This window comes from Rhinatrema bivittatum, chromosome 4 (genome assembly GCF_901001135.1).
Source record: "Rhinatrema bivittatum chromosome 4, aRhiBiv1.1, whole genome shotgun sequence".
NCBI lineage: Eukaryota > Metazoa > Chordata > Amphibia > Gymnophiona > Rhinatrematidae > Rhinatrema > Rhinatrema bivittatum.
In genome coordinates this window covers 321,972,292-322,116,470 of record NC_042618.1, presented here as the reverse complement: position 1 = coordinate 322,116,470, position 144,179 = coordinate 321,972,292, and the positions used below count along the sequence as shown (strand labels likewise).

The following is a 144,179-nucleotide window of genomic DNA, read 5'->3' as shown; positions in this document are numbered from 1 at the left end:
GTAAGTTATGTCCAATCCATGCCTCCTCTAATAGCTTTCAAAGCATTCATTTTTTTGTCTTGACTTATCTTGTTTTCCTAGTTTCATTACCTTTTTCATTGTCTTTAGTCTTTATCTGTAAGTGAGTGTAGGTGTTTGTTCTGTTTGTTTTGTCTGTCTGCTTGTCTTTTTGTTTCAACTTATGTGTGTGTGTGTGTGTGCTAGAGGTAAGGATGAGGAGTGGAAGGGGAGCGAGAGGGCGCGATGGGCATGTGACTGGAGTGAGTGAAGATAGGGAGGGAGGGAGGAATGGAGAGAACAGAAGGGACAGGAGAGGAGGAGTGGGCCAGGGTGGAGGAGGAGCGCCAGAGTGCCAGTGGGGCCAGAAGCAGCAGGGAGGTGCAGGACAGGGATAGATCGAGGCAGCGTGCAAGTGATAGAGGGAGGAGGGAGATGGTAGTTTAGTTTATTACATTTGATAAATTGCCTTGGCTTTTATACAGCGATGTACTTAAAAAAGAAAATGTATCCAATACATAAATAGTAAATACAAAGGTTACATAATAGTTACATAACCTTGAAACAATAATTTTTAACTTTTAAATAACAGTAAAATTATAGAGAATAAAACTATAAATAATCACAAAAACAGTTCATAATATTTAGAAAGGTAAAAACAGTTCAGTCATGTTTAAAAGGTTGAAAGGAGAATTTAAGATTATCAGGAACCTTCCAATATAACTTCTGGAAAAGAGTCAGGATTTTAACCCTTTCCTGAATTTCAGCAATTCTTCCTCCATACACAAATCGATTGGAAGACTGTGTTCAGTACAAATGGAGCAAAGTAGGAAAAGCATGATTCCCTTGTGAGTTCTAAACCGATTTCTTTGGGTTTCAGGAGCTGCTGAGATGAATGCAAAGATCTATGGGGTTGATAAGGGAACAAGACCTTTGCTAAATAAGGTGGGATGCTCCATTGAAGGGCTTTGAAAGTTAGACAATGGACCCTGAAAATGATGTGAATACTAATGGAAAGCCAGTGTAGTCCTTCAGAAGTGGTGTGACATGGTCGTATTTCTTTTTACCAAAAATAACGTTTGCTGCTGTGCTCAGAACTATTTGAAGCCGATGAAGTAAATGAGAAGAAATGCCATGGTAGAGATAGTTACAATAATCAAGTTGGCTTAATACAAGAGTGTACGTGAGAGTTTTGAGATCATGTACTTTAAGGTAAGGTCTTAGCCTCCTAATCGTACATAAAAAGTAGAAGTATTTTTTAACGAGGGCTAAAATTTGCCCACTAAAGGTTAGGGTGGAATCTAATCGAACTCCTAGGATAGTCACTGAATCTGTGGGATGAATAATTGAGCATGACATTGAAAGAGATGGAAAAAATCTGGGATCTTTGTTTCGAGAAAACCATACTGCTTCTGATTTGTTGGGATTTTTGTAAGGAGAAGGCAGGAGAGCGAAGAGGGTGGCGAAAGGTAAGAGTGTGCCAGAAACACAAAGAATATGGGGGAGAAGATAGCTCAGCAGGAACAGGGAGGGGGAGCAAGGGTGGGGAGATGGGAGTGGGTCAGGAAGGGAGGGAACAGGAAGGGAGGGAACAGACCAGAAGTGGCAACCCAGCCAGATGGCAGTGACACTGAGGGCAGGCAGCACATTTGTGCCTGAAAGTTCTCCTCCAAATGATATGCTGATAGAGGGAGTCCTGGCAAACTATGACCAGCTCTTCAGATGGCAGGCAGCAAAAACCTCCAAGGGCATGAAGACCATGATCTAGAGCAGGATTGCCCACAGGTTTCACTGAGAGTGAAGGAAGACATTCCAGTGAGTATGTGTTCCACCACTTCCGCGACTTGAAGGCCAGCCTGAAAGACAAGATCATCAAGATAGCCAGATAAAGGGAGCATGGAGGAAGTGCACCTTGCCCGATAACCCTCACAGTGATGGAGCAGAGCCTGAGAGACAAACTGGGGCCAGATGTTTTGGAGGAAGTGACACTAGATTTGGACACAGAAGACTAGGTGGCAGGTAACCTTGAGGAGATATGAGGGAAATGTATAGGAGGGTTAATGGCAATTAATATGACGTTCAACTTTCAGATTAAAAAAGTGAATATATGTAAGACATAAAATCTAGTATGGTTCATTTCATTCATAAGCCTTTCTGCCTACTACCCTGCTCTAAGCAGCCAGCGGAGCAGGAGGAATACTAATAGGCAGAAGAAAGGGCCCAACAAGAGCCAGAACATCAGCAAGAGGAGCAGGGGGAATAAAACGAAGACCATAATCTTGCAGATCTCTAATTTGTAAAGCTCATTCCAGAAGATCTGACATGGAAGGAGGAGGAGATGCCAATGCTGATACCTGCCATCACCTCATCATCGCTTCTGCAGGAGGAGGAAGAGGAGAGCCAGGCTGCAGAAAGAACAGATGGGACAGCTACACTAGTTTCTACTCCATTCCAAGCTGTGTCACCGTCAGACTCCCATCAGCTCAGCTAGAACCACAGGCATACCTCACAGCTGCCAGATGTCGCCATGGCCAGCCTACACAAGATATACAACAAGATATACATCTCCAAAGCAGCATACACCAAAACCTAAGAAGCCTTCGCTGAGAGATGCAAAGGCTGTGTCAGACCAAACAGGAGCAAACAATAATATTTTTAGAGGGACTCAACACATTAGGCTCTATCAGCCATTAAAATACCAGCCTGATCACACAGCCACCTTATAAGCATTCAAGAAGGCAGCCCCCAGCCCCGTTTCGACATCAAGCATACCCAGGAGCAGTCCCAGGCTTGCTGGCCATGTCCTGGGCAGATGGGCAGATAAGCCCCCAGGCAAGAGGCCAAAAGGAGGGAAGAGATGAACAGCAGCATGGGAAAGTTGCCCTCGGCTGACCTGAGGAGTAGAAACCATACTCAGGAATGGATCTCATGTCTCCTGTACTATAGCACACAGTATTGCAACTAGGCCTCCAGGCCAACTCAAAGAAGTTGTTCTAGGCACAGAACTGCATGGTTATTGTGGGGCCTGAGTGAAAGCAACAGTACTTACAGTGTTCTGAACTGTCAATTGTTCATTAATTGGGTTAACATTAACTATTTTTGGCTCTCTCCTTATAATAAACCCCCTTTTCTTCCTTGAAATGTTACAGGGAAAAGGCGGCCCAAGCAGCAGACTTAATCGTCACTCACAGTGACTGCTGCATGCATGCAAAATAGCTGGGTCCGCTGCATTATGTAGCCTTCCTTTCAACTGGAAAATAAATTGGAATGGTTCTGTTTTACAATCTCTATCTCATTATTTCAGAGAGGGTATTACATACAGATCATCTCACAATGAAAACAGCATTCACAGAAACAGAAAATATGGCAGCACGGCTTCAAGGCCCCTCTGCCTGTCCATTTCCTCTGTCTATTGCAAAGCCATCAACCTTGCTTCCCCTTATCCGGCTATCTCCTTGCTTCTGCACCTTTAAGGATCCTCTATGCTTGTCCCACTCATTCCGCCATTACCATCAGCTCAAATATCTGAAGTCGGACGTGCAAGTGGCAGTACATGATCAGAGGACCGGGGGTAGGGCATGCCAGTGCAAGGCCACCGTTGACTGGCAGCTTTACGCATTGCTGGTATTAGTGATGCTTGTACAGGTGGAACCACTTGGACCAAAGACTAGAAGAGAGGTCCAAGGGCAGTGCAGGCCAAGGGGAGGAAGACACTGGCAGTATTGAGCCATGGTATCTGGGGGGGCTGCCATGGAAAGCCAGCAAAGGATGGTGGTTCCTGGAATGCTGCAATGGTTTTGGAGCTGGGGGGGAGGGGACAGGGACATCATCCCCTAAAGATGCAGAGCGTAGATATCCTCATCATTATAACCCAGCCACCAAGTCCGAGGATCTCTCGGGTTATTTTTCTCATCCCATGAATCTGGCATGCTGCAAGGGGTGGGGGAGTAGGAGGAAGAGGAAAAAAGAGAAGGGATGGGAGAAAGAGACGAGAAAGGGGAAGGAAGCAGAGATGGAGCAAGACTGCATGGGTGTGTGAGTGAGAGAGAAAGTGCACTACCACAAACGCCCCATCTCGCCATCCATCCACTCTTTACCGTCCCCACCCCTTACTTCCCCAGGTGAGCCGATAATAGGTAAGCAGCGAAGAGAAAGGCTGATTTTGCAGCAAGTGTGACAGGATTGTCACCTTTGGAGCAATCTAGAAATGTTATTGCTGATGCCATTTGCCACACCCCTACTCCTCTGGGAACCTTTCCCTCCCCCCCCCCCCCCCCCCCCCCATCTCCAGCTTTTCACATCACTGAATGGGCCAGACATGGTCCTCCCTCAAAGATTTCTCAGCAAATAACTCTGAGGGGCTCTCTCTCCCCCTCTCCTCCCCCCCCCCCCCCCCACCTCCTGGCTCAACAGTTTCTGAGGACACCAATCCCCCGACACTCTCAGTGATTTGAAATATCCCTCGTGGTCCTTGGTTTGAAAAGTCCGAGTCCTAGTCACAGAGCAGCAGCCACATAGTTAGGCTTTTTCAAATAAAGGAAAGGCTTGGAGGGCAGGGGAGGTTAACTCCCCTTCCTCCTGAATTCCAAGCCAAACTGCATCTCTTTTCCTGAAATTCATCAAAAGATGAAACAGCCAAAATGTGCCATCTGTGCTTTTTAGGCAAAGAGTTGGACCGAACACGAGCAGTTTTGGTCATGCCCAGCACCCCCTCCTTCCTTTTTCTGCTCTGTGATTTTTAAGTCATGGCCCCTCTTACCACCCCTGCCCCCCAAAAACGCTGCAATTAAAGTTATATTAGAACGAACATCCCGCAGCTCAGAGGAAGGGGCACATCCCCTGGTTTGAGAACCACAGTTTTAATGTATTCGCAGCAGTGCACATTGACACGAGATGCCTGATTTAGTTCCATGCACACAGGGAAGGTATTACTGAAAGTCATTTCTTCAGGTTGAAGAGATACCTTTGGAAAATTGCCCGCTGAATATGTGCATACATCTTAAATGCACGTAATTTTACACATATAGGGGTGGATTTTAAGAGCCCTGCTCGCCGGTGCGCCTATGTTCAATAGGCCTACTGGCGCGCGCGCAGACCCCGGGACTCGCGTAAGTCCCAGGGTTTGGCGAGGGGGGCGTGTCGGGGGTGTGTCGGGGGCGGGCCCGAGCCGTGTGGCGTTTAGGGGGCGTGTCGGCAGCGTTTTGGGGGCGGGCCCGGGGCGTGGTTACGGCCCGGGGCGGTCCGGGGGCATGGCCGCGCCCTCCGGACCCGCCCCCGGGTCGCGTACTGGCGTGCTAGCGGCCCACTGGCGCGCGGGGATTTACGCCTCCCTCTGGGAGGCGTAAATCCCCCGACAAAGGTAAGGAGGGGATTTAGACAGGGCCGGGCGGGTGGGTTAGGTAGAGGAAGGGAGGGGAAGGTGAGGGGAGGGCGTTAGAGGATTCCCTCCGAGGCCGCTCCGATTTCGGAGCGGCCTCGGAGGGAACGGGGTAGGCTGTGCGGCTCGGCGCGCGCCGGCTATACAGAATCGATAGCCTTGCGCGCGCCAATCCAGGATTTTAGTGGATACGCGCGGCTACGCGCGTATCCACTAATGCACTCCTGTTCGATGTAAACCAGCAAGATATGTTTTCATGATTGCCGGTATATAAAAACTCTAAATAAATAAATAAATAAATAAATAAATAGCTAGTGCAAGCCTATTTGGTGCCCTAGGCGAACCTTCAATTATTCACCCAACCCATCTTATTTATTGGCAGCCCAGTGTCACCTCCTACCCAAAGCAATGGCTTCAGGACTGTTTCCTTGTTTGGCAGTATTGTACAGCACCCCTCTAGAACTCACACTGGCAGGATTTTGCCACCCTTCCAAAATCTAGGCGCTCTAGACCATCGCCTAGTTTGTCTAATGGAAGCACCAGCTCTGCTTGCAGACATCGTATCCCACCACACCCCGGCAGCTCTGTTCTCCTCCTTGGTTCAGTCAGGGGCATAGTAATAGTTTACCCTCAGCAGCAAAATAACACGGATTCCTCTTCCTTCCGAAAGGTTGCCCTCTTGGATATTTACTGGTGGTTTCTTTCTTTTCTATCCCATGTTTCATTTTTTTGTTGTTGTGCCCATAGAGCTCCTAGAGGCAAGCTTTTCGCCTCTCCTCTGACTCCCTGCAGCAGTGTCTTTGCTCGTTGAGTTCTTTTGCGAATAAGCTGCCAAATTTTCTCCCTGATCGTTCCCAGTCACTGACAGCTGTTTCCTCTTAAAGCAAAAGGAAAGCAAGAAAGGAAACCGAGACAAAACCCCCCCCCCAATTCACTAAAGTCCCTATTTTAAAAATGCTTTCTCCTCCCAGAGACATGAATCCCTTTTACGAACAGAGCTTTTAAAATGCGCTTACATTTACCAGCTGCAATCTGCACTAAGGGCTTGATATTGTGTACTCTGCAAAGCCCTTGACTTTTTTAGAGTCTGCATTATGTACTTTGCAGCCATTTTCAACACTTGAGAGACCATCCAAAGTTTGAGTCCTTGATGAACTTCCAGCAGAATTCCTAAAACATTTCATCACATCTTTAAAAGGCATTAGCAGCAGCTAATAGGACTGTAATATTGGGATACGCCTAGTGCAATTAAGTAGTGTGCAGTGATGCTGAGGTTAAAAGATAGCGCCTGTAAAGGGTCCTTCTGTATGCTCCTCCTCGCATTCCATAGTGCTGCTATTTGACAGAACTGCAAGAATCATTCCTGCCTGTTAGATGTGTAGACCCACTGCACTATGGTCTGACACCAGCAGAGTGATCTTTGAGCCACATAATGAAGTACAGCATTCAGAGAGCCCACCCCTACCCCAAGGCAAGACCCAATGTTCCTGCAACTTGTTTATGCACATATAGCTTACACCTTTTCATTGGTAGCTCAAGGCAAGTCATACTTAGGTACAGTAGGCATTTCCCCATGCCAGAAGGCTCATAATCATACAGGCCGATACTGTAAAAATCGCGGGAGAGCGGGTGCTCCGTGTTGAGTGCCCACTCTCCTAACACGTGCCCAGGCCCCACTCCTGGCCGCGCGATTCTCTATTTAAATTAGGCCGCGCGCTAAAAAGGAGGCGCTAGGGACAATAGCGCATCCCTAGCACCTCCTTATTAGTGGAAGAGGCGGCTGTCAGCGGGTTGACAACCGATGCCAGTAAAATTGAGCGTCGGTTGTCGACCCGCTGACAGCCACGACTCCCACCATGCCACCAGGTGAGCCAGGCTGACCTACAGCTGAAGCCGGAGAGCTCTGTCAGCGAACGAGGGGACAGGCAGACAGAAGGGGGCAGCACGCCGCAGCCAATCAGAACACTGGCAGAGAGACGATCTTTGGTCAGAGCTGGTTGCTGCGCGGCCCATGGGCTCCTTCGTCTCTCTTCCGCCATGGCCGTCCAGCCCCGTGAGTAGCAGAGCCACTGCTTCTCCCTCCCTGCTAGTGCAGCCTTGGGTCCCCGATGTTTCCTGGGTTGCTCAGATCTTAATGCCTGCCCTTGTGCAGGCATTCATTTCTGAGAGTAAAATGTGCGGCTTGGCCGCACATTTTACTTTCAGTATTCCGGCGGAATAACTAATAAATTCATCAACATGCATTTGCATGTGATGAGCGCTATTAGTTTCGGGAGGGGGGGGGGGTTGGCCGCACGTTTTCCACGCGCTATTACCCCTTACAGCGCTATTACCCCCTTATAGCTGTCCTGGCCGGCTTCCATCCTGCCCTGACCCTCCCCGCCCAGACCACGCCCCCAGCCCGCCCCTTTTTAGGGCCCGGCACTTGTGCGTGTATAGGCACTTACACATGTGGCTAGGCCCTTTTGAAAATGCGCAGGGCTCGGCCACGCACATAACTGACGAATTTTACATGCGCAAGTGCCAATTTGTATGCGCGCGGCTGTTTTAAAATTCAGCTGACAGCATACAAGTTCCCGAAGGGGCTTTTGTCTATGGGCCCCCCTGGTCAAGATCTGTAGTCAAGATAGCTGGCTGCGTGGCAGTGGGGTTAAACATTATGGAAGAATTGACTTCTGGGTGCTTGCAAATGAAGCCTCATGGCACTGTAGCCAGTGAGGCTTCAATGGGCTTCATTGGTTCTTTTGGGCACAGAGTTGAGCTGTAAGCCCAAAAGAGCAGGGGGAATCTGTCACATTAAAGACACAAGTAATCTTCCCTTTTACAATGTCCAGCCACTTCTCCTTTAGCTTCTAAAGATCTCTGAAAGTCTGCACATGGAAGGTCACGGGTAGTGACCTCCATTTAATTAAAGGCTGAGATTGTCTACATACGTTTGGTTTTATATTTGGGTTTTTTTTTTTCAAATTGCAGTCACATATGAAGCCTACTTTCTAAGCTCCAGAGCTGTCTATCACATTATTTGCTAAAGTCCTCTGCAAACTGAAAGAAAGAAAGTGGCCAGCCCTTGGCTCTATTAATCATCCTTCTGGACTGTAAGAACCTCACCCTCTGTAAATGTCTTCTACACAGATGCCAATACAAAAGGTGATTCACTGCATTTCTGCAGTGTACGAACATCACATCCATTACAATATCTTTTCAAGATGCTTCATTATTTTTTTTTGTTGTTATATATATTTCTAATCTCAGTCTCTACTAACCAATATCAAAACAACTTCACCAATTTTGTCATTGTAATGTGTTTATTTTAGTACTACCTAGCAGCTTGCTCTTAAATTCTGTTTAATTGCTTAGTGCTTTTCTTTACTTTGTAATTGAGCACAAGGGTACAAATTTGCTTTGGATTTCCTTGAAATGTACTGCTAATGCACACCAAGACAGCTGATAACATTCATTAGTATTTTAACTAGGAGTATAAAAATCGCTTTACAGTGCAGGCCAGGAAACCTGTATTTTATTGTTCAGTGGATACTTGTTTGAAGCTCTGCCAAATACATTAACTGCGCATGAATAACTTAATGACAGCACTAATTCATCCTAAGGCAGCAGATTTTTCTGCAGCTACCATAGGAAGAAGGAGTTGACTAAAGTTAATTGAGTATTTCAGAGTTGATAATGCAGCCACCAAAATGTCCACACTCTAAGGCCAACAAAAAAAAATAATTGGGAGAAATTCTGTCTTAGGGGATGATAGCCTGTAACTTGGCTGGGATACTGATTCCAATTCAACCACATCCATCCTGGATTTTTGTTTTATTATTTTGAACTAGAGCTAATTTAAATCAGGGCCAGATTTCAGATTTGGGTGCCCATATGCAGAATGGAGAGTGTGTGTGGGGAAGGGTGTCCACCAGATATCAGAGAGCAGGGAGCCGTCTCTTGGACATCAGAGAACACGGAAACACTAGCAAATGACTCTTAAGCTAACAAGAACTGGTTCCTCTTCGGCCCAGGTATCTGGCCCCTTCAAAATTTGGTGCTCCAGGTGGTTATTTTTTTCTGGGACCCTGTTGAGTTTCCTTGATTTATCTCAAATGTTATATTTTAAGCATGCATTCTTGAATTTTTTTATGTGAATTGTCTCAGAGTTTATATAGAAACATAGAAACATAGAAATGACGGCAGAAGAAGACCAAACGGCCCATCCAGTCTGCCCAGCAAGCTTCACATTTTTTCTCATACTTATCTGTTTCTCTTAGCTCTTTGGTTCTATTTCCCTTCCACCCCCACCATTAATGTAGAGAGCAGTGATGGAGCTGCAACCAAGTGAAATATCTAGCTTGATTAGTTAGGGGTAGTAGGGGAAGTAACCGCCGCAATAAGCAAGCTACACCCATGCTTATTTTTTTTTTACCCAGACTGTGTTATTCAGCCCTTATTGGTTGTTTTTCTTCTCCCCTGCCGTTGAAGCAGGGAGCTATGCTGGATATGCGTGTAGTATCAGTTTTTCTTCTCCCCTGCCATTGAAGCAGAGAAGATTTCCTGGTTTATAAGATGAATAGTGGCCAGGAAAACATTTCTCATGGGTTTAAACAGTTCTACCACCAAAGCTATGACTTCTGCCAGCTATTTCACAGCAGTCAGATATCAAGTAAGTGTCTGGCTGGTAACCACCTGTGTCCTAGTTTCTGAGTCATGTCAGAATGGGAGCAAGCTGAGTCAGGCCAGGCAACTTTGCACACATTTTGGCAAGCCAAGCTGATCTGGGATTTCCCCATCACTTCAAATGAAGTTGAAATTAAATCCGTATTGACCTGCCCTTTCCTAATTCCTATCATAAGCTGCAAGCTGTAGCTAAGCTTCAGTGAACCTGGTAGTGCAACAGTAAAGCATGTCAGGGGAGGATGTAAACGGACACTGTAGCACACTCGCAGAATGTGGTATGTCAATTGTTCACTAGACATGAAAGGTCTTTAATTACAAATAACTGCCCTCCCCCATGCGTTTGATATTATCCAAATTAACATCTAGATTCTGCTATTAGCAAATCAGTTCCTTATGATTGTCTCCACAGTCATTAAGATAAATGTACAGTAAAGTAATTGAGAGGCTTTTTGCATAGGCTTCAGACCAGCAAGATAAGAACTTTTAAAGGACAGTCAGTACTGTAGAAGAGAGGGAAGGTAGAAATACTTGCCTCACCGTTCACTGGGCAGGATTTCTAACATTTGGGAGATGAGAAGCAACTCTTGCCCAATATAACATTTTGCTCACTGATCTGAAGAGATCGGTCAGAACCCCGACTTCGTATACGCTGGTGGTCAAAAGAGCAAAATAGAATTAGGGAATTACTCAGAAAGGAAAGGAGAATAACACAGAGAATATCATAATGAGAACTGGAGGAGTAGCCTAGTGGTTAGCAGCACAGCGGGTGTTGCGATCCTGTTTGCGGCAAGGCCGCGAGCAGGCTCTTACCTTTCTTCAGGCCAGCTGGCCCGACCCCCGATGTCATCGTCCCGGTATGGCAGGAGCCTTGCCGGGGTTCCCTATCACGGGAGGAGGCCGCCATTGTGCCGGCGTGGCAGGAGCTGCACCGGGGCTCTCCCTCATGGCATGGAGCTGCGCCGGTCCTTCCTTTGTGGCTCGGAGGCCGTCATCTTCTAGCAGGCCTGAGGCCTGCCCTCATGCGGCAGAAGCCACTGACGCCAGGAGCCACGCCGGGTCTTCCTCTGCAGCTCAGAGGCAGCTGACGCCTTCGGTGCGGCTGGGACCACCTTCTTCATCTTTGCGGCCCGGAGGCCGCAGTCGCTGACATTTCCTGTGGCTGGACGCCACCTCCAATATCGGAGCTTGCTCAGAGTCCTAGTTCCTGCTCCAGCTCCTCCTCTCAGGCAGGGCTGCTGTCCAGGGACCTGCACCTCTCCTGCTTCCTCTCCTTAGGCATGGATCCGCGCCTCCTGGCCTGATTTAAAGGGCCAGTGAGGGAGTGGGTCCTGGATGACCTCACTTCCTGGATCCACCTTCTTCAGTCTACAAAAGGCTCCTCAGATTAGTCCTTCCTCGCCTTCACAAGGAGCAAGTCCTCCTTAGGACTCCACATCTTCCAGCTTCTTCAAGGCATTATGTTCTATGTGGGATCCCTTGTCATCTATATGTCTTCGTTCCTTGGTTTCTCGTCTTCATCCTTGTTCCAGATGTTCTCCATTGATGTTCCGTTCCAGCCTGATGTCTTTGACCAGACTCTAGATGTCCTCAGCTCCGTTCTGAACCATCCCTTGTGGTCCACGACCAGCCCGGCTGGGTTGAGTAGGGCACGTAGTGGCCCAGTGGTCCACGACCACCCCCATTGGGGTGTGTAAGACGCAGGCGGGTCTTTCCATCTGACGGTACCATGGAGTCATCCCATCCCTTGTCTGAACTGCCTTGTTCCTGTTCCTGACCTGTTTCCTGATTGGCAATGCAAGCCTCTGGGACCTTCCGTTGCTCCTGGTTCCATCCTCAGTTCTGGTCTGTCTCCGAGCCTCCGCTCCGAGTTCTGCACGCTGAGCCTTGGATCCTGGGGTTCTGATCATGTCTGGGTCTTCGGGGTTCTTGTCCCTGCTTCTGCCCTTGCCTCTGTCCTCAAATGAACTCTGCCTTGCTTGTTCTTGGCGTGCTCTGCACCTGGCCTTAGTTGGCTGTGGAGGGCGTGCTTCAGCACAGGCCCTGAGTCTTCGTCTGCCTTGCCATGCCTGAGTCTTCATCTTCCTCAACGCCTGAGTCTTCATCTTGTGCCATGTCTCCATCCACCCATGACCTCTGTCCGGCCTGCTGCTTCTCATCGCTATCCAGCGACTAGTTCGAAAGGGCTTGGAATGGTCGGAGGACCATTCAGAGACCACCATTGCTTCCTTATGAAGAAAGGCTAAACAGGTTAAGGCTCTTCAGCTTGAAGAAGAGATGGTTAAAAAGGGATATGATACAGGTTTATAAAATACGTGGGGAGAAAAATAGGGGATAATTACCCTTTCAAACTGCTAAGACTAGGGGACATACATGAAACTAACAGGTAGCAGATTTAAAGCAAAGTAGACAAAGTTTTTTTTTTCACTCAGTGCACAATCAAGCGGTAGAATCTGTTGTGAGAAGATGTGTGAACAAGACATCTAGCATAGCAGGGTTTAAAAGGAGTTTGGATCAGTAGCCAGATAGATCTGGGAAAGCCTCTGCTTATCACTGGGTGTGAGCAACAAGGACTAGATCTATCCTTTTGGTGTCTGCTGGACACTTGGGACCAAAATTGATCACTGTGAGAAACAGGATGCTGGGCTCAATGAACCTTTATGTTCTAACCTGTTCAGTTCTATGGCCTTCCTGAAATATATATGTAGGCTGCACAAACCTGGTATGCTTTAAATGCGTGTGGCCTGCATACCATACACCAGAGGTTGTCAACCGGTGTGTCTTGACACACCAGTGTGTTGCCAAGCACTTCCCGGTCCTCCGCTGAACCAGCTGCTCCACCTGCCCCAGCAAAATGAAACTCTTCCTCCGCCCCGGGTTTAAAATGCTAATAGCCTGGGCAGAACGTGGCAGGAGATCTGGAGTCAGTGGCACCAGCAGGGTCTCTTCTTCCCGCCCCCTGCCTCCACCCCAGGTTTAAAATGCTGATAGCCTGGGCGGAACATGGCAGGAGATCTGGAGTCAGTGGCACCAGCAGGGTCTCTTCTTCCTGCCCCCTGCAGCCTGGAAGAGAAAGTGGTATGCATGCAGCGGCTGCGTGCACGGGAAGAAGAAATCATGCTGGTGCATGCATACAGCACTGGCCCGAAGAAGAGACACAGGGCCTGAAGAAGAGCAGCGTTTTGCAGAGCAAAAGAGGAACAGCCCCTGCGGCAGATGGGAGTCCTTTCTTGTGGCCGCGAAGGCTGGAAATGGAGGAGGCTGCTGCTGCCAATAAGGCAGAAAATGGAGGAGGCTGCTGCTGTCGCTAGTTCGGTGGAGGGAGAGAGTGAATGAGCGAGCAAGCATATGTGTTTGAGATCACGTGTGTTTGTGTGTGTGCGTGTGTCTCTGTGTGTGTGACAGCATGTATGTAAGTGTCTGATTGAAAACCTGTTTGTGTGAAAGAGAGTATGTATGTGTGATTGAGATCCTTTATGTGTGAGAGAGATAGCATGAATGTAAGTGTATGACTCAGAACCTGTATGTGTAAGTGAGACAGATCTTGTGTATGTATGATTAAGAGCCTATGGGGCCGATTTTAATTCCTGCGCACACAAATGTACACCCGATTTTATAACATGTGCGCGCTGCTGCGTGCATGTTATAAAATCCGGGGTCGGCACGCACAAGGGGGTGCACACGTGTGCACCTTGCGCGCGCTGAGCCCGAGGGGAGCCCCAATGGCTTTCCCTGTTCTCTCCAAGGCCGCTCCGAAATCGGAGCGGCCTTGGAGGGAACTTTTTTTTAGCTCCCCCCCACCTTTCCCTCCCTTCCCCTATTTAACCCACCCCCCAGCCCTACCTAAATCTCCCCCTACCTTATTTCTTCGAGTTACGCCTTCCTCTGGCGGGCATAACTTGCATTCATCGGCCGGCTGCCGGCACACCAACCCTCAGCACAGACCGCTGTGCCGGAGGACTCGGGACCTCCCTGGACCACCGCCACACCCCGGCCACGCCCCTGGACCGCCCCCAAACTGCCACCCCATCCCAACCATGCCCCCGGACCGCCCATGTTTGAAAGCCCCGGGACATACGCGTGTCCCGGGGCTTGTGCGCGCCGCCCAGCCTATGCAAAATAGGCTCGGCGCGCGCAGAGGTAGGTTTTCGGGGGTTACGCGCGTATTTACGCGTATCTTACATGTATCTTACGCATGTAACCCTTTGAAAATCTACCCCTATGTGTATAAGTAAGAGAGAAAACATGTGTGTCTGTGTGACTGAGAGTCAATGTAGCTAAGAGAGCATGTGAATATGTGATTGAGAGCCTGTATGTAAGTGAAAGGGAGAGCATGTGTATGTAAATAACAGTCTATGTGTGTGTGAGAGACAGCATGTATGTAAGTGTGTGATTGAAAGCCTGTGTGTGTAAGTGTGAAAAGACAGACATCATGTGGGTAAATGTGTGATTAGGAGCCTATATAAATGAGAGAGAAAAAGCATGTGTATATGTGTGTGACTGAGAGCCAGTGTGAGAGAGAGAGAGCTTGTGTGTGACAGAGAGAGGAGAAAGTTGCAAGCAAACCATTCCACCTGGATATCAAATGTTCCCAGGTATGCAGAGCAAAGCATTTTTTTTCAGCCTTATTTTTCATTATTGGATCTTTGTGTCTGCTATTTTGAAATATTTTATTGGTATCTAGAAATTTTTTAAATTATTGGATATTCCATTCATTAGCTATTTTGAAATCAAATTTAATTAATTGCAACCCCCCCAAAACTTGCCGAAATTCCCTGGTGGTCCAGCAGGGGTCCCGGGAGCAATCTCCCCTTCTTGGGCTGTCAGCTGCTACTAATCAAAATGGCGCCAATGGCCCTTTGCCCTTACTATGTGACAGGGGCTATCAGTGCCATTAGTTGGCCCCTGTTACAAGGTAGGAGCAATGGATGGCTCGCACCATTTTTTAAGATGGCACCGGCCGTCCATTGCTCCTACCACGTGACAGAGGCTGGCCAATAGCCCCTATCACACAGTAAGGGCAAAGGGCCATCGGCGCCATTTTGATTACTGGCAGCCGACGGCCCGAGGGCTGGAGATTTCTCCTGGGAACCCTGCTGGACCACCAGGGAATTTCAGCAAGTTTTGGAGGGGTTGCAATTAATTAAATTTGAAGGGTTGGGGTGGGTTTGGGTTTGTTTTTTTTACTACCCCCCATTGTAATTCCATTTGAAGGGTTGGGGCGGGATTCGTGCTTCGTTTCAGGGGGCAGCCAAAATAAAATCGGCCCGAACCACAGGAAAATGAAATTTCCCGCGGCTGGCCGATAACGAAGGCTGAACCATTAGTTTCGGCCAATTCACATCTCTATTGGAAATGCCATTGATATTTCCTTTGTTGTTTCCTGCTGGTGTGTAGTTTCTGTGTAGGGCTCTACAGCAGCCTGGCTTGTTCCGTTTTCCTAATAGGAGGTGTATTGGTGGCTTAAGGCCTGGTGTAATATTTTCAGTGTTGTCTTTTCTTAGGTAAGGTGGTTACTGTTTGAGTGCTGGAAATTGGTGCTGTTTTGGTGTGAGATGTTTACTATTTATGCAATTTATGTTCAGACAGAGTACTTAACTTTCCTTTGTGTCATTCTTAACAATAAAAATAATACTGGGCCTTTATTTTTTATTTCCGCCATGAATTGTAATGATCAGTGTGTCACAGATGGGAGCTTGGGGCCTTATTTTCCAAACGTATCGCACGCGGTAAGGGACGTTTCGCACACGAAACATCCCTTTTCGCGTGCAATACCAAAATGGGGGTGGAGGCGGCCCCGGAAGAGGAGGAGTCGGGGCATCACTGGGGCCGACTCCGCGACGACGGCTCGCACAGTGAAAAGGTAAGTGCCTTTTCGCTGCCTATTTCGCTCCCAATAGCTACACCTCCTATTGTGGCGCTATTGGGTGCGAAAACGGCAGCAATCGCACCACGACGGTATGATCGCTGCCGGCTAGCGCAGGCCCGCCCCCCCATTTCGGCCCCCCGCCCCTCATCTTCTAAAGTATCGCAGGCCTGCGATACTTTAGAAAATGAGGCCCTAGGTCTGTCAGGTGTGTCACGATAAGAAAAAGGTTGAGAACCACTGCCATACATGATTATGGCTGGGCTGCGGTAAAATTGGATTTGTAGCAATAAAAGCTGCTTGACAGCCAACTTATTTCAAGAGCAGGAGACTTTATTATTCCAAAAGGGGCTAAACAGCTCTGCAAAATGCAGGTTTATCTGATAGGGATGTGCTTTCATTTAAAACAACACAGGAAATATCAATGGCATTTCCAATATCTTTTTCTAAACAAAACAAAAGAAAAACGAACAAGATTTCATGTGTTTTTCTCTAGTTTTGTTTCAGCCTGAGCTGCCTCCCCCCACCATTGAAAAATCCCTCATACAATATTTTTTTAAAAGCTCCCTCCATCCAGGCTTCCAGTCCTACCCGCTTCTCCCTCCTCCCTGCTTTATTCTTACCTGATCCCTGGGATCCAAATGGAGCCGAAGCAATCACCAGTTGCTCCTGCCCCTGCGGGTGCTGTGCTCCAAAATGATACCAACTGGTGACAAACAGCACACTCAAAAAAACCGAAAGGAAACAAAATACCCAAACTGAAACAAAAAAGACCCTCACCAATGAAATGTAGTCCAATAAAAAGTATCACCTTATATTTTTTTTTATGTTTCTGAGAAATTGTCTAACCTGATGGAAAACCTTTGCCAAGCTCTGAAGGATTACAAAACAAACAAATTTGCAGGCCCAGCAGGGATTATACAGCCTGTTTTCTGTTTTTATATTCTCATGGACGCATCTGTTCTTTTGCTTACCTACCCCAGAACTCATGTGCGTTAGCTGTTTTGTTTGAACAGGTACCTAAGTAGAGAAACATGTACTGCAGGTGCCACCAGGCCTGGATAGGGTGCCAGGTCTCTAAATCTTAAAAAAAAAAAAAAATCATGGATGATGAGGAAATGATGTTAGCCAGAAACACAAGCACCTGGTATTCAGTTTGGCAAGCAGGAGGCGTTCAATCCATGAAATGGCAAAAGGCTGCTGGGGGAGCAGAGACAAGTGTGAACATGTGGAAAATATTACTTGCAGCATGACAAACATTCAAAACTGCACTGCTCCTTTATTTAAAAGAAAATTAAATCATTTCTGCAAGGCAATCCACTTTATCGGATTTTGTTATTTTATGCAGTGGGCCTTAGCAAAAAAAAACCAAAACAAAACTTTCTTTCTTTTCTACACAAATCAATTAGGAGCTAGGTTGAATAAACAGCATCCATTATTCAAGATTTGTACTTAATTGCTGGGCAGATATTTGTGTTTTACATTTTTTGACTGTTCTCCCCACTTACCTTTGCCCATTATTAAAAACCTAAAGACCAGGTTGGAGTGCTGGGCAAAACCAGAGCAACAAAAATAAATAAACTGCAAATCAGCTTGTACAGTCTTGAAAGAATGCATCCTTTTGCCCAAAGATTTTGAGGGCAATATTCAAAAGGTTTTGTAGTTACCCAGACAAACTCCCAGATTAGAAATTCCGACCCCCTGACTGGGCTAAATTATGCCAGGTAACTTTTTAGCTGGTGTGATGCAGTACGACCTGGCCCGGGGCAGAAACAGCTGAGACACAGCCGAGCAGAAGCTAGTGGTACCAAACTTAGCCACCGGAGGGCGCTGAGGAAGGTAGCAAAGACTACACTTCCCAGGTTCCCCGAACCAACACCTGACCCCTGGCTGGAGCCTGAGCAGGAACAGGTGGAGGAAATTGGGACTGATCCCTATGACTCAGCAGAATCTATGGAGGCTGAGGAAGAGGGCGTGCCCCCGTGGTGGACCTGGCCACAAAAGCCCGGCTCCTCAGAGTCTCTGGAGGAGGAGATGGAGGTAAGCTGGGGAGAGGAAAGCTCCAGCTGTTCCTCTATGGAGGTGGAATAACCAGGAGGTTGGGGGATGGTAAATCCTGTATTGCTGTATGGATGTATGAGACAGGCGGGAAGGGAATTGTGTTTTAAATGCTGTGTACCCTGGGGCTTGTAAGGACAACCCCGCATTAATATAAGGCTGCAGCCGCTGAGCTACAGCACCACATTAAACTCCTTATTGATTAAGATCCTTTTTCTGTGTACTGCTTGGGAGTGCCAGGACTGGGCCTGGCACTCTGACTAGAGGCTGTGAGGAGTCCATAGCAGCGCTATGCCTGAGCTGTGCAAGGGGACAAGACGTGTCATAGGAGCGAAGCCAGAGGCCTGAAGCCCAGCAAAGCCCCACAGCATGCTGAGCGGAGGGACCTGATCGTGACAAAGGGTAACAAGAGAGCGAGCAGGAGGGGCCGTGTCTGGTTGACAAAACACTTCCCTAAAGTTACCCGAGTATCTTTAGATGAGCATATTATTCAGCGGCAGACTTACCCAGGTAAGTCCACTGAATATTTCACCTAAAGTTCCCTGGGCAGTGTTATGATATCGAGGTGTTTGGTGGATTCTCAGGGGCAACAGTGATGGTATCTCCTACGGGGAGGAGCCCCATAGGCAACCGTAGCACCGGGCTAGACTCAGATGCACAAACAGAGAATATACCTTTTCTTATACAGCTTGTCTGGTTCACCAGAGGTGGCAGTAGAGAGTGGGTGAGATGGCAACAGTCTGTGATCCTCGGCATGGGAAACCCGTCCCACAATGGTGGTGTAAGGTCCCGATGCACATGTCCAGTAAGGCACTGTAGGAGAGACAGACTGGCAGATGTTATAATACACTCCCTGGTTGCTGAGTAGATAGAGTTCCCAGTGAGCAGTAGAGAGAGGATAGGTATTAACAGTCTGGGATTCTCAGCAGAGGAGACACGTTCCACAATGGTGGTGTAGGACCCAATGCAGATGGGTAGCTGTAGATGGACAGAGTGGGAGAAGTAGAGAGGAGGAATAGCCAGTGGTTAGATCAGTGGGCTATGAACCAGGAGACCAGGGTTCAAGTCCTGCTGTCACTCCTTGTGACCTTGGATATATCACTTTACCCTCACTTGCCTCAGGTATAAAAACTAGAGATGTGAATTGTGTGATCGATCGTCTTAACGATCGATTTCGGCTGGGAGGGGGAGGGAATCAGATCGTCCCGTTTGGGTTTTTAAAATATCGTGAAAATCGAAAACCGGCACATTAAAACATCCCTAAAACCCACCCCGACCCTTTAAAATAAATCCCCCACCCTCCCGAACCCCCCCAAAATGCCTTAAATTACCTGGGGTCCAGAGGAAGGGTCCCGCTGTGATCTTCCACTCTCGGACCTCCGGTGCTTGTAGAAATGGCGCCGGAGGTCCATTTTTTTTTGCTAAGGCCCACTGCATAAAATAACAAAATCCGATAAAGTGGATTGCCTTGCAGAAATGATTTAATTTTCTTTTAAATAAAGGAGCAGTGCAGTTTTGAATGTTTGTCATGCTGCAAGTAATATGCCATACGGAAAAACGATTCGCATGCAGGAAGTCGTTCCCGGACCCCCGCTGGACCCCCAGGGACTTTTGCCAGCTTGGGGGGGGCCTCCTGACCCCCACAAGACTTGCCAAAAGTCCAGCGGGGGTCCGGAACGACCTCCTGCAGTCGAATTGTGTTGTCTATGGGCGGCGCCATTTTGTGCCGCCATTTTGCGCAAAATGGCGCCGGCCGTAGACAACACGATTCGACTGCAGGAGGTCGTTCCGGACCCCCGCTGGACTTTTGGCAAGTCTTGTGGGGGTCAGGAGGCCCCCCCAAGCTGGCCAAAGGTCCCTGGGGGTCCAGCGGGGGTCCGGGAGCGATCTCCTGCCGCGAATCGTTTTTCCGTACGGAAAAACCAAAGGTAGCGCCGGTGCCATTTCTACAAGCACCGGAGGTCCGAGAGTGGAAGATCACAGCGGGACCCTTCCTCTGGACCCCAGGTAATTTAAGGCATTTTGGGGGGGGTTCGGGAGGGTGGGGGATTTATTTTAAAGGGTCGGGGTGGGTTTTAGGGTTTTTTTAGTGTGCCGGTTTTTTCGCCCTCCCCCTTCCCCCGATTTACAATTTTTTGACGATAAATCGGGGGAATTGTTATTGTATCGCGGCTCTAACGATTTTTGACGATTTAAAATATATCGGACGATATTTTAAATCGTCAAAAAACGATTCACATCCCTAATAAAAACTTAGATTATAATTCCTCTGGGGATAGAGAAATCTCTACAGTACCTGAATGTAAACTGATGTGATATCTCTGATTGAATGTTGGTATATTAAAAAAAAGTAGTACTCACTCTCTGTAGCTGATAGGTAGTGTTCTGCAGGTTGAAGAATTGGTAGCAGGCACCAGGATTGACACCCAGGCCCTTGAGAAGTGAGTACCTGTAATTAGGATAGGTACCTGGAAATAAGCAAAGGGCCCCTGAGGAGCAGGTACCCAGGTTAGTAGAACTCCAGCAGAGGAGCTTCAGACTAGAGCAAATCCAATCTGATGCTCATTGCTAACTTGACAAGAGTCAGCAAATGGGTAACCTTTTGAAGAAGAAAGCAGTGTCGTCACTCGAGGGGGGATGCCCCCGAGGTTCACGCCAACACTGCTACAAGATGTGAGGCATGCGCGTGCCCTAAGAGGCCTCAGGTCAACATGGGGGGACGCCACACCAGAGCCACTCTGGGGAAGCTGGAGGGTGCAGCAAGGAGACGCTATGGCACCTTTCTCTCGAGGCTGGTGGAGAAGGCTGAAATAGAGGTGAGGCATGTCGGACGAAGCCATCTGAGACCGACAGATGCAACAGGCAGTTTGCCACTGCTGGCATCACTGAAATTTGACCTCTTAAATAATATTCCACCATTTTGAGAAAGGCAGAAAATCCATGCATAAAATAAAATAGCCAATGAAAGCTTTGTCCTTAGAGAAATGCCACATAAAGGAATCTATGGACGAAAAATAATTTACCGTGTTTACTAAAATATCAAGTAATGTGTGAATTGGGATTTCAGGACTTCAAGCATGCCCTGGAGGGCTGGTCAGGCTAGTCATGTGGCTGGAGTTGACTGCAGAGTCCCCATCATGCCTGCAGAATAGCTGTGAACAACATCAGGACCTGCAGCAACAATTCTCACCTCCCCTGAGGCTCTCCACTCACTTCTGCTTTCTTTTCTCCACAGCAGTAGCTGCCGCTCCATAGGCCTGATTTTTTTATTTTCCCCAAGGCGTCAGCCAATGCTCCTTGGGGCTGCATTCCTAAGCCCCTGAGGCGGCATGAAACACTCTTGCCTTCCCCCTCACTCTGGCGCTGCCTCACCATCAGCTCAAGGCCTCTCACTGATCTCTGCCACTGGCTCCCTCCTGTTGGGACCGTGGCAAATAATAATCCTTTCCCGCCCCTCCCCTACTGGAAGAACGGCATGTATTATTGCTGATCTCCTCTCCCCTAGTGTAGGGAGGCAGAGCAGATCCTGGGGAACCATAAAAGCAGCAGACTCTGTGTAGCACACACTCAATGAGAATGTGTTGGAGTGGTAGCGAGTTGAAGGGAGGGGAGGGGACACACAGAGAAGTGGAGGCAAGCTACAGTCACAGAAGGGGATGGGGTGAACCAGGAGGAAGTGCCTGTACAGTGTAGGGGGAGCTTCTATCTGAGAGGGGCAGCTGGCTGTGGAGCCAGTGAGTCACCTGGAGAATGGGGGTTTCAGGAAGGTGAGGGTGAGAATAGGAAAGGGAGGGGGCTGCTGCAGACTGAGGAAGGGCTGGCAGCAAGCAGAAACGTTTCATAATGATGCGGCAGTGCTGAAGCAGGGGCCCTCACTACGATGGTAACTGTAAAACATGCGCGAGCACGGCCATATATGCAGGTATATGGATGCGTGCACACTTGCACACATATTTAAAATCATGCATGCAAATGCATGTGTAACCCGGACATCTTGGCTTACCAGTAAGTCGTAGGTGTTTAGTATCAGTCCACTAGCAAGAGTACGATGGATAATGGGAAGATTCATTCAAATGCAGACCCTCCTTCTGTGGAGTCTGGAATGGCCATCCCACTTGCTACAGGTTATAACCGCACCCTTGCTACAGCTTGGGAGGCAGTCCTTTTTGGTTAATAGGAAGTACAGAGGTAGAGAGGAACTTACTTTTTGTTATTTTACAGGCCCAACCAGTTTAGACAATCAAAGCCTGATTGGTGATTCTGGCCAGGGTCGGAAGCGGGAGATTCTCTCTGAGTGCATTTTTTGGACTTTAACCCTTTTAAGTGTGAGGGACCCAGGGGTGGATTTGCCTATCACGGGATCGGGCATCCCCCGGTGGGTCAGTCGCTCTAGTCACGTGGTCTGCCAAGCACGGCTGTGACAGACCCGCGCTCGGCAGACCATGTGGTATCTCCTGGGCCGGCCTGGGCGGCGAATCCCCAGGCCAGTCGTCATCGGGAATCCGCCCTTGGAGGGGCCTTACCGGAGCCTGTACACCACATGCTCTCAAGGATTGGGGAACCCTGGGTCTGGGATGCACAGGTTAGGGAAGACCTGCCCCCTTTTATCCTCCCTGAAGTCGGGACCGTCAGTGACCTGCTCTGAGGAAACACCCCATGTTCTACCTTCAGTTTTTAAGAAGATTAAGTTCACCGTCCAGGAGGAAGTTTTGACTGCCCTTTCCTGCCTGAATTGGAGTATAGAAAACCCTGCTCCATGGGATCCCTCCCATCAGGAATTTGAAGAAGAGATCTAAGGACTGCAGTAAGATCAAAGAAGGGTTTAATCAACTAACTGTGAGTAAAAAGCAAAGTCTAACATCAGTGAAGCCACCCATCCTGTGCTTCAATCAACCTTGGGAAGAGAAAGAGATTTATCTTTCTGTGCAGAGACAGAAATAGAGTATCCTTGATCCTATTTTTCCAACCCTGGTTGGAAGGAATTCCCTTGGCTGGCCTAAAATATTCCTGCACAGATTTGGGAGAACATTGTAACAAACAATTTCATTGTGCTGCTGTGGATTAAGAGTTCTGCCATTTTTCTGTCTAGAGTAAAGAATTATTTTTGCTCATTAACCCAATGACTCTAGTCTTTATTTGGCATCCCAGCACACACCATTACCTTAATTATTCCATCACCAGAGGAAGTCAGGGAGAGAGAGTTAATCACCCCATACTGGGTACCGTGAGGACTCCTTACATCCCCAAGTCTATCGAACTTACATCCTGGGAAGGAAGGGAAGTAGTACAGCTAGAAAATAAGTCTACCCAACCACATGTCTGCGCATCAAAAAATAGCATAAAAAATGTATTTTAAACATATCCGTATAAATGTTGATGTTACGCCCCTGTCCGCAGACCCCATCTCGTGCACAGGGCCTCACCTCTCTCTCCAGCGCTGCAGCCTTCTCCACGGCTCGAATTGCCACTCTCTTGTGCTTCCTCCAGCCTTTGCGGCTGGCTGCTGCTTCCTTCCCTGCGTGGCTGGTGCCATGCTGCTATCCCCTTGCAGTGATTCCTCTCCTTGCCGCGACCCAAGTGCTGCCACTGGAGCCAGTCTTCAGCGGCAGGGAACCGCCTCTGCTGCCTCCTCCTCTTTGGGGCCGCAGTCGGGCCCAGCGCAGCTCCTCTTCAGCTGCAGGAGCTGCCACCGGCCTTCTCCTCACTTCTGGATGCGGCTGTAGGCCCCTAGCTCTGCCCACTTACCTCAGGGCTCCCTCTAGGGGCTGGTCGTACAGCTGTTCTCTTCTTTTAAAGAGCCAGAGACAGGAAGTCCTCCTGTTTCCTCTCAGATGACATCATCAGGGTTCTTCCTGGTCCTGCCCTATAAATAGACACTGATTCAGTTCCTCAATGCCTTTGGATGGAGTTACAGCTAGGAGTTACTTCAGCTCCGTGATCCAGCCTTGGAGTTACAACTTCTCCAGATTCCCTGGAGTTACATCTTCTCCACTTTCCATCTTCGGAGTTCCACTGCTTTCATTGTGGTCCATCTTGCTGCTCCTGTCCAGAAGACTTCATGTTTCATGTCTTCTTCTTCTTCTTCTTCTTGATGTCTGTCCGATGCTCCAGGTTTAATCCCTCATCGGATCATCCTTGTGATGTCCAGATGTCCTCTGTTCACCTATCCTGATGTCCAGATGCCTTTTGTCCTGATGTCCATCATCCTCTTCTCTACCTGTGTCCATTGTCCCAGATGTCCAGAGACCCTGATGTCCAGTCATCTTCTCATTCCGAGATCCAGACATCCAGATGTCTAGATGACCTGCACTTGAGGCTTCCCCTCTTGCATTTCTGAAGAATTTGTCAGCAGCCTTGCCGTCCTCTGGACTCCTCCTCCAGTCATCCTTCATGAAGTGTCCAGCATCCCCGGTATCAGTCTTCAGGTGACCGGAATCGTCTCCGGCTGGACTTCTCTCAAGTGCTGTCCAGACTCTCTTCTCCTCTTTGTGCACGTTCCGCTCTCAGCGTGGTCCGCGACCAGCCTTCCAGGTTGTGTAGGGCGCGCAGCGGGACAGGGTGGTCCATGACCAGTCCACATTGTGCTGTGTAGGGCGCTCTGAGGGACAGCACTCTCCCAAGTCTTCAAGAGCCTCTTCTTTCCTTCATCTTCAAGTGAATCCCCTTGTTCAAGTCTTTGAGTGTCTTCCTTCGTTCAAGTCTTCAAGTGAATCCTCTTGTTCAAGTCTTTGAGTGTCTTCCCTCATCCAAGTCTTCAAGAATATCATCTTGTCTAAGTCTTCAAGAGTATCGTCTTGTCCAAGTCTCCTCATCTTCGAGAGTCTCGTCTCGTCTAGTCCAGGAGTCCTCTTCTCATCCAAGTTCCAGGAGTCCTCATCTCCCCATGTACTCTGACTGATTGAGTCTCTCAGGTCCAGAATCTCCTGCTCCGGTACCTTGCTTCAGAGTCCCAGCTCTCAGTCACCTCCAGTACATGTTGGTTCAGCAGAGCATTAATCCACTTCGCCCTTCTCCTGTGTTCTTGCTCTGCCCATGCTAGTACTTGCTTACTAGGGTGTCTTGGGGCTCCTCCCTGAGCCACCTTGGGCCCAGGGGCTCACACTCTCTCTCAGGAGCAAGCGATCGCGCCTCCCCACCCTTCCTAGGGCTCTCCTAGTGTGTTTGTAACAGTTAACTTATCTGGCTAAGTGGCAACAAATATGTGGTAAGTAGTGCTGTTAAGATCTGGCTATGTAAGATAGCCAGATAAGTAAAAGAGCAACATAGGCAGATAAGTAAGATAGATGGATAACTAGTGTTTGAAGACTTATCTGGCTATCTTACTTATCCAGCTATGTAGCATTTTTTACAACTTATCTGGCTAAGTGGCGACTTTGCCACCACTTAGCCAGATAAGTGAACAATTATCCAGATATGTGGCAGATATTTGCCATGCACATGTATTTGTGCTCCTAATTTTAATCATTTATATGAGGAAATGAAATTCACATTTTTTCTTTAGCACTTCTTGGCTTTTGCGCATGTAATCATCCAATTTTATAATATGCACATATGAAGGAAATTACCATTTTTATTAGTCCACCAGTTTGACCAGTCTTTTCTAGGTCATTCAGACACCCCTGATTTTTCAGACTGAACTCCCCTCAGTTTACCCAGACCCCTCACCCAGTCAGTATTTGGCTATAAAGAGTTTTATTCTGACTTACACCAGATAATTAGCAGGTGTAAATATGCACAGGTAACAGCCATACACATGCTGCCTTTACTGGTTATAAATTAGCAATTTATACATATAAATGTTAGCCCTGCCCAGGAATGCTCCTGGCGTACCCCTTTTTTACACAAGCACATTTATTTGCACACCAGTACTTGCACATGTATATGTGATGTTTATAAAACAGCACTTCTGCAAATATATGCTATTTGCATGCACATCTGCTATTTTGTGTGCATGCATCTCTTTTAAAATTCACCTTTATGTGAGCACATGAGCATCAGCACAATGATGGAATGTGTGTGTCAGTGAGAGTGGGTGTGTGCAGTGATAGACTAAGGATTTTGCTACCCCTAGGTACTGTTGGTGCTGTTGCCTTACTTTCCTCCTCTCCCCCTAATAACATCAGATGAAAAGGAGATGAAAAGGAGCACATTTTCCTAGGGCAGCTCAGTGGTAAATTCTGTGGCAAAAATTAAAACAATTTTGAAGCACATTGGCAAACATTTCCATCTTTTATATTATGTTATAAAAATGAAGTCATTTGCCAAATTTGTTTTTGTCCGTATAATTTATTTTTTTCATTAGGTGAGAAAAAGAGATCTTGAGCATCAGTAGAGGAAAGAAATTTTAGGGATGGGGAGAGGATGAGATGAACTGGAATGGGGTGAGGAGAAGGTGAGAGGACCAGAGAGGGAGAAAGGATGGGCAGATGGGGAATCAGGAATCTGGGATGGGAGGAGGGAAAGGGAGGTCTGGGAATGAGTACTAGGGAGAAGGGGGGTAAGAGGGGTTGGTGCTGGTTCTAGGATCTGGGGAGAAGGAAAGGAAGTTCCAGGATCTTGGGGAAAGAATCCAGGGTCAAAGGAAAGAGGATCTATATTGTAATAGTGCAGGTGGGGGAGGAGGAGGTAGGTACTATGCTTCAGTCCTCTTCCTCCTTGTATCCCCCCTATAACTTCCCACCCAGTCTTACATACACACACATACACATACACACACCCACAAAGTCAGCACAAATCCCTTCTCTGTCATACATACAAACACTGCCCCTTTCTCCTATTCCCTTCTCTTTCACACACAGACATGTCCCTAGCCTCTCTCTCCTCACACTTCCAATTATCCCCACTCTTATCCTCCTAATATCTGCAAAATAATCTCTTTGCTCTGTCTGCTCCAGGCTTTCAACCACTCCTGTTCTGTTCCCTGCAAGCTGCCTGGAAGGGGAGGAGCTGGATCAGGAAGCTGATCCAGATCCTGCACAGCTAGAAGGCAGTAAATCTTCAGCCAGCCTGCTGCTCCTAGATTTTTGCTGTCTTAGGCACAAGTCTAGTGTGGCTATTGAGAAATCCAGGCCTGGGTGTGGATGTGGGTGTCTTTCTGTATATACAATACCTTAGCATGTATGTATGCAAAAATATTTAATACATCTCACATTTAGGGGCAGATTGTCTGTCTGACTCCCTTGTGTGCTTTCCCTACAGCGTGTGTTTCAACAGTTCCCAAAAGCAAGCCAACCCGACCCTTCAGAATTACATCCCTTCTATGCTTCCAAGTTCATGCATACCATAGCCACCTAATGGTGACCCTCTGTTTGGCTCAGCATCCACTTACAAGTTAACTCTATCATGATACTGATGAACCACATCCAGGATAGCAATGACCATCTGAATCATGTGATTCTATACGAACATGGGGAATGGCCCTTCATTTGAGACAGTAAAACCCTTGTGCTTTAGGCATTGTGGAGTGTACATTGATGTTTGAACACCAGTTGTCATATGTTACCCTTTTGTTGGAAAGTCATTTTTGTGGTGTAAATAAATGTGGATTTGAGTAGGAAAATCTGAAGTGTGTGCTGGTGCTTTTTTTCATTTCCAAAAAGAAGTACAAGAATAATAATGTCCCCAAAAATAATCAGCCAATAACCTGCTTGCCTATAATTTAAAAGCTGTTCACTGCAATTGGCACAGATAAAATATATCATCACATTGATTCTAATAAAATCTAGGCAACAGAACAGAAAGGTAACAAAAGAGGAGCATATGGAACCAGTGGATGCTGAATAAAGCCATTATAACTAGCTGTATGCACAGCTGAAACTTAGCGAGGATTGATTAGGATTTGATAGCATCCCACACTCTTGGATAATAAATTGCCTTTAAATATACAAAGTGGATCCTATACTGATAGTGTACATCACCATAAAAATGTGGCAGACTACACTCTACCTGAATTAAGACTAAAGACCTGGATATTCACACAAGCTTTCCCGGAGGCCAATTGATCGAACACCTCCAAGCCACCCCTAATATCCAACTACACCATGGTTAATTAATCTCCAACATGGTTAACTATTCTCCAACTACTCCATGGGTAACCTTATCTTCTATCGTTTACCTGTGTGAATTATAACCTGTCCTTTCTCTTCCTTCTCAGCCAAGTTCTTATCACCCTGTTATATGTAACTGCCTTTTCCGCACCATTGTTATAGTTATGTTTACTATGCACCCCTGTTTTATTTGAACCAGCACGATGTGACTGCTGTCTCGAATGCCGGTATATAAAAATCTGAAATAAATAAATAAATAAATAAAATTATGAGGATGGGTAATATTTTATTTCCAATACGAAGGTCCAATAAGGAATATTTCAGGGAGATTCCCTGTCACTGCTTATGTTTTGTCTGGCATTAAACCCACTGGGTGCTCTCATTAACCCCTTGGGTTATGGAACTTGCCTTAATCCTACAGCGACCAATCCCTTACCAAAGGTATCTCATTTACTATCTATTGATGATTTGAAATTCAGCAGTTCTCAAAATGCTCATTTAGCAGAACAACCTCATATGGGTGAAGGGTTTCTCTGATGACATCAGAATGACATTTGGCATAGACAAATGTGCAAAGGCAACTTTCCAAAAATTAAGCAAAACTGAACGCATCTCCCTGACTAAAGACTGCAATATAAAGGAACTGGAACAGGAAGGTGTATATAAATATGTAGGAGCAGATGAAGGTGGAAAACGTCAGCGTAAAGTATTGAGACAAAAATCAGTAAAGAATGCTATAGAAGAGTGAAGCTGATACTGAAGAGTGCCTCAACAGCATGAAATAAGAAACAAAACAAGCTATTATCCACCTTGCAATCCCTTTTTTATCATACAGTTTCGGACTAGTAGACTAGTCTCATAAATATCTTGAAGAATTAGATGTTAAAACAAAAAAGCTCCCCCATGTCGATCAAGGAATGATTAAGACCCAGTGCATGCCGATATTGTACCTCCCAAGAGCTGAGGGTGGTATGGGTCTTATTGAAATTGATTGCACCATTAAGCGTACTTAATGGCATCAACAGACTCAAAATGGTAAAACAGTGCAGAAGTATGAAAGTGAGCAACCATCCTGTCTCAGTCCTTAAACTAGGATAATTGTTCTGGTGAATAGAGGGAATGACTGATAATCCATCAGTACATAAAGGTAAAGAAGCTACAGAATTAGCAAAACAAGAGAAGAAACTCATTAAAGAGTAAGAACAGCAAACAAGGAAGGATTATTGGCAGAAGTATAAGAACAATGGGAGGTACAGAGAGCTACTTCAGCAACTCCATGTGGATCAAGATTTGACACAGCAGTGGTTGTGGAGAGTGGAATTCAGACCTATGGAAGACAGATTGCTAATTGCAGCACAGGATAGTGGACTACGGACGAGATGGTTCACAGCCAGCAAAGAAAAGACTGGTAAAATGGACAAATGCAGATTATGTGCATACCTGGGAGCTTTTGATTTCCAGTCACCCTGAGATTACCATCGGGGCGGGGGGGGGCAGATACACACACATTAACACTCATATGTTCACGATCACTTTCCACACACACACACGCTCATTCTTACATGTTCTCATTCCTCATTCTCTGACACATTCTCACATGCTCACTTACAGCTTTACTCCTCTCATATTCCCACCACACACCCTTCTAACACATATGTTTGCTCACTCACTTTTCTCCCTTTTACACACACACACACACACATACACATGCCCACTCTCCCTCACACCCATGTTCATTCACACTTTCACTTCTCTTCCTCCTACACAAGCACACACTCTCATGAACATGCTCTTTCCCCTCCCCTTGATATATTCCCTCCCTCATGCACACATCCATTCACATATATATACACAGATACACACACACGCACACTCTGCCAGACATGCTCTTTCCCCTCCCCTTGATATACTCCCTCCTCCATGCACACTCACACACATGCCCACTCACATCTATATACAAACACACATGCACAAATACCTCTCTCACTGGCTACCTCTCCCCACCCTAAACTCACCAGTAGGGGCAACCTCCTCCTGGGGTTCTTAGGAAGACTCCTTCTTCCAGACAATAGCAGCAGCAGCAGAAGCATCTTCTACTGATGATTCTGCTATTGGCCTCCTCCCTTCTTCCTGTTCCCACATGCCAATCAGAGGCCTCCTCCCTTCCTGCCTGCCAGCATTGGTCTGCAGGCGCAGGAAGAAGAAAGGAGGCCTCTGATTGGTCACAGAGCAAGGAAAAGGAAGGAGGCAAGTTGTCCGTGTAAGCCAATCAGATGCTTTCTAAGCTGGCTGCTTCACTAGCGAAGCAGCAGGACGCCCAGAGATTAGGGCTGTTGGCCCAGAGACCCAGCAATTCCATTAGAATTCTGGAGTCTTTGGGTCAAATCCAGAGAGTTCCAGGTATGATTATGTGGGAAAGAACCGAAAATGGTTACACAGCACGCTGTTTGATGAGATGTGATGTGCTGATATCAGAAGGCCTATATACAGAGATGCACAACAAGGTACCATGGCTTATTCATTGGAAGCTGTATAAACATTATAACACTGACATATTAAACAAATAGGGAGCATAACCCTAACAGAATAGTGGAGAATGAAGAAGTTGTGATCATCTGGGCCATTACTATTCCCACAGACAGGAAGATCAATTTGCGAAAACCAAATATTGTTTTGAAGAAGAAGAATATTGCTGATAGAAGTGTCAATACCCAGTAACTATTGTGTGGATCGTATGGAGAAAGCAAAGATCCTTAAGTACCAAGAGATGCATTCATAGACCAAGAAAATGTGACATAAAGATACAGAAATAGTCTCAATTATATTGGGTGCCAGTGGTCTGATTAAGAGGAATTTTCAAGCGCATCTTGATATATTGTAGAGATGTGAATCATGTGCCAGATCGTCTTAGCGATCAGATTCGGCTGGGGGGGGGGGGGGGGGAATCTGATCGTTAAGATATGTGAATTGGAATCGTTTCCGATTCCAATTCACATCGCTAATTTTTTTTTTTAGGGAGGCCCGCGCCGCTAAAAAAAAAAACCCACCCGACCCTTTAAATCGACCCCACCCTCCCAACCCCCCCAAAACCTTTTAAAATTACCTGGTGGTACAGGGGGGCCTCGGGGGGTCTCGGGGAGAGATCCAGGGGGGCCTCGTGGAGAGGAGAGATCCAGGGGGATTTCCCGTTCCCAGGCATCAGCTATTCTAAAAAAAAATGGCGCCAATGCCCCTTTGCCCTTACCATGTCACAGGGTATCCGTGCCATTGGCCGGCCCCTGTCACATGGTAGGAGCACTGGATGGCCGGTGCCATCTTTAAAGATGGCGCCGGCCATCTTTACTCATCAGCCCCTATTATACTATACTCTATAATTGGGGCCTATTATAGAGTGGTGAGGCTGATGAGTAAAGATGGCCATCAGCGCCATTTTAATTAGTGGCAGCCAAAATGGCGCCGATGGCCCGAGAGCGGGAGATCGCGCCGGGACCCCCACCCCCCTACTTGACCACCAGGTAATTTAACATTTTGGGGGGTTCGGGAGGGTGGGGGAGGGTAAGGAATTGGATTTAAAGGGTCGGGGTGGGTTTAGGGGTTGTTTTGGTGTGCCGGTTTTCCCGCCCTCCCCCAAATAATTCCCGTGCCCTATTTAACGATACAATACAAATGCCCCTGACGATAAATCGGGGGCATTTGTATTGTATCGTGCACTCTAACGATTTAGGACGATTTTAAAATTATCTGACGATAATTTTAATCGTTCAAAAATGATTCACATCCCTGTTAAGATTACACTCAAGAACTCCAGAAGAAAGCTCTCTTTGGTACAATGCAAGTATTAAGAAGAGCATTAGCAATACATTTGAGATACTGAGATAATTCTCAATATGCCTTGGCTTACAATGAGGTTAATTCCTGGGAAGGTATGCACAAAACAAACTCAATTGGAGAAATTGCACCCCCCACCCCCACCCCTTTTCTCTCCTTCAGCCCTAAGGGAGGGCTGGGTGTTTCTTCATGCATACCCATGTCAAAAGTCTTATTCAAAAGGCATATAATACATAACCACCATAATTCCATGATAGTACAATACACCATCACTTGTCACAGGGCATGGTTCATGCTCACAATGTTCATGGACCACTTTGCATTTAAGTCCCCTCATTATCATCCTTCCCAGCTGATTTCCCCGGACACAGCCAAGAAAGGACTTCTTGAGACAATACCTCAGTATGATTCTCCTACTTGAAGCATCCTGCTCCACACCTTTTGGGTCATTCCCCTGGAGGACAGCACCTTCCTCAGGCCTCACCACTGTGGTAAAATCCTCTGAGGGAGGAGGAAACCTCTCCTTTCCATCTGTGCTAGGCTACCCAGACCCCCAGTTCCTCCTCCAGAGGAATTGCCCAAAAGGTGTGGAGATGTATGGTAGTTCCCCTGGGAGGAAAGAACCCATTCCTTGACACTCCAGTACTTCTTGGCATCCGGTCCAACTCTAAAGGTGAATAGACTCTTCTTCACCTCTTCCCGGCCTTAGGTTTCTCCCCTTAACTGGTTTGAGGGCATCCCAGGCCTCTGACTGGGTACTCCAGTGTGGTCACATCCCTGGAAGTCCCTAATCCCCACCTTATGTGGGAGAGGGCAGGGAAGGAAAGGGCCAAAATCTGTCAAAACCTTTTCCCTTTATTCTGCCCGCTCTCTAGAATCCACCAATAAGGGAGCTTCAAACATACACTTTTTTTCCCAAAAGGCACCACTAAAATGTCATCCAGTGTTCTTTTCATGAACATTTTTATTAACCAGTCAAAACACTGGTGGGATCTCCTCCACCCAGACAGTTTTTTACAGTTCAGGCTAGCATAACAATGGTCATCCCAAAGGGGTCGCCAGTAATGTTCCCTCAAATTTTTGAAAGACTGTGTATGTTGCGGTCCCAGTCACGAGGTTCGCGACCAGGTCCTTACCTCTCTCTTCCTTGGGCACTCCCCGGCAAGCCCCGGCGTCCTCCGGGCCTAGGCAGGCCACTCCGCGGCGGTGTCTCCACGAGGGAGACGCCGCCGAGCTCCGATCTGTGGCTCCACCCCTCCTAGGCACTCGCGCGCGCGAGGGGGGAGCTTTTAAAGGGCCAGTGGCGCGAAACCACGGCCCGCCCTCGGAGGTGACGTCAGACGCCGGTAGGGATTGAAACCCGGCGTCTGACTAGCATCATTGCCTTGCAACGAGGTTCTCCCGTTTAGGGTATCTAGTAGCTGTTCCCGCTTTCATCGCTGCTCCGTTCCAGCTCCAGTCTCCGTTCCAGCTCCAGTCTCCGTTCCTGCTCCAGTCTCCGTTCCTGCTCCAGTCTTCGTTCCTGCTCCAGCTCCAGCCCTGCCTCTTCTTCAGATTGTCTTCTTGGTTCTTGACTCCGGTTTGTCTCTCCGTACTTCCTGTTGCCGCCTGCCTTGCTATTGGACTGTCTCGACGCTGTTCTCATTCTTCTTGAGTGTATCCGCCTAAGTCCCAGTGGCCTGGGTCCTCACGGGCTTCTCCGGGGGGGACCTCGGGCTTCCAGGGTGAAGATCCTGTCTGATCACCTGTCTCGGTGCCGCCTCCTGGCCTGTTCCTTCTCCGCAGAGTTCTCCTAACCATCTTTCACTCTCTGTCAGGCCAGCCCAAGGGTCCACCTCTCCGTCCACAACAGTGTATGCAAAACATTTAGTGCAAAATTTTATAAGCCAATTTCAAATTTGTGCACTCTAAGCCAGTTGAATGAAAATAATGTTTCTTGTGCACACTATGTTTTGTTGTGTGCGCAGGATTCATAACCTGCATGCGGATGTACATGTGCACAGCTTAGAGGAAACAGTGGTCGCTACATATAGCTCAAGAGCCTATACATAAACTTTTCACTGTCATCTCTTGGACATCTTCTACATGTGTAAGACCCAGTGCTTACAGGTAGCTAAGCCTTTTATTTAGCGTGCACACTAACAAGTTAACACTTGGTCTGAGGCAGGTGTTTAGCCTTTGAGGGTAAATTTAAAAAGCATTTACACACTTAAAATTGGGTTTTACCTGTATAAATACACTTTATCTGTGTATATGGGCTTCTGAAAATTGCTACAATATACGCCATTGAATTGTCCATATGATATTCATGAGAATGTGCACTTTACGCACATAAATGTCTTTTTGAAATTGCTAAGATAGTATGTCACATTTACATGTTAACTCCTTTTAAAATTACTCTTTTAGTGAGCATGTGCTAAATAGTGTATGGAGAAGGGCTTACAATGCTGTTTCTCACATGTTTGCTAAAGTCTAATTTGCATCTAAGGTCCCTTCGTTTATGTGTACATACATGCAAATTTTAGTGCATATCTGCTAATATCATCAGGGATCAGTTTAACATGCACGCTGGGGCCTTAATGCATAGCACGCTATTCCACGTGCATGCTAAAATGTAATGTTTAGTCCTCAAAGTATTATTATAGGAAATTCACATTGGGCAGTGAAAGTCAAATAAGAATTCAATTCTATTACACAAATTCACAAAACAGAAGATTTGTCTACATTTTAGCTAGTAAAACAAACATTAACACATTTGCAATGAAATAGCAACAAACTTACTGAAGTGGCTGACCCTATAGTATATCCTATCTACCAGGAAGCAGCAGTGAGTTTTGAGGTCCAGTTCCCACAACCCCTTCATTACTGCTAATATAAACAAAGTTACATTTGGTGCCAATGTATTCAAACCATTGCTATGCATATTTCTGGGCTATTATTGCCAGCTACCGTAGCTAATCAGAATGTGGGATTCCCATCCTAATGATCTACAACCCCCCTCCCAGACAGTGAGCTATCAGTCATAATTTGTGACACAGTATATTATTTATTCTGATTGCTCACCTTTAAATTATCCCCAAAGGCATAAAATTAAAAAAAAGTAACAGATTAAGAGCAATATAAAAACAAACCCAGCACTACCATAATTAATAAGAAATAAGAAATCATAGCAAATTGCCATTAATATATATATATGTCACTCAACATTCCTAGTAAAGGATGCTGTGCAATACCAAAACTGCAGATAGAAAAGGATCAGAAGGGTGATTCAGAACACAGCAACCAAAGCATAATAAAACAGAAGTACTACCCTGCTCTATATGTTATAGAGAGATGTTTCTTCAGACTGAATCATAGGATGAATTAGCCATTTTTTGAGCTACTGAAGTTACCTCCATAGTCAAAAGACCCATACAGGCTGAGATGAGTCCAAAATATAGTATCAAAGTCAAATGTGTTTTAATTATTAAGGGGATAATTTTGTAACAACATACTTAATTTTTTGGCAAAAACGTACATACGTTACACCAATTTTCTAAGTGAACTTATAAGTGTAAGTTTGCTTAGAGTCGATTACCCCAGTACAATTAAACACACACATTTACAATTTGCTTTTGGTGTGCATAGTTTTCCTGAGAAAATTTAGCACATTCCTTTAAATGTTCAGATTATACGCAGACATGCACTCCCCTCCCCATCTCTGTCCCCAGGAATGCCTCCACTCAGTCCAGGTAAACTTACGTGCATACAGGACACACATGCACAAGTTTACATGCATATTAGGTGGGCAATTTTTTTAAAACCCATTTCTGTGAGTAAAGCAAGTTTGCACACTGTAAATGGGGTTCTCTCTAGTTAGCATGATGAATTAGCCATGACTTGTGGATGACTGCAGCTGATAGCACTGAACGGACCCTTCTCTCCTAGCTCAATAGTTTTACCATTAAGTATACACATGAGGTCCCACACAGGCTGCTTTGTTAGTCCCTCAGTAATTGTAGAGCTTAACTCTAGCAAGGTAGTCACCTCTCCAGGGAGGTCAGTGTGTATTAGGCATGGCTAATTCATCTTCCTGTCTATAGGTTTGTGTTTACTGTAAGCAAACTTGCTTTATCAGTAGACAATTAGGGCTGAATTAGCCATGACAATTGGGGAGTGCCTAACTGAGGTTGCTGTGGAGCATTTACTAAAAAAAACCAATTCAGAACCACCATGGAGAGTGGACTACTGAGTGAACAGATTGAACAAAATTGCTTGCCCCAAACCACTGTCATTTCTGAAGAGATTGTTTGGATAGAAAAGGGAAATGAAAGTGTGAACTGAAGACCAAGTTGCAGTTTTGCAGATGTCTTCAATGAAAAAAACTCTTAGGTGAGCCTCTGAAGTATCCATGGCTCTTACTTTATGAGCCTTGTTAAAGTTTAGGATCTGGAGGCCAGCCAGAGCATAGCAATGTGCAATACAGTTTGCTAGCCAGTTGGACAATGTGTGCTTGGCAACAGCTATTTCCAGTCTGAGGATCATAGGAGATGAAAAGTTGAGAAACCTGATGGTTTGATTGTGTTCTCTTCAGAAAATAGGTCGACCCTTTTATAGTCCAGGGAATGGACGTCCTTCTCCCCTTTATGTGTATGAGGTCTTAGAAAGAATGTGAGCAAAATAAAATGCTGAAACTACTTTTGGCAGAAACTTGGGGTGAGTGTAGTGTGCCACTCTGTTGTGGAAAAACTGTAGATATGGAAAGTTATGAACCAATACTTGTAGCTTGCTGACTTTTCTAGCCGAAGTGATGGCAACTAGAAACACCACTTTCAAAGTAAGAAACTTTCAGAAAACTGACTCCAATGGTTCATAGGGACTGGAGGCTTCATCAGTTTTGCCAACAAGACACTGAGATCCCATTGCACTAGTGGCTTGGCATCTGGAGGTCTCATATGCCACAAACCTTTCATGAACTTCAAAACCAGGAGATGCCTATAGATTGGCTTTTCATCCCCTTAAGGATTGTAAGCAGCAATGGCATTAAGATGCACTTTGATCAATGATGTACTGAGGCCCAAAGAGGAAAGGAGAACAAGTACTAAAGTAGATCTTTTGGAGCATAGGCGAATAGGTTCAAGGAACCTGCCTGACACCAATGAAAATCGCTTCCATTTAAAACTGACCACTCTTCTGGTAGACAGCTTCCTGGCTGAAATCACAATATCTTCAACTTCCTTAGATAGTGACAATGATGAGATTAATGAGCAGTCAACATCCATGATGTAGAATTGAAATAGAGTAGGTTTTAATGGCACAGACAAGCCTCCTCTTGAGGAAGTAGAACTAGATTGGATCTCAGGGGGATAGACTGGTGGATTTACAACATGATGAGGTAAGAGAACCACATTTGCCTGGGCCAAGCTGAAGAAATAAGGATAAGATGTACCTGTTTTTTAAATACCTTTTGTACTGCCTTTACTGCCAATGGATGCAAAGAAAAGGCATACAACGGATCTGTATCCCACTTGAGCAAAAAAGTGTCCAAAGCAAATCTGAACTTGCTTTGAAGAATGAAGCAAAATCTTTAACTTTCCTGTTGCCCTGTGTGGTGAAAAAATTGATTGATGGCAACCCCATAGATCAAATAGCCTGTCTGCCACACCTTGTTCCAGGGACCACTTGTGGGGGTGAAAAACCCTACTGAGGCATTGGAGATCCTGGGAAGGTAAGTTGCTTGGATAAAAGCTCTTTGATTGTGAGCTGAATCCCAAATTCTCAGAGATTCTTGGCAGAGGGTCCAGGACCCTGTGCTCCTTTGTTTGTTCACATAAAATACTGCTATTTGGGGGAGCCTATCGTGCCGAGAGCCGAGGGCGAGGAGCAGGAGAGAGAGTGACACCAGGAAGGAGCCGCGAGGGATTGAGCTCCGCCCCCCCCCGACGTCTGCGGGAGCCGCTGTGGATATAAAAGATTCTAACCCACAAACCCTGCCCGGGAGCCTATCATGCCGAGAGCCGAGGGCGAGGAGCAGGAGAGAGAGTGACACCAGGAAGGAGCCGCGAGGGATTGAGCTCCGCCCCCCCCCCCCCCCCCGACGTCTGCGGGAGCCGCTGTGGATATAAAAGATTCTAACCCACAAACCCTGCCCGGGAGCCTATCGTGCCGAGAGCCGAGGGCGAGGAGCAGGAGAGAGAGTGACACCAGGAAGGAGCCGCGAGGGATTGAGCTCTGCCCCCCCCCGACGTCTGCGGGAGCCGCTGTGGGTATAAAAAGATACCACAGCGGCGCGCAGCCGCCGGCGCACCGAAGCCGCGTGCCAAAGGGGCGCGCCCCTGGGCGCGTTTTTGCCTTGATAGAGGAACCAACAAATGGGGAGAAAGAAAAAATTAAGACCTCCACGCCGATGTCGAAGGAAGTCCGAGGACCCATGGATGCCCACCTCCAGCGGAGGGTGAGTCATAACATGAGAGAATTGGCTACTGAGATATCTTTTACATCTGGGGATTCCGGAATCTCTCCTCCTCAAAACCAAACATCCTTTTCACCCTTGGTGGAAGGAGAGCCCAATGAAGTGAAATTGGACTCTTCTGATGTGGCAATTCAATCGGCCAAACCACCAAGGGAGGATAATCCGGTCCAGTCTATGTTTATGGGAGCAGTAGGAGGTGTAATAACTGCAAAAGAGGGTATTGTTAACCCCTCCCCTATTTTAGATCTGAACATACCTGAACCGGAAAATATTTCCTTGACTGATATTTGGAGGGCAGTAACCAACATGGACAGGAGATTAGTCCAGTCCATGAATCAAGCCACCCAATTCGCTACAGATACTAAGAAAGCCCTGGAGGAACATGAAAAGCGACTGCAAGCCAAGCCATAGAGGCATCTAATGTGATAACATCTACACAGGTTGCCACTATTCAGGCATCAGGATCAGCATTTATTAAAGATACAGTAATGATATATAGGCAGTTGGAAAATGTGGAAAATGTATTAAGAAAAAAGAATCTTAGAATATTGAACTTTCCTATAACCAGATTGTTATCCGCAAATGAATTGTTTAAGAAATACTCAAAAGAAATGTTGGGTATTTCCGAAGAATTAATTCTTTCTAACTTGTACTATGTATCTAATGTGAAAAAAAATATACAAAAAGATGGTGATATGGATGTACTCCAACCGGATAGCCCAAATTTGACATCCTTTTTAGAGGCATCGGTGGATAACATCCAATCAAGATCTACATTAGTAGTTGTATTTGCATTAGAGAGTCATAAGAACTTGGTTCTCCAGAAATATTTCCTTAATAAAAATTATGTCTTTTGTGGACAGACATTACAAATGTTTCCTGATGTGTCTAGGGTAACCCAACACAAAAGGAAACAATTTCTGTTAATGAAACAGAGGGTTTTGGCCCTAGGGGCCACCTTTTTTCTAAAATATCCATGTAAGTGCATGATTTCCTATCAAAGGAATAAGTTTATTTTCGTGGACCCAGGGCATTTAGAAACTTTTCTTCAAGATAAAAGTGGCTGAGAGGATTAAAGCCCTTATTTAGGAGTTAAAAGTTTGGTATAATGGAATAGATTTTTCTCTCAAGTTTATGAAATTTTCATAATTTCCTTAAAATAATTCTAGAAGAAAGGCTCCCCAACGATTATGGGGTCTGTATGTGTTAGTTACAAAAATTTATTTTTTCTTCTTAATGGTTGAAGTGTATGGAATTATGCTATTACGTTTGTAACACACTATTTTCCTTTTCTTATTACATGTAAATGTTTTTTGAGAAAATTAATAAATTATAAAAAAAAAATACTGCTATTTGGTTGTCAGTTTGGATTAGAATTCTCTTTCCCTGAAGGAGATAAGAGAATACCCTCAATGCATGTTGGATGGCTTGTAGCTCCGAGAAATTGAGTTAAAACAGATGTTGTATTGCCAACTAGATCACTTGACTTCGGAAGGAGCCTGTGTGTGCACTCCTTCACATGGTGGATGCATCTGTTGCTAGCGTTAACTGATGAGGTAGAATTTGAAGAGGAGCACCTATCTCCAGGACCTTTGGATTGAGTGTAGCACCCCCAAAAGACAACTGGTGTAATGATGACTCTCTCCTCTATGGTAGTTAAAGTATTCTGTGTGGTTTTAGGGTAGGCGGATGGTACTGGAGTCAAGGTTGCAACCCAGAGGGGTTCCTCACATTGCTCTCTTTCCAACCAGGTAATTTTTCTATGCTTGGGGGAACCCCACCCATCAGTGATGCTCCCGGAGGTTGGGAGGGAAAGTAGGGAGTATAAAATAGTTGGATAGCTTCTGCTGGTGAATAACAAGATTTATTGTGTAAAATAAAAGAAAATGAGGTTAAACAGAAACAACAATAAAAAAATCTACCAGTAACAATTCTGTCAATACTAGTCATAATTGTTTTCTAGGTATTCTCCAGGTTATATATGAAATCACAGGATTTTCACTTCTTATCAAACAAGAACAGTTTCAAGAAACTCTCCCTGATAAGTATCTAATATCTACATGATTTGTCCAATGACCACCCTTTATAGTTCACTGCAGTATTCAAGAGTACATGATCCATAAGGTGAACCCAAGCATTTTAGATTTTTATACTTTTTTTCTTCTCAGTTGCCTCCAGGCGAAATCAGTGTTATCCCAACTACAAGAAAGTACTCACAGCAATAGCAAGAAACAGAATTTTTATTTATTTATTTAAAAAATGTTTCCATTACGTCTATAACAAAAAAGTGCTAGGCGGATTACAGAAATACAATACAAAAAGTAAAATGTATATTAATACAAAATTACAATAAAGATAAAAAGTAACACACATGAGAGATCACGTGATCCGATGCGCGGGTAGGACTTTTTTTACGGATTTCTGGCACTTGAAGTAGCGCTTCGCCTCCCTCGTATCTTCCCAATGAAACCTAGACAACTTCTGGCAGAGTAGAGGTGACATGTCAAGCAAGCCGCAGTGCGAAAAAAAGCTCCCAGGGAAGATGGAAGAATCCAAGATGGCCAACGGGCTGACGAGCTTGAGTCAGCGCAGGACCAACAGCAATCTCTTAAATATCGTATGATATTTTCAATCGTCCAAAGCCCGATTCACATCCCTACCTCCAGAAACTTCGAAGTCAGTGCAACATGGAACAGGCGCACAGAGTGAGGGCTCGTCTGCCTGGTAACTCCAGTCCCAGAGTAGTCATAGCCCGTTTTCTGAATTATGCTCATAAACTGACAATTTTGCAAGCCTACTTAAATCTACTGTTTGTGGTGTTTAAGAATAAAAGCCCAAATTTTCAAAGCCCGTGCATGCAAAAATCAGGGGATATGCACATGGCCTGGCCATGCGCATGCCAAGCGCATTTTGAAAACTGCCCGGCCATGTGTATATCTCCCAATACGCGTGGAAGTGCTGGGCTCTTTGAAAGGGGCAGGCCGGGGGGGCAGGGTCTGGGTGGGGCAGGGGCCGACCGGGATAGCAGTGATTAGGCCCTGTACCAGGGAAGTGTGCGCCGGCCAACTTACTTCTGCTCGGAGAAGTAAGTTCTAAAATAAAAAAAATTATGATAGTTAGGGTAGGTAGGGATCAGGGAGGAGAGGGGAAAAGGGAGGAAGGCTAGGTAGAGGGATAGTGTTACGGTCCCGGGCCGTGCCCCGGTCCCTCCACCTACCTCGGGACTGGCCCGGGCCGCTAGAACCTCTCCCCGGGCAGCAAGGCCCGGCCTGGCTCCTGCCACGGCATTCCATCCTCGAGGGAGATGCCGCCGATCTTCCGTGCCTGGCCCTGCCCCCTAGGGGCGCTCGCACGCAGGGGCTCAGGATTTAAAGGGGCCAGCGCGGGAAGACGGAAGACAGCCCAGAGATGACGTTAGACGCTGCAGGGTTATTTAAACCCTGCAGCTAGCCCTATGCCTTGCCTTGCAACAAGGTTCTCTCTTGTTTAAGAGTTGCTAGTTGCTGTCCTGACTCCGGCTTTCGTCCACTGGCTTCTGACCTCGGCTTTCATCCACTGGCTTCTGACTCCAGCTTTCGTCCACAGACTTCTGACTTCAGCTTTCGTCCACTAGTTCCTGACTTCGGCTCTCGTCCAGGAGGTTTCGCCTAAGTCCAAGCGGCTCGGGTCCGTATGAGCTCCTCTTGGGGGACCGCGGGCTTCCAGTGGTGAAGTTCCAGTTGGCCTCCTGGCTCCAGCTCGGATCCATTGCTCCTACCATGTGACAGGGGCCAGCCAATGGCATGGATACCCTGTCACATGCTAAGGGCAAAGGGCCATCGGCGCCATTTTGTTTACTGGCAGCTGATGGCCCGAGAGCGGAAGAACGCTCCCGGGACCCCCACTGGACCACCAGGTACTTAAAAATTTGGGGGGGGGGGGGGGCGGGGGTTGGAGGGGTCCGTAGGGCCGGGGGATTCTAAAGAACTAATTTTAAAGGCTCGGGCTGTGTTTTTGGGTTATCGGCTCGGCACAGCCGATAAAAAAAACAAACGATTGGATCGCAGGAAAAATAATTTCCCGACGCTCCCTAGCGTCGCCTTTGCAACAGGTCTCTTCTCTGGTCGAGTACTCGTTGCCTTCAGAGATTTGTCTCACTTCCTGCATTCAGGTTCCTTATTGTTCCTGGTTCTAGTCTCCTTGCTTCTATCCCTGCTTCGTCCCTCGGATTGACTACAGGGACTTTGACTTTGCTTTGCCTGACTTCGCCATTGACTCTTTCCAAGCCTGAACCTCTGCATTGCCTGACTTCGCCATTGACTATCTCCAAGCCCGGACTTCTGCATTGCCTGACTTCGCCATTGACTCTCTCCAAGCTCGGACCTCTGCATTGCTTGACTTCGCTATTGCCTATCTCCAGACCCAGACCTCTGCTTCACCTGACTACGCTGTTGCCTATCTCCAGACCCAGACCTCTGCTTCGCCTGACTAAGCTATTGCCTATCTCCAGACCCAGACTTCTGCTTCGCCTGACTAAATCATTGACTATCTCCGTGATCAGACCTCAGCCTTGCTTGCCACTGCCTTCGGATTGCCACCAGCCCTAACTCAAGCCTGTTCTTTGACGCCTCTTCAGCTTACCCCTGGACGTGGTTTATTCAGGCTTCGGCCTGCTCTTGCTCGAGTGCCTCCTGTCTGCTTCTGAACCTTTGGCGCTCGAGTTTCCAGGACACTATCTCGTCCAGAGTAAGACTGTACCATCTCTCACCTGCTGTCTCTGGGCTGAACCACTCTTATCTCGAGGCCTAAGTCCTGCTGGCCCCAGCACCCAAAGGCAAAACCCGCGGGGAACGTGGGCTGGTATAGCTGAAGCTCCAGTGGCCTCTGTCTATCAGCCCACTCCGCCTGCCGATGGTAGGGACCCGTAGGTCTCCTACAACGGTTTGTGTCAATCCATTCTCGGCCCAAGGGTCCACCTCCGATGCAACAGCAACATACTCAATGAGAGAAAAGCAAAACATGCCACATCCCTGCAATGCTTTCTTAAAGCCCCAGGTCAATAAAAACAAATATTTACCCCCCTACTTTTATATTTTGACCCCTGATTACACTAAGCACTTTGTGAGTACCCACTGAGCCACTGAGAGCTCAAAGTGCTAAACATTGGTATAGTGCTGGAGGACAGGAGAAGTGCAAATGGTAACCATATTCCACAATTTTGAGCACCCATGGTCTTTGGTGATCATCCACCACTCTTCAAGGAACAGGTTAATCCTCCTCCTCCTTACTGAAGGGTTGCAGCCTGAGGGTTGTCTTCTCAAAAAATAGGTCCAGGTTTAGGCTGGGCTTGTTGCAGCATTTTAGGCTTATGTCTTTCACACTGACATCCATGTACTGGAAACTGATGTGTGATACTACTGAAATTAGCAGAAAGGGAATCTCTGGAAGGAGTGCTTAAAAGCAAATTAAGGATGTCTAGAGGAAGAAGTCTAATCAGCTCCCTTCGATAAGGACTGAATGGCTGCATGTTGCTCCTTAATCTGTGCAATGGTTTCTCTGACCTTATTCCTGAAGAGACTGTCATTTGAATATGTGATGTCAACAAACTTGTCTTGAACATCTTCATGCAGGCTCTCAACCAAATCATCTGGCATGCTCTAATGGCTGCAGCAGATGATCTTGCTGCAGTGGCAAATGATTCATACACTCATCGCATCCAGAAAACCCCACTGATAGCTTTTCTGTTCCCCATTGACTCTACCAGAGGCTTCACTTTGTCAATGCAGTTGTGTAAGTACTGTATCATATGTAGTTGGTGGGCTGCAATGTGGGCATTGAGTATTGAACTCTGGAAGACTTTCTTCCCAGAATTATACAACAGCCTAGGGTCCTTGCCTGGAGGGATGTTGTAGAAGATTCTAATCTTTTTAGATTGTTTTAGCTGACTGGTGCAGTAGTTGAACTAACCCATAACCAGGACCTGGTATTTCAGGCCCAGTTTCCTGCTTACTGGGGGCTCTCCCATATTCTCATTGTCAATCCTACAGGATTGAATGAATTCTGATTGCTGAATGTTTGGAAGGTGTTTTCACAATCCAAAGTAGTCTGAAGACCTCAACACGGAGATCTTCGCTTCCTTGGATGTTGATTCCAATCATCTTGCCATCTTGTTTATGAATTTAGAGTTCTTCTGGTGGAGATTAATGGCAGGTCAGGTATGGAGTCTGAGGGAATTCTCATAGATCCTTCTTGGAATTAACAGGTGGAGGAACACTAACCCTTGATGAAGATAATGATTGTGGAAGGGACCTCAGTCATCTCTGAGGAGAATAATTCCACGGTATACTCCATCCTTGAATCGATTAGAGTCCTCTGCAGAGAGGGACAGTATGTCCAACTGATGGATAGATCCCACCACTGGAACTTCTGATGGGAGTAGCCAAATAATGGAGGTGAGAGTGAGTCCCCCTTGGGGAAACTAATCTGATATTCTGGACAGGGGAGATTGAAGAATGTCCTCCTTGTCACCGGCCACTAATGAGGTAAAGTTTTCACCAAATCAGCCACCTGGTATGTACTTTGACCTGGAGATGGGGAAGAGACATAATCTTCTGAAACCAGCAGTTAACCCAGGAGGGGACCCCCTCCTGGGTTAACTGTGCTGGTGGTCACACAGAAACAACAGGAACAATGGAACATATTGGATCCAGCGTCTCCAAATGAAGCCCATGATTGAGGAGGTAAGATGGAGATAAGAATGCCAACATGGAGGGAGATAACTTTAAGGAATCTCCTCCAGGACCTGCCAAGGCCTATTCTCACATCGATGGTGTGGGAGACCGGTGTGCCAGTTGCACCAAGATCTAGTGCATCAAAGGTTTCTGAAGGTTGAAGCATCAATTGTGCTGAGGTTGGATGCATCAATGGAGCCAAGGTTTGATAAGTCAATAGAAAAGAAGCTGTATATGTCGACAGTGTTGAGGCCTAATGTGTTGATGGAGTTGAGATCTGATGAGATTCAAGGCCCAGTGCGTTTTAGGAGTCTAGGCTCAGTGAGTCGATGGTGCCAAGGGCTAGTGTGTCGACGGTGCTGAGAGCTGGTGTGTGGACAGGACCAAGACCTGGTGTGTCGATGATGCATGCTTCAGCACCATCTTCAGTTTTGATAATGCCAACTGTGCTACTGGCTCCGACAAATGGCGTTTCTTCTTCTTCTACATCAACAAACCCTGCAAAAAGGGGATGCACACCATGGGTGCACTGAGGGACTTGCTGGTTCCTGTTCTTGACACTTTTGTGACTTGCTCAATCCCTAAACTACAGCAGATCAGGGACCTGGTGCCACAATTTGAGGAGTTTTCCTCCAGGAGCTCCTGCTTGGAAAGAGCCCGAAGAGGCCCCACTCCAACAGGGAGAACAACTCCGACTTTTCCCCAACCTGAGAAGTTCTTCCATATTCTAGGTCCTTATCCTCTCGCACCGCAGTGACATCTGGTGATAGTCTAGCAGTTAGTTGAGTCATAATTGGGTTCCAGGCATCAGTAACAAATGTCGTGGTCATCAATGATGGATATCTTGTGGCCACACACACAGTCTTTGAAGCGGAAGTGGTCTTTTGAAAAGTGCTGTTGAGCAGCTGCCAAGGCAGCAAGGCAACTCAAAAGCAAGTTAGATGAAACAAACTTTAGAAAGAAGCAAAAAGACAAAAGCAGAGAGAGAAAGAGAGTACACATCCATACAGAAGTTCAAACAAAAAAAAGATTGAGGGACTCACAAGTCAGTGTGCCACGTGAATTCCCACACATACTCAGTAGTAAAACTTTACTGAACTAGAGAGATGGGTCTGTTCAGTGCTGTAAAATGACATCACCCATGTGTCATGGCCAATACAGTGTTGCTTGTCAATCGAAAAAGCACTGGTTTACCAGCAGAAGTGGCTTTTAAAATTGTGCTCATAATACTGTACCAGCTTCATTGAATGTACAATTTAAGTCTGAGCACAGGGAGGTAACCTGACTTGCTGGAGGGCACACAGTAAACAATGGAGTCAAATCTGTGTTTTCAAGTTGCACAGATTTCTGTTCAAACTAATAGCTACATGGAAAATTACTATATAAAGCAATTCTGGTAAAACAGGCTACACTAAAGCATGAAAGTCAGCTGTCTGCAATAGATTATTGCATCTCATTATATATAGATGCCAGGTTCCCAAAAGAAAGTGCTGCAGTTATTCAGGGCCGGTGCAAGGGGATTGGGCGCCCTAGGCACCTTCAGCCTTGCGCCGCCCCCAGTCGCAGCCCCGACTCTTCCCCCCCCAAAAGAAAACTTACAAAAACCTGGTGGTCCAGGTCGGGGCCCAGGAACGATCTGCCGCTCCTGGGGCCTCGGCTGCCACTAACCAAAATGGCGCCGGTGGCCTTTAGCCCTTACCATGTGACAGGGGCTACCGGTGCCATTGATTGGCCCCTGTCACATGGTAAGGGCTAAAGGCCACCGGCGCCATTTTGCTTAATGGAAGCCGAGGCCCCGGGAGCAGCAGATTGCTCCCAGGCCCTCCACTGGACCACAAGGAGGATGTTGGGAGGATGGTACGGTGAGGCGGGGGCTGGCAGAATTTTGAAAGGGCACTTTTTGCCTTTTCAAAATTCTGCCGCCTGCCGCGCACCCCCTAAAGCGCGGCACCCTAGGCACAGGCCTAGCTCGCCTAGTGGTTCCTCCGGCCCTGCAGTTATTACAAGTAATATAAAATGCTGCAGTGAAGCTAATTACTAGCTCGTCATCTTGGGAGAATATCTCCCCTAAATTGATGAAACTACATTGACTGCCTGTACAGGAACATGTATTATTTGAAATATATACACTAATTCATAAAATCTTGTACAATGAAGACATCCATTGTTTAGACAATATGATCAGTTCTAGTAAGACGGCTGAGATCTGTTGATAACAATCAACCTGTCATTCCTTCATTGTGTGCTGCAAAGTTGCAGGAGACATGCCTAAGGTCCTTCTCAGTGGCAGCCCCATTATTGTGGAATTCTTTGCCAATGGAGTTAAAGACCCAATCAAACTATTTAACATTCAGAAAATAAATAAAAATATTGCTGTTCATGGTAGCTTATAATAAATAGATTATATTTTCAAAAGGGAAAGAATGTCTTTTAAAAGCATTATGGTATGTTTTTATGATATATAATTATAACTGTTTTATATATGTTGGATTATATACTGTAATTTATTTATTGTGAATGCTGAGTTGTAATCCACATAGTTCAATGTGATTGGAGTTTGCAGACTATAAGAATGCTAAATAAATAAATTTAATAATGGAGAGTGCTTTGTTAAGAAAATAAATCTGATTGTGCACACTGGAATCAGCTGGCTGACTGAACTGTTTTTATATGAAAGACTATGTAAAATGCTTATAAAAAGCATTTGCTAAATGCATGAATGATTATTAAAAGGATAGTCACACTAATATTTAAATAAACAAGACTCCCAGAGACACCTTTTATTAGGGGGTGTACATTTTTTTTTTATTTAGCATTGATTCCAAGAGGGGGGCTCCTAAGACTAAGGTGGCACTTTTTGGATTAAGGGGAGGAGTTGGGCAAGGGAGTGGGCTGTAGCTGTGTGGTTTCTCTTTAATTTTTTTTTTCTTTTGAGGAGCCAGAGCTGCCTCTGAAGGTAGCAGGGGAGGACAGGCAGGAGTTGCTATTGACTCCCAGGTGATTTTTGATCTTTGCAGAGGTGCATGTTTCAGGCTCCTTGACCCTTTAATTTTACTGCAGGACCATCTCGATGCTCCATCGGAAAAATAAGTCAGCTACATTATTTTATTTATTTATTTAGTTAGTTAGTTTTCTATACCGGTATTCGAAAAACATCATATCGGTTTATTTCATTAACATAGAATTGCCTATTTATAAGCTGCTTTGCATGCATTAGGCAATTTAATACATGCAAATTCATGCAAAACAGCTTATTCCTTAGGGAAAGGAAATCTTCTGGTATATTGCACGATATTGCATGATAAACATTATTTAATGTGCATTATATGCTGCTTAACTCATGATATTGCCTTATTGCAATTTAGTAAATCTAGGCCATAGTTTAGTATCATTTGCAGCCACACTTGTTACTCCATTTTCTAGATCATTTATAAACAAACTGAATAATACTCAGTACAAACTCTTGTGGCACTCCACTATGTAAGCCCCTCCAGTTTGAGAACTGGCCATTCAATCTTACTTGAAGCCTCTTTCCCTTTAACTAGTTAATGATCCATAAATGTACATTGCCATCTATCCCATAGTCTTTCAGAGTAATCTCTCATGCAATACATTGTTAAATGCCTTTTTAAAGTCCAAATACATAATGTTGACTGGTTCACCAGCATTCATGTGCCTAGTTACAATTTCAAATTCTAAGAGACTTGTGAGACATGATTTGCCTTTCCGAAATCCATTCTCGCTATTCCTAATTATACCATTTCCTTCTATGTGCCTAATGATTTTGTGCTTGATAATTGTCTCCACCATCTTGTCAGACTCACAGCTTTATAATTTCCCAGTTTCTCCCGGAGCCCTTCTTTGAAAACTGGAGTCACATTGGTCAACTTCCAGTCCTCTGGTACAGCAGCTGTTGTTAATGACAAATTGCAAATCAGTGTTAAGTGTGTCTGCAATTTTAATGTTAGGGTTTGTGGGTATGTGGGCCCTGGGCCGAGGTGAGAGATGGTACCGCTGATACAGCTCGGAAGTCCTTGAGTCTCTATATAGAAGTAGAGCGACAATGCCCGCAGAGCAGGGAGAGTATCAGGAAAGTCACATAGACACAGAGGTGCCATGGGGTCTGTGAAGTGGGGTATACCCAAAGAGGTGATACGGCAATGGTCCGCAGAGCTGGGTACACTGATGAGAGTTCCTCAGTAGAGATGATACGGTAAATTCCCTTAAGTTTTCCTTTGTTAATTAACCTTTTTCATAGTGTTTAGTAATCCTTTGTTCATTAAATATGTTCAATGCATTTGACTTAGGAAACCTATTTTCCTGCATACTCTGTTTTTAATGTAAACCGGTATGATTTGTATCTGATACAAGAATGTCGGTATATAAAAATGCAAAATAAATAAATAAATAATAAATAATGGTCCGCAAGCGGAGTACTCACTGTAGAAGTAGCGATGGTTCCAGAGGGGCAGGCAGCGGTCCTAGGCGCAAAGCCCTCTGAGGAGCGGATAGCCAGAGATGAGGAAAGGGCCCCCGAGGAGCGGGTACCCGGGATGTCTCACGCCGAGGAAGCAGGAGCTGGAACGGGAAGTCCGTAGTGAGCGAAGTGGATTCGGCAATGAGGGAACTAGTTGCCAAGTTGTAGGCAGACAGGGCCAGCCGGCTTAAGAGTCCACGATGAATGACGTCATCCGGGGGGACGCCCCCGAGGTTCCCGCCATGCATAAGATTGGCTCGAGAGCGTGCATGGGTGCCTAAGGAACTCCGAGGCAAGATGGCGGTCGGCAGTGTCCACGCTGTCCAGGGAGGCCCGGAAACAGGGGCAGGCAGGCCGGTGATAGCTGGCAAAGGCCACAAGTCTACCCAATGAAGTCAGTGCAGTGAGGCAAGAGGTGAGCAACAGCGGTCGCAGCTGTCTGCGACCGACGGGCGTAACATTTAGTTTTAGTTCTTTAAGAATTCTGGGGTGGATTCCATCAGGTCCTAGGGATTTGTTACTGTTAGCCTATCTATAATTAAATACTGTAATTCTTATCACTTCTTCCTCCTCCAGAGTGATGCCTTTTTGCACTTCAGAGGCATCACCCCCAAGGAAGGCCTGTTTTGGGAATCACCCCAACATCCTCCCAAGTAAAGACCTACTCAAGGAAATCATTCAACTTAATCTGTTATGGCCTTATCATTTTTGATAAGTTAACTTCCTTAACCCACTCATCATCCAGAGAGCCAACTGCTTTCCTCACTGGTGTCTTTCTTTAGATATACTGGGAAAAATTATTATTATTTATCACCTCTCTGTGAGTTTCTTCTCTCAACCTCCTTCCCCCACTGGTGCTTTTCCTATGCCATGATTGTTCTCTTATGCCTCCTGCAGGAGGGAGGGAGCATGGGAAGGAAGAGAATCATGCTGTGACTGAATCCTGAAGCCAGTTGTAGTGGGGTAGGACTACAGTAGGTGGGTGGAGTACAGAACAATTGACGCAATCCCCCCCCCCCCCCCCCCCACACACACACACTTAGAGACAGCCCTGTATATGAATACTGGCACCTTTCTTTCTAGAAAAAAGCACTGATTGCAATAAAGTACATTTGATATGGGTAATGCATAAAAATAGATACCAGTGAGATATATGGGGAAGTAATAAAAATGTGGGTTAATTGGTACAGAAAATGCATATATATTGTTAAGAAGTTAAACATCAGAGGCGCGAAAGATATTAAGAAATAGTTGGGAAGTAATGACCCAGAAGTGGCTAAATCTAGTGGGATCTGTAGTCAGAAATAGTTTGGGCAGGTAGACAGGAGTCTCTGATGGGGAGTCTAGGGGAAGGTATGACCCCCATAGACCTGTCCCCACCCCCATTGATGCCTCTTGTCCCATCATTGGTCTTTAAGGATCAAATGGGGCAGGAGCAATCCCCAGTTGCTCCTACCTCAACTGATCAGTATTTCGAAATAACGCAGCTGGCTCTGAGGCCAGCACCATTTTGTTTTAGGGTCATACAATAAAATATCTGCACAACAAAATGATACTAGCCTCAGGGTGTTGCGCTTCCCAGCTGCGTCCGCTCAGCGGCTGGGCCTGCTCACCTTTTTCTCCTGTCCACAAGTGCTGGGCTTTCCTCCTCCGCAGCCGCAACCAGTTTGCGGCGTCCCTGGCTTCCCCGCACTTTGTCTCCCATCCAGGCCTTATGGCGGGGCTCGGCATCCTATATGGCGTTGGCCCCACCCCTAGGTGTACATGTGCGGACAGCCTGGCCTCTTAAAAGGGCCAGGGGCAGATCCCAGCTCCGTGGCGCGCCCTGATTGACCGGCAGGACTTAAAGAAGTGATCAGACACCACTTCCTTGCCTTGGCAATTGGGTCGTACACTCCGGTGTCTTTAGTTTGCCTGTTCCAGTGTCTCCTGTTCCAGCGTCTCCTGTTCCAGTATCTCCTGTTCCAGCGTCTTCTGTGTCTCCTGTTCCAGCGTCTTCTGTTCCTTCGTCTCTCCATCCCTGGTAGTACCCTTCGGACTGATCTCACGGTACTGACCTTTGCTTGCTTCTGACTACTGATTGCTGCCCGGACCTGACCTCTGCTGTCCACTGACTACTCTTGATTGCTGCCTGGAACTTGACCTCTGCCTGACCTGACTACTCCCAGATTGATTACAGGTATTGACCCCTGCTTTGGCTGACCATTCTGGACTGATACTCTGGTTTTGATCCTCGCTATCCACTCGGACACTCTCTTCTGGCCTCCTGCGACCTCTGAACTTTTGTGCCTGAACATCGACCGCACACCCTTGTTTGGGGTGGGCACTCACCTGCGCTTCCTCTCTAGGAGACCCTGCGAGGCCCACCTAAGACCAGACAGCCCGGGTAACCAAGGGCTCAACCTGAGGGAACCCCGGGTTGCTATTGGCGAAGCTCCAGCTAGCCTCTGTCTCCTCGTGTGCTCCGTCTCTGGTGACAGGCGCTCTCCAGGTCCGACTGGAGGGCCGTACCAATCCTGCACCAGGCCAAGGGTCCACCTCCAGCGCAACACAGGGCTGACTAGCACCATTTTCAAATACTGTCCCATTAGGATAGGAACGAAAAGGGATCGCTTCTGCCCCATTTGAATTTCATAGACCAACCGTGAAGTAAGAGGCATCCAGGGGGGGAGGGGGGCAGGCTCCAGTAACCTTTAATTTTTTACTTTCTGAGGCACTGGAAGTTTTTTGAGTGAGTGGTCCTGTTTTATTTTGATTCATATTGGGGGGGGGGGGTTGTTTCAAATAAATGAAATTAAACAAACAACTAATGAAATGAAAAATAAAATAAAATGAAAACCAGGTAAATGTAAACCCCTAATCTGTAGCCTATCATTCAAATCTGTCTCTGTATTTGAAGACTGCAGAGTAGCAAATGTAACATTAATTTTTAAAAAGGGCTCTGGGTTGATCCAAGTAACTATAGACTAGTGAGCCTGACATCAGTGCCAGGATGGAAGCTATTAATAACCTATTAGAATGCCTTACTAAACCAGAAGATTTCTTACAGTAGATTAGTAACTGATTAAAAGATAGGAAACAAAGAGTAGGTCTTAATGGTCAGTTTTGCCAATGGTGAAAAGTACAAACTTAGATTGTGAGCCCTCTGGGGATAGGGAAATACCTACAGTACCTGAATGTAATCCACTTTAAAGTGCTGAAATGCGGAATATAAAAAAATCAAATAGATAAATAGTGGAGTGCCTTAAGGATCTGTATTGGGACAGTGTTGTGTAACATATTATTAACGATTTGGAAAAGTAAACAATGCATGAAGTGATACAATTTGCAGATGACATAAAAATATTCGAAGTATTTAAACTACAAGCAGACTGTGAGAAACTGCAAAAGGACCTTGCAAGACTGGGGAAGTGAGCATAGAAAAAGCAGATGAAATGTAATGTGGGCAAGTGCAAAGTGATACACAGAGGGTAAAATAATCCTAACAATAGGTAAGCAATGCTGAGTTCCATATTAAGGGTAACCACCCAGGAAAAGCTCAACACACAGCAGAGGTCAAAAAAGCAAATAGAATGTTAGAAATTATTCAGAAAGGAATGGAAAATAAAACATGATATCATAATATCTATGTATTGATCCATGTGCAACTGCACCCTGTACACTGTGTGCAGTTCTGGTTGCCTCATCAAAAAATAGTGAAACTAGAAAAGGTACAACAAAAATGATTAAGGAGATGAATGGCTCCTTTATAAAGAAAGGCTGAACAGATTAGGGCTTTTCAGCTTGATGAAGAGATGACTGTTAGCGGATATGATAAAGGTTTAAAAGATCATGAGTGGGACAAATAGATAAATAGGTAACCGTAATCCAAATAGTACTAGTACTAGGGGACATTCCATGAAATAGCAAGTAGCAAATTCAAAACAAATTGAAGATTGTATTAAATGCACAATCAAGCTATGGAATTTGTTGCTGGAGGATGCTGTTAAGGCATCTAGTATAGTTGGGTTTAATAGGGGTTTTGACAAGAAAGGTCCATAAACAATTATTAGCCAGATGGACTCTGGCAAAGTCACCACTTATCCCTGGGAGTAACACAAGGAATCAACTCTTTGGGATCTGCTAGATATTTCCTAGTGACCTGGACTGGCCATTATTGGAAACAGGATGATGGGCTCAATGGACCTTTGGACTAACCCAGCATAGCACATTTTATTTTTTCATAAAAAAAAAAAAGAAAAAATGTGCAACTTTTTATGTTCAAGAATAATCCGTTTACCTGTAATGGCATTCCCGAAATGGCCACTTTCAGAGGCAGAGATTGGCTACTTGTATTGAACTTTGAAATTAGAGATCAGAATAACGGGATGGGACCCTCACTCATAGAAATACTAAACAACAACAACAACAAAAAAAAAACAACCAAACCCTGGGTTATGAACCAATCTATTAAACACCGCAGCTTCTTCTGGGAGTACCTCAACTCCCCACTGTATCTGAATTAATCACGGGGCATTGCTCTCAACTTTTTATCAGGGGGATCTGGCAGGCTCCCTCCATTTGATGCAACACTGCTTGACTAGGGGCTCCCAGCTCATCACCGGCGGGAGGTCCGGTTTGCTATGGGGGGTGGGGGGTAATCTGCCTTGGGCACACATGCACACGGGGTAGAGGGCAATGTGGAGTCTCGGCAGGGAGTGCATTGTCCTGGTCCCCAGGGGGAGGTGGGGGAAGCCCCCACCGCGCTCTCTCCCCGCGAGTCCTGCCCAGTCGTAGCGCCCCCACTCCTAACCCTGCCCCCCCCCCGGGCCGCAGACCTCCCCGGCCCTGCCCCCCCCAGGGCTGCAGACCTCCCCGGCTCCCAAGCAGCAGCCGGTTACCAGCCTCTGTGCGTCCATGGCAACCGGCGGGCGGGGGAGCGAGAGGCAAAGGAACGTGAGTAGAGTCTCTCCTCCCTCCCGATTGGTTCGGCTCCCGCCTTCCCGAGGCTCGACTCTCCATGACTGGACCGTCGAGACGACACTCTGATGACGCCACAAAAGTGGGCGTTGGAGGGAAGGACTGGAACCCGGAGAGCAAGGATGCTAGAATCGTTGACAGTGCCGAGGAGGCAGGAGCAGCCAAGGGGCTACTAAACTGACACAAGCTGTGGAGGCTTCTCCGGGTGAGTTACAGACACAGCTTTTATCCTTTTTCACCCACAGCTCTGGGTGCAAGGAAAGGGAAACGTTTCCTACTCTGCCAACAGTGATCCAGAGTGACTGTCCCACATACCGACACTCAAATTAATTATTTCAAGATCATTATAGTAGACTACATAAAGCACACAAATAATAAGGGTTAAATAATGTCATTTCTAATCGAGGTTAATAAAACTTAATTGACAAAATCCTATTATATAATTTTATATGTCATATTTCATATCTTTTGCAAAGTAACTTAGTAAGTGATGGCAGATACAGATCACAAGGTTCATCTAGTTTGTCTCACAGCGATTTCATAAGCATTTACCCAAAGTAGATCAAATTCCCACATGGAACCCAATCCTCAATCCCATTGTGGCCTCTTTAGAGATGAAACTGCTCCCTACAGATTTTAATGTCATTTAAATTTTAAGGAAAAGCAGTTCAAAAAATGCATTTTATATTTTAGTGTATATTCATTGGAGAGTTATGCATACATAGTCACACATTACTTCTGAATAAGCTTTGATAGTGTAGTCAATTTGTTAATAAACATTTACCTGCCTTTCAGATACCTATTTATCTTGCACAGAGATCTACCTTGAAGTCACAGAACAATGAAATAGGAGTCTATCATAATATTCCACCTTATTTGTAGTTATTGGACAGACTATTTTGCAAAATGTGTCTTCCAAAGTAATGCAATCCATAAATCAATTCTAAATGCCTGTTAAATAAACATTGAAATTTTACTCTGATTGCTACTTAAGCCTGTTCGAACAAGTTACATTGTTTTCTGTTTGCTCTGTATTACTAATTGCTGATTTTAGATAAACTCTATTTTTTCAATGACATTTTTAATTTGAATCATGAAATCCATATTTTAGGAGTCAAAGTTTTTAAAAAATGAATAAGGGCAGGTTGCATACGGTATATATACATAGAGAGAGAGAGAGAGAAAGAGAGAGAGAAAAATAGCAAGTGCAACAAACCTATGAATAATTAGATACTGAACCTTCACATTTCTAGTCATAAAAACAAAATAAATCAAATATTGTATAAAAAACAATACAGTTTTAAATTAGCAACTTTGTTTTTTAATTGAATTGACTATAGAGATGATGGCGAGCAAAACATTTGGTTTTGTGACCCTTCCCCAATATTGGGGGCAGGGACAAGAATAGGAGAGATACCACTGAGTGTTAAAGTCTTTGAAAAAGCTCATTATATCATTCTTAAAAGGGTTTCCTCTCTTATGTTTTCCCATTAAACCCTCAACAGGAAGCTCTTATGCCCACTACTGTTCTTCTCCCGCATGCCATAAAGAGCATATAATAAGTGACTATGTGTAGGAAAAGAGAATTCAAGGCCCTCTACATGTCAATGCACAATAAGCTTCAATTACTTGATTTGGTTCTCACTGTACACCAGAGATAGCTCTTAAAATAAGGTGCAAGCCAAGCCTCAGAATCCAAAAGCAGTGCAAATCTCATAACACTCCAAGAGGGTTCATGTAGATGTAAAATATGCAGTTTATTGAAAATTTACAAAATCTTGGTACTCAGATCTGGAGAGTTGGGGGCCAACACTCAATTCTTCTGATATCTTTCAGTCCTAGGAAGTCCAAAGAGCAGGAACTTGAGTGGGCACATTGTACTAATAGAGGGTACTACTAATCAATAAGACTGGACTGAAAAGGTCTTTTCATAGAAGTATTGGAATGACTTATAGAAAATAACAATCTATGGACAAAGTCAAAGCTTGGTCCGAAATGAATCAAAGCAGTACCCTTTTTATGGAACATTGAGGCAACCTCCAACATCATAAGTGGCTATTATATATGCTAAAGTTGTTTACTGCGTGCTCATCCATGCTCTCCTTCTGAATTCTGTTTATTAATCTTTTCTCTTATTGTGCCTATGGCAAACATTCTTAGTAGGCCCAGCTATTGTTAATCAGATGCTTACTTCAATTTTGCATCTATAATATTTGTTTCAATTTTCCTCCACAGGAGGCATCATTGGATGACAGTGTTCCACCATGGAACTTCTGGGTTCCACCTTAACTGCGACATATGCTCGCCCTCGGCCAACGCCTACCAATTTTTTGCCAGCAATATCCACCATGGCCTCAAGTTACAAGAACCGTTTTCCTCATTACACTCTGAGTCATAGCTTGACTCTTCCCTGGAGACCTAGCACCTACTATAAAGTAGCATCTATCACTCCAGAATTGGCTCCCCTGTCTAAAAGTCCTCAAGATCTCCCCCCTACCAAGATCACTCCTTACCCTGGTAACCGATCAGCACTTTTTACTAGGTATACTCCTGATGAGTGGCATAAATCCAATCACGTTAGTTATAGGGATTCTGATACTTCCAGGCGTAGTGCAGTAAGACTGAGAGCGGACACTGGCCGGATGATTCTAGACAAAGAACAACAAACAAGAAAGACCCAAGAAGACACCAGTAAAAATTTGGGAGAACGAGTCAATGATATTTCGTTCTGGAAAGCAGAAATAAATTATGAAATTGACCAGATGACCGGGGAAACCAATGCTCTTTCAAATATGAAGAGAAGACTGGAAAGAGCCTTGGCCGAAACAGAAGGTCCTCTTCAGGTAAACATGGCGTACAACCAGTAATGAGGAGAAGGGAGTCGAAGGGATGTAGAAGGCATATTGCAGTTGTGTCACATAAAAGGGTTTGGTCCAGTATGCTGGTATAGTGAAAAAGCTGGTTCAAGTGACACTGTGAGGGCTGGGACAATGGGGACAGTCTCACAGTTTTGTGAGAACGTCATAGGAGTTTGGGCACCATGCCACAAAAACTCACTGAGAGTTGCGCAGTGCTGGAAGGCAATAGCTGGTCTGGAGGCAGTGCTGGCAGTGAGCACAGAATGAGATTCAGGGTACTGGTGTCCAGGTTTGGAGGGTGGGCTCATGTGCCAGTGCCTAGATGGTGTGAAAATCTTGCATCCAAGGTTTTCACATCATCTAGTAGCTATGGCTACTAGAACAATGTTTTATTATTCTCCAAACTGGGCTGACCATTAAGGGATCTCTGCATTGTTTATAATAGCATCGCCAATGGGCAGGTCTGTGGGGAAATCTGACTTGTAATATACTGTATATCTGTTCTACTGTGCAGTTCTAAAATAGAACAATTAAACTGTACCTCAACATCTCAGTCCTCTCCTCCCCCCTCAAAAAATATTATTATTACATAACTGGCAATTTTTTTTATTTGAATACACTAAAATCAATGTAGGAAAACAAGCTATGATGACTTCAGAGATATTGGCTCATTAGTCAGGGTTGTGATGGGTTGTGTAATTTTATCATTATATTCAAGACAAAAATATTTCAGAATCATAGTGAGGGCAAGTAAAACCAAAATATTATTAATTAATAGCATGGCCATTTAGCTTTAAATGTGAGTGTTTTTCATGAGATGTTGTCCTGGCTCCCATTTTTCCTAATTTGAAAACGATGAAGAGACCAAGGGAATAAAAGGAAGTGGTGCAAAATTGTTGCAGGTGGCTCTTGAAATATTTGCCACAGCTTTATGCGGCAGTGGGACACTGAACCATAGGCCTGATGCACTCTACACTAGTTGCTGACTGCTATCCTTCTCTGTAGCATTTGATCTGTGTTATATCCGGAGGACCTGTGTAAAGAGATTGTTAGAACTAAGCAGACCAGACCCTTGACATCTGATGAAGTAATTGGTGCATAATGGCCAGATACTTAATAGGATTATCTTGACACAATCATCTCATGTAACACATCTTTACTCCTATAGCAGACAGACAGTCTCACAGTTGCAAATTGAGTAAAAAACAAAGCCAAAGTGCTCTTTTCCCCCCTATCCATTCTCTCGGAACCTTCTAGCCCCATCCCCACCCCCAATCCCAGGCTCTCGTACCCATTCCACACTCTTTCATGCTCCTACTCCGCCATGGTTCTCATGCATCTCCTCCACTTCTCCCTCCTTGGTTCTCTTCCTCCCCTTTTATTGCACCTGCTGCAGAAGTATGGAAGAGCAAACCGCGGGGAGTAAAAAGGTGCCAAACAATCCAAGTTTGCATTGTTGACTTCAGGGAGAGGACATTCATCCTTTTCTCATGTCCTCACCACCTACCATCCAGCCTGCAGGCAGCGTTCACTCCCTCCTTGTCACTCTCTGAGCATTCCCCTCTTTACTCTTCCCCCAGCTTTCACCCACTTTTCACTACCTCCCCCCCCCCAGTAATTACCCCCTCCTCATTACCCCTCTGTTATGACAGCCGGTGGCAGGCTCATCTCAGGTCATGTCATGCTTGGTTCTCTACCCCCGTACTCTTGCGGCGTTGGCCAGTCGCTGCCACTGCCTTCCTCCTAGCTCTCCGCACTCTAAGTGGTGGCTGGGATGCCACTGACCAGCATTCTGATCCTGGGCCTCTCTAGGCGCGCTCGCGCGCCATTTGTCCTCCCTTTAAAGGGCCAATAGCGGGAACTCCAAGCTCGACCCCGGCTGATGACATCACTGGCCCGGGAAATTTAAGCTTCACATCTAGCCACCACTAACTGACTTGGCAACGAGTTCCTTGGTTCCTTTTGGTGCCAGTTCCTTCTCCATGGACCAGTTGTTCCTGCCTTCAGATCTTTGTGCTTCTCCATCCGGGTCCCTGCCTCAGCGCTTCCCGCTCCTCGGGGCCAGGCTTAGCGCCACTTCACCCGGACTCTCAGCGCTTCCCGCTCTGCGGGCCCTGGCTCCGCGCTACTTCACCTGGACTCTCTCTCAGCGCTTCTGCTCCTCAGGGTCAGGCTCAGTGCTGCTTCACCTGGACTTTCTGTAAGCGCTTCCCGCTCCTCGGGGCCAGGCTCAGTACCTACTTGTGAGTCCCTACCACAGTGCCTTCTGCTCCTTGGGACCCCCACGGTACTTCTCTTTGAGGACTTTGCCACAGTGCTGTTAGGATATGTGGGTATGTGGGCCCTGGGCCGAGGTGAGAGATGGTACCGCCCAAGGGGAGGAGCCCCGTGAGCCTCACCGTTGGGAGGCGAGGTCTCAGCTAGGGGTGTGCAGAGCAACAGGTGCTGGAGAGAGAGAGTGGAGAGGAGAGGGCAGAAAAGCTAGAGATGGTGACCCCAAGGGGTGGAGCCATGGGGATTCAGCACGGGGAGCTGATATCAGATCTAGCTAAAATGTCCTTGAGTCTATATTAAAGAAACAGAGTGACACTGCCCGTGGAGCGGGGAGTGAAGCAGAAAGTCACACAGACGTTGGAGTGCCACAGGTCTGTGCAGTGGGGTACACCCATGGAATAGTCCTCTGTAGAGAGGAACAGTATTGGTTCATAGAGCGGGGTACACCATTGAGGGTTCCTCAGTAGCATTGGCACAGCAATGGTCCACAGAGCGGGGTACACTGATGAGGGTCCTTAGTAGAGTTGGTACGGCAATGGTCCGCAGAGTAGGGTACACTAATGAAAGACCTCAGTAGCGTTCATACAGCAATGGCCCACAGAGCGGGGTACACTGATGAGGGTCCTTAGTAGAGTTGGTACGGCAATGGTCCACAGAGAGGGGTATACTGATGAGGGTCCTCATAGTGTTGGTACGGCAATGGTCCGCAGAGTGGGGTACACTGATGAAGGACCTCAGTAGCGTTCATACAGCAATGGTCCGCAGAGCGGGGTACTCACTGTAGTAGAGCAACGTTTCAGAGGAAGCCCCAGGGAACGGGGCAAGTAGCAGTCCAAGATGCAAGGCCCTCTGAGGAGCGGATAGCCAGAGACAAGGTAGGGTACCCCAAGGAGCGGGTACCCAGAATGTCTCTCGTCAAGGAAGCAGGAGCTGGAATGCAGGTCTGAAGTGAGCGGATTCAGCAATGAGGGAACTCGTTGCCAAGTCGTAGGCAGGCAGGGCCATCCGGCTTAAATGTCCATGAGAAATGACATCATCCAGGGGGGACGCCCCAAAGGTTCCCGCCATGACGTGGATAAGACTGGCCCGAGGGTGCGCGTGCATGTGCCTAAGGAACTCCCAGGGCAAGATGTGGTCGGCAGTGTCCATGCCGTGCTGGAAGGCCCGGGAACTAGAGTGTGCAGGCTGGCAATAGCTGGCGGAGGCCGCCAGCCTCCCCAGAGGAGTTGATGCAGGAAGGCATAAGGTGAGCAACAGCGGTCACAGTCGTCTGCGACTGACGGGCATAACAAGTGCCTTTTCTCATCAAGAGTTGGCTCAGAGCAGTACTCCACCAGACTGTATCTCGGCGTCCCTGCTCCTTGGGGCACTCCCCAGTGCTGCTACTACAGAGAGCCCTGTCATCGCATTGCTGTGTCTCAAGCAGTACCTCTGAGCTGCCACAGCGGGTTCCCCGCTCTAGCCCTTATTCTGCATACCACAGTTTGTTTCTCTGCACCTGCACCTCCTAACCTCGAGGCCACTCCCACGTGGTCCTGCTCTACTCTCCTCAGAGCTGCAGTGGCCTTGCACTCCTTGAGACTCTTTCTCCTCCTCCCTCCGAGAGTGCTCCTGTCTCGAACTGTGCCTAACCTCTCTGACACTCTGTGCACCCAGTCGCCTACCCTCTCCGGGACCAGCCACACAGAGGTGCTCGTAAGTCCTGCCGGCCCCGGCACCCAAGGGCTCAACCTGCGGGGAACGAGGGTCGGTACAGGCGAAGTCCCAGCTTGCCTCTGTTCCTGGCCAGCCTCGCCTCCAGACGGTGGGGACCTGTGCGGCCCAACCCTTCAGGTAACAACAACCTCACCTCGGGCCAAGGGTCCACAATTCCTAACACCCTCAGAGTCTCCAGGAATTCATCTCTTCTTCATGTTCCCACAGGTTTCACCCCTTTGCCAATCCCCCAGCATTTACCCTCTCTTCATGCTTTTGTCAGCATTCACCTCCCCGACATTCATCCCCTCCTCATTAGCTCCCCCAGGCATTCACTCCTTTCTTTCCCCCCCAGCATTCAACCCCTTCTCATACTTCCCTGCAGCATTCATCCCTCTTCTTACCTCATCACTCCCCAAGCATTTACTCCAGGAGCAGGCCTTCTGGCATCTTCTGTCTTGATCTGGTGACTAAAAATGATGTCCTCCACCTGGAGGATGTGCCTCACCTTCTTCCAGAGCAGGGAGTGCCGCTTTGTTGTACAGTGCTGGATGAAGAAAGAAGACACTGGAAGACCTGCTCCTGGGCCTTGGCCTGGACCTCAGCAATGGGATCTGGCCTTGGCTGGGCCCCAGCATAGATCCCAAGCCTAGGCCTTGGTGACCAGAACCTGGCCTTGGGCTGAGCCCCATTGTTGGACCTAGGTCTGAGCTTTGGAGACTGGGACCTGGCCTTAAGCTGAGTCTTGGTGTCGAGCCTGGGCCTTGGTGACCAGAATCTGGTCTTGGGCCGAGTCCTGCTCATGGGGCTAGGACTGGGCTTTGTGACCAGAAACTCGCTTCAGGCTGAGCCCTAGTGTCAGGCCAAAGTCAGGGCCTTGGCAACCTAGACATGTCCTAGGACTGAAACTGGTGTCAGGTGGGCTTTGGCAACTGGGACCTGGCCTTGGGCGAGCCCCGATGTCAGGCCTTTGTCTTAGTCTAGGTGACAGAGACATGGCTTCCAGCCAAGCCCTGGTGATGAGCCTAGGCCTGGGCTTTGGCAACTGGGACCTAGTCTTGGGCCGAGCCCCGGTGTCGGGCCTAGATCTAGGCCTTGGTGACTGGGACTTGGCCTCGAGCCAGGCCCCACTGTCAGGCCTAGACCTAGGCGCAAATCTTGGTCTCAGTGACAGGACCTGGGTTTACCAAGGCCAAAATTTGGACCCGAGCCTAGACCCAAGCTCCAGCCTTTGCAATAAGATTTAGGCTTGGCTGGGCCCTAGGGTCAGATCTGGGCCTACACCTGGGCAATGGGATTCAGCATCCGGCCAGGCCCCAGGGACCCTGAGACCTGATTCTGCCAGAGGTCTGATTTTTTTTTTTTAACACATGATTTTGAAAATACCCCAAAATTTATGAGTATTTCCAAAGCAGGTAAATTGTTGACTATTTTGGCTGAGTTGGACTATAACCCATGCTAATTGTCCCTTTCCCTTCCTGTTACGATACTGCAGATCCTGCTTCATCACTGGCTTTTTACTCACTTCCCTACAGTTAAGGATATTTTGTGCTTGGCCCATGCTTTTTTGCATTCTGATACTGTCTTTGGCTCCACCACGTTTTCTGTGAAGAAATGTTATCTTGTGTTATTCCCAATTTTATCCCTTTTTAACCTCACACTAAGAGCTGGAGGACAGAGTCACCTTATAAACAAACAGATTTAGGGCCTTATTTGCCTAGTTTTTTCCCCATAGACACAGAATGGGAGAAAAGTTGTAGTAAATCAGGCCCTTATTATGAGGCTTAAGTTATTGAGGATAGGAGTCTATTTTGTCCCCTTTATCTGGAACAGTGTTTCCCAACCAGTGTGCCTTCAGACCTGATCAGGTGTGCCAGGGAAAAGTCACCACTGGCTGATGCTCAGATCCAGGTCCGCACCCAGGCTCTGCTCTCAGCATCTTAGAGCAACAAGAGTCAGCAGTGGTGACTTTTAAACATGTAGGAACTCCTTTTGAGAACATATGTAATTATGCATGCTCCCTTCTAGCTATAGCATGAGTCCCAGAGTGTGGTAATTAATGGGCAGCATGCAGGGCATGGATAGTCGGGCCCTGCTTTGTGTGGCACACACTGTGCACAGAGCACCTCCTCATTTTACCTCTCCTTAACTTTGTTCTTTGAGTCCCTCCAGTCTCTCTTATCCCCAGGCAGAAACAGGGCATGCACTGAGCACAGGATTTGACAAATTCTGAGTGTTGGAGCAGCAGCATTTGAGGAGTTCTGGCAGCCACATGTGGCAGTGAAGGTAACTTATCAGTCCGATGCAGTAATCTGGGCATTAAGAAACTGTGCACTGGACTTCAGCACACATTTTTTAACTTCCAGATTCATTTTTTTTTTTTTTAACTCTTGGTGCAGTAAGCTAATGCTATGCCAGTGCATTGGGAGTGTGACAATCCTTTGGTATCATCATGATAAGGCCCTAGTCTTGAACCCTGTGAGCTAGGATAGGAAAGGAGGTGGAGGGAGGGTGCACCATTTGGAACAGCTCCCCCTCCTGAGGTTGCTGGAATGGACAGTCCCCTTCTGCTTATAAAAGCAGGCGGCAGCAATTCTTGGAGTGGCATTTTGGTTAAGTTTGAGTAGGAGTGTTTTCTTGCTTGGGTATTGGGTTACAAGGCCTGGGAGAATACCCTAGTAGTGTGAAGGAGATCAGTGCCTTCCTGGGTGGTGGTTCTACTTTTGATCAAGATGTTTGGATGTTTTTGCCTGTTTGCGTTTTTCTCCTGTGAGAGCCCTGGTACCCCTGGCTGGGGGAATTTGGGGTCGCTGCCAGCAAGGTTAGATAAGGAGGTAGGGAGGATTCCAAATGGTGACTGCTTTTCCACCTTTCTGTGAAGATTTTTTCCAAGTTCCCAGGAGGAAGTTTTTGACCGAAGAGGGAGTGTCTGTAGAGAGCTGCTGTGTTCCCTGCTACTGGACTTCTCCTACGAAGAAAAAGACTGTGAGAATAAGACCTATATTCCTGTTCTGAAGACACCCAATGGAGTCTTCACCCTGGGAGAGAGACACTTAAGGGAGACCGTGCAGAGACTTTCATTCTTTTTTGCCAATGAGTATTTTTGGAAGGGGTTTTCCATCCCATCTAAGGATAACCTGCCCAACTAGAAACCTTGCTTGCCTAAAACATAGAGGGTGAGAGTATCCCTGCCTGTTACTGAGAGAAAAATGCACAGATACATTTGAGAACTGTAAATTTCATCTTATCAAGTCAAGAGCTGTTCTCAAATTGTCATTTATAACATTTAAGAACTCTTGACAATAAAGATTTAATTTTGGACACTGAATCTGAGCCTCCAGAGTCTTTTGTGGCCCTCACGTCCTTTAACTCTGAAAGAAACCGGGGCAACAAATTGAGTCAAACCCCCCCCCCCCCCCCCCCCAGCCATCTTGGGCCCTGGAGGACTTGGTCCTCCCCCCCTCACTGGGGAAAAAAAAACCCTGTCCCGGGGCCCTTGGACTGTGTTGGAGTGGGCGAAAGGTAAAGGATTGGCTCCGGGACCTTTGCATGCCCCTGCCCTCCTGATCCCTAAACTGGAGAGGGAGGTTACAGGAGTTAAAAAAAAAAGCACATTGAGTGTAAAATGGGTGTTTGGCACAGGCCAAATGCACATTTTACACTCAGGAAGGGGGAGCTGTGTCCCTGACAGGCTGATTAGCACTGATAGCCACCGCTGCCACTTACCCAGGTAAGTGGCAATGGCCAGCAAAGAGAAAAAAGACCTTTTTTTTAAAAATTTTAGGTGCCGGCACAGCAGTGCTGGAAACCTAACTCCATCTTTGACCTGGAGTTAGGTTTCCAGCGCTAAGAAAGAGTGTGTCTGGCCAGCACAATGCTCTGCAGCAGGGGACTACTACCTGATGCCCTCATCTGCATGGGATTTCCATGTGAGGGTGCTAAGCAGTACTCCCAGTTTTACCCGTACATTTCCTGCAGGTAAACCTCTTATTGCATTGGTGGTAAAGCTTTGCTCGCAGAAAACAAGCGCGCAGCCTGTGGGTAAAACTGTGTATTGGACCACATGCCTTAGCCCGTGAGCCTGCCTGCCCACATCACACCAACTTTTCCCTTCTTCTGACCCATGGTGACAAGTTCATGTCCACCTCCTGTCGTCTGGTGTTTTAAAATTGGAAGAGAGATTGGTGGGGTTTTCACCTCAGCTCCTCTTTTGATCGTCTGATTCCTCTCCATGTTTGCGCTCCCATTCCCATGGAGGCTGGTGGGCCCACACAACATTGTTAATGTGGGTGTGCCTTGGGCTTGAAAAGGTTGGGAAAGCCTGGATTAGAAATTCCTTCCTCTGAAAGCTGCTTGATTCTTGTGCATGAATATATACAATTGAGTTATCTGAATGTCTCCATTAACCTGCCAACCTTGCCTCTTCCCCCCCCCCCCCCCCCCAATCCCATGTGCAATCTAACGTATACATATTTAGGCCTTAAGTCACCTCACAGGGCTTATGGTAGTGACTCAGGACTATCCTTACTTTACAGAGTAACAGGCAGTAAATATTACTTAAAAGTCATTGGTCAGTTTTGGCTTTGTCAAGATAGCACAAGTTGGAACATACATTTCCCTTTTTTTCACACAATGTGGATTCACTACAGTTTTATAGGATCCATAACAAAAAAAACCCAGTGAATCCATTCACTCACCTAATAATCACCATAATCCTTTTATTTATTTATTTTTTGTATTTGGTAGTTTCCTCCTTCTCCGTTGGGCTTCCAGCTCACTAGGAACTGGCCTCTGTTGGGCTAGAAGCACCATGTACCTACATGCACAATTACCTGTGGCTTTTCCCCCTATTTTAAAACCATCTGCCTAGCTCAGTCATTGCGGTGTTGCTCAAGAGCCAGGGGCCACAGACATTAGCTCCCTGTGGAATGCAGTAATGTGGACCCTACGTCTGGCCACTAGGTGTCGCCATTCAGTGATGGCTGGGGCTTTCCTCCCCCATCAGGGGCCTGCAAACATTGCCTCTAGCATTTCCCCCCTCTGGCCCAAGCAGCAAAGCCCCAGTCTAGGAGTCAGACCCAGGTTCTCTGCCACTTGGCTGACCCTGACCAGTGTAATATATGCAATCAATATTGTACTTAAATTATGTATAAAGTATGGGCTAGTATTGTTTATGCGAAGTATGGTTTTTAAATGTTTTAGAAATCATTTCTGTGCTTTTCAACCCGGCAGTAAAGAGCTTATGCAGTGATTCAATCCCTCTGTCTGGAAGTATGACAACATTCCAACAAGCGGACCAACCAGGGTCAAATTTGGGGGCAAAGCCCAACCATGGGCCTGGAATTTACCCTAATAAAGAGGCTGAGATCATTTTCCCTAGGGTCATGTTGAAAAGCTCTGGAAAATTCAGGCATATGCAAGATTTTCACTTCCTCCCTTGTTATTACTCAGTGAGCGCTGTGAGCGTACATAGCACTGTACAAGACAAATCATGTGGTTACACAGTCACGACACATAGGAGGTTGCAGTGTCGGGATGAGGACTGGGAGGTTAAGTGACTTGCTGGAGCCGAGTGATCGGGAGCTTCCATATTTCACGGCTTTGGGTTCTTTGTAGATAACTACATTCGTACCCCTTCTACTGACTGTGCTGTGGTGATGCTACAAGTCACTACTACCATGTGTGTGCTTTCTGTCTTTGCTTTCGTTTGATACATATTTGCCAGGAATCACAGTGGATCGTTGCAGTGGTTGCCATTTTGTCTTCCCAGGTGGCTCAGGAATGTCTGTATCACAGAGAGAAGAGAATGGCCATTGATCTAGTGCACGATGAAGTGGAAAGACAACTGCTGCAGGTGAGTTATCACTCAAGCCAAAAAAAAACGTTTGGCAGGGAAGGGGACAAAGATAGGATGTCGTTAACAAGAGGTTACTCAGATGTCAGTACAGAGCTTCGCTGTAAATTGCATGGAAGCTAATACTCAAACATTCAGGTAATAAACTGGGGAATGAAACAAGTGGTCTGAACATTATATGATACAATAAGGGCTAAGCCTCTCAGAACCTGGGCACTTAATTGCTCATTGAAAGCTGATAGATGAAACAGCTATTGCTGTTGCACAGTTCTCTGGAGCTTGAATAACGTCCTGCATTTCACCCCCTTCTGCATATTTAAAGTGTGACAATGCACAAAAATATTAGAAATCCTGTATTGGGGGAGAATAATTCCTAGTCAGGAAGAAAAAAAAAAGTCTTTTCCTCGTTTCACATTCCTCCCTTTATTACAAACACACGGACACATGGGGTCCTGCTACAGACAATGAATGGGACAGTGTTGTTTGACAACAGGCCTCGAGGCGCTTCAGTGTGCATGCACAAATAGGGAAATGGTCCCCGCCATGGTAATGCTTATCACATGTACAACCAATGCAGCCGACACAGAAGCAAAGAATAGAAACAGAGCTTCCTGAGGTACAGGGCAAAGCACCTTTACCTTTAAATAAAGCCGTCGGTCCTATAAAAATACAATTTTGCAATTTTTTTATATCCTGGTGTCATAAACTTATGAGGTCCTTTTTTAATGTTTTCTTCTTGCAGCTATCATTTATGTAATCGTGACAGGGTGCTGTATGTTATAATGTTAACAGGTCAATTTTCAAAATGGATCTTTTGGCGAATTTTAAGGCAAACTTAACAGTCTGCATAATTTCCTGAATCTAGCGGGGAAAATTTTGACTGGCTATGTTTAGGAGAGTTGTTCAGCCAGTCGATGTTAGCTAAATCATAACTCTGCCCTGGAAACCCATCATTTTTAGCAGAGCTTAATTTGGCTGGTTTGTGATTGTAGGTGGGCAAACTTAGCCGGTCAGTTGGGGATGAGAGGAGGAGAGTTTTGAAAAGCAGAGGTTTAACTGCCTAACTTCCAAAGTTAGCTGGTTAAACCTTTTGAAATCCAGTCTGTTGTAGTCTGTGCCTCCTTGTGTTGATTAATTTTAATTACATACCATCCACTGGCTTGGTATGATGGATCTGGGAATTTAATGTAGAACAAGGAGATGCATAAACATTTCATAATGCCTAGTTTCCTTTCCTGGTACAAATATTTGCAAAAATGTTTATAATCACTAACCAATAGCAGAGCAGCTTCTATAGTGCTAGATGTTAACCATTTGCAAGGCTTGTTTTCCTATAGGAACTGAGGCTAGTAATAAAAAAATAAATAACTCCACCTCCTTAAGTACTTCTAGCATTTTCAGGGTTATACAAAATAAATCATATATCACCAAAAATGTCTGGAACACATTCTTCCTGCTCTTTCTAGTGTATGCTATAGTGTATGAGAAAATAACTCACAGAACTTCTAAGCTCAGTGGAAAGGGTGACACTGCAAGAAATATATCCAAGCCAGATAGAAATCATAGCTCCTCCAGTTTTTCCAAACACTAGAAATCATATAGCAAGCCTGTGCTACTTAGGTTTCATTTTGACAAAGTGGTTATGAGCAGCCACTCCAAGCCTTCCTGTCAAGGATCCCCATCAATTAAAAATATGGTTTAGAATATTATTTTTTTTTCTATTTAACAGGAGGTTGAAACTATTAAATCTTGTCAAGAAAGAATGAGAAGACACCTGGAGAAGATTATAGATCAGCTGGCGTAAGAAGGATCATTTTGCTTCAGTCTCTCGGGAATTAAAGCTGCATGCTGATGTGAAACGGCTGCAGAACAGGAGCACATTTGAGGCCTATTTCTGAGACCAGCGGTTCACAACCCCAGTCCTCAAGTCCTACCCAGCCAGCTGGGTTTTCAGGATGATATATCTGCATGCAGTGGAGGCAGTGCATACTGAATCTCTCTCATGCATTGTGGATATCCTGAAAACCCGACTGACTGGGCGAGTCCTGAGGCCTGAGTGGAGAACCACTGGTTTAAAGGGTTTACCCCCACTTTGTTCATTTAGGATAAAGCTTTTATGAATCCCATGTCTAGGGGGCTCTAATCAAAATACTCGTGTTGGTGCAGACTCTGCTGATACTTCTTCTCCATGAGGTTGGCGCCACTAAAGCAAAAGTAGTTGAATATTTTTACTTTGATTATTGTCCCCGCAAAAATTACCTGCTGAGATTTATGCCGGCTTTTTCAAGTAAAATCTGCATATAGTTTTGATTATACAAAAGTATGCATTCTGTCCCATCCCTTGCCCTCTCTCCAGCCCCGGGAACAACTCTTCACAATGTGGAGAAATATACACACATGCTGTAGAACAAAATTTCTATGTTATATGCAGAAAGAGCTTTTGTTATTGCCCTCTCCAAGTCTGTAAGGGCAGAATATATTACCCAAGTCTTTCCAACTGATGACTGTCTGACTCAAGTCCTTAGGTGCCACAAATCAATCATATTATCACAGTATCTTCAGCGCACATGCAAAAGACAAATTTGAATGCAGAACATACAGTTTTAATCTGAATGGGTTCAGTTCCAGAGCCCTGCTTTAAATGCTTAGGCAGAGGCTACTGCAAAGGTGACTTTCACAGCCATTGTGCAATAATGATACCCAGAGGGACGCTCAGGGTGCATGCATACTAAGTTCCAGAGGGAACCATGGTCAGCGGCCCCTGGCTGAGCACTGCTACTGAAGTGAGTGACTAGGTGGGATTGGAGAGATTTTAAAAAGGGGGAATCCTCACCTCTGGTAGCTCCAAGAGAGGATGAAACCAATTAAATTGGAAGTCCAAAGGAACAAGAAGAAACTGCCAAGACGAATATATATATAGAGAGAGAAAGATAGATACATAGATAGATAGATAGATATTGATTGTATGTGTAACTCCATCTTTGGGTGGCTGCTAACCATCGCTGGAGCCATAAAAGTATTTGTAATTTTCTTGGGGCTAGATCTCACAGGTTAGCTCTTACACACAGCCTCTTCCTTTCCCAGGGCCTGAGCTCTTGGTTGGTGAGATAAGAGAATTTCCTTTCAGGGCTTGGAATGGTAGGGGTGCTTTTAAATTTATTTTCCCTGGGAGAGGTAAGCAATCTTTCCCCACTGTGAGTACTGTAAGTGTCAAAAACAACATGGGAGGCTTGTGTTGTGTGTCCAAAATCAAAATCTTTACTGTTAGGTAATTAGATGAGTAAATGGCACAATAAATAGAGTTCCCGGCACCACAGATGTTCTTTTCTTTCTCACAGCCTCTTGCTGTGTTTGTGCAGGTGTCTCACGTATCAGGACATGGAAAACGCTCACCCTACAGGGTTTGACTAAGTGAAGACCCCAAGTGGCCAGGGTATCTTTTGCTGGGACAGGAAGAATCCCTCCAGTACTGGTAGAAAGGGCAACACACAGTCTGTGCACCGAGAGTCCATATCCTCTCTCCTCAGTGGGTGAAAACTCCAGAGGGTGTCCTCAAAGATTTTAAGTTGCTCACAGTTTTCACTGTCCTTCTCTTTCTCTCTCTCTCTTTCCCGAATCCCTCGATGGATGGGATCCTCATGGAGTACACAGATGTCTCCGCTGTTACCTCCAGGCAGAAAGGGGTATCAACCGTTTCCTCCTGGGCGGCAAATCAGAAAATTCTCTTTTCCCAAAATAGATTCAAACCACAGAAGACATTGTAGCAGGTCACTACCATTCCTCGGCTTCCTGAAAAGGTCACAGCAGGGCATGTCTTCCCTACCCAGGGCTCCTCAAGAAGAGGTTTCCCCAAGACCTCTTCCTGAGCAAACACCCTGGGGGGTCTCACAGCCTTCTTACAAAAAAATGCAAAACTCCCTAAAAACAACCTGAGACAAACAACCCTGCCCCCAAGGAGTGGGCTGCAGGAGTGGAGTCCCCGCCCAGGCCTAAGGACCACAAGCATGACAGAGCCCAGGTAGGACAAAAACCAAAATAAAGAAAAAATTCTCCTGCCTTCCTCAAAACCTCCAAATTCAACTATACTGCCCCCTTCTCCCAGGAGAGAGCTTCTTTTATTATTTTACCAGGGGGATGGCCATCTCAGCACCTTGAAAGGAAGGGCTCTATAGGAATGGTGCCTCCTCCTAATTAAGAACTATACTATACTATACTCGCTGAGCCAAGGCTTTACCAGGGTTTGCTGATAATGTGCCCAAGGGGGGGTAGGGGGAATTAAATATGCATAGATATTGCTAATTGATAATAATTAGAGACTTCAACATTTGCTCTTCATTTTTAAGTGTCCACATGACCTCAGAACTCTTAGTGAGGCTTCAGCTACTGGGTATATAAACATAATATCTCTCTTGCTGAAAATCAGGGAGGAAGCCTGGAGTCGTTTGGCCACTTGACTCTCTGAAGACCTGACTCTTTGATGCATTGGCCATTCTAAGTCTTTAACAAGCATCCCAATATCCTTTTGTACATGAATGTTATTTTTAGTGCCATTTAGGCAGTAGGTGAGGTGTGAGTGAAGAAAGACAACTATGCAGTTTATCTGTCACCCCCAAAAGTAGAGTAAATGGAGTCTAAACAGTTATGACAAACTCTAAATTGAATAAAGTTACCCTCCTAGCTACTGAAGTTTGGAGCTCGTTGTAGTGTAATACCTCTCTCAGAGGACTGTCACTGAGCTAAGTTTGCAGAAAAATCCAGAGTAGTTTGCATGAAGGCCCGTGACACTATAGCTCGATAGAGGCCGGGCCAAACTGAGCTGGAAGCTCAAAGGAGCAGCAGGAAACTGCCAGACCCAAAATTTTTTAAGAAACAGGATTATATTCCAATTCTCTGCATAGCCTAATACCGATCTATTTCTTTCAATCTTTGTGCCAGCATATTCCATCCCAACTTTGCGGCTTGTTTTTAGTAACCTGAACGTGCTGTGTTTCTTACCACTATCCTTTCTGGTTCATAAATAATACAGAAGACCCAGTTCATGTTTCAGCCTGTGCCAAAGGCTTATGAGGGATTGTTTTGTGTTACAGATCCAACAGAGCAGCGCAGCATGAGTTGGAACGGGATGTCAGTGATAAGCAGACGGCCTTGAGAATCGATGATAAATGCCATCATCTCAGGAATACTTCTGATGGTATTAGTTACTTCAGAGGAGTGGACCGCATTGATGCAACGTAAGTACTCTTGAATTCAGTGCTTTTATGTAGACATTATAGTTCACTATGAAGACGACACTCAAGGAGATGCATTTAACAGTTTGCACATAAGATCCACTCTTTTTTGTAAAGGTGTTTTTATAGCAGGTTCATTTTGCAACAGCAGTACTATTTTTTTTTAAGTAGATATCTTCCATTGTTTGGGACTATGGATAGGGTAGAGCTGCAAAAGAAAATAATAGCTGAAATGTATAAAAATTCATTTTGAGGGAAAACCCCACATGCTTCCAGAAACAGAGAGCTCCTGGCACCCAACAAATAGACAGTGGAAAAAACAAGTTAATGCTGCACTTAGATTCTGCTGCTCTTGTCAAGAGATGATGAAATTGGCCTTGATGCTGTTATAATTGATATGAATCGATATTTGGATGAATATAACCAAAGGAGAATTAAGGAGTAAAAATAGTTCTCATTAATATGTATGGTTCACTCCCTAAGGTAGATAAGATTCTTTAAGAGCCAGGTGGTCATTCCTCGAATCTTACTATTATGATAGAACCCTAACTGAGGCACAGCAAGGGCAGCCAAGGAGGTTAAAAAAATGTAAGGATGGGCAAGAAATGCAAGAGTCAGAGAGAATGATGTTACTAAATATGGAAAATGTATCAGGCTATGGTAAGAGACTGCCGCAGTACCACCAGCAAAAACCCAATTACGTTTTCTTTTCCTTTCTCATGTGTATTTCCTGCCTAATTAAGTAGATGTGAGTGCATTAGCGCTGGTTTTCAGAATCCTGTATTACATTTGAAGTGTAACACAATAACCCAGAAAGGGTCTTGAATTTTGTAATTTCTTTGTGTGTACTTTTGAAAACAGGCGACAGAATGATATAAAGCTTCACAAGAAATAAAAAGTAAAAATTAATGAAATGACAAGTAAAAAAAAAATCTGGAAGTTGCAAGAGAGTTGGATGGTCTCCATAAGCAGACTCAGGGGAAGCAGGAGGTGGGCAGGTAACTGTCATAATTATGAGGTGAACAGACACAGAGGGCAAGAGTCAGCCATATGTTGCGACAAATAGCAATTTTTTTTAGTTTGGGGATATTGCATCCGGCCTTTTTGCTTACAGCCTGCAATACCAGCAGATAAACACAGGTTAGACATTCATAGAGGGTGCTGGAGTACTCCCAGTCTACAGTCGCTCAGGCTTTCTGGTCATAGGAAGCACTTTATAGTGACACATCCTGTGAGGCTGTATGAGCCATATTGGAATATTTGGATAAGATACACCTTTCCTTGATAGCAACCCCTTATTCAGCTGGAAGTGATTGATATGGATGGAGAGCCATAATTATACATGTTGGGGGCAGTATTAAGTAAGCTGCCAGGTGGCTAAGTGTGCATGCATTTGAAACTTTGCTAATGGTATGCGGGTACAAAGTGACCACATACTTTATCCCTGCTATTTCTGTAGGTAGTGGAATGGGGCTAAAATAGTGCATGTACATTTGAAAATGCAAACATAAGCACACTGTTTACTCCATCGACGTAAACACTCCCCCATGAATGTCGCTTTTTTAATTTGGCTAAAAGTGTGCACGTTGTGAAAGGTAGGGCATAGTGTTAACCACTCTGAGGAGGATAGGCTTCAACCAGAGGAATCTAGCTGGGTAACTTCTGTAATAAGAGTTTGGATTTTTTTAGCCTAGCTTTCCAAATAATGATCATGGCTGCTTACAGCATTATTCAGATACAATAAGTCCCTGTCCCAAAGAGCTAATAATCTAAGACAGTAAATTTTCAATAGGCGCATGGGCGCACATCTGCGCATGCTCGTCGGCCTGCGCCCAGGGACGCGGTTATTTTATAACACGCGCACGTGTTAGCACTGACCCTTAAAACCCTGCTGACTAGCCACGCCATCCATAGCACTATAAAGTTACGTGACAGGGAACCCCGGTGCGTGCCTGTGCATGTAAGTATTTATGCGCACATCTCTTGGCCTGGCTCTGACTCACCCATGCCCCGCCTCTTTTTGCAAACCTTTTACTTGTGCACGCAGTGGGAGATGCACGTCCTCGGGCGGTTTCTTAAATCCGCCTGGTACATGCTGGCCCAACTTGTGCATGTATCTCCCGGGTTTGGTGTGCGCCAGACTTTTACAATTCACCTGTAAGCGGGTACCTGAGGCAGTAGGAGATAGAATGACTTGCCTAAGGTTGCCAGTAGCGTCAGTGAGGAGTGAAGAGGAGGATTTGAACCCTGGTTTCAGCCCATTATTCTAACCACTAGACCACGTCTTCTCTTCAAAGTTGCCTGCCTTAATCCCTTTGAAAACTGTCCTTCTCATGCATATGATGCTAATGACTGACTGTATTTATTTGTATGCATTTATATGTTCTGTACCCTGGCCAATTCTAAAGCAATAAGATATGCTGTTAGTTTTTAGACACTGTTATATGATTTATAACTAAGCAGATATTAGGTATTAATGTATTTTTATATCAGAAAACTATTTTTTCAATAAAATAAAATAACATAAAAATATGTCATAAGCATCGTTGGAGACTAGCTAGGAAACCAAGGAATAAGGAAGGAAGAGAATCATGAAATGCTGGGGGTCAGTATTCAAAAGAAACTGTCTAGGTAAGTTAGCCAGATAAGATTTGTTCAGCTAATTTACATGGAATACTCAGCAGCACGGTAATGTAGCTGAATATCCCCACATTTGATGCTACTTAGCTGGATAAGTTATATCCGGCTAAGTTAAACCTGTTCTGTGGCAGTTAAACCTGCTCTGTGGCAGGTCTAACTTATCCGATTAACTTAACCGGATAAGTCTGTATATCGGCATTTATCCCGCAGTCAGGTCTATCCAGTACCGAGCGGTAGGAAGAGCTGCGTTAGTGCCTGCGGCACCTGCGGTTGCCGCACGCACAGTGCAGAACACCTACCGCTCGATCCTGAACACTAATTTTATGTAAATGTAAACCGCGTCTGTGAAGCCTTAGGCCCGGGCAACCCATTGTACTGGATAGGGCTCCTATACAGTATCCTGGGTGCGCGGGCCTAAGGCTTCACGCCACACTGGTATCTGTCATTTCAAATGTCATTTGAAATGACAGATACCAGGAAGTCGGGACTGCTAGAAGCGAAAAAAAAAGTTGCTTCGCCGCTGTGTCTCTTCTCCCCTCCTCCCGGAGCAGGGCACGAAGAAGAGACACAGCAGCGAAGCAACTTTTTTTTTTTGCTTCGCCGCTGTCAGTGTCTCTTTTCCCCTCCCGGAGCAAGGCTGCTTTTTGCGCCCTGCTCCGGGAGGAGGGGAGAAGAGACACAGCGGCGAAGCAACTTACTTTTGCATCCCCGACCTGACCCGACTTACTTTTGCAGCCGTCCGGCCATCTGAAGAAGATATCGTGGCTCCTGCCTCCCGGAGGAAGATGGCTGCCAGCACGGGGGAAAGCGGCCCCTGTGCATTCAATTGGCTGCTCAAGGCGTGACGTCTCATGCCGTGACGCCAAACGTCGTGACGTCACGTCTTGAGCAGCCAATTGAATGCACAGGGGCCGCTTTCCCCCGTGCTGGCAGCCATCTTCCTCCGGGAGGCAGGAGCCACGATATCTTCTTCAGATGACCGGACGGCTGCAAAAGTAAGTCGGGTCAGGTCGGGGATGCCAAAGTAAGTTGCTTCGCCGCTGTCAATGTGTCTCTTCTCCCCTCCTCCCGGAGCAGGGCGCGAAAAGCAGCCTTGCTCCGGGAGGAGGGAAGAAGAGACACAGCGGCGAAGCAACTTTTTTTTTTTGCTTCGCCGCTGTCAGTGTCTCTTTTCCCCTCCCGGAGCAAGGCTGCTTTTTGCGCCCTGCTCCGGGAGGAGGGGAGAAGAGACACAGCGGCGAAGCAACTTACTTTTGCATCCCCGACCTGACCCGACTTACTTTTGCAGCCGTCCGGCCATCTGAAGAAGATATCGTGGCTCCTGCCTCCCGGAGGAAGATGGCTGCCAGCACGGGGGAAAGCGGCCCCTGTGCATTCAATTGGCTGCTCAAGGCGTGACGTCTCATGCCGTGACGCCAAACGTCGTGACGTCACGTCTTGAGCAGCCAATTGAATGCACAGGGGCCGCTTTCCCCCGTGCTGGCAGCCATCTTCCTCTGGGAGGCAGGAGCCACGATATCTTCTTCAGATGACCGGACGGCTGCAAAAGTAAGTCGGGTCAGGTCGGGGATGCCAAAGTAAGTTGCTTCGCCGCTGTCAATGTGTCTCTTCTCCCCTCCTCCCGGAGCAGGGCGCGAAAAGCAGCCTTGCTCCGGGAGGAGGGAAAAGAGACACAGCGGCGAAGCAACTTTTTTTTTTGCTTCGCCGCTGTCAGTGTCTCTTTTCCCCTCCCGGAGCAAGAGACTGACAGCGGCGAAGCAAAAAAAAAAAGTTGCTTCGCCGCTGTGTCTCTTCTTCCCTCCTCCCGGAGCAGGGCGCGAAAAGCAGCCTTGCTCCGGGAGGAGGGAAGAAGAGACACTGACAGTGAAGCGACTTACTTTTTGCTTTTGGTTTTTTCGCTTCGGGAGGAGGGAGAGGACTGGGGCTGCCCCGGAGACCGGCACCCATGATCGCGGCCGGGGCAGGTGAGCGGGGGCTGGGGGAAAGCTTGCCACCTACCCTTACCCCTGCCTCTACCGCAGGGGTCAGGGTAGGCGGTAAGTTAGCAGGTTAAACGCGCGACAAACGGCAGGGAAAACTAGCGATAGTCGGGGCGCGGGTTACGGGATGCTAGGGAATAGCTAATTCGCTCGTTTGCATGCAACATACATGCCGCGTGCGGAAGGGGTTGCCCGGGGAATTTAGGACGCGGTAGGAATAGGTTAAAGGGGATTCGGGATCGCAGGAAGGGCTAACGCGGCCGGAAAGTGAGTAGAGAGCCGGTTAGGGACGGGGAAACCGCGGACGCACTTTACAGGATAGACCTGTAAGTTAGCTGAATAAGCGCCGCCCACTAGATATCTGACTAACTACTTGAGCCAAATAAGTGGCTTATCCTGCTAAGTGGTGCCCCTAAATGTTGCCAGATATTTAGCGGCTGCCACTTAGTCAGATAAGTTGCTATTTATCTAAGTAGCGCTGAATATCGACCTCTGGATGTTTTGTGGTTTTGTGAGGTCTATAATCAAAAGGGTTTGGCTAGCTAACTTTCCAGTTAGAAGGACAGATCCTGAGATCTGAAATTCTCACTGCTTTCACCAGTGGTGTTTACCCAGGTAAGTCATGGTCCACCTCAACTTTAGTCAGACTGAAAAATGAAGGGCAGGCAGGTGGGGGCCTTTCAGGGGCATGGCTAAAATGTATCTGGCTAATGCCAATATTCAGCATTAGCCAGATAAATGTAGCTGGCTAAGTCTGGTTGGGGAAAACACTTTCCTAACTATAGCCAGATAACTTTATCTAGTCATCCAAGTGTATTCACCAGCAGACTCAGCTGGCTAAGTCCTTGCTGAAAATCCCGGATATCGTTACCCAGAAAATGTTATCCAGCTGTATTTGCTCTTGCTGTATTACTGAATATTAATCTCTTTGCTTTTATTGTACAAGTTTGAGTCCTTCCTCGAACATTTTTGGTAAGGCGGGTAATAAAGCTTTTAAATAAATAAATAATAAGCAGACTGGTCTATATTTTGAGGATTGGAGGGCTTAACTTCTACTGGAATGGAGTTGAATGGCATTCCAGTACTTATTTGAGCTGGTCCCAGAATGGAAGCTCTCACCAGAACAGAAGTGAGCCACTTCTGGTCCCACCCGCCGAAGACACAGAGCAGTGGCACTGCCCTCCCAAGAGTTTCCCCTTTCTTGTTACCCTCCTCCTTTCTCCGCTGGCAGTTCTCAAGCCTTCCAACACCTCCTCATGATTCTTCTGTGGTCCTTTGAGCCCCCCAAATCTCACCTCTCTTCAGTGCCAGCAACTAACACTCTCTTGACACACAGGTTCCCATTCCTATTCCTTATCCATGTAGCATCCTGGCCTCAGTGGCAGGAATACAGAACTGCCACTGGCCCAAGGCTGCTCCACAGTGTTCTGAATATCATTTGATGTTTACTTCTGGGTCTGACAATACTGCTTATGCACGTCCTCCTATCATTAGCAGTCTAATAACAAGTTTTTTTTCCCCCCAGTTTTAGCACCATTTGTTATTTTTTTTTCTTCCATTTGCATCTTTGCTTTCCTGACTGCTTCTCTAGATATTGTTGGTCTCAAGATTTCTTTGTGGGATCTCAACTCTATTTGAGGGCTTATAAAAGAGGGTCCTAATGCATTACCTTATTTGTTTTGGGGGTCAAATTAACTAGAATGCCAATCTTTGTTTACTGGCGTCATGATATTCGTGTTGTATATGTGGGCTTAAATCAGGCTTTGACAAATGTTTCTGGGATCTAGGAGCCAGCAGCTAGGAGTTCTCTCAACCTCCCTATTTTCCCCATCAAAGTAGAGTTTGTTGGGGGTTGGGAGAGAGCATCTTCCCTCTAATACAGGGTTCCTCCTCTGAGGTACACCACAGCTGTTTTAGGGCCCTATTTATTAAGGCTGGTGTCCAGTTCTGTTGCCATGGACCCAATCCATAGCAGTCTCCCTTTCTCTCAGCTCCCCAACCTCATCCCAGCCAGTAACATAGTAACATAATAAATAACATAGTATTGTCGGCCAAAAAAGACCAAATGATCCTTACAGTTTGCCCATCAAGCTTTCGATGGCAGCAACCGACACTCCGTGCAAGTTATCCCAATGCCTTATGTTAAGAACTGTAAACTTACAAGCAAGACCAAATCCATAGCAAAATCACTGCAACGTTTTTTTGTGGTGAGCAGCTTTCCTGATATTTCAGACAATGCTGCTTAATGTTCTTTGCTTTTGGACTTGGCTGTAAAAGCTTTATCCGCAATTTCAGCATATCAGCACCCTAGACTGTAAAAGTCAGGGCCCAGCATTGGCTGTCTTCAGAATCCAGTACCCTTTTTCTCTGGCCACTATCAAAGCAGAGAACGATGTTGCAATTCTGTCTAACCAATACACCTATATCACAAAAATCCCCAGTAGTGTACTTTTTGATGTATAAAGATTGACATTAAAGCTAAGTACTGGTTATTTTTGGCTCCTGGCTAGGGACAAACATACTGCTTTACAAAGGTCTCCCTGCCCCGTGGACTTTTCATGACTTTTTAAGTAAAATTTGAAATAAATATATATTAAAAAAATGAGGTTTGACTCCGAGTGAGCACAATAATGAAATTAAAATAATTGGACCAAAGGTCGATACAGCTTGGTGCGATTGGCAAGCTGAGGTCATGAAGGTCCTACAAATTACCTGTTAAAAATCAAAAAAAGTACACTACTGGGGTTTTTTGTGATATAGGTGTATTGGTTAGATATTTCCTCAGATTTCCGAGGTTTGTTGGGCTTTGTTTTGCAATTCTGTCTAAACCATCAAGGCTAATTGGTTAAGGGTAGTAATCACCCATGTCATTTGGTTAAGGTCACTAACTTCGGTTCCATACAGGATGCCCCCAGGTAACCTTTTCTTCATTATCATCCTCAAGTCTTTAGGGATCCACAGCGGTAACCACATGCAAGGTCTATGGACTGCCTCCAAAGCCCACTGCCAGATAAAGTTCCTGGAGCTTCAGGCAATCCGTTACGCCCTATGGGTGTTCAGGGACCGGTTGTCATCCAAGAAAGCCCTGATTCGAACATTCAACCAAGTTGCAATGTGGTATATCAACAAGTAGAGGGGCACGGACTTGTTCCTCCTCTGCCAAGAGGAGGAGCAGGTGTGGACCTGGGCCCTTTCGCAGGGCATGTCGCTCCGAGTGACTTACCTGCCAGGCCATCTCAACGTGCTAGCAGACAGTCTGAGCCGTTCCTTCCAACCACACGACTAGTCCCTCAACCAAGAGGTAGCAGCTGAACTCTTTCACCAGTGGGGTATGCCGGATGTGGATCTCGTTGCCTCCCCACTAAACCACAAGGTGAGCAAGTTCTGCTCCCTAGTGCCGGGGGACGGTCTTCCGGCCTGCGATGCCTTCTCCCTCTACTGGGGGAAAGGCCTGCTGTATGCTTACCCCCCTCTGCCACTCCTCTTGAGGACTCTGCTGAAGCTTCAGCAGGACAGGGGGCCCATGATACTCATGGGCCTCCTTTGTGGCCCCGAAAGGATTGGTACCCACTCCTGCAGGACCTGTCAGTGTGGGCGCCCATCTGGCTGGGGGTGGCGCACAATTTCATCTCGCAGAATCAGGGCACTCTGTGCCATCCCAACCTCTGGGTGTTGGCCCTCACGGTTTGGATGTTGAGCATGTAGCCCTCCAGCCCTTGAGGCTCTTGGACGGTGTCTCCCAGATCCTGATAGCATCTCAAAAGCTTTCTACCAGGAAGTCCTACAGCTTGAAGTGAAAAAGATTCTCCATTTGGTGTTCGGGTCATGATTTGGATCCTTTCTCATGACCTCTTCCCAGCTGTTGAACTATCTTTGGCATCTGTCTGAGTCTGGCCTTCAGACCAGCTCTGTCAGGGTGCACTTCAGCGCGGTCAGCACGCACCATCGAGGGGTTGCTGGCACACCCGTTTCGGTCCAACCCTTAGTGGGCCGCTTCATCTGGGGCCTCCTCCAGCTAAAACCCCCACTACGGTCTCCGGTTGCGTCCTGGGACCTCAACGTGGCCCTGGCGCAGCTCATGTGCCCTCCTTTTGAACTGTTGCAGTCCTGCGACCTGAAGTTCCTCACCTGGAAAGTCATATTCCAGGAAAGAGACATCCTCACTCAAACCACTCCTAAAAAAACCCAACTTGGAACCAAAAGACCCCAACAATTACCGCCCAATAGCCAATCTTCCATTCATAGCTAAGATTATGGAAAGGATTGTGAACTCCCAACTATCGAACTACATTGAAGATAACAATCTTCTATCCGCCTCGCAACATGGATTCCGCAAAAATCTGGGCACAGAATCCCTCCTTACCTCCCTTACAGACCTCCTTATACTAGGTATAGACAAAGGCCAATCCTTTCTACTGGTCCTTCTGGATCTTTCGGCAGCCTTTGATACCGTCAATCACTCTATCCTCATCAACCAGTTAGCTGCGATAGGAATTTCTGGATTGGCGCTCTCCTGGTTCAAATCATTTCTCACCAACAGAGGTTATAAGGTTAAAATCCAGAACAAAGAATCATCACGCCTCGACTCGGTCATTGGAGTCCCTCAAGGCTCCTCTTTATCCCCCACACTCTTTAATATCTACCTCCTACCACTATGCCAACTCCTCACCAACCTCAACTTAAAACACTTTCTCTACGCAGACGACATCCAGATCCTGATCCCCATCAAAGAATCGTACTCAAAAACCCTCGAATACTGGAAGTCCTGTCACCAAGAAATCAAAAGCCTCCTCAACAGCCTAAATCTGGTACTTAACTCCTCCAAAACCGAACTATTACTCATATCTCCTGAGAACAACAATCTCACGACTTGTCTGCCAACCAACCTACAAACCACTCAAGTGAGGGATCTAGGTGTGCTAATCGACAATAAACTGAACTTCAAAGCCTACATCAATAAAACTACCAAAGACTGCTTCTACAAACTGCAAGTTTTAAAAAGGATAAGACCCCTCTTCCATGCCAAAGACTTCAGAACCATCCTCCAAGCTCTCATATTCTCTAAATTAGACTACTGCAACTCTACCTTACTTGGCCTCCCTTCTTCATGCACTAAACCGCTCCAAATGGTTCAAAACGCAGCAGCCCGTCTACTAACTAACACCAGGAAAAGAGACCACATCTCCCCAGTACTAAAAGACCTCCACTAGTTACCAATTCATTTCAGAGTAATTTACAAATCCATCACCTTGATATTCAAAATTATTCACCAACATACCACAATTGACCTACAAGTTCCTCTCCGTTTACACAAATCCACAAGACCGACCAGAGAAGCCTACATAGGATGCCTCCTTGTTCCACCTACCAAAACCACTAATCACAGCACCCTAAGAGACCGAGCCTTTTCCACAGCAGGCCCACAGTTATGGAACTCCATCCCCCCAGATCTCAGAAACGAGCCATGCCTCCTAACCTTCAGGAAAAGACTCAAGACATGGCTGTTCAGGCAAGCTTTCCCGAACTCCACCTAACACGCCCCACCAATAAACACTCTACACAGCAGATGTATATATTGGACTTTGTTTATATGCTGTTCTCTTGTATATAATTAACCTCCTCTATCTCTCTTTTTTCCTCCACCCCAGTTCATCAGCCCTTGTTAATTGTAACTGCATCTCTTCTTCACATTTATTTATGTTCTTGGTTGTATTCATCACACCCCTGTTTTTATGTAAACCGACATGATGTGAACGCTATCATGAATGCCGGTATAAAAAAACCTTAAATAAATAAATAAATATTCCTGGTGGCAATCACTTCTGCTCGTAGGGTCAGCGAGCTTCAGGCGCTGGTCACATATGCACCATACACAAAGTTCTTCCACGATCGTGTGGTCCTATGTACTCATCCAAAGTTTCTGCCCAAAGTCGTGACTGATTTCCATCTCAATCAGTCCATCATCTTGCCCACCTTTTTCCAAGGCCTCATTCCCACCCGGGGAACGAGCTCTCCATACCTTGCACTGTAAAAGTGCCTTGGCCTTCTATCTGGATCGCACTGCAGGCCATAGACAGTTTATCCAGCTCTTCATGTCCTTTCATTCCAAAATGTTGGGCGTGGCGGTGGGTAAACAGACCCTGTCAAACTGGCTGGCGGATTGCATTGCTTTTTGCTATGCGCAGGCAGGCCTCCCGCTGGCCGGCAGCGTAAAGGCTCACTCTGTGTGGGCTATGGCGACATCGGTAGCGTACTTATGAGCAGTCCCCATCGTCAAAATTTGCCGGGCCACCACCTGGAGTTCTCTTCACACTTTTGTGACCCACTACTGCCTGGACAAAGATGGACGTCAGGACAGTGCCTTCGGTCAATCCATCCTGCGCAACCTGTTCCAGTCCTGAACCCACCTCTCGTGCTTCTATGGGAACCAGATAGTCCCCTGCTGGACCACAGTGACTCAGTTGTGTTGTGCCTGTTGGCATCTTGTTCAGTCGCTGCTGGTATCTCCAATTCATGGGGACAGTTTGGAGCTTGGTATTCACTCATATGTGAGGACCACATCCTGCTTGACCAAGGAGAAAGTGCAGTTGTTTACCTGTAACAAGTGTTCTCCTAGGACAGCAGGATGTTAATCCTCAGGAATCTTGCCCGCCTCCACACGGGGTGGGTTCTCCTTTGGTTTGTTGTTTTATTTTTTTGCTTGTTCTTTCGCTGTGTTACGAGACAGAAGGGGGACCTCACATGGACGCGTGGATAGCAGCATGCTTGGCATGCTCAGTGTGCTGGTCAAGGCTTCTAGAAACTTTGACAAAAGTTTTCCGTGCCGGGCTCCATCGGATGATGTCACCCATATGTGAGGACTAACATCCTGCTGTCCTAGGAGAATACCTGTTACAGGCAAGAAACTATGCTTTATCCATGTTATCAATGTTGAACTGCTACTTCAGTAAAGTTTTATGTTGTAACAACATTACATTGTCCAGCTTGAAAGATCAGAATATACCAAACACTCAGGGCCTTGGAACTTTATTCTTCTCCCCAACAGAGAACGTACATCGGGGATAGGCAAGCTTTCTGAAGTAGTGTGCCAAGATTTAAATTCGGGGTAGGCAAATCCAGTCCTCAAGTGCCACAAGCTGTTCGAAAGAAGACTTGACTAATAGAAAAAAAGGAGCACGACACCAATAATAACCAACAAAAATTATCAGCTGTAGGCAGTGCTCACAATATAATCCACAGTCTGTCACCCACAATGGGCCCCAAACTGTATCATATAGAAGCACCGGAATCACATAATCTGCCTAATCCAACCTACCATCCTAATATAAATTTTATATTGTATTCCTAATTTAAATTACAGATTAATTTATCATATTCAATTAAAGTTTATGAAAGAATACTTCTACAAGAGGAATATGGTTTTTTTAAACAACATGAAAACATTTTTAATGAGAAGAATTTTTGTACTTAACTGGCCTTCCAACTACCAGCTTTACTCAAAAAGCAAATGTGGGAGAGAGAAACCGCTGATGCTGTGTTGCATCCCTTCCAGCCTTATCTCCTCTCCTCTCTTTGTCAACAGCCAGCAGTGGGAGGAAACAGGAGGGGAGGGGCTGTATCAGATCTTTGGGATCCCAGACTTGAGACTCAGCTGAGGACAAAGTGGGGGAGGAGGAGGAGGAGGAGGAGGAAGGAAATGCCCTCTGGAGCACAAGTCAGAGATCTGCGTGATTTATGGAGAGGTAGAGGAGGTAAATGCTAAAACGGGGTGAGGTGAAGAGGGGGGAATGCTTGAGGAAGTTGTGTGAGGGGGTCGGTTTTGAGGGAGGTGAGGAGAGGTAAATTCTTAGGGGTGACACAAAAGGAGAGAATGTTAAGAAGGTGACGAGGGTGTTGACTGCTGAGGGAGTATTAGGAGGGTAAATGCTGGGTAGAATATGAGGAGGGGAGTAGATTTCATCTCCTCCCCTATCTCCCTGGTCAGCAATGTAAAAATGGGCTATTTGGCATTTCTTTCCTTCCAAGGTCTGTGGTGTCCTATGTTTTCCAGCAGGTGAGAGAAAACACGGGGCTAGGGTAGGGAAATAGAGGGAATAAGAGAGAGCCGGGGTAGAGTGTGCATGAGAGCTATATGGGAGTTACTGGGGGAGTGAGTCCTCAGTTTCTCCAGGGGATGTGTGTATAGCAGTTCCTGGGAGGGGGGGGGGGGGTAATCCATTGCTCCAGGGGCGTGTGTATGTATCTGGAATGATCGGAAGGGAATGGGGACTGCATGTGTGCACGAAAATCTCCCTTATATAAACTGCTGTTTCTTAGCGGCTCTACAGTGTGTGTGTACTTCTGTTCCCCATATGGTTCCTGTTCTGTGGCAGGACAGTGTGTATATGTGTGTGTGTTTGTGTGTCTGCTGCGCTTTGCTTTTCTGGATAAATAGAATTTCTTTTTTTTCTCTTTTGTCGGACGGTTTGTACAGTTTGGTGGCTTGCGTGTCGGTAGTTATGTGCAGTTTGCCAGTTTGCACGCGGGACTGCTGAGCTGCATGCACTAACTGCCAAAAACAAAAAATGAAAATTTTCATTCATTCAGAGGCACTGGCCATTCAGTTTATTCCATTCGGAGCAAACTGAAAATAGCCAGTTTCATTTTAGAATACCTATTTGTTTTTAACAGATGCAAATCCCTCATGCAAATAAACATGTGGATAAAGGTGAGCCAGTTGATATAGTGTATTTGGATTTTCAGAAAGCATTTGCCAAAGTCCTTCATAAGAGACTTCTTAGGAAATTAAAAAATCAAGGGACAGGAGAAAATGTCCTGTTGTGGATTGCTAACTGGTTAAAAGAAAGGAAACAGAGAGTAGAACTAAACATCCAGGTCATTAGTGGAGTGTCCCAGGGATCTGTACTGTGCTCTTTGACATATTCATAAATGATCTGGAAAAGGGAGCAATGAGTGAGGTGATCAGATTTGTAGATGACACAAAATTAATCAAAGTTGTTAAAGCCACAACAGATTGTGAGGAATTGTAGAAGGACCTTGTAAGACTAGGAAACCAGGCATCTAAATAGTAGATGAAATTCAGTCAGACACATGCAAACTGATGGTCATAGGGAAACATAATTGCAACTACAGGTACAATGCTGGGTTCCTTATTAGGAATCACCACCTGGGAAAAGGACCTTAGAGTCCTAAAGGACTACTCATTGAAATTCTTAGCTCAGTATGTGGTAGCCATCAAAAATACAAATAAAATATTAGGAATTATTTGGAATGGAATAATAACATAATGTCTCTATATTGATCCATGGTGCCTGCAGTTCTGGTAGCTTCATTTGAAAAATGACATCTTAAAACAAACCAGTTCTGGTCACCACATCTCAAAAGAGTGGAACTAGAAAAGTACAGAGAAGGGCAACAAAAATGATAAAATGGCTCCCTTGTGAAGAAAGTCTAAACAGATCACGGTTCTACAGCTTGGAAAAGAGACGACTAAGAGGTGATATGATAGAAGTTTATAAAATCATGAATAGAGTGGAATAAGTAAATAGGGAATGGTTATTTATTTACCCTTTCAATAATTTGGGTAGACCCCCAAAAGTGAACTTTCTAGGAGTACCAGATATTCTGGAAGGGGGAGCCCCCAAAATTTTATTTCCTGGGGTTTGTGGAACAAAAGTTTAATTTTTCAATCTCCACTGGGTCTGGTACAGGCAGTGGGAAAGTTCTTGGAGTGATGATGCTTCTGGTAGTATGGTATCCCCTTAAATTCATGAGTGTTTTGATTGGTTGGGAGGTGTCCCGGGGAAGTATAAAGCCTGTGTCAATTTGATGAGAGTTGCGCCTTTCTAGGATCGAGTTTAAGAGAGAAGGGGACCTGCAGGCTGGTGGGTCCAGGGACCACCCTAGTATGGAGTGCTTTTGCCCTCAAGGAAAAAAGGGCAAGGGTGTAGAGAAGAGGCACTGCCTTCCCATGAGGATATGGCCTTGGGGAAGGATAAGTGGTTGTTTCAAAATGAGGAGTGCCTCATGAAGGTCCGTGGCATGGAAGATACTGGGGTGACCTGCACATTGCTAGATGAGAGAAGTGGAGAAATCTGAATGGAAGGTCGGGTGGCCAGGGAGTCATGAGTAGACCCTAAGACTGTAATTCTCATGTCCCACATAGATGTGAGTTTGGCATGCAAAAGGAAGAGTAATTTGAGGGGAATACTGTTCCTGTTCCCTGTATTTGTGGAGGGTTTGGATCTAAAAGGATGTGTACCATAAAGTGGGAGAATTGGGGTGCATGGAACTGTAAGGAATGTAAGCCATATATTCCAGTAAAATGTTTGTTATGGGGAGTTCGAAGATTTAATTCCTGTTCAAGTGAAGGCTGAGAGATTGGAACTTTCACTCTTTGGGGTACCAGATAGAATACTAGGGGAAGATTTTCTTTGAGTGTTGTATCCCTGGAATTCTGAGTATTCAGTAAGAAAATGCCTACTCTATTCCTGTATCATGGGACTGGGTGAAAAAACAGAATTAAAGTTGAGAGTTTGGGTTTACCTGAGAGTGATGTGACTCTGTTTTTGATTCTTTATTTGGGCCAGCACTGAAGAATAGTTATAAGATCCAAGATTTATGGAGGGGAGGAAGTTGGTATTCTACCTGACCAGTCAAGGGAAGGTGAGCTACCCTTGCTGTTTCTATTTGGATCCACTTCACCAGCATGACCTATAAGTTGGAATCCACTAAATAAATATGGGAATCTGACCTTGTTCACCCAAGGTCAGGTTCCTATCATTATTTGCCCTGGAGTGAGGTGGAGTTATAATAATAATACAATAAAGGGACACTCCATGAAACTAACAACCAGAAGAATTACATCAAATAGTAGAAAGTATTTTTTCACTCAGAGCACTGTCAAGTTGTAGAGTCTGTTGCCAGAGGATCTAGTCAAGGCAGCTTACATAATGGGATTTAAAAGAGGCTTGGACAAGTTCCTGGAAGAAAAGTCCATAAACAATTATTAGCCATGAAGTCTTGGGAAAGCTGACCCCTGGGAGTGAGCAACAAGAAATAGATCTACTCTCTGGGATTTGCAGATTCTTGTGACCTAAAGTGGCCACTGTCAGAGAGAGAATTCTGGGCTCGATGGTCCTTGGCTTGACCTCACATGGCATATTTTATGTTCAAAGTAAATGCTGTGGGAGAGAGCACATCACAGCGACACTTCACCTGCAGTTTGGCGAGAAATAGTGTAAGGGTCAGATGAATGACACTTTTTAACTGGTGAGCAAAATTCACATTACTAATCACATTTTCCAGGATTTGATAGGTTAAGTTCTTTAATAATGAGAGGAACACAAATCTGTGAAACAAGTAAATGGAATTGCTGCTTAGTGAATGGTTTTCATTCATCTGTTCTCCTGGTGATATACACATTTTATGTCATTCTTCCAAATTTGAGAATTACAGATCAAGTCTTTCTGACATCTTGAGTGTCCTTATTTATAAGCACAGGTTTTTGCTTTATTTTATGCTGTATCTGTTTTTGTTTTATTGTGCACTGCTTTGGACAGCCTTCTCAAGGATGTGGAGGTGATGTAAAAACGAATGAATTAATGAATGAATAAGGTGACTGGGTATGTAATCCCCTAAAGCTAAGAACACCATCAGCTGGCCTTTACATGTATGAGCTGTGGCAGGAAACTCATTTTCTTGGAGTATTTGAATATTTAGATTTTCCAGTTAGGGGTCCTTTACTTGTAAGTCATAGAGTTTATCAGACTCTGAGTGTAGGTAGAAGAGGTATCAGTAGATTAACAACCTCCTGTGCCCTTGTAGTTTAGGATTCTTCTTCAGAGTCTCTCACAGAGAGAGGTTCCTTTGGGGTTGGCCTCTCCAAGAGAAGACTGTCTGCATCTTGTCCATAGAAGGAGGCTGGGGTACAAGGTCTGGATGCCCAGGCTTCAGGATTAGGTATACAGTGTCTAAGAGTTAAATGAGACATATTTACTTATTGATGAACCAGAGGTGATCTCAATGAAGAGAGAAATATTTCCCTACTTCTCAGCTGTCTGGGCAGATTACTGTCTTTAATTATGTAAAGAGTGGAGTTTCCTAGCTGGAGTCATAAGGAAGATTGCCATGCTTGTGTCACAGCTCACACTGCTGAAGACGCAGATGAGGTGCTGCACCAGAGCAGGGTATATCTTGGAGAAACCGAGTATCCTGGAGCAGGTATTCTGCCGGAAGCAGCTGCCATTCCCCACAAATTGGGCCCCTGGGTGCAGGTGGTTGTCAGGTTGTACCAAGTGGAACAAGAGCCAGGGAGGAGCTGAGGTCCAGGAATGGAGCAGGAATCTGGATACAGTGGGAACCAGGAACACACAGGAAATCAGCCAAGTGAAAGGAAATCATTGAATGAACTCTATGAGGATTGTTGGACCAGGAAAAATGTGTCAGGCTAGAGCTCCTGATATACGCCTTCAAATTGGAACACAGCTAATGCTGGTCCAATATGGAGCCTCCAGAGGTGGGTTTCCTTTCCTTTGCTTTTCTTAGTATTTTCTACAGGGTTCTTGCTGATTCAGAGTTCCTGTTGCTCCCCTGGCATTGAACACCCAGAGCTGTGGGTTCAATCCCCCTTCATCATAGCCCCTCCTGGTGGCTCTTGGTTAAATTTGGCCATCAGTTCTTTGGCATGGACATTTCGGGCCAGTTCCCAATTGCAGTCTTCAGGATTGTACCCTTTTCAGTCGACCAAATAATGCAAACATCCTCTGATAAATCTGGCACCTAGAATCTGGCAGATGATGAACTCTTGGTGTTCTTTCACTGTGATTGGCATTGGAGGAGGGGGCCATCTTCCTGGAAAGAGATTAGACCTATAAGGCTTTAGAAGTGCCATGTGGAACACCAGATAAATAAGTAAATTGGCTGGAAGCTGAAGTCTGAATGCCACTTGAATCAAGAATGGTCCCATAAGCTTCTGTTCGAGCTTATTCGAAAGTCTCTTGTTCCTTATGTGCCTTGTAGAAACTCAGACCTTGCACCTTACCATGAATTGTGGGGTTTCCTGATGCCAACTGTCAGCAAATATTTTCTGTGATGTTTTAGCCTGTTTGCATTCATGCTGGACTTGCACATGTACCTTAGTTAATGCATTTACCCACTGTGCTGTTGTGGGAACTCTGGACTGCTAAGCCTCCCCAAGTGCAAATGAGGATAAATGCCATAGCTTGCAAAGAATGGGGAGGCCTTGATTGCTGAATGCTCGGTGTTATTATATGCAGACTCTGCCATAGGAAGTAACTGTGCCCAATTCATTTGGTGAAAGTTACAGAAGCAGTGGAGATGCTGTTCCAGAGTCTGATTTAGCCATTCTGTCTGTCCATCAATTGTAGATGGTACCTTGAAGACACATGGAATTGGACACCCAAAAGTTTAGTGATCTTCCACCAGAAGCATGCAATGAACTGGGTGCCATGTTCTGATACAATATGAGATAGCAGACTGTGCAGATGCACCACTTCTTGGACTAGCAGGCCTATTTCATGTGAAGAAGGAAGACGAGTAGTGACTATTAAATGGGCCATCTTGGTGAATGAATCCACCACCACCAGAATCATGTTCTTTCCTTGTGAAGGTTGTAAATTGGAATGAAGTCTATTGATATCCATTCCCATAGTCTGGACGGGTACTGGTAATGGCAAGAGTAATCCATGAGGGCAATGATGTGGTACTATGTTCCAGGTGCATACTTCACAAGAGGTGACATAATCTCTTATATCTTGGCTTCATCCTACCACCAAAATGTGTGCGCAACTAGTTCCTTAGTTTTGTAGCAACCAGGATGAATGGGGAGTCATGGCAGCTTTAAAAGACTTACAAAACTGTCCCAGTTTTATGAGGAATGGGCCAGGTTAACTTCCGACCAGTGGGTTTTAAGCATCATAGTACAAGGCTATGCTTTGGAATTTGCTTGGCCTCTCAAAGACCTCTTTATGGTCTCCCCTTGCGGTTCTTGAACCAAAGCACAGATCGTTCGACAGACCCTCAACTGGCTGAAATCGCTCAGGGCTGTGGTGCCCATCCCCCACGCAGAGTGGATGAAAGGACACTACTCCATCTATTTTGTAGTCCCCAAAAAGGAGGGCTCCTTCCGGACGATCCTCGACCTGAAGAAGTTGAACAGGGCACTCAAAGTCCCGCATTTCCGGATGGAGACTCTCCACTCAGTCATTGCAGCGGTCCGCAGCAGCGAGTTTCTGGCTTCCCTGGTGTTGCGTTCGTGCCTACTTTTCACCCTCGCTCCACCCTCTTTACCTGTGTGGCGACTCCCTCCGTGCCTGATGGATGGCTTGATGCCGCGGCTTCTCCTCGCCACTTCTCCCCTGGAATCCCCGGGCTGGCCTGACGCAGATCCGCCATGTTCCTGATGACGTAAGGGCGCGCGCGCTCCAGAGTTTGTACCGGCAAGGGTGCGAACCTAGGGGGCGTCCCCCTGTAGTGATGTCATTCGCTTCCAACTTAAAAGGCCTTTGCTTGCAACTACGAATCAAGTTAGCAAAGTCTCGAATCATACTCTTCTTGGTTACAATTCATCCAAGCTACTCTGTCTTCTTGTACTTACCAGGGGTACCCGCTCCTTGGGGGCCCCACTCTCTCTTCTTGATTTCAGTTTGCTAAGAAGGTATCTGGTACTCGCTCCTCGAGGGCCTACGTCCCTGAATGCTCAGAAGACTCCTTACTGCCTGGAAGCGATCGCAGACGTGAACACTGTGAGTTCTATTACAGATAGGAACCGGTACTCACTCCACGAGGGCCTATGTTCCTAATCTCTGAAGACTCTTCTGCTTAAGACGTTATCGCAGGTATGGAGGTTGTGAGTTATAATTCCAGACTGCATGAATGAACCAGTACTCACCTACGGCTCCTGTCCTGAATATACTGAAGATTCTCTGTTGCATAGAAGCCATTGCAGATATATATTGTGAGTTTCTCATCTACTACTGGTTATGTATCCAGCTTACCCTGTCTACTCACTACCTATAGTCTCTACAGCTCAGCAACCCAGAGATTGCAGTTCCAGGATCGGAGGGACTTCAGCCCTGCCGGGCACATCAGCTCACTACTACCACCTCTGGTGGTTCTACTTCCTGTCTAATAAAGAACTATCTGTGTTTGTCTCCATACTCCAGCCTAGCCGGTGGTCCTTCTCAGGATATCCTCCTGGGGGCGCTGTCATCTGCCATTGGCCCAAGGTTTCACCAATTTACATGAAATGTTTATTCCGTACACTTCTAGAGTGGTACCATAACAGACTGCCACTCTGTGGTGAGCCAACCCTTGCTTCTTCAGTCGTAGAAGGGAACACGGCGCGGAGGGAGTAGATGCACTGGTGATTCCATGGCCGACCTCCATACTCCTGTATGCCTTCCCTCCCTGGCCTCTGGTCAGCAAGATTCTCCAACATATAGCGGTCCATCCAGGGAAAGTGATCCTAATGGCAACAGAGTGGCCCTGATGTCTGTGGTTTGTGGATCTGGTCAGTCTTGCGGTGGACAGACCCCTGAGGCTCGGACATCTTCCAAATCTACTTCAAGGCCCTATATTTTTCAACCAGGCAGATCGCTTTTGTCTAGCAGCCTGACTTTTGAAAGGCGGCAATTGAGAAAGAAAGGGTATTCAGAGGATTTGATTACTACTCTTCTGCAATCCAGGAAGACCTCTACCTTACTGTCCTATGTCAAGGTTTGTAGAGTCTTCAAGTCGTGGTGTCATGAGCAGGGCGTTCTCCCCCACCAATCTTCAGTAGCACACATTTTGGCATTCTTGCAAAGGGGCTTAGCCAATGGGTTGTCCTTTAATTCCTTCCGGATCCAAGTGGCTGCCTTGGGTTCTCTTGTAGGCAAGGTTCATGGCAAGACACTGGCCTTGCATCTGGATGTAGTGCATTTTCTCAGGGGGGAAAGCCATCTGAATCCTCCCATCCATCCTGTATGTCCCTCGTGGAGCCTTAATTTGGTGCTTAGAGTCTTGTGTGAACTGCCCTTTGAACCTATTAAGTGGGCCACATTAAAGGACCTCACTTTGAAAACTGTGTTTTTGGTGGCAATCTGCTCAGCTCACAGGATCTCAGAGATCTAGGCCCTTTCTTGCAGGGAGCCTTTCTTGCAAATTTCTGATTCGGGAGTTTCTCTTAAGACGGTGCCTTCCTTTTTACCAAAGGTGGTCTCGGCCTTCCATTTAAGTCAATCAGTGGAGCTCCCTGCTTTTTCGCACATCTCTCTGGATGTACTGCATGCGAGGGAACTGAAGCACCTGAATGTTAGAAGGGCTCTTTTGCGCTATTTGGAGGTCACCAATCCATTCCAGGTTTTGGATCACTTGTTCGTTTGTGGAGCGGTGCTAAGAAGGGCCATAAAGCATCTAGGGCGACAGTTGCGCGATGGTTGAAAGAAGCTATTTTGTCTGCTTACATTTGTCGAGGCTGACCCGTTCCCGAGGGGTTGAAAGCCCACTCGATTTGCTCCCAGGCGGCTTTGTGGGCTGAATGTTAGTTGGTATCGCTGCAAGAAATCTGTAGGGCGGCTACCTGGAAGACACTAGACACTACCGGTTAGATGTCCACTTTGGAACCACTTTGGAAGTGGTGTCATTTGAGCGGGACTCTCAATGTCCCACTTGGCATAGGGAAGCTTTGGTACATCCACAGTCTGGACTGATCCGGGTACATACAGGGAAAGGAAAATTGGTTCTTACCTGCTAATTTTCGTTCCTGTAGTACCACGGATCAGTCCAGATGCCCTCCCTTTATGGGGGTTCTTTACTGAGTTCCTTTATAGAGAGTCCACTCTAATAGTCATGGTTGCTACAGAAAACTACAGAAGAAGGCTACAGGTTTCCTCTTATTCAGAGTTTGGTATTTGGCATTTTTTCCACCACCGTTAGTTCAAAGTTATTGGCTTGGTCTTCACTTGATCCATTTCTATACTCATTTCTGCTTGGATAATCTTTATACTGAGGAGATACAGGTGGAACACTAGGTTAAGAGGGGGTACCCTTCAAGTTTTTCTCTGTCTCCATCTGCTGGAAGGGAGGCATAACCCACAGTCTGGACTGATCAGTGGTACTACAGGAATGAAAATTAGCAGGTAAGAACCAATTTTCCTATAAGCCTGTGCAAGCTAAAGGTGTGTGCAGTTACACTCATTGTACATAGTAAGAGATACCACCAGCAATATGTGTTGGAAATCACTGCAAAGTGCAGGAAAATGGTTGGAGAGGTTTGAAATTAATTGTATGTAAATTAGCACACCCCTGCAAAACACAGACAAGTGGTTTTGTCTAGAAAACTAAACAGGTTATGCAACTGTATTGGGATAAGTAGGTAAGAAGGGTTGCATTATTCCAGACTTCTGACTGACTGGAGTTAATTAATACCACATCTTATTGTACAATACAACTGTAATTCTTCATTTAATTTATGTCAGTGCTGGAGGTTAGCACAACAGTTTTGAATATTCTGTGCCAGGCCCCAATAGCCTGTAAACAGTTTAACATCAAAGGCTTCCTGCCTTCTAGGATATTGAATGTATCTGTAGTCTGCCTCAGCAGTGCATCTCTCTTCTTTTCTAAGGATCTCAGTGCCAGAGACTTGGGCCAAGTTCACCGACGATAACATCTTGCGCTCTCAGAGCGAGCGGGCCGCCTCTTCCAAGCTCAGGGATGACGTAGAGAACCTGATGATTGCAACGGCCAACGAGATGTGGAACCAGTTCAACACAGTCAATGTTGCCTTCACTAATCGCATTGCTGAGACCAACAATGCCAAAAATACGCTGCAGAACCATCTAGCTAAGGTAGGCTGGTTATTAAAGAACAGCCATCCTCTGCAATCAGAATAATAAGTGTTCTATAAAGCAATGGTGACATGAGAGTAGAATCAAGCAAAAAGATTTTACAGGTTCAAGATTGTGTTGTGACACTTCAGTATACAACTTGGTTACCATGGTGATAGCAATTTTCTTTACTGATGCCATCTGTGGCAGACATCATGCCTCACTTCCTGTATAGGCCACTTAAACAACTGCAGATATGGAGCAGACGTGCACAACAGTGAAGAAGTGGCTGCTCTTTCAGTGGCAAAATTAGGCATGCCTGGGATAGACATAAAGGGTTCTCAGTGATAGGAGAGTGTAAGAGAAGGCACCCTCATCACAGATCAAGAGACCTGTGACAACATTATAGGCACTGTACCTCGCCCCTAGCAGTACTGGAAGGGTGAGTAATAAGTACTCATAAGTAAATAAATAAATAGGTAGACTGGGTAGGCCAAATGGTCCTTATCTGCCCACATTTTATATGTTTGTGTGAGCATACTTTTACTCAGACAATAAGTCACTGGTGATATCACTAGTAAGCACAATAGCTGTCTCCATGGCAACTGGATTATAAATATGTTGCACAAAGTCTTGACAAGGAAAATAATTTTGATTGCATGACAAGGTTGCATCTATCTTCCACAATGCAATTACTAAAATGAGGAATGGGCTAAAAACTGTTCAGCAGATCATGACTGTATAATTATATCTAGGAACTTTTTGGGCTTTAGGAGACTCTAGGATTCTATTTAAATTGCTGGGTGTCCAGAGAAACACCTGAAATCTCCAGGTGCTGGAAGTCAACTGAATTGGGCCATGTGGGCCAGAAAAAGAACTGGTATCACATTGGCCCATACAGGCCAAAAGGAAGAGGAGCCAGCATTTTGTAGGTCCTTATGGGCTAAAAGATGGAGGGAGCATCGACAGCTGAATCATGGTGGAATTGGGCCAGAGGTAGGTAAGAGAGGGTACTGAGAAGGGGTTTTAAAAAGAATGTGTATTGTGTGAGAGCAAGAGAGAGTAAGGAGAGTGGAATAGAAAGCTTGCCAATTTAATTCGGGGGTGATGAAGAACAACTTTTGCAATTACCTCACCCTGCCAATCTGAGTCTGGTGGGAATTGTGAGCAAATAGCCAACCCTCTGAGAAGCTGAACCCAGACCCTATTGCACATCAAATCAGCAAGCACTCATAATCCAGCTATATTAACATTTCTGCTTGGGGACTCTGAACCCTCCCATCCCCACTGCAATAAGAATCAGATGAGAACAATACAGGTCAACAAACCACAATCACCTGGAAATATAAAAAGAGGGTCGGAGCCAAAAAACTCTCCAGAGGGCAAAGGAGTCACCTGGGGAGGAGTCCCCGGCTTTTAAAACTTCGGCTGGGAGAGGGGAGTGGAGGTTATTTTTTTAAAAAGGGGACTCTGTGAAGCAAGCCAACCAGGGTTAGTTGTTGGCTGCTTTGGCAACACACATGGTGAGGGCTGTCTGGCAGGCTCTCTGGCTCAGGGTTCTCACAATTCCCCTCCCCCCACACCTCTCCAGCTGGAAATGTGGGGAGAGTGCCTCTGGGCCGGTCAGAGGCCCACATTATCTCAGCCAGCCCATGTCTAGCTTGGGCTGCCATTCCAAAATGAGAGTAAAATGTCAAAGTCCCCATTCCTATCAGATGTCAAATGATTTCAAGATATAGTCTCTGTTGTCACACTAGTTATTTATTTTATTTATTTATTTATTTTTAATTTTTATATACCGGAATTCCTGTATGCAATACAAATCATTCCGGTTTACAAGTAACGAAAAGGTTGCCCTGGTCTGGGAGGTTAGACCGGGGTTTTGTACATAGAACATTGAACAATAACAATAACAATCAACCATTAAACATTATTACAAGGAACATTGAAGGTAAAAATAACATTTAGCAAATGGCAATTAACATTATTAGTGTTTTGGAATAGAATGTGTGTGTACAACTTTTTACAAGGAACTTTAGTAGTGAAGATAATCTGCAAAAAACAATGTACCAGATTCAAGTTTAATACAGAAAAGGAGTGTAAAAATCTTTTGTATAATGCATAAACAACAGACATTGTTTAGTATCCAAAAATAATTTATTCTGTTTCCCTCAAATAGAACATGGAAGAGCTTTATTTTTCCTTTGCAAATACAAATATTGATTATGAGAATGTGTCGCCTTGAGTGCGGTTGCACCTGGTACCTCTCTAGAGGCAGAATCAGATGTTATTTCTACAGAATCTTTGGTATCTGCACATTTTCCTATCCTTACAACATGGTTGTTTCCAGAGCTCTGGAGAAATACAGAGGAGCAGCGTAGAGAATTGAAATTATACCAGGCTTACAAGCTGAGAATACAATTTTCAAAAGATTTTACCCGGATAACTGAGCAGTTATCCGGGTAAAATCGAGAACTAAAAATTGTGCCATCCGCCCACTTTGCAGGTATTTTTACCCATGCTGCAAAGGGGTGGAGCCGGCAAAGAATGCATGGGAATTTCATTTTGAAATCCTCCCCCTGCCCCTTCCCCTGCAGGGTTTATGACGTGGACTCTACACCTGCAAAGTCCACTGATATTAAAGTAATTTGGATAAGGTATGTAACAAGAGAAGCTGTGTCCACAATTGGAAATGGACCTTTCCAACTAGGTAAAAATGTACTTTTCTTTACCTTGACAAATTGTAATAAAATACTTTATCATCAATTTCATATTTTTAATCTTTAGAGGTAGTCCTAGAGCATAGTAGACTTTTTAACTTCTGGAAAGCACATCCAGGTATCAGGGTCTGAGTAAGGCACAATACTTGAGAAACAGAGCACTACTGCTTCCCCATCTTTCAACCATATGCATGGATTACCTGAGAAGGCTCCAGCCTCTTAATCCCAGTGTCAGTGGTTCAAGACTTCATAGTTCCCCCTCCCCAAGGGGGATCTCTGGGCACCCTTATAAACCACTCATTTGGGGTTCAAAATCACTTTTCATAATACCTGAGAGAATTAAAAACAGAGTCAGTAGTCAGTGCCATAGTTGGATGTGATGGGGGAAGGTCCATTGCCTGTATGGTACAGTTAATGCGAGACGGGCCCAGCTCTGACAGGGCCACATCTGAGCCCATGTCTGTGTACCTCAGGTCTTCATTGCTGAGGTACTGGTCTGTTGAATCTCATAAGGACTCCATACTTGGATCCCTGTTCTATTGTGCCCTTTCATTTTTTTTGTTAATGGCCAGGTTAGATCTTCATTGTTGGCTCCTTTCCTTTTTAATGGTAAAAAGCCCTCCTGCAAATACAGGGCCATGCAGATTTTCTGACTGTATCCCGGCCTCTGCTGCAATCTCCCGAGGCTCTGTAAACAACCCTTCTTAGAGTCCCTGGGTTATTGCCCAAAGATCTTTTTGTATGTATTGGACTTCTTCATCCAATTGGGCTATAGCAGGCAGGACTACTGTGTCTAATTTGTCCAGCCTTGAGACAAGGGATTGCACTATCTCCCCCATTTCTATAACGCAGGCTCTCCAGGTATCTTCTACTAGTTCAGACCTTCTGAAGTGGTGCTTTTGCCTTGCTTTTGCTACCTGGCACTGCATTGAATAAGCAATCTGCTCAGTTTTGTCCTGTTCTGTTGTTTCTGGGCTACCCTCGATCTCGCATGTCCCCAGTAGCTCAGGGTCCCTCTACTTGGGATGGCATGCTACTTTGCAGGGCAACTTCGTGGTGAGGATACTGAGTCATAAAGTGCCCTAAGCCCCTAGATCACAAGATGGTTGAGCTTAGCAAGTTTAACACCCTGAATCTGGCTCCCAGGAAAGGGAGATCTGCCTAGGCTCCTGAATGTCTTATTCATCGGTCACTGTTGAAGAATTCAGTATTGGGGAGGGGGACCCCATTCCAATTCCCCTCTTTGCTTCCGTTGAATTTCACTCAGATATGAGTCTATCTGGATACAGGCATTAATCAGATTTTCCAGGAAGGAAGGCGTTTCAATTTGAGCCAATTTATCTTTAATTTCCTCTCTAAGACCCAGGTGGAATTGATGCCACAAAAGTTACTTGCTTCATCCCACATCTGCTTGTAACTCATGGAAATGAGCTACATAAATAAGAGAGGACAGAGCCTGTCCCTTGCTGCACTTGAATTAAGCCTCTCTCTGCAATGTGTCTTTAATGTGGATCAGAAAACATTTTTTTTTAATTCTTGAAAAAATATGTTCCAAGCTGTGCCTGGTTCTCATTCTATCAGGGTGGTGTCCTACTTTAGGACGTCACCTGTGAACAAGGTTACCACCCAGCACAGTCTCTTTACATCATCGTTAAAGTATTCTGGGTATAACTTGAAGTGCAACTCACATAGGTGCAAAATTCCTCGGTACCATCCCCTATTCCCATTAAACCACTCTGGTGGCAAAGGTCTAGGAACTGGATACGTTCTTCTTATCACAGCCTCTAGTTGCTGGCATTTCTGTTCATAATGTATGTGTGCAATTTCTAGTTGCTGACACTTCTGTTGCCACAACTTGGTGATTTCATCATATTGCGTTTGCAGTGTCTGCACCTGCTGTAGCAGGTACTGGATCTGTTATTGTTGACTCTCTAAGGTAGCCATTGTCAAAACTGTACAGAAACAAACTTCCTTTAAACTTCAAATAGCAACCACTGTTAAAGTCTTTCTTCTTGGAACAAACTGGAGCTGAGGTTCCCTGGATCAGCAACAAAGCAAAGTGCAGGGTGTGGCTCACTCCTCAGCAGGGCTGCAGCTGTGGCAGAATTCTTATGGACTGCAACTCACAAAAAAAAATATTAAACCAAAACAACACCTAGCTCAGCCAAACTCTGACTAACTGAGATTTTTTTCACTCTCCGAACAGGCGGGAATAAGTCCTTTAGCCTGCAGCCAGAATCAGTCAAACTGGTTGTAACGCTTTAAAACTCTTAGCCTGTTAGACCTCTAAGGGTGGGGGGCTGGCACAATCTGTTGGGGCTCTGAGCAAGGTACATGCACAAGAAACATGCTTCACCAACAGTTTTTAATGGAAGAAACAAGGAACAAACATACATAGGTTCTTCACTTACAGTATGCAGAAGGGAAAAACAAGGTAGCTAAGGAGGCTTCCCTTACCGGGCAAATGAAGACTGAAATCCAAGCAGTTTGATAGCATTCAGCACAGCCCTTTTCCGACCTAGCCTAAGAATAGGAAGAAACATTGTGCTATCAGAGAACTCTCTGCTGGCTAGAGTTTAAAATAGGTGTGTTACAAGGGGTGGATCTACTTCTGGGCTAATGAGTCTCTGGCTGGGTCTGGCACAGCCCAAAATCCCTGAGAAATAACCATTACTGCTTTCCCATTTTTCATTCATAAGCATGGCTCACCCAAGAGGGTTCCAGCTTTCTAATCCCAGCATCAGTGGTTCAAGACCTCAAGGTTCTTTACAACAGGTTAGGGATGTGAATCGTTTTAGGACGATTAAAATTATCGTCCGATAATTTTAATATCGTCTTAAACCGTTATGGAACACAATACAATAGAGATTCTAACGATTTATCGTTATAAATCGTTAGAATCGTGAGCCGGCACACTAAAACCCCCTAAAACCCACCCCCGACCCTTTAAATTAAATCCCCCACCCTCCCGAACCCCCCCCAAATGAGTTAAATAACCTGCGGGTCCAGCGGCGGTCCGGAACGGCAGCGGTCCGGAACGGGCTCCTGCTCCTTGAATCTGTTGTCTTCAGCCGGCGCCATTTTCCAAAATGGCGCCGAAAAATGGCGGCGGCCATAGACGAACACGATTGGACGGCAGGAGGTCCTTCCGGACCCCCGCTGGACTTTTGGCAAGTCTCGTGGGGGTCAGGAGGCCCCCCACAAGCTGGCCAAAAGTTCCTGGAGGTCCAGCGGGGTCAGGGAGCGATTTCCCGCCGCGAATCGTTTTCGTACGGAAAATGGCGCCGGCAGGAGATCGACTGCAGGAGGTTGTTCAGCGAGGCGCCGGAACCCTCGCTGAACGACCTCCTGCAGTCGATCTCCTGCCGGCGCCATTTTCCGTACGAAACGATTCGCGGCGGGAAATTGCCCCTGACCCCCGCTGGACTCCAGGAACTTTTGGCCAGCTTGTGGGGGGCCTCCTGACCCCCACGAGACTTGCCAAAAGTCCAGCGGGGGTCCGGAAGGACCTCCTGCCGTCCAATCGTGTTCGTCTATGGCCGCCGCCATTTTTCGGCGCCATTTTGGAAAATGGCGCCGGCTGAGGACAACAAGATTCAGGAAGCAGGAGCCCGTTCCGGACCGCTGCCGTTCCGGACCGCCGCTGGACCCGGCAGGTTATTTAACTCATTTGGGGGGGGTTCGGGAGGGTGGGGGATTTAATTTAAAGGGTCGGGGGTGGGTTTTAGGGGGTTTTAATGTGCCGGTTTTGCGATTTTTAGATTTTTAGATTTTTCACGATTTTTCACGATATTTTACCCCCCCAAACGGCAACAATACGATTCCCTCCCCCCCCCCAGCCGAAATCGATCGTTAAGACGATCGAGGACAACAGTTGTTGCACTTGCTAAGTTAGTGTCTTGCATCCTGTAAAGAAGATGCATAGGTAAAGTCATTTCCTTCCTTGTTATCATTTCAAACTGTGACACTTCAGTAGAGTAATGAGGAATATTTCTTATCACCATTAGTATTAAGGCTATTTATTTACCATCAGTGTTCTTGCTATCATATTTTGTAGCACCTAAGTGACATGTAAGTCAGTCAGACCACAATCATAAGAATCAATAGTAAAGAGGTCTTTATACTGGTATAATAGTTCATTTTGCTTAGAATTCTTAGACTCATCTGTCAGCTATTATATACATTATATTATATATATAAATTATATTATATTATATACATTAGCTTCTGAAAACTGATTATCTTTTCCTCAACTTCAGGGAAGAGTTGATTCTGCAGAATATCAACCTTGTTTTCTGTTTCCTCTGAGATATTTGTCATGCCCACAGGATTGACAATTTTGTATGAGTTACCTGCTTAAGCATGTGAAATTTCTGTTTTTTCAAGCTCCCTAAACAATATCAGTTAGTCATTTTTCTACATGGACCTTAGCAGATTTTGTCATCATTAAGGCCAAATAAATTGTAGCATGATATGTCTTTAGGAGAAATTCTGATCAATTCAGGCATCTCCTGATCTGGAGGAGTTCCAGAATTAATAGGGCATGTGCCTATACCTGGCACATTCAATTCTGGTTAGGAAATGATTCTCCAACTAAAAATCATAGAAATGCATCTCTGTTCATGCTTACTTCTTCTGACTGAGTATTTGTGACTAACAGGTGCAATGTTGTGCCAGTAACTTCACATAAAGACCTAACTAATCAAAGCAAGAATTAGGGTAAAGAAAGCCAATGTTTCTAACTTTTGTTGAACTTTGACTATTTGAATCTTAAGGGGATAATCTTGTACCCTTCCAGGTAAGCAAACATCAATGGTACTCTTTACCTCACAGACTTGAGGAATGGTTTACCTTGATTTAAATGATTAGAAACATTGGGTAAGCCAATACATCACCCTCCATATGACTGTAAAGCAGGTAGTTCACCAGACCCATATAAGCTCCTAGTCTGATAAGACAATCTGAGCCAAGGTAAAGTGGTAATTCAAGGTTTCTCAATATAGAGAAAATGTGTTGGAAGCCTTTATTGCCTAGCTTCAGCATAATGCTTTAAGTACCAGCTAGTAACTTGGCATCTTGTCCTGGTATTTGTATCCAGGTATTGATCCGTTTAACGGATTCTAATGCAATTTTGACTATGAGATGGAAAAAGAAGGACTCACTAATTAGTGAATGATCACTGTTCAGCAGCAGGTGTGCTGGGTCCTTCTGGCCATTTCCTTACTATGTGTATACTGTAATAGCTTTTCCCTCACAGTGTATGTCAGTCAGTTTTCTTGGGTATTTCAGGTAAGAACCATTAAGACTAGGTTTCTTTACCTGGTAAACCTCTGGTGTCCCTTCACTCTGGTTCCTTCAATAATATCTTCAAGCTGTCAGCATAAAGAACATTTGTAATTATTGAATCTTTATTGATCAAAATAGCATTCTCATTCTCCTTTGCTTTCATCTAGCTCTTTCATAATAGAGCTCTTTGATAATTAATTCTGACAGAAATGTCCTTAAGTTCAAAGCAACAAGGATTTTTTAACTTTCCCACTTTCCCAGACCCTGGCATAGGAAAATGGGTGTTTGACCTGAGCCCAAATTACTTCCTAGATATAGTCCAAGATGAGAGACGACCTTTTCAGAAATTAATTCCCAATTATAAATTTTTCTCCTGGACTCTGGGTAACAATTTCTGGTTGTTTCATTGTTATTTTCACTATCTGAATGGTAAGCCACACCTTCTCAGTGGTCTTACTGCACTGTCCCCCATAAGCTATTAAGGATTGGTCACAGGGAGTTACTCTCCTTATAACCTTCCCTTGTACAGAAGCATTCAGTTTCTGAATGAGGCTGTAGGTAATCAACATGAATTTTCAAAGAGAAATTCTTTGGGGATTGCTCATGGGCCTATGAGCCATGAATAAATTGTAAAAATTGCCCATAAATACTTAATTGATACAAAGTGCATACAACTATTTGCTATGGGACCTTCTGAAGTGCTGGATTTTACAAATATGGTAGCTACATGCTCATTATCAAAACAATCATGTTTCAACAAAATGTATTGACTCTAAAATAAAGTGCTCAGCACCGAAAAATGACTCTGTAAACAGGAACTGCATTTATTTTAGTATGTCATTAAGGTGTATAAGATATAATTATTAACCTCAATAAAGCAGTCTTTTTATGTAGGTTTTTTTTTGTTTATTTCATAAGTGAAGAAAACTTTCATGCATTTTCATAATTTAGAAAAACCACATAATCATACCAGAGAAAACAGGTTTTTTTTCTTTTTTCTTGCAATATCTCAAGTGTGGAAACATCACTTGGTATATATGGAGAATATCATATAATATAATATATCACACTTCCCAACATAATCATCGTGATCCTCGATGTATAACAAAAGTTATACATCGTATATGTATAACAAAAATATCAATGGTCCAACACTGTACATATCAGGTATTTTATGTCTTAACAACATACTAAGATGTGACCATCTGGATATCTTGCCAGATAAATGCCATTTTCTTTTTATGGCGATGGAGTAATTTTTTAGAGTCAATACGTTTGTGGTAAAACATGTTTATTTTGATATTTTGTCCTGTGTGGACTTTTCATGAATTTTCCATTTTTTCAGGTTATGGGATCTGAACATACTGACATTCCTGAATATGCTCATGACCTTTAATGAGCCAGCTTACATCAGCTATTGTGTTGAACAAATATCCATATCTATAGGATATTCTAGTGGATAGCACGTTATGTATGACTAGACTGTACCTACGAAGGGATGAGAAAGGGGATTAGGTTATGGATTGTGAAACAGGAACTTTGGCTATTGAATTTGTTTTAGAGATGTGCATTCATTTATCACGAATTAGGCAATTTCAACTAAATTGCCTAATTCGTGGTGGTTCAGGGGACCAGAACCATGAAACGGATTTTCCCCGAACTTCGGGCTGGACCACCAGGGACTTTTGACAAGTCTTGGGGGGGGTCAGGAGCACAAGATGGCGCCGGCCATCCATTGCTCCTACCATGTGACAGGGGCCGACCAATGGCACCGGTAGCCCCTGTGACATCGTAAGGGCAAAGGGCCATCGGCACCATTTTGATTCATAGCAGGCCCGACAGCCCGACGGCCCAGAGGGGGAGATCACTCGTGGGACCCCGCTGGACCACCAGGGCTTTTAGTAAGTCTTGGGAAGGAATCAGGATGGTGGGGGGATTGTAATACAGTAAATTTGAAGGTTGGGGTGGGATTTTTTCCGATTCGGATTTTTTTTTTTTATTCGTTTTTCTGGGTTCGGGCTTCAGCTTAGTTTTTGCCGGAAAACAATCTGTGGGAAAACAAGTTTTCCCACAAAGTGCCCGAGCTGAAACCCAACCCGACCCAGAACAACTAAACCCATCTCTAATTTTTTTGTCCCAACAGTTTCCTCCTACTTCCTTGGGTTTCCAGCTCAGGCAAATTCAGCCTTTATCGAGCCACAGTACCAAGAGCCTTTATTGGAAACTACTTGGGATTTTCACCCCAATTTTTATAGACCCCCTTCTAAAAGCCTAGCTCAGCTACTGTAGCAATAGTTCTCAGCCAGCAGCTACAAATCAAAGCTCCCTTTGGAACCTGGCTAATTTGAACCCTAGATCTGACCCCTTGGTGTCACCATTGAGTGATGATGGAGACTTCTTCTCCAGGTACTGTGAACAAGAGATGTGAGTTTTCTGGAAAATCTTGAATTGGAAAATTTATCAGAAAAATTGCCCATGCAAATGTTTTCCTCATTTACATAAACATAATTTTCAAAGTTGTACTGTGCAAATTTTCCTGATGCCCTAAATTGATTTGTTTTCTGATTTGGCATGTTAGTTGACTTATATATTTACTAAACTCCCCCACCATATTAATTTTCCACATTGTATCTGTTTTTCAAGTAGCCAAGCAGTTGAATTGAAATATTTGATTTAGAGGGTGGGAGAATTGATAGACAATTAGGTGGTAATTTCAAAATGATTTCTGTATATAAACCACAGTTTGTGTGTGTAAATTGGCCTTTCAAAATTATTATAGGGGTAGTTCTGGGAAAAGTACGTGCAAAATACCATATTGTGGGGGGTTTTTTCCCCTAGACTAGCGAGAGGCATTCTGGGGGGCAGAACTGGAGCAGGGGAGACATTTACATACATACTTGCAATTTTCCCTGGTATGTATGTAAATGTACATGCTGAAGAACAGGTGTAACCTGGAACATATATGTCCCTATGCCTAGTAAAAGTACCCACAAATTTTCAAAGAGGACTTGTGTGCATAAATCCACTTTCAAAAATTTGGGCTACTTAATATTATTCTCCCTATGTGGTTTTAAACATTATACTGAAGAAATTCAAAACTTATTGGCAAACCTGCCTAATATATTGCATTGGTATCCATCCATTTTATGAAACAATGAATTTTTAGAAATGGAATATTTTCCACGGAAAAATAAAAGGATGGGAAATTTTCTACCCTAAATCTTTGCTATGAATGGTGCTTCCTTAGCATCCTGAGCCCTGGCCAACCTGGAGAACAGAAGCCTGACCTGGAAATTAAACCCAGGTCTTTCACATGGCAGTACATGGCCACTGAGTTGGCACTACTTTTCAACTCTGTGTACTCTCTGCTAGAATCCCATACTACTGGGCCCACGCAGTCTCTGTAACCCTCTGCAATTTCATTATTCTCTGGTGTGCTTTTAAATCCCAGACTCTGCAGGAAATCTTCCAGACTGAAATGACAATTGAATCCCTCAAAAAAGCCATCAAGGATGCAAGTGCTCCCATGAAAGTGGCACAAACCAGGCTGGATGAACGCATCAGGAGACCAAATGTTGAACTCTGCAGGGATTCAGCTCAGTTACGGTAAGGCCTGGAATCCAGAATGGAAAATTACTTCAGTAGTAAGTGTACAGTGTACAGTGTTATCAGGCATTAATTGCTGTGATAAAGCAAAATTGCTTACCTGTAATAGGTGTTATCCCAGGACAGCAGGATGTAGTCCTCACATATGGGTGATGTCAGTGGACGGAGCCCTAACACGGAAAACTTTCTGTCAAAGTTTCTAAAAAGCTTTGACTGGCACACTGAGTGCACTGAGCATGCCCAGCATGCCATGATCCCTGTGTCCACAGGGGTCTTCCTTCAGTCTCGTTTGTAGCAAAACGTGCGAGCGAAAAATAAAATAAAATAAGAAAACGTATGCGGACCCAACTCCACGGGGTGGCGGGTGGGTTTCGAGAGGACTACATCCTGCTGTCCTGGGATAACACCTATTACAGGTAAGCAATTTTGCTTTATCCCAGGACAAGCAGGATGATAGTCCTCACATATGGGTGATTAGCAAGCTACAGGCTGACTCGTAGTACAACAGGCCAGTAGCCTGTTGTAATACGCATAAGACACCTCCAGTCACACAAAATCATCCCATATTTTCTCCAATGTTCCCGACGTACTCCTCAGTGCACGAAGCTCAGAAGCTAAATCTAGAACCTGCCAGGGATGTTTACTCACACCACACTCTATAGGGGGAAACAATTGCAGTTCAGTCAACTTCGCACATTCTAGCTGCAGCATTACCAGTGCATTATCATAACATGTTATATTCAACACTAACTTTTCTTCATACCAAATAAGATTTGTTGTCTATATATTTTTTAATTGCTCTTTAAAAAACGCCTAAAAAATTGTTCTAATATCCCCTGGTGGATGATTGAACGGACTGGGTGGCCAGTGCAATGTAGGGCACACTGACTGGCTTGCTGATACCATGGGTGATTTGATTTGAAAAATTTGTTGAATATCCTTGTCCATTTTTGCAGAATTATCTATTTGATACTTTGTTGCATGTTTCCCTTCCTGCGCTGATTTGTCCAAAATATAAAGCCATTAATTAGGAACATATCAGGAGATGCAACACCTCACAACCTCTTTCAGACCTCAAGGAAGCAGTGTGCCACCTACTATGGGCTATATACGAATCCTTTAACCCACTGGCAAGGACATCAGCAGCCATCATTGGCTGTAGAAGAAAGGCTTAGCTCTGAGCGAGCTCCATATGGGATGATGTCCACAAAAGTCTGGCAGACTTGTGTGCCTTGGAGACAAACCCTTCAGAGAAAAACCCCAAGAGACAGTAGCTCAGTTCAAAGAGCAAAATGTGCCAGTCCAGTCCCTATCGATATCAGAATCATCATCCTCGATGCATAAGATGTATTACACATTCAAAAAGCTGAACTTTTCTAGGAAGCCATATAGACCTTTCCAGAAATACCAGCTACCTCCTCTGCAGATGCCTTGAACCAATCCCAACAACCATCAACAAGGGGAAGACCATGGGACTGTAAGCTGCAGAAACCATCACAACAGCCACAGATCAAAACTCCCCACAGTTTTTAACACAACTGCTCCTGTAGAAGCGAATTCCAGTGGGAGGCAGGAATGTGGCACTCCATCATGAAGGAGCAAAGGGTTCTTTGCATTGTGCAACACTCAGCCAACCATGAACAACAACTCATCAAATTCTTGTGGCCCTAGGACATATGGTGGTGGCAATACAAGACTACACATGCACCACTTACAATGGGGACTCTGAGCCCAAAGGGATCAGTGGAGCAATGGCTTTTCCACACCATAATGATCTCTCAGGCCATGAATTCAGAGCTGTCCTATAGGCTATGGTCTCCCAACCTAACACGGGGCAGATTTTTCCTCAAAACCCTATCAAATAATACTAACAACAGATGGATCTATGATGGGCTGGGGAGCACACATACTGTCCCACTGAGCACAAGGGACATGGTTGACATTTGAATGTATGTTTCACATCAACCAACTTGAACTTTGACGAATAAAGTATGCTCTTTGAGCTTTCATGCATATCCTTCAACAAAAAAAATTCTCAACAGGACAGACAACAAAGTTGCCATGTTCTTTGCAAACAGGCTCCTGGATACTATGCCAAGAAACTCCGCAAATATGACAATGGGCACTCGACCAACAAACTTTCCTACAAACAATATATGTACCCAGGATACAGAATATACAATTGGACAAACTCAGCATATTATTCAGTCCTCATGAATCGCCCCTCAGACAGTCCACAACCCACAGGATTTTCCATCAATGGGGTTACCCAACCATAGACTTGTTTGCATCGGACAAAAACTACAAAGCAAACTGATTCTGCTCAATCCGATGGAATCCTCAGTGGATCACACACGATGCCTTTCTGCTCGATTGGGAGCAAGACCTTGTGAACAATCCACCAGCTAATCAGGGACAAAGCTTGCATGATACTGTTTGCCCTAGCATGGTCTTGACAGATTTGGTACGCATATCTGATGCAGTTGTTGTCGCATCCACCAGTACCGTTAGGCAGTGGACCCACACTACTAATACAAGAAGAAGGCCAGCTCTTACATCTCAGTCCAGTGTCTCTTCACCTCACAGCATGGATGTTGAATGCGCAATGATCAGGAAGCTACATCTACTCTTAGAAACGAAGATGTACTCCTCACAGCAAGAAAACTTTCTACATGCCGAAACTATGCACTCAAATGGCGCCAATATTCTTTGTGGTGTGAGTCTAGAATCCAGAACCTCCAGTCATGTGACCCCCCAAGTTATTGGTGTTATACTTACACCTCTACTCAAGGTCTAGCAACATCTTCAGTAAAAGTTCATCTCAGCCTATTGTGGCCTACCATGATTATATCAATGCAAATTCCATAGTCACATATCTGTTAGTAGCCCAATTCATGAAGGGACTGTGGCAAATTCGTCCACTGATCACTCTCCCAGCACTCCATGGGTCTTAAATACAATACTCAAGCAACTCATAGAGCCACTTTTTGAACAATAGAATCCGCACCTTTGAAATTCTTTACATTGAAAGTACTTTTCTTAGTAGCGGTCACCTCAGCTCATCACATCAGTAAGTTCCGAGCATACTGCTCACCTTACCTTCAATTTTTTTCATGACAAAATGATTCTCTGTACTAATCCCAAGTTCCTACCCAAAGTGGTAACTTCTTTCCACCTGAACCAATTAATCGTTCTCCCCCTACATTCTGTATTAGACCTCATGTTCTTCAGGGAAAAAAAAGTGACTACATACCCTAGACTGCAAACAAACACTAGCCTATTACAAGAGAAAGATGGAAGCGCTTCAGCATACATTGCAACTCTTCATTTCCTATGATCTTAATCGACTCGGAACAGAATTCACTAAATATACCATGGCAAACTGGCTACTTAATTGCATTAAACATTGCTACGACTTAGCACAGCTGCAACTTCATGGTCGAATAGGTGCTCATCAAATATGAGCAATGGTAACTTCAGTGGCAAACCTACAAAAAGTATTTTAGAGGACATCTGCAATGCAGCAACCTGGTTTTCTATCCACACCTTCACATCCCATTACTGTCTAGACAAACAGGGGGCATGGAATAGCGCCTTAGGTAAGGCAGTACTGTCTCAAGTTTTTCCTTGCTAATCTGCTCTCCACTGGGAAGTAACCCCCAGGTTGCAAAAAAAACCCAAAAAAGACTTAGGTGTTACGAGTGCGACCTCAGACGGCCGTTACTCTCCGAGGCACGGAGGCGCGGTCGTCTCTCAAACAGGGTTGTGAGCCCTTGGGCCATGGCATGACCCAGGGAGGAGCCCCAAGCCACACTGTGGGAGGTGAGCTGGTGCGAGCATGGGTAACAAAACAAGACATGGCTGAAGCAAGGACTAGAGAACAAGGTCTGACCCTCAACCGGACCTGCATGCCCTGGACAACCAACAACGCAATGTTGATTGATGAACAGTCCTCCGACCATTCCAAGCCCTTTCGGACCTGCCACTGGGTATGACAATGGGCGGCAGACCGGAACGAGGACAAGGGCAGATGGAAGTCCTTGGAACATAGAAGACATCACAGACGAGGGCTGATGCGACGGCATCACAGACGAAGGCTTATGCGAAGGCATCACAGACGAAGGGCTGATGCGAAGACATTACAGACAAAGCAAGAAGCTGGGAAGGTAGACATTGGCACTGTCTCTCAGGGCGCCCTACACAGCCCACCTTCATGGGCGGACCCAATCGGCTGGTCGCGGACCACCCTGTCCCACTGCGTGCCCTACACAGCCTGAAGAGGCTGGTCACGGACCTCACGGAGAGCGGGACAAGCACAGGAAGGAATCCAGCCGAGGCAGGACTTCGACGATGAAGCCCGTGTCATCCGGAACACCACAAGGGCTGGCAGGACAGGACGGCTCAGGAGCACAGGACATGAGTCCACTGCAGACAACTCCCATGACGAAGACACGTCACCTGGGGATCCAAAGCGCCGGCAGAACAGAAGGCTCAAGAGCACAGGAGACAAAACATCAGGAAGGGCTGGAACAAGGAACATGAAGACACTGAACACGAAGCCATCAAAGCAAAGGCGACCACGGAGGACCTGGATCGATGAAGGAGCACAGACGACTGTGAAACTCAATCTGAAGGCCCACAAGAACTGAAGTGAAGATCCTTTTATACTGCTGTAGACATGCAACTCCCTGGGAGGAGTTTGGATGGGCCACACCTAGCTGGCCCTATAACTGAGGAGAAGTGCTGTGGGCCGGCCCCTAGGGAAAAGGGTGTGGCCCCAAACCAGGAAGTCCATACAGACCCAAGCAAGCCTCAGGCATGCCCCAAGGAACTCGAAGGCCTCCTAGGCCCTGGAGCAAATCCTGGATAGTTCGTAGGCGAGACCCTGGCTTCAGAGCAGCCTCCAGAAAAGGTGAGATGCCTCCAGTGGCGCAGCTACCGGAGGAATCGTAACAATAGGGGACGAGCTTCGAGCTTCGTACCTTACATGTAAACATTTTTTCTACAACCCTCAGCTTGGGACTTCCCAGAGATCATGGCTAATTCAGACTGCTTATCAACAGAAAATAACAAGTTTGCTTACCATAAATGATGTTTACCATAGATAGCAGGATGAATTATCCATGCGCGACCCACCCATTTCCCTGTAGATCAGATTAGTCTTACTCTACTTAGCTCTAACATAGACTGAAGAGATTATAGGCATTGCCTGCACAGGAACTTTCACACATGCTCAGTAGAGCAAAAGGTTCTACTAGCTATGAGAGAGGAATCCATTCGTTACCACCAGAGAGCATCCACCCTATCTACAGAAAACACCGTTTAAGGCAGGGATGGCGAACTCCAGTCCTCGAGTCCCGCAAACAGGCCAGGTTTTCAGGATATCCACTAGGGATGTGAATCGTTTTTTGACGATTTAAGAAATCGTCCGATATATTTTAAATCATCAAAAATCGTTAGAGGCGCGATACAATAGGAATTCCCGCGATTTATCGTCAAAAATCGTAAATCGGGGGAGGGGTAGGGGAAGGGGGAGGGCGGGAAAACCGGCACACTAAAACAACCCTAAAACCCACCCCGACCCTTTAAAATAAATCCCCCACCCTCCCGAACCCCCCCAAAATGTTTTAAATTACCTGGGGTCCAGTGGGGGCATCCCGGTGTGATCTTCCACTCTCGGGCCACGGTTGCGTTAATAGAAATGGCGCCGGCGCCATTTTGGTTCCTGTCCCCCAACGTCACGAGCGCAGGAGATCGCTCCCGGACCCCCGCTGGATCCCCAGGGACTTTTGGCCAGCTTGGGGGGGCCTCCTGACCCCCACAAGACTTGCCAAAAGTCCAGCGGGGGTCCGGGAGCGACCTCCTGCACTCGGGCCGTATTGCAAAATGGCGCCGGCCGTATGGCCGTATGGCCGGCGCCATTTTGCAATACAGCAATACGGCCCGAGTGCAGGAGGTTGCTCCTGGACCCCCGCTGGACTTTTGGCAAGTCTTGGGGGGGTCAGGAGACCCCCCCAAGCTGGCCAAAAGTCCCTGGGGGTCCAGCGGGGGTCCGGGAGCGATCTCCTGTGCTCGTGACGTCGGGGGACAGGAACCAAAATGGCGCCGGCGCCATTTCTATTAACGCAGCCGTGGCCAGAGAGTGGAAGATCACACCGGGACCCCTCCACTGGACCCCAGGTAATTTAAAACATTTTGGGGGGGTTCGGGAGGGTGGGGGATTTATTTTAAAGGGTCGGGGTGGGTTTTAGGGTTGTTTTAGTGTGCCGGTTTTCCCGCCCTCCCCCGATTTACGATTTAAACGATTTTAAAAAAAAACAAAACCGCGACGATCAGATTCCCTCCCCCCCCCAGCCAAAATCGATCGTTAAGACGATCGATCACACGATTCACATCTCTAATATCCACAATGAGCACCCATGAGAAAGATTTGCATCCAATGGAGGCAGTGCATGCAGATCTTTCTCATGCATATTCATTGTGGATATCCGGAAAACCTGGCCTGTTTGCGGCCCTCGAGGACTGGAGTTCGCCATCCCTGGTTTACGGTAAGCAAACTTGCTCTTACGCATTTAAGTAAATATGGCCCATAGTGAGAAATCTAGCTAGTACTGTAATTTTAAGCATATAGGGAGCATGTTCTTTTAATTTATACAACTGATTTTGTTATTATTTTATTCGGTATTTTTCTTAAAGGCTAAAAAAAAGTCTTCCTTACTATTTTTGAAAAAAATCTCGGTTCCTTTGCTTACTAGACTGTCATTTTCTCCTCTTTGTTACAAATCTTTCTTGTTAAAAAAAATTCTTGTAGACTAAGACAACCTGAGAAGAGGAAACCACAGTTTCCAACAGTTTTTACTTTGATGTGTCTGTGTCTAAGGCGGTGCCAGTAGCTGCTGCCCATTGTGCAGAAATATTCCCTGGAATTCTGTCGCTTGGCATCAGTCCAGTATGAAAGGATTGTCCTTAGCCACCGAGCTGGATGAGACTGTCTTGCAGCATGAAAATTTGCAAAGCAGAGCTGAGGGGATCTGACAGTCAGAAAGGAAACGAGAGTACAGATAACAAGCTGTTAGAAACGAGCCAAAATAATAACAAGAAACACCATCTAATTATTACTGATGCTTTTGGCATTACTGATAATGATGATGGCGGATAAATAGACAGAAAATCTGATTCAAATCAATCCAAAATATTAAAACAGAACAAAGTTGAAGTCCGGTCGGGTAGCAAGGCTGTCCTAAAGTTATCCAGATACGTACATCTGAATACAGTCAGCGACAGGTAAGTTTGGTGGGATAATTTTCAAAGTGGATTTCGACGTGGAAGCCCACTTTGGCGCCCTTCCACGCGCTTTTGCTGCCTAAGCTAGGCAGGCTTTTTGAAACTTGCCGTCTAAGGGGATAATTTTAAGACTGCCTGTATTGGTGGAGAGTCCGCTGGTCATGTTAACCCGCAGATACTGCAGGTAGTTTTCCCAGAGGAAAAACAATGCACATACTTTTGAGAAAGGCACCCGCCTGTGCCCGGCTTCAAATCCCTATCTCAGCCCCAGCCCCAGGAGCACCTCTTGTGGCTTTAAAAATTACCCTCTAAAAATATTGTATAGTGCAAAAAGGATAGATTAAAAAAAGGTTTCTTCATTGTATATTTTAGCAGTTTAGACTATTCCATCTTGTACAAAAAGACTTAATACGGTATACCTGAACAGGTAGGTACCTCAGAGCCAAAGCAATGGTAGGGTGCATAGGGAGAGGCATAATAAGTCAAAAAAAGAAAGTGATAACCAGTGCTTCCTCTAAGCTGCATGGGGGAGCCCTGCCATCCGTCTAACTGCTGGAAACATGCCAGCCAAATTGCAGTTTAAACCATGTGGGGCTCTGCAGTCTAAAGGTAGCTCCCAGCCCAGTAGTATAGTGAGGGAAGGGGGGTCAGGGGAGCCAAGACCTCTGGGCGCCAGGCTATAGGAGGCGCCCAAGGGAAGGGGATCGCATTCCACCCAGCCAAAAAAAAGGCCTGTGGTCGCCAGGGGAGCCTATCCCACCCCGTAGCAAAGGTAGAGGAGGCCCACAGCCACTGGGGGAGCAAATCCCTACCTGGCAGCAGAAGAGGAGGAGGCCTGCGGCTGCTGGGAGATCCCATCCTGCCTGGTGGCAGAAAAGGAGGAGACCCGCAGCCACTAAGGGATTCCATCCCACCCGGCAGCAGAAGAAGAGGAGGTCTGTGATCACCGGAGGATGCCATTCTGCTTGGTGACAGAAGAGGAGGGGGCCCACAATCACCGGGTTAGCCCATTCTGTCTGGTGGCCCAACTGAAGGAGAGGGATGGGAGCCAGTATGTGTGTGTGAGGAGGAGAGGAGGTGAAACCAGCCTCTGTGTATGTTTGTGTGTGTGTGTGTGTGTATGTGTGTGTGTGTGTATGTGTGTGTTTGTGTGTTTGTGGAGGAGAGGGAGTGGAGTCAGCCTGTGAGTGTGGTGGAGGGAGTGGAGCCAGCGTGCATGTGCCTGAAAGAGAGGAAGCCAGTGATGTGTACGCCTGAGAGAGAGAGTGAGCCAGCCAACTATGACTGTGTATGAGTTCTGAAAGAGTGTTTGTGTGTGTCTATGTGAGCATGAGGATGAACATGTATGTGTATCTGAGAGAGGAGAAAGTTTCTGCACCTCCTTTCCTCTCCCACTACTCCTCGACAATCTCAGTTTGACTAGAAGTCAAAAGTTCCCAGGTATTGATTTTAATTAATCGGGTGTTATTTGAGGTGTATGCTGTTTTGAAATATTATATTGGTGTTTTGGAAATAAAAAAAAATATGGGTTTTTAATTATCTACCTTATAAATGGGCTCTGACCGACGGCCCGCAAATGCGCAGTAGAGAGCAGCTCTACCGCGCATGTGCGGGCCAGCACGTTGGTCAGAGCCGTGCGTGCCCGAAACAAAAAACATGGCGGTGGGGTCGCAGGAGCGGCGGCGGCCGCGAAGCTGGAGCGGGAGGAGGAGCAGCGGCGCCCGCGCGCGGAGTGACCACCCACCCCCCCCCCCCGAGATCCTGCCGGCAGGAGCGGGCAGGAGAAGCGTGCCGGCGCGGGGAACGCAGAGGGTGGACCAACCCCCCACCCCCCCGGAATTCTGCGCAGGGAGCGGAGGAGAGGTGGTGAGAGGGAAGTGAGAGGAGGAGAGAGGGAGTTGAAGAAGAGAGGGAGGGCGGGAAGGTGAGAGAGAGGGAGTGTGTTGAGGAGCAGAGGGGGGAGGAGAGAGATGGAGGAGGTTGAGGGAGGTGAAGAGAGAGGGGAAGGGAGGGGAGGTGAGGGAGGGAGAGAGGGGGTGAGAGGGGGAGGTGCGGGAGCGGAGGAAGATGCAGAGCGGGGGGGGAGGGGGGGGGAGGGGAGGGAGGTGAGAGGGGTGGGTGAGAGGAGGGAGGGGAAGGTGTGAGAGGGAGGGGGGATGAGAGTGAAGGAGGGGGGAGGACTGAGGGGAGGGATGTGGAAGGCAAACGGAAGCCGAGCCCGTTGTTACGGGCTTAACGGCTAGTTGGATGATATTCTGTTCATCTGCTGTTTGGAAAATAATTTGTCTTATTAGTATGGTTTTATTATTATGATTGATGCTTTATAGTTCTTGATTTTATTGTTGATGTTGTCTGAGGAATGGTGATGTTTCTGTTTTTCCATGGGTGCACTACATATGGAGTGTGACTTGTTGCAGTTACCAGTTCTGTTTATATCTGCACTTTTCCATTTATATTTTATGATCACGTTTTTCTGTATTTGGTGAGGGTCTGTCTGAATTCTGCATGTGTGATTGAGGTTAAGTAATCTGCTACTGTGTCGTTTCTACGAAAGAATCTTTAGTAGCTTGGTTTGATCTGTTTTCCTAATAGGATGTATATTGGTGTTTTAGGGCCTGGTGTAATGTTTGCAAGGTCACCTTTTCATAGGGTTGTAACTGTTCGAGTGCTGACAGTTTGTGCTGTTTTGGAATGGGAGGTTTATTATATTAGAATTGTAATTTAGTTTGTTCATGGCTTTCTGAGGACCAAGCCCACACCCAACATACATTTCAATAATCCCAATACTATATGTGTTCCAAAGGGTCTTTTTTTGGCTTTAATGCAGAGTTTTTTGGTTGACATCACAGCAGTGCATGTAAATATAATATACCTGCTGTTGTGCTATTTTTATTTCAAAAGAGTGTACTTTGCGTATCCTTTTTCATGTAACATTTTTTATTATAAATGCATAATTTTAAAGTGTGTCTGGAGAGGGCCGTGGTGGAGGGGGGAAGGCCGGGCACAAAGCTGTAAGATTCATTAGGGTGCCTAATACCCTTGCACTGGCCCGGATTAAAAAAAATAATACAATGTAAATGTTAAAAAAAGTCATAATGAAGAGGGGCCAACACAGTAATTGTTCGCACAGGGCTGCAAAAAAGCTATCATTGTGCACATGGTGCGCCCTGCATGGAGCGCCCTGTGGTGACGCGTTGGCAGGGTTTCCCATCCCCCTACCCAGTGAAAAGAGACTCCACATGGTGGTGCCGTATGGTGATGCGCTTGGCGGGTTAATGGGGGGGGGGAGGGGCACAGTCAACACAAATGCGTTGGCCTCTGGGCACTGGAGACCCTCGCAACACCTTCTGTGCTGGCCCCATACAGTTCAAACTGCAAGATGGCTGGAGCTTTCCCAACAGTTACACAAGTGTCAGTGGTCCCCTTGTATCTTGGAGGGAACATCGGTTATAATGACTCTGAACGAATCATTAGCAAAACCTCATCTAAAGTACTGTGTCCAGTTCTGGAAGCCTAACATTCCAGGAAAGACTGCCAAAATGGTGCAGGGTCCGCAACAAAAGCCATCGGAAATGAGGCTTAAAGGACCGAAATATGTACAGTATTTCCTAGATGAGAGGAGAAGAGTGAGGATGGAACAGAGACGTACAAATACCTGTAAGGTATAAATACAAAGGAAACAAACATTTTTCATTAGAAAGGAAACTGTAGAGCAAGAGGTCATGATATGGAGTCCAGGCTCCGTGGTAACATTAGGAAACACTTCTTTGTGGAGAAGGTGATGGATGCATGGAACAGCCTCGCAGTGGACGTGGTGGAGGCAGCATAAGTTACAGAATTTAACAAAGTATGAGATGTGTACAAAGAATCCTTAGCCACAAAGAAGGAAAGGGAAGCTGGAGATCCACTGGGGGTCTATAACATTGTAACAGGAAGTAAATTGAACAGACTACATGAGACGGGCTTAATGGTCCTATTCAGCTTCTATGTTTAGGTAGGAGGTCCTAAGTTTCACCTATTCAAGTAAGAAACTTTTAATTGATCAAGTTGCTACCCCAAAAAAGTCCATGTAGGCTGTGAAATTACAATAGTAAATGCTTTTGTTTGATGAATTTAACTATAGAAGCAACCCTTTAATGAGAGCATGGCTGTGCATAAGACTCTTCAGTCCTGGAGAGCTCCTCACATTTCTTTCTTTTTTTTTTTAATGTCTTGTTCTCCCTGCTGGTTTGCAGCCTGGTGAACGAAGTGCACGAAATCGACGACACCATCCAGAGCCTGCAGCAGCGCCTGAGAGAGGCGGAGGACACCCTGCAGATGCTGGTGCACACCAAGACCAACCTGGAGCACGAGCTGTCCATCAAAGCCAACTCGCTCTTTCTGGACCAGGAGAAATGTATGGGCATGCGCAAGAGCTTCCCCAGCACCCCCAGGCTGGTGGGGTACACATAAGCCACTGCACACCCAGCACCTGCAACATTCCCCGCAGCATAAAGCTGGCAAAACTGGCCTCGTGGAATTTTTATTTTTGTTTTCTCCTGCTGTGGTGTGGTATGTGGTGTGGTGCGGTGCGGTGCGCTGCCAGAAACTTGCAGTTTTACTATCACGCATACAGAAAGCCATGGGTCAAGTTAAAAGCAAACAAATAATAAATTTCTCTTGTTATGCACTGCAGTCTGTTTTGTTTTTTTGTTTTTGTTTTTTACCTGAAAGTTTGCTTCTTGGCATTTGTGCTTTCAGCTCAATCAGAATAAGTGCTAGAATCTGGTACCAATTAGCTGTTGGTTTTTTTTCCCCTGTCTTATGTCCCTCCTACTCCCCTACACTCCTAGTCTGGTCTTTGCAGTGACAGTCCTGGACCAGGGACCATGCAACAGACTCATTCCATAGGTCCTGAATCCAGCCACCCTTAAGCAATGACCAAGACGCTCTCCCCTTCCCCCCAGGGACTGTGAATGCTGCCTCATCAGAGATCAAGCCAGGGATCTTCTACATGCAGTGCATGGCACTTGCCACTTGAGCTACCGGGCAAGCCATGCAGTCTGTTTTCTTTGCTCCTCATTATCAGTATTCATCTATGAACTGTGTTTATTTGAAAGTTAATGCAGTGAGGGGAATTGGTGTGTTGCTATATAGCACCCAAGAATTCCATTCCAAATTAATGAAGCTACCATAATGAAGTACTGCTCTGTGTCATCTTCAAAGCTCAAGTATAGCACTGCTGCGACCGTCGCTGCTCAACGCCCTCACTCCGCCCTCTTTACCTCTGTGGCGACTCCCTCCAGGTCTGATGGACGGCTGGCTGCCGCGGTGTTCCCATGCCGTCTCCCTCCGGCGTCCCCGGACCGGCTCGACATTGCAGATCCGCTGTGTTGCCTGAAGACCTAGGGCGCGCGCGCGCGCTCTGAGTGAAGTACCAGCAAGGGCGCGAACCTCAGGGGCGTCATCCGCTTCCAATATTTAAAGGTCTTTGTTATCGCTAACAAACGAGTTAGCAAGGACTCGCTAAAGATTCGTCCAAGCTTCTCTGCCTCCTCAGACTTACCAGAGGTACCCGCTCCTTGGGGGCCTCGCTCTTTTCTTTACTTTCAGATTACAGATAGGAACCGGTACTCACTCCTCGAGGGCCCATGTTCCTGGACACTGAAGATTCTCTACTGCCTGGAAGCTATCGCTGCTACAAGCAATTGTGAGTTACCATCGCTCTCTCAGAGCTTTCCCTGGAACCAGGTACTCGCTCCTCGAGGGCCTAAACCTTTCCAGCTCTTGAGCTTCCTTGAGACCTTACGTGAGTTTTGTCATCTAGTTCGTTCATGAACTCTGCCTACTCTGCCTACTCACTGTCTGCAATTTCTCAACAGTTCAGCCATCCTGTGATCGCTGTTCCAGTACCTGAGGGACTACAGCCCTGCTGGGCATATCAGCTCACTACTGCCACCTCTGGTGGTTTCAAAACTCTGTTTAATAAAAAGAACTAATGTGTGTCTGTCTCCATACTCAAGCCTAGCCGGTGGTCCCTCTCGAGGTATCCTCCTGGGGGCGTGGTCATCTGCCACCAGCCCAGGGATCCACCCACAAATATATCAGATTGCTAACTCCTAGCTTGTCAGCTAACTCCTCCCTCCTTCAGGAGCCCACAATACAGATTCCAACAAGATTGCTAACTCCGCAGTCTAACTAACACAGATTCTAACAAGCATCATCTTTTGATCAGACTTTCTAATAAAGAGGCAGCACAACCTCACAACCAAAATGGCTACTAGCATTCTGCTAGTGACTGTATCATACAACTTTATCATCTAAGCAAAAATGTTCAATTAGATCCAGAGCTGGAAGACAAAGCATGAATCTCCTTGGTGAGCCCTGGTTCTTCAAAGTAATTCTTCAAATTGTTTGTGCCAATTGACTTTCTGAAAAATGTCTTAAGGGGGAAAAAAAAAGGCTTAAAAGAACACAAATACATTTTAGCTTATCAGTAAAAGCCTTTCTGGCCAGGGCAATTGTTGTCAGTTAATGTTATGTCTGTATTAAAGGCCCTCTGTTTCCCTTCAGACCTTTAACTCCAGACAAAGCACAAACTGCTGTGAACTGCATACCATTCAGCCTTTGAGAAATTCTGTGTTGAGTCTGGTGTGAGTGAGTACAGTTGCAAGCTAGAGGCCTACAGAGAAGAAGTATTGTATTTTTTGCAAAAATAGCCTTTAGATAGATAGCATGTTGATTTGTGCATGCCAGAAAAGGCAATACACAAATTAGGCTTCAGAGCAGAGAGTTTGCAGCACTCTCTGAATAGAGCCACCTTATAGTAATAAACAGAATTGCTCTGTAGGAGCATAGAGGAAAAAGCTAGGTCAAGGTTGCTAGGTCAGGTGTTGAAGACCCTAACAAGCACACAAGGAAAGTCCAACAAGCCTTAACCAGTCTAGACACCTCAACTCATATTATTCCTGTATGCAGTTCAGTTACTCCAGAGTCTCAAAGGAACACTAGCTAAGTAGCAATGCTGCTGGCTCTGACCTGCTGGCAGGAGAGGTTCATTGCATCATTATCTAGTGGTCAGTGACCCACACCTAGACCGGCTGCTTCATGTAGCAAAATCACAATCTGCAATGCGGTCCCAGTATTAAAAAATATGCAGTACAGCAAGCTCCAGAATTGACTTACAGGACATACATGTATTATTGCCAAGCAGAGGATGCTATTGGGCACAGACTCTTAAGTTACTGTGCTAATTGTCCTGTATCAGGACACCAAGGCCATGCCGGCTGCCAGGTGGCCCTGGTGCTTGTTCTTCAAAGCAGCTTTCACTACTGTGATTTGCTGCTGCAGGTGTTGTGCCAGGTCTGAAGCCTCTTCTCTTTAAGGTTGGGACATACCACATGAAGTGTAAGGTGTGTGACACTGACTGACACATGAATATGATGCAGCCTTGGCAGCTCCCACAGGCCATCCTCTGTTGGTCATAGATGAACAAACATCCAAAGTGGGTGAGCATATAATTATCCAAAGTGCATATTTCCATGCTGAATGCAGGGGAGTTAAACAATATACAAATACTCCATCCACATGGGACCATTACTTAAGTACTTTATGGAGATATTATAATACTTTTAATAAATAAGTAGTAAATATTTTGGTGTATTGCAAAGGGCCACACAGGAAGTCCTTATGTCGTCACACTCTATGGATGACTTTCCACCATTGGTATCAATAAATACAGCAAGCTAAGCAGCCTGATGGATCCTATATTTGAATTTCTAATACCAGCAGTGATGGATGGATGCACATCAAGAATTCACTCCAGCAGCAATAGGTCGCTTCCATGCAGTAACACTGGGAAGTAACTGAGAAAGAAAATTTAGTGAATCTAAAACTGCTCCCCAAGAGAACCCTTCAAAAACTGATTTGTCAGGGGCCTGGGAAACTCTGATTTTCGTTCCTCTTGTGATTGTCATGGAGTATTGGGAGGGGAAGGGAGGTGCACAAACATTCTCCTCTCTCATATACACACGTGCTCATCCTCTTGCTCACACAGACAACACTCAAACATTCTTTCAAAACTCACACATGCTCATGGACATACATTCTGCCTGGCTTTCTCTCTCAGGCACACACATGCTGGTTTCAATCCCTCTCCACACACACACATGCTGACTCTTCCCTCTCCTCCACACACTCAGGCTGGCTCCAATCCCTCACCTACACACAAACACACATGCACACACACTGGCACCAAACCCTCTCCTAAACACACACAGGCTGAGTCCATCACCCTCCTCCACACACATACACACATGCTGACTCCATCTCTCTCCTACACATATACACATACACACACACACACACACACATGATGGCTCTGTTCCTTCTCCAAATACACACACACACACACACATACACACAGGCTGACTCCACTCCCTCTCCACACACACACACAAACACACACACACACTCAAAAGCTGGATCCACTACCTCTCCTCCATACACATATACACACTGGCTCCTTCTCTCTTAGGCATACACACATACATACAAACACACATTGGCTCCCTCTCTCAGGTGCACACACACATTGGTTCCCTTTCTCTCAGGCACACACACACGCACTGGTTTTCTCTTTCTCCGGTACACACACATTGGCACCATTCCCTCTCCTATACACACACACACACACACACACAGACTGGCTTCACTCCCTCTCCTCCACACACATACAAACACATACTGGTTCCAACCTCTCTCCTCCACACACATACAGGCTGATTGCAACCCCTCTGCTCCACAAACACACATGCTGACTCCATTCCCTCTCCCGTCTCATCCACACACACATGCTGGCTCCATTCCCTCTCCTTCACACATACACACACATGCTGGTTGCATTCCCTCCCCTCCACATACACGCACACCACACACACACACACACACACAAGGTGATTCTACTCCCTCTTCTCCACACACACACTCACAGGCTGGTTTCACTCCTTCTCTTCCACACAGAAACACACACACACACATGCTGATTCCAGTCCAGGACCAGTTCTAGCTTTTTTGCTGCTCTGTGCAAACAATTACTGTGCTGCCCCTCCCCCCACCCACAACTGTTTTTAATTCAATCTCTGTCCCGGGCCCGTCAAATAAAGCCCAGCCCCCTCCAGAAATCTATATTGTTTAAATCTGACACCCATCCACCCCCACACAGAGCCCATGGTCAAGGAAAGGATATTAGGTACCCTAGGCAAACCATACGGCATGCCACTCCCCCCCCCCCCCCAAACACACACACACATCCTCTACAGACTCACACAAATTAAGCATTTATAACACATTTTACATGAAATAGAACATTCAAAATTAGTCTTCTGAGGCAGAAATATCACTTTCAACATGTATATTATATTTACATGCAATGCTGTGGTGCCAGCTGGAAAACTCTACCAAAAAGACCCTTGGAACTCTCTGGAATTAGACTTTTTGTAATGCATGTTGGGTGTGGCCTTGGCTATCAGAAATCCATGAATAAACGGAATTAGCATTACAATATAGTAAACCTCCCATACCAAAACAACCCTAACTGCCAGCTTTCAAACAGTAACAACCTCATCTATGAAATGGCAACACTCTACATATTACACCAGGCCCTAGAACACCAATACACCTCCCATTAGGAAAACAGAGCAAATCAAACTGCTATTGATCCTTACATAGAAACTACATGCCAGCAAAATGTTGTGGTTATGTGTGTTTGGGTGGATCCTTGGGTGCTGTGGAGATTACTACGCCCACGGGGAGGAACCCCGTGAGGAGCCACAGCACTGGGCTAGACTCGTACTACACAAACACAAGAGTTCTTTTATTAGACAGCTTGAAGAGAACCACCAGAGGTGGCAGTAGTGAGGCAGTCTAGTAGTTGCAGTCTCAGGGACCTCGGCAGAGGGAGCCCTTCTCTCCCTGATGACGTCAGGAGGTTCCGCAGCAAGTCTCCCAGCAAGGAGATACTGTGGATGAGATAGACTGAGAATTAGAGTACTCACTAGGTGTTTGCTGTTGGTATGCGATTCCACCAGGTATGTTGTAGAAGGTACAGGCACCGAGGCAGGGAGAGCAGGCCCTCGAGGAGCGAGTACCTCTTCCCTGTAAGGCACCTAAAATAAAGCAGAGGGCCCCCGAGGAGCGGGTACCCAGGTTAGCAGTTACTCCGAAGGGCAGAGAGAGAGCTTCCTGCTGCAGCATGGAAGCGGCAGAGTAGCGTACACAAAAACGGATTCGAGTCTTTGCTAACTTAACGAGCTAGCAAATTAATGAAGGTAATATACCCGGATGGCGTGATGTCAGCATGAGGGAACGTCCTCGACGTTCGCGCCAAGGGTGGTACAAAGACGTGGGTTGCGGGCGTGCACACACCCTAGTAGGTACCTGGGAGGAGCAATGGCGGGAGGCTGCACCAGAGCCATTCCAGGGACGCCAGAGAGGTTGGCTTGTAGACGCAGTGCTAGCCATCTTGCCCAGGTAAGCAGGAGGAGCCATGAATAAGGTGAGGCAAACGGGGCGAAGCCGTAGAGGACCGACGGACGCAACACAAAACCCCTCGCCTCAGTCATACATGCAGAACATAGACAGATCTTGAACAAATACAGAATAAAGAAAGCATAAAAAGAAACATGGAGAGAAGAACTGAACTGGAACCCAGAACAAGCTAGCCTCTAGATGCAGAGCAACAATGGAAAAACTGAAACATTACTATTCTTCAATAAAACATTAAATAATAAAATCAAGAAATATAAAACATCAATCATGATAGTAAAACCATATTCATAAAAAGAACAAATATTTCAAACTACCGGTGGTTAATGAATAGAATATCCAAAATTTCTCAAACACCAATAAAATATTTCAAAATATCTGATGACTAAACAATTAAACAATTAAATAATTATCTAATATTTCCCCCCCAAAAAATAAAATATTTCAAAACAGCAGAAGCATCAAATTGCACCCAATAATTAAAACTAATAAGGATTAGAAAACCTCCTGCTCTCCATACCTGATATTCTGATTTCCAGTCACCTTGATATTGTTGTGGATTGGGAGAAGTAGAGCTATACAAACTTTACCTTGTCTCTCACACACACACAATAACACATTCAGTCTCACACACTGCCTCTCACATACACATGCCTATGCTCTCACACACACTCCCACTCTCGCACATACACAGGCTCTTTCTCCCTCGCAGACACATTATAGGGTAGATTTTAAAACCCCTGCACGCATAAATCCCGGGGTTTATGCGCGTGGCTGGGCCTTATGCGCTCCGGGCAAATTTTCAAACAGGCCTGGCCACGCACATAAACCCCGGTACGCGAATAAGTGCCAGGCCCTGAAAAAGGGGCGGGGTGGGATGGAGGCCAGCTAGGACAGTGGCCATTAGCCGCTGTCTCAGGGAAGTGTGCACTGGCAGCCGGCCGGTGCACGTAAATTACTTCTGCTCCGGAGGAGCAGCAAGTATTAAAATAAAAAAATTCCGGCCAGGTAGGTTAGCTTTAGGGGGTGGGGAGGAGAGGGGAAGGGGAAGGAAGTGTTACGACTATGGTTGCTGTACAGCCTCCTCACCACCAGAGGTCCCTCACGAGGACGCTCCCTTGGCTGGCCCAGTCTGTCCTGCCTATCTGCTCCATGTCTCGAACTCCCTACTTAACCCCGCCTAGCCCATGCCTCAGTGCTTCAGCATCGAGTTCCCTTGTGCTCCCTGCTTTAGGCTCCTGTTACTTCCTGTGTGCCTCCGGGCTTCTCGCTACCTGTCTTGCTCTGTGGCCTTGGGCCTCTGCTCTTCTTGTCCTGTAGCCTTCTGCCTTGCCTGCTTCGTGGTTCCCCTCTGTTCCTGATTCCCTCCCTGTTGCTGTCCTACTCCCCCTGTTTCCTTGCCTCGCTGCCTTCGGTCCTTTGTGGTTCATGTTCATTGTAGTCTTGTCTTGGTTTCTCTAGTCCAGTCAATATCTAATCTGCTTGCCTGGTTCTCTCATCCAGCTCACACTTACCTACATTCAGTCTCACGCTTACCTGCATGCTATCCTGATTCCACCCATACCCGCACTCAGTTCCTGTGTACAGACCACACTTACCTGCACTAACATCCACGCGTAACTCTGAAGTTCACCCTTACCCCCACGCACCTTGTTCCAGAGACTTCCTCTCAGCCAGCATCCAGCACTAGAGACTCCTTCCAGCCAGCACCCGGTACCAGAGACTCCTTCCAGCCAGCACCTGGCACCAAAGACTCCTTACAGCCAGCAACAGAGACTCCTCTTAGCTAGTACCCAGCACCAGAGACTCTTCCAGTCAGCACCAGAGACTCCTCTCAGCCAGCATCCAGCACCAGAGACTCCTATCATCTTGCACCTGGATCCAGAGACTCTAACCAGCCTTACCAGAGATTCTGCTGTGATTCCTATTCTCCTGTCCTGAGTCACCCCTGTAGGTGGTGTTCACTAGAGATGTGCATTTGTTTATCACGAATTAGGCAATTTCGTTGAAATTGCCTAATTTGTCGTGGTTTGGGGGATGCGAACCACGAAACGGATTTTCCCCGAATTTCGGGAGGGGAGTGCGGGGGGGGACGGGCACATTTATTTAAAAAAAAACAACAACACCCCAACCCTTCACATTTACTGTATTACAACCCCCCCCCCCCCTCCACCATCCCGATTCCTCCTCAAGACTTACTAAAAGTCTTGGTGGTCCAGCGGGGTCCCGCGAGCGATCTCTCCCTCCAGGCCATTGGGCTGTCAGGCCTGCTATGAATCAAAATGGTACCGATGGCCCTTTGCCCTTATGATGTCACAGGGGCTACCAGTGCCATCGGTCGGCCCCTGTCACATGGTAGGAGCAATGGACAGCCGGCACCATTTTGTGCTCCTACCATGTGACAGGGGCCGACAAATGTCACCTGGGGGTCCAGCGGGGATCCTGGAGTGATCTCCTGCACTCGGGCTGTCGGCTGCCAGTATTCAAAATGGCGCCGATAGCCTTAGCCCTTACTATGTCACAGGAGCTACTGGTGCCATTGGTCGGCCCCTGCCACATGGTAGGAGCACAAGATGGCGTTGGCTGTCCATTGCTCCTACCATGTGACATCGTAAGGGCAAAGGGCCATCGGCGCCATTTTGATTCGTAGCAGGCCCGACAGCCCAACGGCCCGGAGGGCGAGATCACTCACGGGACCCCGCTGGACCACCAGGGCTTTTAATAAGTCTTGGGGATGGATCGGGATTGGGGGGGGGGGGGTTGTAATACAGTAAATGTGAAGGGTTGGGATGATTTTTTTCCCAATTCGGCTTTTTTTTTTTAATTTGTTTTTCCGGGTTCGGGTTCCAGCTTCATTTTTGCCGAAAAACAATCCATGCGAAAACGAGTTTTCCCACTAAGCGCCCGAACTGAAACCCGACCTGAGCCAGAAAAACAAAGCTCATCTCTAGTGTTCATCACACCTAGCTATCGCCCAACCGTAACAGGAAGGTTAGGCGGGGAGTTAAGGAAATTCCCTCCCAGTCCGCTCCTTAATTGGAGCGGACTGGGAGGGAACTGGGGAAGCCCAGATTGCGTCGCTGCATGGTTTGTAAAAGTCCCTCCCCCCTTGCGTGCTGCATGCACATGCGCGCAGTCACATGATTTTATAACATGCGCGCCAACACATACGTTATAAAATCGGCACATCCATGTGTGCACGCTAGGAAATGCGCGCTGTTATGGTTTTGAGGTGTTGGAGTGGATTCTTGGGTATTGCGGCGATGACCACTCCCACGGGGAGGAGCCCTATGAGGAACCGCAGTACTAGGCTAGACTCTATACACGCAGACACAGAAGATTTGTATTTATTATACAGCTTGAAGATACTGCCCAGGAGATGGCAGCAGTGAGGTAGTCCAGTAGAGTAGTCCAGTGGTCCTCAGCAGAGGAGACCAGTCCCAGACTTGAATAGATGGTAGGCAGCGCGAGGTAGTAGAGGAAGTCCCGGATGCAGGCTCCCAGCGCTGAGCTGTAGGTGAGACAGACTGACAAGGTTAGATTATTCACTGAAGTAGATAGCCGTACTGATGGAAATCCTGGCAGGCAGAAGTAGTTGAATTGTAGGCACCAAGGCAGGGAGAGTAGGCCCTCGAGGAGCTAGTACCCGGTATCCCAGATAGGTACCTGAAAGAAAGCATTAAGGGCCCCCGAGGAGCGGGTACCCAAGTTAGAGATGAAATACCTCGGAGGGCAGAGAGAACTTCCAGCGGCAGCAAGGAAGTGGCAGAGTAGCTTAGACCGGAGGCATTCCAATCCATTCACGATCCTTGCTAACTCAGTTTGTTAGCAAACGAAGGGCAGGCTAAATACCCGGATGGCGTGACCTCACTCGAGGGGGACGCCCTCGAGGTTTCCGCCATGACATGGATAAGGTCGTGGATGGCATGCGTGCGTGCACCCTAGGAGGCCCTCAGGAGAAATATGGCGAACACCGTCGCCGTTGCCATTCCGCAGCCATCTTCCCAAGGTTTGAGGAGAGAGAAGGAAGAAAGGTGAGGCACAGAGGTCGAAGCTGTCTGAGACCGATGGAAGCAACACACGCACAGGGATGCGTGCACACACATATTAAAATCTACCCCTATATATAAAAAGTCATGGGATAGGTGGCGATGTCCTTTCGTGGATTACAAACTGGCTAAAAGACAGGAAACAGAGAGTAGGATTAAATGGACAGTTTTCTCAGTGGAAGGGAGTGGCCAGTGGAGTGCCTCAGGGATCTGTATTGGGACCCTTACTTTTCAATATATTTATAAATGATCTGGAAAGAAATACGATGTGTGAGGTAATCAAATTTGCAGATGATACAAAATTGTTCAGAGTAGTTAATCACAAGCAGATTGTGATAAATTGCAGGAAGACCTTATGAGGCTGGAAAATTGGGCATCAAAATGGCAGATGAAATGGCATATAGGGAAAAATAACCCATGCTATAGTTACACAATGTTAGGTTCCATATTAGGTGCTACTACTCAAGAAAGAGATCTAGGCGTCATAGTGGATAACACATTGAAATCGTCGGTTCAGTGTGCTGCGGCAGTCAAAAAAGCAAACAGAATGTTGGGAGTTATTAGAAAGGGAATGGTGAATAAAACAGAAAATGTCATAATGTCTCTGTATCGCTCTATGGTGAGACCGCACCTTGAATACTGTGTTCAATTCTGGTCGCCGCATCTCAAAAAAGATATAATTGCAATGGAGAAGGTTCAGAGAAGGGCGACCAAAATGATAAAGGGAATGGAACAGTTCCCCTATGAGGAAAGACTAAAGAGGTTAGGGCTTTTCAGCTTGGAGAAGAGACGGCTGAGGGGGGATATGATAGAGGTGTTTAAAATCATGAGAGGTCTAGAATGGGTAGATGTGAATCGGTTATTTACTCCTTCGGATAATAGAAAGACTAGGGGGCACTCCATGAAGTTAGCATGTGGCACATTTAAAACTAATTGGAGAAAGTTATTTTTCACTCAACGCACAATTAAACTCTGGAATTTGTTGCCAGAAGATGTGATTAGTGCAGTTAGTATAGCTGTGTTTAAAAAAGGATTGGATAAGTTCTTGGAGGAGAAGTCCATTACCTGCTATTAATTAAGTTGACTTAGATAATAACCATCGCTATTACTAGCAACGGTAACATGGAATAGACTTAGTTTTTGGGTACTTGCCAGGTTCTTATGGCCTGGATTGGCCACCCTGCGGGTGTTCCCGAGAGGAATCCGGATGGCACTGATAATGAGGTTGATCCTGATTCCCTGGAAGATGGGGAAATTCCTCCAGGGCTGGAACCATATCGAACCATGTTGCGGTTCTTTCATAGAGACGAACTGCTGGTTCTGGTTTCCCAGACCTTGAATCAACTGGCTGTTCCTGGTTCAGATGCTATGTCAGAGCCAAGGAAGAATCCCATTTTGGTTCTTTACGTAAAGCCTCTTGGTTTTTTCCCAGTGATGGATACCATCCAGGAATTGATTGATCTGGAATATGATGCCCCAGAGCAAATTTTAAAGGAGGTCGGACATTGGAAGGCCTATACCCTCTGGATCCAGCTGTGAGAGAGTGTTTGCATTTTCCAAAAGTGGATGCTCTGGTATGTGCCATGTCTAAGTGGACGACTATCCCTGTAGAGGGAGGAGTGGCCTTGATGGATGTACATGATGCAAGTTTTGAGGCTATTCTTAAGCAAGCCTTTGAGGCAGTGGCGATGAATTTACAGATTGTCTCCTATTGCGCCCTAGTGGCGAGATCTTGTCTGCTTCTCTCTCAGGAGTTTGATTAGTCAGTAGGGAATTCCAGAGCAGTTAAGGAGCCTGCTGCCACCTTTTTAGCAGACTCAGGCTGTGATTTGGTCCGGACCTCAGCCAGAGGAATGACCTTGGTGATAGCGACCAGGCGTCAACTCTGGCTGCGAAATTGGTCAGCTGACACAGCTTCCAAAGCCAGTCTTACCAAGATGCCCTTTAAATGCTTGCTCTTGTTTGGGAGTGAGTTGGAGAAACTGGCCAGTAAGTGGGGGTGAGTCTCTGGTGCCTCAGTTGCCGTAGGATAAGAGACAGTTACAGCACCCCTTTGATATGAGTGGGTCATTTCTGGGGTTCCAGGCATTTTCATCCCTACAGTGGGATGACCTTTCTGCAGACTCAACCTTTTGGTAGGTCTCAGTCCTTTCATCCACGGCAGCCCAAGAGAGGAGTGGGCTTGGGTGGTGGACCTTCCCATGCTTCCTAATAAAGGTTTGCCGACCCACCTTCTGGAACAGGAAATAGGGGGAAGTCTCTCTCGCTCTTTTAACGGAGGTGGGTAGAGATCACGTCAGACCAGTGGGTCCTGTAAGTGATACATGAAGGGTATGCACTGGAATTTCGCAGTATTCCTCAGGATGTGTTCATGGTGTCCCTTTGCCACTCCCCGCAGAAGAAGCAGGCAGTGGAGTTCCTGCTTCAAAGGCTCCTCATACTGAGGACTTTGCTTTCGGTGCCCACATCTCAAGAAAATATGGGGTGATATACCATTTATTTTGTTGTGCCCAAGAAGGAGGGCTCCTTTTGTCCCATCTTGGATCTCAAGGGGGTCAACCATCACTTGAAGGTGACTCTTTTTTGAATGGAAACCTTATGTTCTGTAATAATGGCGGTGCAATCGGGGGAATTTCTGATCTCTGATAGCCTGTCACATGGTAAGGGCAAAGGGCTATCGGCACCATTTTGATTACTGGCAGCCGACGGCCCGAGAGCAGGACCCCCGCTGGACCATCAGGGAATTTCGGCAAGTTTTAGGGGGTTGGGAGGGTGGGGAGGTTGCAATGAATTAAATTTGAAGGATTGGGGTTTTTTTTTGGTTTTTTGGGGTTTTTTTTACAAATGCCCCCCCCCCCCGGGTTTCGGGCTTCGTTTCAGGGGCAGACGAAATAAAATTGACCTGAACCGCAGGAAAACGAAATTTCCCACGACGGGCCGATAACGAAAGCCGAACCAAAACGTTCGGCTGAAAATTGAATCTGATTGGTGAATGAAAGAGGAGGTGGGCTTAGCCTGGTCCTCATTCACCAATCATGGAAATAAAATAAGACATCCCCTGAAAATAAGCCCTAACCGTTTTTTCGGAGTTAAAAAAGAATATAAGACCTGTCTTATTTTCGGAGAAACACGGTAGTTGGTTATCTGTTTTTAATCATGTTTTTTGCTAGTCTGTCCACAGTTGCTTTGGAAGAGAATACTGGCAGGCTGGGGTCACTGCAGGGTTATATATATATATACTGTGACGTCAGCTTGCTCCATCTACATCTGCTGGCAGGGGAGCATAAACCCTCTGGTCCTGAGTCCATCAGTTTACACTAAGGAAAACAAAATTTATCAGGTAACTAATTTCTCCATTTGTATTTAAAGTAACAGGTGTTGAAGTGACTTGTCCAAGGTTACAAGAAGAAATAGGAGGACTTGAACTGTGGTTTCTCAGGTGCATAAGCACACTGTGCTAACCACTAAGCTACTCCTCCATTTCATGTTCTACATATGTGACAGAGATGAGGTATTTTAGTAGTGTTTAGTTTCTGTGTAGGGATCTGTAGCAGTCCAGCTTGTTCTTTTTTCCCCAATAGGAAGCATATTGGTATTCTAGGGCCCAGTGTAGTATTTGCAGTTCTGCCTGTCATATGTAGGATTTTTGCTGTTTGAGTCCTTGGCATTAGTGCTGTTTTGATATAGCAATCTTGCTTTATAGGTTTGAAATGTTTTTTGTTTTTTTTAATTGGATTTTGTGTTATTTCCAAAGTGCCTGGTAGTGGAGAATTTATATTGCATTTACTGAGGTGACTCCAGCATTTGTATATTATGTATAGTGAGAGAATGCCTTAGGGAGGGATTAAAGAGGGAGAGATTACCTGGAGAGGTGAGGAGTTGAGGGAAGAGTTCTAGGATGAGTTGGGGAAAGGACAGAGAGTACTGGAGGGAGAGGAGAGAATGCTTTGAGGGAGGAGAGGAGGAAAGAGTGTCTGGAGAAGAGAGGGAGAACTGAATGTCTGGAGGAGAGAGAAAATATGATAGGAGTCAAGTGGCACCTGATAGACTAATCAATTTACTGAAGCATGAGCGTTCAAGGACGAAGTGGACTCCATCCTCAAAAGCTCATGCTTCAATAAATTGGTTAGTCTACAAAGTGCCACCCGACTCCCGTCATTTTTGTTACGCCAGGCTAACACGGCTATCTTTCTGAAGATTTTTCACCACATGGAAGAGGGAGAGAGAATGCCTGGAGAGAGGAGAAAGAGTGGATGAAAGGAGGGGAAAAAGAGGGAGAGAAAGTATGGGGAGAGTGCCATTGACTATTTTCACCCAGAGCGCCATTTGTCCTGGAACTGGCCCTGGCAAAGTCAATGTACTTTTCTTTATTATTATTATTATTATTATTATTATTATTATTATTATTATTATTCATTCTATCAAGATATCTCAACCCAAAAGGAATGGAAGAGCTGCCTGCTTCTCCCACTGAAGCTCATTGTGACTTTGGGCAATTTGCTTCATCCTCCATTACTTCAGGCACAAACTTAGGGCCAGATTTATTAAGCTTTTTCTCCCATTCTGTGCAAAAATGCTTAGTAAATGAGGTCCTTAGATTGTAAGCTCTCTGAGGCAGGGAAATAACTATTATATTTAACCTTGGGTTTGGAAACACCAGTAATCATATCCACATTGGAAATTATCTGAGAATGCAAACACAGATTTTAAATAACTATTAAAAGGTAACTTACCTTTATTTTTATCTGGAATTTGACTCATTGGGTGACTGCTGAATGGTTGTCACAATAATTTGCACAAACTCTCAGTCTCTTTTCCTTTATGTGTCAAGGAGATTGAAATACTGCCGTCCTGCTGTCCAGAGGGATAAGTGACAGATTTTGACCTTCCACCTCAGAAACATTAAGAAACTTTTGAAATATATTTTACATCTGGGTCGAGTAGCAGGAGGTTCTGATTGGATTCAGATAAGACTGGGAAGAAGTGTGGTTCTGAAGGGGGAGGGAGGGAGAAAGGGGGATAGCTAACTGAATCATATCCTTACCCTCCAGGAAGCAGAGGGAGCGTTCCGCCTGATGGGAATCAGATGACCCATCACCAGTACATACACACAGATGCACATAATCCCAGAACCAGTATGCAACACCCTCCCCCACTTCAAACACATTCCTGCAATGTGTGGCTTTAATAAACAGCAGAGGAAATGGAAAACCATGTGCAAGGAAATCTGACAGACCCGGCAAGAACGTGGAGAAGAAAATGAAAAGATGGAGCTGCCTTCTAACACAGCCCAATGCATATTTGGGGAAAACCATGTTTACTGTCCTTGCCTCTCCATTCTATTTTAAAGACAATAAAGATTTAAGGGTCGGCAAACGAGTTCTAGGCGAGTCCTATTTACTGGACTAAATGCATTTGTGACCAGCTTTCCAAAGCTAAACTCCTGTCATCAGTTCGCTCTCAAAAGCTACTACTAGTCTAGCTCCAAATGTATTAAGTTAATCCAATAAAAATTTCTCACCTACAGCTTCTTGGTTGACCCTTATTTCTACATGTTCAACTGGACTATCCCAGCAACCATAATACTTTGCTCAAACTTAATAAAAATATTTGCATATTTTTTCTTTTGTGCTGCACCTTAGTCTATGTTGATCGTAAAGGTGGATAAGACATTTTAAAATCATTTTTAAATTAAATATACTGTATTTTGTTCCATTTGTTTATCTGTTTTGAAAGGATCTTTTGAGTAAGTCATGGGCTTGGGACAGAAAAGTTTAATATAAAATGATTAAAATATACTATGCCCTGCCACTGGTCATGAGTGGGTCATTTGCCAATAGATGAAAGGAAAATCAGATTTGTGTGTGACTTTACGCCTGTATTATAATAGCCTGCACAAATCTCCAGTATAGCAATGCAAGTCTTTAACAGGAAGGAAAAACAAGAATGTCCCTCATTATCTCTCTGGAGACTGCACCACTGTTACGCTAATGCGTGAAAATGTGGACGCCCTTGCCCGAGGGGGAGTTGGCACTACCTGACAGGGCAAACCCCTGCAGGTCCCCTCTGTCGGGAGGCGAGGTTGGCTGATGCAGGGGCCAGCTGGAGATTCAACAATACAAACCCCGTTCCCCATAGGTTGAGCCTTTGGGTGTGTGGGGCCAGCTAGTCTTAGGTGGGCCCCCATGAAGACAGTAGAAAGGTTGATGTTCAGTCTGAGGTCAGAAGCCTGAGGGTCACCAATAGTCGGTCCAAGGTCGGAAGCCAGAGAGTCGTTGGAAGCCGGTCCGGGGTCAGAAGCCAGAGTCGTCGGAAGCCGGTCCAGGGTCAGAAGCCAGAAGATCCATCCAAGGGAAAAGGAGAAGGAGCAGGAACCAGGCAGGAAGACAGGAGCAGGTACGAGGAAGGCAGGAAGCGGAACATGGGGCACAGGAACAGGAACTCAGAAAGCAGGAACGCTGAAGCAAGTACGGCACCAGAACAAAGCCAAGCAGACCTGTTGCCAAGTCGCCAGTGAAGTGTCATCTGAAGTCTTTTATATGGCAGTGCCCTGGTGTCCAGAGGAGGGGCCGGCAGCGACTTCCTGCCGCAGGGCATTTAAATCTGCTGCCGAGGTGTGCGCCGGCACCCTCCCCAGCAGAAATAGCTGGGGAGGGTGCCGGCGGCGTTTGGCAGGCCGCACTGGCATCGGCAGCTGTGGAGGCCCTCCGGTCTCGGAGAACCCTGCGGACGGAGGAACCCGCCCGAGGGGTAAGCGTAACAACTACATGGCCTTTAACCCCAGATATCTCAAAGCACACAAGAAGGGGAGGTACTAATGAATTAAGGACATGAGAAATTATGAATTAAATCCCATTTATGCACCATTTATTTTACTCCCAGACATCATCTAAAAATTATGAGGGTAATAATCAATGGCTTTTAGCCACTGGGAAAAGTGAACAGGGTTAGGTCAGGTGAGGGAAAATATATGAGGAGAATGCATTTTTATTTATATTTTGAATTATTTTTATTCAAGTCTAAACTTATTTACAAGAATAACTTGCACTGGAAAACAAAGAAAACATTCAGAAACATAAAGCAAAAATATAAATCAATGCAAAGGAAGCATAAAGTACTGTATCTTTTGATAGTCCACAATAAAAGAGGAGATCCAGAAAACTCCCAAGCGTGGAGAATTACAAGGAAATTACTAAAAGAAAACTATATTTAAGGGACAAGCATCATATTCTTATACAGGCTGGAGTCCACCACAATCTACAACCCCATATAGCTCGACACATCCAGCTTTTTAGAGTCCAGAAACAATCTGTTGTGATGATTCAAATAAAACGATCTATTTAACATTTTCCAACATCAGAATTCATTTTTACAGGAAAAGCAAACCATGCTCTAAGAACAATTGTTTCTTGGCCCATTGGAAGACATTTTTCCCCCCACTCTTGCACAGGTCTAGAAATTTCTGGAAACAACCAAATATTTTGGCTATGAAATAAGACTTCTCTATTGCAGAAAAAGAGTCTCATTGTAAACAGTGCTCCCCCCCCCCCCCCCCCCCCCCGGTGGCAGAGACCTTCTCCTGCTATTGTAGCTGAGGCTGGTGGAGTGCTAAATGTTGCTGTATTGCAAGGCCTCTAGATGGAACCTCAAGGTATTGGCTGATCTATGCCCTCTTCCCTACTAGGTGTCCTGCACAGGAATAGGGTCCAGAACCCAGCCAGCAAAGTCTCCCAGGGGCAGGGAGAAATTTAGGCTAACTGTCCTGAGGGAGGATGTTACCTGAATATATTGGAAATAAACAATTGCTGGTAAACAGGTTTGACAAGTTTATTTTTACAAAAAAGAAAATGATTAGAAGCAATCTTGTAGTAAACAGTATAAGTATTCAAGTTCTTTGGCATGTATCTTTCCATTACCTTGTGTGTGCATATACCTTTTATAGGTATATGCACACACTTATCTGGGATCCAAGCTAAACCGTTGTGATGCGATCTCTGATGTGATGGTCTCTGATGTGATGGTCTCTGTCTCCTCAAGGCAATAGGTCCTGATGTTGCTGGTGTCCAGTCCTCCATCACTGTCTGCCTCCAGAAGACAGTGATGGAGGACTAACTATACAAAATCAAAAACAAAAACTACTTCCCTGGTACCGAGTTTTCTTCCACAAGCTCAAAGACTTTCTGCTGTGGGTGTCCGGCAGCTTGGTGAAACTGTTTTATCTAAGGGGCAAGATGGCCGCTGTGCTGTGAGCACACATTCAAGGCAGCTCCAGGCAATTGTGTTTACTCTGAGTAGCTTTCTCTTTTTTCCTGAAATTTTTGTTCTGTATTATCGGGATTAATGCCTCACACAAAGAGAAAAGCTAAAGTCAGAGAAATTTCCTCTATGCCAATTACCGATTTGAGACAGCCACGGATTGAGGCCATGTTCATGAGGACGCCGCTAGAATTGCTGAATGGGGAGGTCGCTTGGGAAATTGGTAAAGAGCGGTTACCAAGCCCTTTGACCCACGAAACATCTCTGAGCCCCGGCGCTCCAACAACACCCGAGCCACCAACTGTTCTAAGGGAAAAAGAACTATTACCTGGAATCCCAAAGGAAAGATCTGTATTGTTAAACTTTGGTGACCAGAGAAGAGTAGAGGAGTCTCTCAACTCTTCAGTGAACCTGGAAGTGCAGGGTTCCAGGTGCCAAAATGGAGAAAATTTGCAATCTCGGGACCAACATGAATGGGTGCCAGTCAAGGTAGGAATTGATGAGCAAGATAATAAGAGTTATATGTAATTCTTTGACTACTAAACCATAGAAAATGATGCTGGAGGAAATTGGAACGATGCTTATTTCTATGCAAAAATCTATAAATGATTTAACTAGTGTGGTTCAAGGGGCTATGAACAAAACTCATCTAGTGGAAAATAAAGTAGATAAAGTGGAAACAGTTGTGAAAGAAATACAGGGGAAAATGGATGTTTCGGAGGAAATACAAAATAATCTTATAAAATCTGAGAAAATTAATTCAGATAAAATCGAGATTTTAGAGAATCAACTAAGAAGAGCAAATCTCAGGGTATTGAATTTTCCGGATAAAACTGATTTCCCCTAATGAGTTATTCAAGAGTTATCTCTTGAATATTCTAAAATACCCGGATTTTGCTCTCCCAGCTATAACTAAGACGTTTTATCTCCCTCAACCATCTCAAGAAGTGAAAAATCAGATAGATTTAGATGTGGATTTGTCAGAGATTTTGGAGAAATCTTTTGAGATGAATATCAAAACTAGAGCAACTTTGTTTGTACAGTTTGTTTTTCCATCTGAAAGGGACTCTGTTCTCCTGATGTATTTCCGAAATCAAAGGATGAATTTCTATGGCCAGCAGGTCAGGATTTTTCCAGACTTAGCAAGAAACACCCAAATAAGAAGAAAGAAGTTCATGTCGATGAGGGAGGAAGTAACAACATGGGGGGCAAGATTTATTTTGCGATTTCCTTGTCGTTGTATAATATATCAAGATTCAAAGTATATATTCAATGATCCAGTACAATTGCGTTCTTATCTTGACTCCCATTCCTGATACCCCACCGGAGTTGGTATTATTGATGTTAAGCTGCATTAACAGCACTGCATTTATTCATTGGTAATGATAGATTATCTTTTTTCATTATATACCGCTTTAAGTACACCTTGTCCCCCTCGGGTTTACTTTAATTAAAATGGGTCAATGTTCCTAGAATAATATGACTAATATGATTTAATTTGTGGAAGCATCTGTAAATGTTTATAATTATCTTTATTCTGGAACTTTGTATTTCTGTTAAATATATGATTAAAATTCAATAAAAATTAAATTTAAAAAAAACCTGTTTTATCTAGCTAAAGAAAATAAATGTTAATCAGGAAGCCCCTGTCTTTAATTTCAGGGAATATCACTATACTGGGTTTCACACCATTTGCATTCTTTTGTTTGACTCTCGACTTTTTGTGATTTAATTTCAAAGGAACAGCAGTTACTGTACACACAAAACAAAATCCCACTCCCCTCTAATTAGAACAAGTAAAAAAAACCAATTACTGCATTCCTGTTCAATTGCTTCTACTGTTAATGACTCTGTCCCTTCTTATTTTACCTTCAAGGCACTGGGATCTGGAATCAAATCTTCTTTTTCTTTCTTTCTCTCTTTCATTCAAATCTCCCAGAGACACAGGAACTCAGTAACAGCAGGGTTACTGGTTTCTGGCTGTTCCCATTAGGGCACAGGCTAGCTTCACCACAAATACATTTTGGGCTTGGCAGAGCTGACTACTAGCAGTTCTGCCCTCTGCTAAATTTGCCTGCCTTCTGCTTAATTCCCTATGTGGAACATCTCTTTCTCTTAGAGCAAATCCTTGCTTCACTGATGTCACTATAAACTAGTGCCACTTTTAAAAATATTTACTTTCCTTGGAACTGCCACTTTCAGCCTTCCTGGTGACAGGGCAGAGGTGTCAGCAACTTCTATTTAATTTTTCTTATATTTTAAAAATAGCTGCATTCTCCCAAAACAAGGTTCTAGGGACTAGTCACCTTACATTTTAGTGCTCCTACAGTAGGCAAATTACTGAAAAAGGCCATGAGGCTAACGCCCCCCCCCCCCCCCCCCCCCCCCCCCGCTTTTGAGCTGTACAATTCACATACAGGGAGCCTGCAGGAAAACCAGGACTGGATTTCTGCTTAGTCTGGAGTCCCAGCATAAGGGCTTTCCCTAGCTATATAAACACACTAAACCAGCCTTGCACAAGTGATGGGGGCTAGCACTGGTCACCCCAACTCTCAATCTGGTCCAAACTTTTATTTTTACTACATGGACTTGCTTATTGGGATTCAGCTTTCTCTCCAGGTCCCTCTTTCCTATGGCCGAGCAGCAGAGACTATCCCAGCATTCCTTGCTTCTGTCCCTGCTGTGCTCTGTGCTCCAATGTGCCTCTATCACTTCCAGGGAGGGGTGCTGCAGTACCTTGTCATGGAGGTGCTGTGGTAGCTTGTCATTGCTACAGGAGCTTGGTAAGTGCCCTCTGCTGCTTTTCCCTCCCTCCCTCCCCCCCCTTGCCTTTATTTTAATCTGTCTTTGTTTTGTTTTACTTTGATCTCTTAATTTTAGTTTTGTGCCTGTCCTTCGATGCTGATATAACCTGGCTTCTTTAAGAGTCCAGGCTACGATCGCTGGGCTGCTAAAGTAACACTAACCAGCAGCTCTGTTTGCTCTTTCAGCTTTAAACAGCTGATACTGAGAGAGAGAAGTACCAAAAGAGCAGCATGCTGTCTGCCAAGCCCTGCCCAGCATTGCTTTCTGCAGCACAGATAACTTTTATTTAATAATTTTTTTTAACTTATTCACACAATCTTGATGAAACCCAAAGGTGACAAGCAGAGTCCCCTTAGCTAGTTCTTCCTCCTCACCTGAATTTTTCAGGAGGCCTGTGAGATAAAGATCATCAGCAGACAGATGGATGTCTTCTGGCAGTCTCTCTCTGTACCCCATCACACTTCCCACATGGTTGAAAATGTCTTACTGATTGATGGGCAGGGCTTCAGCTGATATTTTTAAAACTTCCTGGAGATATTTCTAGAATAATTGGGATGAATAGGTGCTAATTTTGCGAAAATTCAAGGCATAGATGTTCAAGTGCCTCGCATAGTTCTCAAAATTTTCCATTTTTCAAGTTAGCACCAGATTACCCTGAACCAGACCCGACTAGGTAGTGGACATCTAAGTAACATGTTGTTCCAAGTGCCCCATCTTCTCTGCCTGAGTGGTCAAGGAGACCTCATTGGACTGCAACCGCTGATGAATACCTGTAATTAAAGTCACCAATGAGAACAACAGCCTGCTCTGTGGAGGCTAACACCAGCCAAACTGAGCTTGGAGTTTTACCAAGCTGGACCTGATGGCAGCCCTGCCAGTGCGGCAGACATGGAGCTCACTCCCGTGGTGCTTACTTCGTTCTGTCCACAGTCACGGCCAGCATATATACTCAAGCATGTTCCTCCCAGGCATCAGCTTTGGCTCCCATTCAGTCTCCGTGGGGTCTCCAACCCTAAGCTCACACTACTCATCTCTTTGCTAGCCTCAGCTCCTGCAAGGGTTAGCGGGAGTACTCCCTCAGCTGTCCCTGGTTACTGATGTACTTCTTAGGATCCTTTGAAGAGACAAGGTCTCTCCTCCAACAACCTTGTGGTTCAGAAAGAAGTGAGCTACCGGCACGCCTGAGCTCAAAGACATCTCCGCGCCCCACTGTGGGGGCCAGTCACTCACTGACATCTGCTAGAGCAGTGCCACCATATGCCTTTCCCAATTCTCCAATACGGAACCAAACAAACTTCATCTGCCAATTGATGTTCACACAGAGGGCCATTGGGAGCTGTCCCCTTGCATTTCACCATGAAATATAAACAAAAAAACAAACAAATTAAAAGAAAGTAGAAGGCAGATTCTGATGGAGTTATGAACACATACCCTCTCAGCTTGCTGCCATCTTGGATCCAAAGAGATCACATTTTTAAATCTCCATGCATACTTTCTGGCATGTACTTTATGCCTGCTTCAATGCTCACCTACAGGATTTTCAAAGGCGCTTCCAAAATTCACCCCCCCACCCCCATTCTTTAAGACATAACCCATGGATTGGCCCAGTGGCAGTGCTATACACCACGGAGGGCCTTGATTTGATTCTAGAGTCAGGTCTTCTTGTTTCTCAGGCTAGCCAGGATGGGATGCTGCAGAGGAAGCATTCATAGCCCTTGGGGCAGGATTTCCAAACTATCATGCAATAGTGACATCTAGTGGCCAAACTCACGGTGCACATTACTGCGCTTTGGAGAATGCTATCAAAGTCTGTGGCCTCTGATCATCACTGCAATAGCTGAGCTATTTAGCTAGAAGCCCATAAAAAGAAGGAGGAAACTGACAGGCCAAAAAAACCCCCAAAAAACAACCTTTCTTCCAAAAAAGATCATAAATTATAATTGCAATAAGATAACAAAGGGTATGATAACTTATACTCCATAGAACTGTTTGCCCTGGAAGTTTATATCATTTGACTACACTGAGTGCTTGCAAGCCCAGGATTTGTGGAGTTTCTTAAAATTGCGTCTTGTGTCTATTTGCTTAATTCTAATATTACTCCAAGAACTCAAGGATAATCTGATCACGTTCCTCACCGGGCCTCCCAACTGTTGAAAATATTAAAATGTCTACAAATGCAAGCGGAAAGTTGCATTAAAAAAACAGCAGTTGGAGATTTGGGTGTCTGTTGGTAACGAGATTACACACTTGGTTCCTTCTCAGAATGTATGCAATCTCCTAACAGCACATCTCCTTGTCTCTTATTTATCAAGCAAATTCTCTTTTAGAAACCTTCAGAGGATGCCAATGAGGTAGGAACTTTGGCACCCCAGAAATTTAAATTAACTAATCTTTTCCAACAATTCAGTTTTCTAGAAACGTACTGTAATGTTTAATATTTAAGAAGTGTTTCTTTTTCACAGGGATGGTTTTCAATTAGTTAACTCCTTGCATAATGATGCAGTGTCCCCCCAGGCATATTCTTTCCTGGACCCCCTGAGATGTCTCTATCTCAGGAAACAATGTGTGCACATCTAGGGCTTCTGTTTCTAGGTTTTAACCAATAAATACGACAAGACACCCTCAATGAAAAAAAATAAAATCAGCATTTAGTGAATAAACCTCAGAAAAACACTGCCCCCTACCCTAAGTACATTCTTAACCTATCCCCTTGCTGAGCTGTGCTTGGGGAATTGAGGGCTGTGCTGCATTTCAGAAATCATAACTATTATTTGCTTATTTAAAAAAAAATATTTTGGGGACGGAACAATGGTTAAATGTTTATTTTAAGGTAAATTACATTACATAAAACTGTACTATAGGGACAGTGATAGCTTAAAAGACTTGCATACTCATATCAGACCACAAAAACAGAGTTGTCCTTGGAGGAGGTGGGGGTGTCAATTGGTTGACTGCTCATGGCCACTCGCTTTGGGGATCTTGCCCCACTGTTGTGAATAAAACCTGATGTTTGACTTCGCTTTCTACAGTGCCGGCAACCCAGGAGTTATTATTTATTTAGATATAATTCACATCTTTTCAATAATAACTCAAGGTGAGTTACATTCAGGTATAGTAGGTATTTTCCCTGTCTCCTGAAGGCTTACAATAATTTACTAAGCATTTCTCCCATAGAAACAGAATGGGAGATGAGCCTTTAATAAATCAGGCCCTAAGTTTGTACCTGAGGCCAAAGAGGGCGAAATGACTTACCCAAGGTCAGAAGAAACGGCAGTAGGATTTGAACCCTGGCTTCCCTGGTTCTTAACAAAAACAATCAAGAGCTTAAGCTCTGTCGCTGTGCAATTGAATAAACTTTTGAATGAATAATATGTGTTCTGAAATTATTTTAAATAAAGTAAATACCTACACTACCAATGGTGAGAAATTTTTTTAATAGTGTGTATAAATTTAAAAATATTAAGTGGAGTCAGAGAAAGGTTTCATACATGGTGTAGGTACCCCGCACCTCCGTAAGGTGAACTTATAATCATCAACCTTCCTCCTCCTCCTCAATAACTTTTAACGATTCTTTTTTGAAAATTTTTTTATGTGAACTTGTGTTGTCCCTAACAACACCTAAAGGACTCTTCCGTGGCAATATAATTTTTAAATGCGTGACCGCAAAAGTTTACTCCATAATACTCAATGAGAATGTCAATAAAGGGTATAAAAACAGACTTCCCCGATTTTGGTTGGTGTGTCCATCTTCTTATAGGTTATCCCAACATGTTTCAGACAAGAATGCCTTTCCTCAGGAGGTTCGATGTTTGCCAGGACCAACTTCACGGAGTCTGCAACCCTCTCCTCGACGGTTTCTCCTGAGCTCGAGATGTTATGCCACATGGCGATCTTCCTGGCGATCAATAGAGGAAGATCGCCTTGTGGCATAACATCTCGAGCTCAGGAGAAACCGTCGAGGAGAGGGTTGCAGACTCCGTGAAGTTGGTCCTGGCAAACATCGAACCTCCTGAGGAAAGGCATTCTTGTCTGAAACATGTTGGGATAACCTATAAGAAGATGGACACACCAACCAAAATCGGGGAAGTCTGTTTTTATACCCTTTATTGACATTCTCATTGAGTATTATGGAGTAAACTTTTGCGGTCACGCATTTAAAAATTATATTGCCACGGAAGAGTCCTTTAGGTGTTGTTAGGGACAACACAAGTTCACATAAAAAAATTTTCAAAAAAGAATCGTTAAAAGTTATTGAGGAGGAGGAGGAAGGTTGATGATTATAAGTTCACCTTACGGAGGTGCGGGGTACCTACACCATGTATGAAACCTTTCTCTGACTCCACTTAATATTTTTAAATTTATACACACTATTAAAAATATTTCTCACCATTGGTAGTGTAGGTATTTACTTTATTTAAAATAATTTCAGAACACATATTATTCATTCAAAAGTTTATTCAATTGCACAGCAACAGAGCTTAAGCTCTTGATTGTTTTTGTTCAGTACAGCAGTTCGCGGCATAGGTGTATCTTTTGATATTGATTAGGTTTTTCCCTGGTTCTTAGCCTGCTGCTGTAAATGCCAGTGGTCCATGCAGCGCTGGATAACTCAGCAGCCTGCAAGGAGAGTGGCAGATGACTTGGAGCTGGCCACGCTTCACCTTCAGTCTCGGCAGATTGGTGGGGCAGTCTGGTTGATTTGCCCTGGGCCTTGGAACTCACAGCCCAAGCCTTACTTAGGGTCTGCTTGCACAAAAACACAGGTAAGAAACATTTAAAAGCCCTACAGTTATTCTACAGTCAGGACTACTCTGCTGTGCACTAAGCCTATATTAACGGTTTCTCTGAAGCATAATATG

At 45.7% G+C, this 144,179-nt stretch overlaps 1 protein-coding gene across 1 annotated transcript; it reads left to right on the top strand.

Annotated features, from left to right (window-relative positions):
- Positions 1–54,523: 54,523 nt before the first annotated feature.
- TEKT3 (tektin 3) lies at positions 54,524–118,360 on the top strand. The gene is made up of 8 exons (XM_029600297.1): positions 54,524–54,639; positions 56,670–57,277; positions 67,032–67,115; positions 68,845–68,915; positions 72,203–72,346; positions 94,589–94,811; positions 106,248–106,402; positions 117,922–118,360. Exons 2-8 carry the CDS (start codon positions 56,699–56,701, stop codon positions 118,136–118,138), a joined length of 1,473 nt encoding a protein of 490 aa, XP_029456157.1. The 5' UTR covers positions 54,524–54,639; positions 56,670–56,698; the 3' UTR covers positions 118,139–118,360.
- The last annotated feature ends 25,819 nt before the right edge of the window (positions 118,361–144,179 follow it).

Coding starts and splice junctions, on each gene's coding strand:
- TEKT3 (XM_029600297.1), top strand. CDS start 56,699: ATGGAACTTCTGGGTTCCACCTTAACTGCGACATATGCTCGCCCTCGG. Junction 67,116..68,844: donor TGGAAAGACAACTGCTGCAG/GTGAGTTATCAC, acceptor TCTATTTAACAG/GAGGTTGAAACTATTAAATC. Junction 72,347..94,588: donor GTGGACCGCATTGATGCAAC/GTAAGTACTCTT, acceptor TTCTTTTCTAAG/GATCTCAGTGCCAGAGACTT.